Here is a 142,210-nt window from a genome sequence, read left to right on the forward strand (position 1 = left end):
AAATCACTGAGTGTTGGCCGCGTGGCATCCTACGTGTGGATCCAGCACCATTAGGTTTTCCAGATTCCTGTTCACGGACTCTTGTGCTGTTTGCAGTGTTTCGCTAGTCCACACACAGCTGCTGTCGACACCCCTGAACAAATTTTTGTCTGGACGTATAGGGATGGAACGTCCAGGTCACACACTCCTGAAGCCCCTGCCAGACCGCTTTCCAAAACCTGTACCGCATTCCATCCCCACTTGCAGCCTGAGTCGGTGCCCATGTCTCCGGATCCCTACCCACACCAAGTGCCCTCCGTCTTCTGCATTCTCAGCATTTTACAAGGTGTGCATGGTATCTCCTTGTGGTTTTTATTCACATTTCTGTGGATTCCAGTAAACATACGGTGTTATATGAGTGGCAGCATACACTGCAGTGATTCAACACTTCCTTACATCACCTCCCTCATCCCATCCCCAACCGTCTCCCCTCTGATGACCAGCAGTGTGTTTTCTGCATTTAGGAGTCTGTTTCTTGGTTTGTCTTTTTTTCCTTTGTCTGTTTCATTTCTTAAATTCCACATCAGTGAAAGCACGTGGTATTGGTCTTTCTCTATCTCACTTAGCATTCTATGCTCCAGCTCCATCCAGATCATGGCAGGTGGTAAGATTTCATCCTTTCTGACAGCTGAGTAATATTCCATTGTCTGTATAGACCACATCTTCACCATTCATCTCTCAATGGATATTTGAGTTTTTTCCAGAATTTGGCTGTTGTAGATAATGCATGCATCCCTTTGAATTAGTGTTGTGTTTTTTGGGTAAATGCTTAGTAGTGCAATTGCTAGATCGTAGGTAGTTATATTTTTAATTTTTGAGGCACCTCCACACAGTTTTCTTTTTTTAAAAATTTTTTTTATTTATTTATGATAGTCACAGAGAGAGAGAGAGAGAGGCAGAGACACAGGCAGAGGGAGAAGCAGGCTCCATGCACCGGGAGCCCGACGTGGGATTCGATCCCGGGTCTCCAGGATCGCGCCCTGGGCCAAAGGCAGGCGTTAAACCGCTGCGCCACCCAGGGATCCCTCCACACAGTTTTCTACAGTGGCTGCTCTAGTTTACATTCCCACCAACAGTGTACCCAGGTTTTCCTTTCTCCACACCCTCACCAATACTTGTGTTTCCTGATTGGTTAATTTTAGCCATTCTGACAGGTGTGAGGTGGTATCACGTTGTGGTTTTGATTTGCATTTCCTTGATGATGAGTGATGTTGAGCATCTTTTCATGTGCCTGTGTTCTGCTCATTTTTAAATCAGATTATTTGACTTTTTGGTGTTAAGTTGTATAAGTTCTTCATATATTTTAGATACTAGCCCTTTATCAGATATGTCATTTACAAATATCTTCTCCCATCCGGTAGGTTGTCTTTTAGTTCTGTTGGTATTTTCCTTTGCTGTGCAGATTCATTTGCCTTTCCACAACTAATAAAAGATGCTTAGCATCTTTTCATTTACTTATTTGCCAATTCTGTATTTTTGCTGGTGTCTTCAAATCTTTGGCACTTTTATAAGTTTGGGCTGCTCTTCTTTTACCTTGTTGAATTTTGAGAGGTTTCACATAGTCCTTTATCAGATACATGCTTTGCAAAGAGTCTCTCCTAGTCTGCGGCTTGTCTTCATTTTTTTAAATAGTGTCCTTTGAAGAGAAGTTTTTAATCTTGATGTAGTCCAGTTTATCAGCTTGTTCTTTAATGGACCACACTTGTTGTGTCATATCCAACAAATCTCTGATTAGTCTAAGGTCACATATATTTCCTCTTAGAAATTTTACAGTTTAAAAATTTACATTTAAAAGTTGATTTTTGTAGGTAATCCAAGGGTTTTTAATTATTGTTGTCATTTTGCATATGAATGTGCAATTGTTCTGGTGCCGTTTGTTGAAAGACTCTCTTCTCTCCATATTGCCTTTTCATCTTTGTCCAAACGCGGGTGTCCACACGCATGTAGGTCTCTCTCCGGACTATCCTGTCCCATTGATGCACCTGCCTATCTTTGTATGAGTACTGCATAGTTTTGGTTAGTGTAGCTTTCTAATAATTCTTGAAATCAAGTAGCATTAGTTTGCCAATTGTGTTGTTTTCCAAAGTTCTTTTGGCTGTTCTGGATCCTCTGTCTTTCCATATGAACTTCAGGATCAGTTTGTCAACCTCTACAAGAAAAGCCTGCTTGGACTTTGATTAGGATTGTATGGAATCCAGAGGTCAATCTAAACAGACATATTAATAATCCTGACCCCTCTGACTTACGAATGGGTGTATTTCTCCATCTTCTTAGGTCTGTTGAAATTTCTCTGGGAAATATTTTGTTGTTTTCAGTGTGCAGGTGCAGTGAGTTGAATGCCACTTATCTTCCCCTGTCCCATTCTGTCCATGCCCTCATCCCCAGAGCCTGAGAACTTGACTTTATTTTTTTTTTAAAGATTTATTTATTTATGAGAGAGAGAGAGAGAGAGAGAGAGAGAGAGAGAGAGGCAGAGACACAGGAGGAGGGGGAAGCAGGCTCCATGCCAGGAGCCTGACGTGGGACTTGATCCTGGGACTCCAGGATCACGCCCTGGGCCAAAGGCAGGCGCTAAACTGCTGAGCCACCCAGGGATCCCCAGAACTTGAGTTTATTTGGAGAGTTTTGCAGTTGTTCTTGAAGGTCTCGAGAGGAGGAGATCATCCCAGATTATCCAGATGGACCTAAATCTGTCCTTATTAGAGCTCCACAGAGGACAGAGAAACAGAAGACAGTGTGAAGATGGAGGCAGAAGCTGGAAGAGGCAGGGAGGCTCCTCCCCTGGAGTGTGTGGCTGGAAGCCCCCCAGTCTGTGATAATCTGTTGTGGCCCTTGGAAATGGACACAACAGGTGTCTCACATTTTCTGTCAGATTCATCCCTTAGCATTTGATGCTCTGGTAACTGCCATTGTTCAACCTCAGATTCTTTATTGCTGATACGTAGAGATTCAGTGGGTTTTGGTGAACTGATCTTGTGTCTCCCAACTTCACTAAACTCACGTAATAGTTGTCATAGTTTTTTCTGTAGATTCCATCAGATTTTTTTACATGGATAGTCACGTCTGAAAATAAAAAATGGTTTTTACTTTCTCCTCTGAATGCGTCATATTTGTTTTTCCTGCCTGATCTCGCCAGCCAGAACCTCTAGCATAATGTGGACAGGAGTGGGGCAGCCCTCCCTAAGCTCTTCCTGATCTCAGGGGGACAGCATTCCCCTCTTTTCCTCCACCCTCTTCCTTCTTTTACCCACAATTGTTGATCCCTGCTCTGTGCCAGGAGTTACATGGCATGTGACAGGATCACGGATGGGGAGAAAGAAAACCAACTGAGCATAATGTGTGTAAGTGCCGAGAGACAGTCACATGTGTGCACAAGCACCGGAGAGGGGAGGAAACACAAAAGACCTCCCGGAACACATGATGAAACTCACCGGGACACCATCTCACACCAGTGGAATTCAGCAGAAACCAAGAACGCAGTAAGTACTAAGTGTTGGCAAGGCCACTGAACAATGGGAACGCTCATTCACCACGGCTGGGATGATAAATGGATGCAATCAAGGTTTTAGAAAAACCTCGTCATTGAAAAGGAAACTGGACATATGTATGCCCTGAAGCCATAAATTCCACTCGCAGCTCCACAGACTAGAAAAACTTCCTATTATGCCCCCACACGTTTATATTTACCTACAAATACAAATATAAACCATCCAAGTGCCAATCACAAGTCAAAGGGGCAAATTGTGGGGCATCCACACAAGAGCTGCCACACCCCAGTGAGCACACAGGAACCGCAGCGCTACATATACCTACACAGATAAATGTGAGGAACGTGTTGGACGTGAGTGAGTCACAGGAGAATATATATTGTGTTCTTGAATTTGTATAGAGTTAAGAAACAAGCCAAACCAAGGGATGTGCTGTTTGAGGTGACACAATAGAGAAGCACACAGCAGGTATATTGGAAGCACTGCGGAGTGTGTGGGTCAGCTCAGACTGCTCCAACAAACACCATGGCCCCAGATGACACAATAGAAATGTATGTTCTCATAGCTCTGGAGGCGGGAAGTCCAAGGTCCAGGCTCGGGCAGGCCGGCCCCCCAAGGCCTCTCTCCTGGCAGGTGGACACCCGTCCTCCCTGTGTCCTCACCTGGTCATCCCTCCATGTGTGTCTGTGTCTTCATTTCCTCTTCTTCATGGGGACATGGGTCATGTTGGATTAGGGCCACCCCAGTGACCTCGTCTTCACTAATCACATCTGCAATGATCTGATGTTCAAATACAGTCACATTCTAGGTACCAGGGGTTAGAACTTCAACATGAATTTCAGGATATAATTCAGCCTGTAATATCCCTCCACCTCCTTGGACTGTATAGTCATGTAGCTGGATTTGACTATACTTAATATACTCTGTTCCGAGGAATCAGAGCTGAGTTTAGAAGGATGCTCAGAATTAAGTGAGTGACAGTGTTAAGAATCAGGCTTCCAGACTTCCTGGTGGCTTAGCAGTTGAACGTCTGCCTTTGGTTTAGGGCATGATCCTGGGGTCCTGGGATCGAGTCCCACATTGGGCTCCCTGCATGGAGCCTTCTTCTTCCTCTGTCTGTGTCTCTGCCTCTCTCTCTCTGTGTCTCTCATGAATAAATAAATAAAATCTTTAGAAAAAAATGAGGCTTCCAGCATTAGTTCCAAGCATGTGCTAAACCAGGCTCCCGATGGAAGACAAACGACTGAAAAAATGACCCCGTGTGTCCCCAGCATCAGCAGAGTGCCACACACAGAGGAGGCAGGGCATTGCTTGCTGAAAGAGGAGGAGTTTCACATTGGTCCCTCCTACTTGTTTTGAAGCCACTGTGAGCACAGAGAATAGTCTTAGAAAATAATTCACCATCTAATCTAAACTCTGCTAAAATAATTCAGGAAATATCACCTACTGGCCTCAGGAGCATTAAATTTAATATTAGGTTGAACCACAGGAAATGGCCACATTTGATCATTTTTGACCTGCAGGCTATTTATTCTACATAGTTCAGTCTAATTCAGTGTCTGAGTATTTTTAATTTAATTTTATTTTTAAGAGAAGAAAGAAAATGAGAAAGCAACTCACTAAGTCAAAGCCAAGAACTATTTTCAGGCTGTAATTAAACGGCCATGTAAGCAGGAAACTACTCCAAAAATATAACTTCTCCCCAAAACAGGCAATCTGAAGGGTAAAACATCTTTTCATTTTCATCAAGAAAGCCAGGAAGCGAGGACATAATAGCCCTCTGTTGTGATCTAAATTACCGTGGATGCACGAAACTTTTACTTCCAGCGCATGGGGCCTGATGATCATAAAGTCTGGTTTGGACACTGTGTTTCATGACTGGATGTTTTAAACAACGGCTGACAGCAAAGGTTTCCCTGAGCTACACTGCTCGGGCATCCATCGTGATAGCTTGCAAGACAGGTTTACTGTCAGTGGCGGGCAAGTCAGAGGCCAGCTCACACCTAGGGGCATAACTAAAATAAAATGCCTGACTGCATCATAGGATTAGTTGAATTTTTCTCCGGCCATGTTATCTGTAAACGATTTTCATGCATCTAGCACCAAATAGGCTCCTTTAGATAAGGTGATACTCTTGAGCCATTATTCATAAAAATAGAAAGCACCAAAGGGAATGTCCTTCTTGATTTACTTGCACTGAAAATATATCGACCCTTCTTCACTTGGAACAACAAGAACAAAGATGTCTTGAGTAAACTGTCAGATTTAATCACTCCCCGAAATTACTTGTGGGCCTTCAGCTCTCGGGAGCTTGGGGAATGCATGTTGTCTACAGCAGCATATTGTCTCTGGAGATTTCTTTAGACATCTAGAGAATTGGCTGAAACAGCACACGAGCACATGAGCACATGAGCAGGTGTCCTCCATTTGAGAGAAAACAGAGAAATTTTATTGAAGTTGGACACATGGTTTTTTACGGGCCCCCGACATGATGAAAGCACATACTCTTCCTGAGATAAGACTGGGCAGCTGGCTATAGACTGAGTTCTGCAAACAGATAATACAATCTCAAAACCAGCAGCACTTGGTGCAGAGGGCATCCATGAACTCTGAGAGAGAAAACTGGTAAGTGGCCGGAAATCCTGTGCTTCCTAAGTGAGATACGCTGAGATCATGCGACAGTAGCAGGGCAGCCCCACCGGCTCTGCAGGACAGAGGAGGCAGGTACCTTCACCCAGTCAGGAACAGCTCGGTGCTCCACAGAGCTCCCCCTGGAGCCCGGTGCCAATAAGGTCTATAGTCCCCAGCGGGCACTCTGTCAGTTGCACACAGGCAGGCGGCTTCGGGAAGGAGGGCATGGTCCAGAGTCGTTCAGACTGGGACTCCCCCAGGCAAGGGCAAACAGTGCTTCTAGACAATGCACATGTATGGCCACAGTGTGGGTGCGTGTGCTCTTGTCCCTCACGCTTCCATTGAGCTGAATCCCTCAACCCTGTAAGCTCTTCAGGTTGGAAGAACGATCCTTCGGGCTGCAGAGAACTCCTCATCCACTCAAAAATAGGAAGGCGGGAACCCCAGCAGCCTTAAGATTCCCCTCACCTGCTCCCCCCAGAGCTCCCCTCTCCCCTCCAGCCTGCCTGCTCATCCTGCACCAGCAGAGTCCGGCATGACCAGAGACTGGCTGATGTCCAGGCCATGACCCTGTCTGCCCGTTAGGCTCATCCCATCGCCAATCACACCTGTATCATCAGGACCCCAAGAGCTCCAAGCTAAACATGCATGAGGGCTATGGGTTGTTCTTTTCATACTTTTATTCAAATGCACACAAAGCCTGCAAATAGCCTCATTTCTCTCTCCCATCAGCTCTTGTCCTCGGGCTGGCACTGCCGTGGTCACATCGTAGCCGTGCAAGACCATCTCAGACACTTGGGCCAGTAGCCATTTGTCCAGTGAGCCATGCTGGCAGCTGCCCATGTGAGACTTACAGAAATGACGGTAAACATCTTTTTGAGTAAAAAACATATTTTTATAATGTACCTTTGGATATAATGATATAATGTACCTTCTTTCCTGTGTCAGGCACTTAAAAATGAGAAATTTCAAGAACAGGCAACCCAGTTCATTAAAATTCACTGGATCTGATTTCCTAAGAAAATTCAAACAGTGTGGGAGGAAACAGCATTCTTCATTTGCCACTGGAGTTCATAGGACAGAGAAAGACTACAATATTTCTGATGCGCCTGTGCCTCATTCAGAGATGCAGGAGTTGGGGCATCTCATCCATGGTTAGCCTCCTTCCCCCCAAATTCTGTCTCTAAAGTTAGGTCATAGCCTTAGCGTGGAATTTATTGGGAGAAATGATCACCTTCTTATGGCCTCTGGCACTGCTCACATTCATCATGGCTTCAACGGCTCAATGGTTGAGCCACCATTGGTATGATTCACAAAGACTAGTTAGGCAGTTACTAGATAGGTAGTAACTAGTTCACTTGTTTCTTATCTAGAGCCTGTAGGGTGATCATGGCCTACGTGTGACATGTTTAATTTAAGAATCCTAGTTCTCAGAGTGATGCGTGGCTGAAGATCTGGCCCCAAGACGACGGTGGAAGGTGTGAGCTGGTGGTCACGCTGCTGCACGGCCTGCCCCACCTGATGGTCCTCCCTGTGGAGTACTGCTTCCGAGCAGCTGCCCACTTGGCCTTCCTCTGTGAAGACGCTGTTTGGTGGGTGTCAGGCTGGACATTCTGGGAAGCGCTCCTGCCTCCTGTGGCAGCAGAAGTTGGCACTGGGGTCTGGAGGCCTGTTCAAGAGCAAGGCTACCTCCTGCAGTAAAAATCCCAACCGCTTCAGTCAACCCTTCAACACAAAGCTAAATTGCTCTGAAAAACAGTATTACTTTGAAACCCTTTGACACATTTGTAAAAAGAAAAACAAAAAGCTTTTGCAAATTAAAAAAAAAATCCTTAAAAACTGCTGTGTCAATAGCTTTCTTATTAACAAATACAAAACAGTTTAAGACACTTTGTGACTTCTGTAGGCCATGGTTCAGGGGTACTGATCCCCACTGAAATCTTACTACTAAAATGACCTATTTGGTAAAACTTCAGCAAGGGTTCCACTGACAAAATAACTGTTTCGGAAAGAAGAGTTACAACTTGCTCCAAAATGTCAAAAAGAATAAAGATGTAAACACCACATACTTAACATGTTTTTACAATAATATTAATTCTGTCAAATAAATACAAGGAAGTGGCACCAACATGATGGCAATTTTGACACAAAAATGTAGCTCCCGGATAGTTTAAAATAAATAATTGCTCCCAACAGAAATGAGCGTTCTGAGCACAAGCCAAGAGCGTCTGACATTAAAGTGCTGTGAGACCAAGTGGCTTCAGGTTCCAACCTGATCACCTGTGCGCAGAAATGCCACCTAGGTCTCTGGGTCCCAGCTGTCCGCCACGGGTGAAGTGACACTAAATGCCAGACTGAAGTCCGTCTTTTGTCATTTTCCTGTTTTTTTCCAGCGTGTGTTTAAAAATTTTCTTCAGGGTGTCGTAAACCACTGGTCCATTTTCAGAGTCAAAATCAACCTGCTGACAGAGAACACATAGACTCAGGACACCAACCGTAACAGAATTGTAATTAGCTGATTTTGGGTGAAAAGAAAGGGGGAATGGAGAAAAACCTGACTTACAACACAATTCTATACAATAAAACAGCACCCACACATGGTGCACACATTAATTTTAATTGAGAGACCACAATAGAAATGTCAATCCTGTCAATACTGCCCTTCTGGATCTCCTGCTCGATGTGCACACTCAGAGACCGCCGACCGCCAGAAGGCAGAGCTCTGAATCTGGAGCCTAACCACTCGTGGGGGGTGGGGGGGCTGGGAATAAACAGGAGGGGAGGCGTCCTCACCGCTGTAGGGGCTGCCCTGCTCACACCCGCCCTCTGTCCCAGGCACACCACAATAGCCGCCACCTTAGGGTTTCTTGAGTGGTAAATGTGAGAGTCCCATGTGTCCGTCTGCCACGGAGAAAACATCCACGGGCCTTAGTGTCCTTGCCCTTTCCTGGGACATACTGTGTCCATGTATTTGGGCTGTTTGCCCAAGCTCAGTAGGCTGCAGGGTCAAGTGATGATAGGACAGAGGCCCAGAGCAATAACCACACCTCTTCCCCGTCCCCTCTCTCCCCCTCCCACAGAACATGCGGCTCCCCAGGGGGGCCCGCAGAGGCTCCAGCCTGGCTAACACATGTGTGGACACAAGACAGCCAGGTCAAACACAAATAATTCTAGGATCCGGGCAGCGTGTATGTCACAATCACGTGGCTGCCCTGGCCCTTGGAGGCCCCCATACCCCAGAGGTGAGGGTTGCCAGGTGGGGTGGTACAGCAGGGGCTTTGCATCCTGGGTGACCTCCCTGGGCACAGGTGACCCCACTGTCTGTTGAGGGGCTGCGGCAAGCCTGGAGAGCTCTGGCCCAAGGGGCACGGGACATCCTCCCTAGAAGAGTGGACCCAGCATGAGGGTAGGTGGTCAGAGCCTCCGCTCATGGGACTATGCACCCGAAGACAGAGCCACGAAAATCCCTCAATCATTCCAAAGCTGGGTTTGGAACAACTGTGTTTAACTTTCCATCAGGATTCCCCTAAAAGGCCAACAGAAACAGCAGAGAGTTCCTACCACATTAGGAGAAACCAACACTAAGGATTTTTTTCAGTTATATTCAGAAATTTCATTATATCGCCTAACCTATCTGCAAAAGCTTCTCATTAATGGTAATAATGGTTTGAATTGTCCACATTGCTAAGCACCCAACTGCCACCCCCCCAAGGGCAGGTGGCCTCATGGTCTGTGAAGACATAAACGTGAGGTGCAAAGGACCATGCACTGTGGGTCTGAGCCACTGGTCTGGAAACTGTTGGGAAGAAACCAAGAGGCTGCAAAGCTCTGGAGATGGAATGGGAAGCGGGTTAGGCCACGCTTCAGAGTGTGCAGGGGGAGGCTGTGGGGAGCACGCACCATCATATGGGGCATCAGGCATCATTGCTACCATTTACCGCAGACACCAAGGCTGAAAAACTGGGCTTTATCACAGGGTCACATTCCCTGTGAGAGTAACCAGACTGAAGGGGTGAGGGGAGCTCTCCTCCTGACACGGCCCCGGTTCTCCCTTCAGCCAGAACAGAGGCTGCAAGCCTGAAGGCTGTGCGTAGATTTTTCTTTTTTTTTACTTTCTGCTCAACAGGGACCAGGCACTGGGGTCATCGATGCTGGATGCTGGGTTCTCAGTGGCCGGTTACCTGTGGAGGCCCAAAGAGGATGGGCTTGGCCAGAAAACATTCTCTGACTCCTGCCTGGATTTTCAAGATTTTTCTCAACATCCAATTGTTTCCATCTGAAAGCTCTTTGTTCCCATGTTCTCCTTCAAAAACCCACAGTTAAGCTTTTTCCAATATATCAGTCTTGAGAAACAAGTATTTTTTGGCCAAAGTCTACAACTATGTTTGAGAAATGTTAAACACGCTTCTGTTACAGAAAAACATGCAGAAGGTTTTATTTCAGAGCAGGTGGGAGACCCTGGATTCTGGTTTACAACCTGTGGCCGGCAGCATGGGACTTACCTTGGTGAAGGCTTTAATGGCACGGGCAAGGATGGCCTCCTCCACGTCCGCGGGCACTGCCTGCAGGCTCACTACGCAGTGCAGCACGCACAGGATGGTCTGGTGTTGGCCCTGTGCTGGCAGAAATCACAATCAAACAAGTGGTTTGGAAAATGCCTCAAGACATAGACTCAAAGCCACTGTGGAGCCGGGTGCTGGAGTGGGACCAGGCCGCGTCACCTCAAACACCAACTGTCTACCCAAGGGCTCTGGTGCTGTTCCTGTGCGGTGTTAACACTGTCTGACAAGCTTTCAAGGAGGTAAAAATCAAAGCTGCTCCGTCATGACACCAAGTATAACTGAAAATGAATATAAGTGTAATTTCCAGTCAAATGTCTTCCTTGCAGGGAGCTGATGAGAGAGAATCCACTTGTCTCTGGACAAAACTGCTTGAGTTCAGGTGGTGGATGCTGACATGCCACGGCGGGACAGCAGGACGGGGACATGTAGTGGGGACCCGTGTCAGCACGCACATGCCTGCGGCAGGAGCTGCAGAGGGATGGGGTGCTCTCCCAGTGCGCCCACTGGAACCTAACAGGGAGGGTCCCTGAGGAACGTGCCCGACTGGACTCCCAGGGGCTGCTCGCTCTACAGGAGCCAGGGAGAGACTTTGCGTCTGGAGCCCATGCGCACCCAGTATGCTTCCCACAGAGCCACTGACTTGGCTCCTGAAGATCTACCGTGAGGGCGTACTCGGAAATGAGGAGAACCCAGCAAGCACAAGTGATTGTCACAGGGATGGCTGGCGGGGGAATGTGAATATCCTAGAGCGGGGCTGCAGGGGAGGAGGGCCAGGTGCAGCAGGAGCCCCATGATAGGTGGGTGTGAGCTGTGTGCCGGAGCCACTGGGGGGTTGCGTCCTGCTGACACATGCTGCTGGCCTTTCCTGTAAGATGGGGCCTCACCCTGTCCAGGCCACATTGATGAATGAAGGGGACAACGGAAATCATGACCTGGTGAGGGCCTGGCCACCCCTGGGATGACCTCCACCCCCAGCCCCTCACCCAGGGGTCGGGAGGGCAGCCTACAGAAGGGACTCTAAAGGTGTGCATGCATGTGCGTCTGGGTCTATGTGTGATTGAAGTGGACAGTTGTCCAAGCTCAGGTAACAAATGCAGAGAAGTCTGATGGAAAGCCCTCACCATGTTTGTGGTGCTGCTGGGGGTACAGGCATTCTCCCCGTCTGGTTCACAGCTCCTATGTGTGACGCTGGCTTGCATTTCTTAGCTTGGAAACATGTACATTAGAGCCAGATGTGGGATTCTGCACGTAAAGCCCACACTGAGGGCCTCAGCTAACTTCGCCAGACAGTCTCCTTACCTTCTCTAATAGAAACAGCGCTTCTGTGGCATCTGCATGGCTGGCAACCAGCGTGTCCACATCCTCTTTGGTGATCACAGGCTCCTTCAGCTGCTCCACCCAGGACCACATTAGACTGCACAGGACAAAAGGGTCCCTTTCGCTGCATATTCTTTCCCAAGCTCCATCTCGGGAATTTAGTTCTTTCTAAAAAGAAGGGAAGAAAGAAAAAAGTGGGGGAGGGGTGGGAGGGGAGGGGAAGAGGAAGGGGACGAGGGGGAGCAAGGTGGAGGGGCAGGGATGGATGAGGGAAGGGAGGTGGGGGAGGGAGAGGGAGGAAGGGAGGGGGGGCAATGATGATGAGGAAGGATAGGGGAGGGATGGGGGGACAGGGAGGCAGCACACGATGAGGTCTGAAGGCCCTCATCCTGTCCATGAGCGAAGGTCTCGGGCCCTGAGACACACACTGCCCCCCATCCGCCACCGCCCGGGTGGCACACAGGGCTGAGATGCTGAGTCTCTCTGAGCCTTGGTTTCCGTCTATGAAGCTGGCCGCAGCCCCATGGGTGTGCTAAAGCCGCTGAGAGAGGGACTGGCTGGCCCAAAAGCTCAGCTCTCTGCCCCGCTCTGAAACCATAGACGCTGCTCAGGAAGAGGGAGCCTTCCTTTTAGGCTCCTTGGGACAAAACAGAAATACGTACTGCGATGATATAGAATGGTGGATGACATAGCACAAATAAGACAACATTTTCAGGTTACTCCAGAACAAGGAAAAGCTAAAACTTCCAAGTGTGCCCCAGAAAACTGAATGGCGGGCAGCTTCGGCAGACACAGCTCTCTCACCCACCTTTTCAGAGTCCCCTGCAGGCCTGGACGCAGCCAGCCCCACACCCTGAGACTGGACGGGGTGGGGCAAGCTGGCCTTGCCCACATGCCACGTGCTGGGGGTTAAAGAGGAGCCCCTAACAGTTTGCTGTGCGGAGACCAGGGGAAAAGCAGAAAGAATTTTAACTTCTGATGGGGCTCAGATGTATGTGCTAGTAAATAGAGCGTATGCAGCAAGCGCAATCCTTGCACATTTGTTCATTCATGCCTCCGGTATTTTCACAAGACTTAGGACAGCCGGTAGCACATAACCTACCCGATTCCTACAACACCTGTAGTGAGACCCTGATGGCAGGTGTGTGGGTGCAGGGAAGAGGGTGCTTACCCAGGAGCCCAAACAGGGCAGACAGCTTTCATTCCCTAGGTTGTGCATGAGTCCAGATGTGATACTCCTGCCCCCGCCAGGGTCCCTGGCTCTGGGCTCCTCTGGTTCCTCTTTATTATTTCATAAAGAAGCCACTATGTCTAGTTGTGTGGAGGCCCTGTTCCCCACAGGTCATACACATTTGGGCCATGTGACCTTGAGCATGTGTCTTGACCCCCGTGACCCTTGGCTTTCCTATCTGTGATACTTAACTCATGTGGACTGTGAAGATTCACGAAGGATCTTGGGGTATCCTCTGCCCTACGGGTCCCTGCAACGTAGCAGACGAGAGGGTCCAGCACAGGAACAGGCTGCACTGTGCTGCCCAAATCACAGTTCACTGGGCTCTTTCCAGAACTCAGCTATGTTTTATTGCTCAAAGGCACATAACAAAATCCAGAAAACGAAACAAGCCTATCCAAACAAAAGGGTCATGTTCACCCCCGGAAAATGCTTTTGTGTGTGAAGTGCTGCAACAGTCCACCGTGCTAGGCTGACCTGGGAAGGAGGGGGCCAGCCACGTGTCCTCATAGATCGAGGCTGACTGACCCAAAGGCTTGTTCACTTTGGAGTAAGAAGTCACTACATTTAACCACTGGCTCAGCAAACACCTGCAGTTCTGACTTACAGCATGCACATGCTCTGCAGCCCCACAGTTGGGACTGGGTGCAAGGCTCTGTGGCTAGTATTTCCACCTCTGTATCTGGAAGGTTCTGACCCTCCTGGAACATGTATTGGCCTTGCTTAATTTATGTAGACTACAGAGGAGCAGCCACACAAGTAATTTGTGGGAGATGATGGGCTAACAAGTCTAGACTTCACTGAACCAGGCCTCCCCAGGTCAGCCGCACATTTGGGCAGTTGACTAGTCTCTGGTAACTAGGTGTTAAAGCCTGCCTTTTGTCTACACCAGCTGCTCATTCAGGGCAAAGAGCACAACCGATTGAAGACTGTGTTTCTAACGAAAACACACCACAAAAAGGGTTAAAATTTAAAATTTCACATTCTGGGCAGCCCAGGTGGCTCAGAGGTTTAGCACCACCTTCATTTCAGTCCAGGGCCTGATCCTGGGGACGCAGGATCGAGTCCCACGCCAGGCTCCCTGCATGGAGCCTACTTCTCCCTCTGCCTGTGTCTCTGCCTCTCTCTCTGGGTCTCTCATGAATAAATAAAATCTTTAAAAAAAATAAAATTTCACGATCTAATTTAAGCAAAAGCCAAGAAATGACCCTGAAGACACAATCTTAGGTAAAACTAATGTACTAGGCACGTGGGCGGCTCAGTAAGTAAAAGATCTGACTCCATTTTGGGGCAGGTCATGATCTCAGGGTCATGAGATTGAGCCCCAGGTCAGGCTCTGTGCTGAACCTGGAGGCTGCTTGGGATCCTCTCTCTCCCACTGCCCCTCCCCCCACACTCTTCTCACTCTCTCTACATAAATAACATCTTTGACAGCATCCGTCACGTGTTCTGACCTCACTCAACACTTGGATTGATGACTTTGGAAAAGAATTTTCTCTGATTTCACTTGGTCAGTGGTTCTCCAAGCATGGCTCCCTATCAGACTCAGGTTAGAGATGCTCACATCAGTTCCTAAAGCTGTGTGCTGTGGTCTGTCCGTCCACGCACCCAGTGGGAAAGCAGAAAGCTGCCACAGGCATTGGTATCAATGCCCTGCTCCAAGGACCCCGCTAAGTGCTAAACATTGAGCACTTTCACACAGAGATCAAGAAACCTGAAATTCAAAAGTTAGGTATTACACCAACAGGTCTTCAAATTTCTGTAACCCTTGAATTTGGTAACATGTATTACATTTTTGCTCTGCCATATGTATTTCCCACACAAACACAATTAAATGAAATACAAGTACCTGCCACATTTCTACCTTCCTTTTTACCTCCTCCTTTTCTGCACATTCATTTAAACTTGCCAGGGCTTTGGCTGCCAGTATTCTCCTGGCTTCGACACTCAATTCAGACTGCAAAGCAGTGTTTGGAGCAACTGTGGGCAGATCTTTGCTGTTGGGGACTTGAGTGTGTCCAGCCGAGAAGGGTGCTTTGGGGCTGAAGCCACAAGACACAGGGCTGCGGGAAGGGTCGGAGCAGCAACCAGCAGGAGTTTTGCACTGACAGTGGGGCACTTGCTGCGAACAGCCTGGCTCCTTGGCAATATCTGCACGGTCCGGTAGAGCTGGTTCCCCAGGATTGTATGAACCTGAAACACCTGAAGAGAAGGTTCTGCTTCGCGGAACTTCCTTTGCCATAGTCTCCTTATGGAAAACTGGTGCCCCCTCATCTTTGAGTCCTTCCAGGCCTCCAAATTTAGCCTGATTCCAGAAAGAGAACGTATTTTGGACCAGCGTTTCCTTACTTGGATCAAGCTGCGGAGACTGAGGGGTGTGCCAGTGGCTTATGGGCTTCTGCTGCTCGGGGTCATGGCCAAGCAAGGCCGGGGCAGGTCCTGTCCACGGAGCACTGCCATGCTCCAGAAGCGACTCAGCCCGCTTTAAATCTGAGTCGCTGTAGCTGAATTGCCTTTTCAGGTGAGTCAGGGGCTGAAGGCACTCGACATTCCGCCTCTTCCAAAGAGGGTCAATCTCTTGCTCGCTGGAAAGAATCACATCCTGATTCTCAAAGTCTGTGGCCACCGCAGTTGGGGGGAAGGAATCTGACACGTCGCTGCCCTGCTGCAGCAACTCTTTATCCAGCTTCAGGGTGATCATCTCAGAAACCGTCTTTTCAATTTCGGCAGACAGGCTGGGCACTTCGGCCACCTCTTCTGTCACCACTGGCCTATTCTCGGCTAAGTCCAGGAGCAATTTGCAAATGAGGTGGATAATTTTGGGAATGTGTTTCAGAAGTCGGGCCTCATAACCATGAAGCAGATGCCGCTGGCGAATGAGATACTGCGCTAGAGTAACAGCATGTGCTTTGGGGTCACAGCAAGAGAATATATTGCGAAGAGGAATCAGAAACTGAGTAAATTCCCTCACACACAGCAGTTGTCCTCGAGTTTGTATGGAATTGGGCCGCTTTGCCCGAACAAATATAATTGCTTGGTCAGCAGTCATTCGTGTTGCAAAAACTAAGTAACATGCTATTAAAACACCTAGAGGGAAAGAGAAGATGGGTATGAAAACAAAGAGAAGATGGGTATGAAAACACATATAACTTATCACTCTTTGAGATTTAAATTTTGAATATGTGGTAAATCATATAAAGGAACATTTTAAGGACAGTTATAACTTATTGACTTCTTGTGCAAGTGTTTATTCCCATGTCTATATGTCATTTCTCCCCATGATTGAGAATCCACACTCATCTCTGTACCCTGAGAGGGAAAGTGTTGGTGAGGGGATGGGAGAGAGAGTGTGGTGAGGGGATGAGGGAGAGCATGTGGATGAGGGGATGAGGGGGAGACTGTGGTGAGGGGATGAGGGAGAGCATGTGGGTGAGGGGATGAGGGAGAGCATGTGGGTGAGGGGATGAGGGAGAGCATGTGGGTGAGGGGATGCGGGGAGAGCATGTGGGTGAGGGGATGGGGAGAGCATGTGGGTGAGGGGATGAGGGAGAGCATGTGGGTGAGGGGATGAGGGAGAGCATGTGGTGGGGGGATGAGGTAGAGCATCGAGTGAGGTGATGAGGGAGAGCATGTGGGTGAGGGGATGAGGGAGAGACTGTGGTGAGGGGATGGGGGAGAGCATGTGGTGGGGGGGATGAGGGAAAGAGTGGGTGAAGGGACGAGGGAGAGCATGTAGGTGAGGGGACAAGGGAGAGAGTGTGGTGGGGGGATGAGGGAGAGAGTGTGGTGGGGGGATGAAGGAGAGTGGGGGGATGAGGGAGAGAGTGTGGGTGAGGGGAAGGTCCAGGCAGAGTTATGGACTGACTGGATGGAATATTCTAAGAGCAGTTCAGAGCAGGAAGTACAGCAGAAACACTTTTACCCCGTTGAAGAGGGTCTAAGGAATATAAGGAGCAAGCACAGTCCACTCTACTACCTGCCCTGGCTCACACTTACTTCCCACTCCTGCCATCTTTGCCATCACCTGTTGCCACATTCCCAGCCTGACATTATTTCTTTTTGGGTGTATTTTCTCTGGGAATTATTCACATTAACAGTCTATTTCTGGAGTTTTGTCTGCACTAATAGTTTTCTCCAGACCAGGACATAACTTTATAAATATTTATTATTAAAAGAAACAACAACCTTAACGTTATAGACATCATTATTCTTGTTAACTATTATTAAATTAAAATGAATAACATAATTGGTGATAAATAATTAATCCAACTGATAGTTAACTAATAGGAGGGTAAAAGGCAAGTCAGAAGACATCTGTATGGTTCACTAAGTCTGTCAATCACGTCATAGATGAAAATCAGGACTTCTGCAAACTGCATGGCTCTTAGTAGGGGCAGTGACCCAGAAATCTTTCTCACTGGGACACGGCACTTCAGAGTAAGTATGGAGACTGCAGTGCGGTCATACAGAACTCCCAGGAACAGTGAGGCCTTGGCTGGACCCTAAGAGCTGATGTTGTAGGTGGGGTTGAGTCCTCACTTGAACGCCCTCGCCAGCAGGTGGGAGACCTGGAGGCAGGTACACAGGGACCCATGGACAGTGCTGAGCTTGGATGTCTGGTTGGACCCGAAGACAACTAATAGTCTAATCCTATGGTATTTATTTTTGTGTCAGTATCAGCACTGCATTGACATTTGCTGCATTTTTAAGTAAAATAATTTATTTTTATTTGGAATTTTAGGCACAGATAGACTCTTTTCGCAAATATAATCCTTCCAGCCATGAATTTAAATCTTGGCTCTGCCACTTACTAACATAGCAAATTATTTAACCTCCTTCAAAAGTCACATTGTTGCTAAAGACTTAACCAGTGCGTGTAAAATGCTTAGAACACATAAAGTGAGACAATGCTTTCTATTGTCGTTACTTTGGTTAAGGAAAACTACATTTTTAAAAGACATTACTCATTAAAATAATGTGCTGGGGTTTTTTCCTTTGAAGAAAACCCAGAGTGGTCATTTAATGAGCTATGGAAACCCATCTGTTTACTAAATATGAGGAGTTTTCAGGCCTAAATCTCTCAAAAATACTCTCACAAAAAAATGGTCACTGAAACTGTTTAAGATATTTCAAATTTTCTGTAGCTCCTACCATTTGACTTCAAAACATTGATCAGATTCTGAAAAATATTTATCTTCTAGAGTTATTAAATATTATTCTTTACATATTTAAATATGTTACAAGACAATAAGCCCACTTCCTAGAATTTACCTGTTCGACCAAGCCCTGCATGACAATGGACAGCTACTTTTCCTTCTTGTAAGGCAAATGTCATCACCTTCACCATATCTAAGATGGTGGTAAGCGATGCTACACCATAATCCTTCCATCCAAAATTGTAGAAATAAACTGGATGATGAAAATAAGAAAACAGGAAAAAACAATCAACATACAGGAGATATCCTTGCATAGCCATTTGAAGAGAGTGAGTGAAGTCACGAGAAGCGTAAAGCTGTAAGGCACATGGATTGAACTGGATGCATAGCCTAAAATAATAGGCTTTTTACGTTTCCAGCAAGTTCATTGTTAACAACACTTCTTACAAAGCACCTTCTATATTACCTAAGACATTGCCTGCTAAAACTCAATCAGAAAGAATTAAGATGAAACAGGATTGGAAATTAATAAAGCCCATGACCTTTGCCCAAATCACTCAGCTACGGAGGGAAGGCAGGGCATGTTGTGTAAGCACGGAGATGTGTCTGAAGGACTGATAAGTGGCACAGGTGGGGACATGCAGATTTTCCATCCAGGGGAGACAAAAAAGCTAGATACACGCTTCTTAAAAACAAGTCCCCAAAGTGGCCAGGGTTGGTCCTTTCCAGCCTGGTCCTGACTCCATCCCTAGCTCCCAAGACTGGGGCTTCTGGGACTGTCACCTAAAGAACCCCTGATTTCCACCTGGGAGCAGAGCTGGACAGCAATAAAAGCATGAGTTAGTCCTGTGTTCCAATCCCGTTGCCATGCACATGCTGTGTGATTCAGGCAAGTGGGTGCTCACTGCACCTGCATGGTGCCTGTGTGAAGCAGAAAGTACTCCGGGATGGTCCAGGGCACTGTTACGGTAGCGAATGTGGACATTGTCTTGACAGGGCTCCTCCCAGGATCCCTCCCACAGACAAAAGCAATCCTGTACTTTGAGCAGCAGCACTAGAGAAGAATGGTGGCATTATTTGGAATCAGCGCTCATCTTCTCAGTGGGGAGCCCGCCCCTGCCCCCGCAGAAAGCGGTCATTCTATCACCCTGTGAGCTGACGAGTCTGGGTACTGTTCTTGGTGACTCATGGAGGGGAGGTGGAACACTCACTGCCAGCCTCCATGAAAGCTTCAGGAAGGTACGTGAAGCCGCTTTCCTGTTCCAGAGGGTTCCCACAGCTGGCATGTTCACCAGGGCGCTGCAGGTTGATGATTGTTTTTATGCCATGGCTCACAAGAGAAAAGAAAAAAGTCATCACATTGAGAGCTAGAGTTTAAAAAAAACCAACCCATTTTTGGCAATAATAAACACTATTAATCACTCTCCAAACCTCAATTTCCTAGTTGAAATAAGCTGCCTATTGTTTAACTATTTGAAGCCAAAAGCAATGGATAAGAAAACTCAAGTTGGCTTAGCAAGTGTGTCAGCAACGTGGCCTTTACCTCTGGAATTGCTCAATGAGGTGATACTTCTCCAGGAGCTCGGTGGACGGGCGAGCCATGGCCAGGATATTCTCAGTGACCCTAGAAAGGAGCAGGGGCTGGTGAGATGCAAAAACCTGGAAGGTTCTAGCTCTAAGAACTAAGAGAATGAGATATCAAGTCCCTATTTTTTCTACGATGTTAACAACTCTAGAACAATTTTCTTTTATTCATTCATTCATTCATTCATTCATTCATTCATTCATTCATTCATTCGAGACACAGAGAGAAAGGCAGAGACACAGGCAGAGGGAGAAGCAGGCTCCCTGTGGGGAGACCGATGTGGGACTAGATCCCAGGACCCCAGGATCACCACCTGAGCTGAAGGCACTCAGGTGCCTGAGTACTGAGGCACGCAGGTGCCCCTAGAACAATTTTCTTATATAGGTTCTGGCTTCAATTTTGCACCCTGATGAGGGCTCTAAGAAACCTGAATCCCTGAAAAAAACCCCAGCATGTAAAGTATCTGTGGACTCTGGCAGCATATTTCCAAGGACTCTCATGAGACTCTGGAGGGCCTGGTAGATGCCCCTCGTTCTGCAGCCAAAATAACTCTGCCCCTTGGTTACTGATGGTGTTAAGCAGCGATAACGCCCGCCTCACCGGGTTGGCATGAGCATTCAATACCATGTGGGTGTGAAATCTTTAGCACAAATTCTGGCTTATGGTTATGAATAAATGCTGAGTTATTGTAATTCAGCAGAACATATGGGCTTGGCAGTCCACTGGGCCTGGTTTCAAGTGCTGGCTTTTCTATGTCTAGCTGGGTAGTAGGTTACTCTGGACCCCAGTTCCTTCATCAGTACAATGACAGTAACCATGGCTACTTTTCAGGAGCCTTATGAAGATGATGTGATAGTTTGACAGTGTCTAGCACAGTGCCTGGCCTGAGGATAGACGGGCAGAGGCCCAACAGACAGCTGCCACCCGCCCCCCCCGCCAAGGGCTCTGGTGACAGATATGCCAGGCAGTCTGTCAGGAGCAGTGGGTCATACGAGCCCAAGGAGTGACGGAGACATCAGCTGAGCAGAGCACGATCCCAAAAGACATCATGCCTCCCCACGGGGGCAAGCCCTGAAATTTGATGGGGGCCCCCCAAATTCAGTAGCACTTATATGGAGACAAGGAGAGAAGTGCTGTGAAAGCACGGGAGGTGAAAAAGACTCAGAGGTTTAGTCAACAATGACCCAAAAACATCACTGTGATCTCAAGCTGCATTATTGGAGACCTGTGGTCTGACTGCACTGAGGCACAGCACTTGCTTTCGCACAACAGTCTTCAGACCAGACTGTGATCTGTGGGGAACAGTAGCAACAGCAGATCCCGACTCTGTCACCACACACGTGCCAGCCAGGCCTGTGTGAAAAAGCCCCAGCTGCAGGTTAGGGAGGCCAGCTGACAAAAGTCTAGTTTGGAAATGGATTTTCACTGCAGGAAATGATCCACCACTAGTGTTCTTTAAACCCCAAATTCCTCTCAGCGGGTTTCAAAGGTAACATGGCTTGATGATCAGAATCTGTCAGAGATATGACTATATCAAAAGAGGCCTACTCAATAGTTTACTATTATTAATAAGGAGAAGAGGGAAGCCAAGCCCTCTGAAAGGCAGGTCGCATCTGCACACCACAAACCATGCAGCATCTTACCCTGTGCTGAGCCCACAAGGCGTTCCACTGTGTACTGAGGCACACGGACAGTATATTTGCGTGTAAGTGTGCCCTTTCATACAGAAGACAGGAACAAAAGAAAAACGGGGCTAATATATACCCGTGTGAAAGGAACAAAACATGTAATTACCTCCTGCCTTCTCAAATGTGTAGCTGAACACGTTATTTCTAGCAACTTGAGAAGATATCTTAACAAGAAATGATAACAAGAGCTATCTTGTTATCATTTCTTTAAGATATGTTACGTATATCATTTTATCAATAAAAGCCCTACAGGTTGGTTTTATTATTTCTGTTTTACAGATGAGGCTTGGCATGCTGAGATCACACAGCTCATCATGCTGCAGGCCAGGCGGAGGTGCGGTGCTCTGACTTCACACCCACACGCGGCCTCCTCCACAGCCACTGCCTGCTGCACACCCACAGGGTCACTTACCACGACGAGTAGACCCCCTTAATGGCTTGCTCCTGCTCACTCCAGCGGGCAGGGTTTTCATACTTGCACGCTCTGCCACCACACGCCATGGAGCAGGCCATGTGTCCGGGAATCACATGCCGTAAGCGCTCTCCGACTTTCGTGTACTTTGGTGTTGGACGTCCTGAGTTTCCTAGAACATACAAGGGAGGAAGGACTCAAGATTCTACTCTCCAAATGGAACAGTAACACCAGAAACAGCTTCCGTGTTATCTCAGGATTGTAGATGACAAGCCGGTGCTACATTTCTGTCATTTTGTCAGAAATAAAACCGTTTCCTTTTCATCTGAGTGCACGGTCTCTTAATACAGAAAGGCTTCCACACACAATAATCTCTACCTGTCACATTGGTAATGAAGAGGAAGAAACAGTAAAAGCAGATCTCTTAACAAGGGGATGACTTTTTTCAAAAATTACATTTTTTAATGCAAAGCACAAAACATTTAATCCCTTTATCTGCTAGTACATGTCCACTGAAGCTCTTAGTACAACAGAGAGTAGAAAGAACAACGGAGAATTAACTGTCAACAGTCTGAATTTAAACTCAAAGCTGTGCTTTACTTTTTCTCTGGAGGCAGGTTGGGTTTCCTTCGGCACAGCTGACTGAGGCCACGGCCACCATCACCTGGAGAGAGGATGAGGACAGCGTCTGGGCGGCCGAGCCACGCCGGTCCTGCTGTAGGATGGGGTCCGAAGACGAGTGCCGGCGGCCCTGGAGGAAGGAGCTGAGGAAGGGCAGGGCGGAGCACCGCCGGGGCAGGTCCTGCATGGCTGGGTTGCGGGGACAGCACGGGACTGCAGCGCGCCAGCCCGCTCCGCGACCAAGTTCCGCTGAGCCACCCCGCACTGCCCTGCGAGACCTGACAGCCGCTGGGGATAGGCTGGTTTGTTTCCATGGCGACGAACAAAGAAACTACTGATTCCCGCTCGGAGCCCGTACAGGCGGAGTCCCACACGAACCCACAGCCTTTTGGACAGATTGTTCAAGGAGAGGGAAGAACATGTATTTTAAATAGATTACACTAAATTGCAGCTGCGCTGTTTTGTTTCTCATCCACCGTGGATAGGTCTGCCAGCACAAACAATTACACCTGACACGGTGCAATAAATTTAGAAAAATGCGTCTATGATACAGACACTGCCTTTTATACACATACTGAAAGGTGTAAATTCTGCTATTCCTTAGGTACCTATTATCTGAACATTCTGAAAAAGCTTCTCGTTCTACTGCTCTCCGGAACAGGGAAAATAGGAAGTGAACCGTAATGAAGTAGGATGCGCAGTGTACCTCGTAACATGAATAAAACAGCATTTAGTTCGTCAAAACCAGAAAGTCCCCTAGAATTTTCTTGATAGAACTGTTTTTAAAAAAAAAGAAAAAAGAAATGCTTGGACAGAACACATTAAATGTCTGTAGGGCCCATGTTTCAATCAGAAGACACGGGCTTCCAGAATGTGAAAACACAGACCCGGATCATGCCTGCATCAGGTGCGCAGGCGGCCCTGCCTGGCACAGACTCCAGGACCCCATCCTATGCTTGTTGTCACCCACTGTGGGGGAAACAAAGCTCCAGGAAGGTCTCTGGGGAGGCTGGCGGAAAAAATCCACCAAGAATCACATTCTTCTCAGGAGCTGGATGAGGAGGAGGCTGTGATGTGAGGGCAAAGGATGCAGAGAACACAGAAACTCTCACACTGCCGCCGCCTCGGCCCGGGAGAATGCCAGTCCCGCCCCAGCCCGCGTCTCTGTCTCCAGCGGGGTCTTAGCCCCATACAGACAGAAACAACCTCAGGTCACAGAGGCCACTCTGGTTCGTGTGCTCGGTGACACTGGAAGTATGTGCCCTTTCCAGCGCTCCCCCACCTCCCACCTGAACAGACTCTGTCAAACAGGATGGACACGGAGCTCCATGTGGTGCCCGAACTCCTCCCCAAGGGCCGGTTCACACCCTTGTTATGTGCACAAGGTGACCAAAAAGAATTTTCTTTAATGTAAGCAATGGAGGAGAAGCAGGGCCTCCACAGAGCCTTACAGGAGAGGGAGGCCTGGTGGCCCAGCCCTAGTGCACACAAAGCCAGGGCGCTGCACCAGCCACACAGGGCAGGGGGTTCAGGCAGGTCTCTGTGGGGGCTCTGGGCCTGTGGGACAGTGATGCCAGGAATGGACTTATGGGAGGCCCGACGCCATGTAGGTGGACAGACGGCAGCCAGGGCGCTGGCAAGAGGCCGAGGCGGCTCAGGTGGCCATGGGAAAGCCCAGCACAGAGCTCTGGGGGCACCACGGCACAAGGAGCAGCAGCCCAAGTCCCAGGAAGTTGGCGCCAGTGTGGGAGCGGGAGGTGCACGTCTGCAGACCAGGCCCCGCTGTGGGGTTTTCAACAGCACTGAGCATGAAAATGAATTTGACGACGGCTGGCCTCATATAGGCGACGCCGAGAAGGGGTGGCTGTGCGTCAGCTCAAGAACTATCTCTGCTGTAATATGTGGAGAACCAAGCCGACCTCCCACAAACGTGTAACTACCCATGTGGGCTCACTGGCGCTCAGGGCCCCCGCAGCCAGGTCTTCAGTGAAGCGGAGCCAAAGGCAAACACGAGTCTGCACCTTCCCTCAATTCCCGAGGGTGTGGGGGCCACATCTGCTGCTCAAGAGGGGCTCTGTCCCCCCATGGGTGCTCCTTCCCCTCACAGCAGGACTGTTACCCACCATCTCCAGCTCCACACTATTTGTTGGCAAAATGCCTAAACTGCGGCCAAACCCATCTTTGAAAGCCAGTTTTTATTTATGCTAAATGGCATAAAGTCATCTAACAACCTAAAAATCCACCAAAAATTTTAAGTTGGGATGAATCACAGATTGTCAGTGATGAACTGTTCCAACTCTCAGAGGTAACATTTTAATATGTAAATTACCAGCAGGAAAACCAACAGAGGCCCTCTCTAGATACAGGAGCCCTGTGATGTCATGACTAATAAAATGGAATGTTTCTGAGTGGTTTTGTGAAGGGCCAAGCTGTCCGCAGACACTAAAAAGGTAGAGTGTCCTCCTGGCAGCCATGGAGAGAACATCACTGTCATTTATTTGCAGGCCACTAGAATCCACATGAATGCAGTTGTCCCACCCCCTGCTAAGATCTCATGTTTTTGCTCCTCTGACGTGTTCTTCTAAGGACGGAGGAAGGCAAACGTCTGCATCCCAGGGCCGTGGACTCAGGGGCGCTGCCATGCTACCGTTCTTCTTCTGCTTACCTCCACACATGCCATCTCTAAAGAGACCAGGCTCCAGAAGAAAGCAGGAACACAAGACAAGGGGTACTCCCCAGGGCCCATCCTATACAGTCCATGCCTCTGCTGCCACCGGGGCATGGGGAACGTGAGCACTGGGCTCTGGGCTCCACACCGTTATACCTTTGTGGCCCTCAACCTGACTGCAGGTGGGCAACAGGCCTTCCCCGACACACGACAGTGCTAAAGGGCTGCGGGAGTCCCTGGTCACTACAAACGCGGGCTGTCTACCCCAGGGTGCACACAGGAAGCAACGGGGAGACCCTCTGTGATTCCTCTTCACTCCGCACACCTGGTGGTCAGAGTGGAACCCCAGGCTCCAGTCATTTTCTCTTATACTCAAGATCTCAGAAGGGGCTGAGAACAAAGCCATGTGACCGTGGGCCGAGGGCACAGTGGGAGCTGGACAACCACATGTCCTCAGCTGGAAGCAACCAGAGCACTCACATCCGGGAGCAGCTTCTGCTTGCCGTGCTTTGTGGTGGGAGGCACAGCTACCAAACTCAGTGGCTGGATGGCCCAATGCGTGAACACGGGCTCTACTTCTTTCCTCCAAAAATTAAAACAAAGCATCTCTTTGACTTTGCAAGGTCTTTAAGTATCTGAAGCAGAACTTCTCCAGGTCATCCCCTCCAAGGGCCGCGGTTTCTTAATTGTCCCAGCGTTCCTGCATACATCACTGTTTCCAGACCCCTCACCACAGGCCCCTGTGTCAGAAGGCCCTCCTCCATTCCCCTTCTTGGCAAAACTTCACATGCAGGTCGCCTGTCCCACCTATCTCTCTGGCCTCTGCCTCCACCAGCCACTGAATCCTGCTCTAGCTAAGGTCTCCGATGGTACCGGACGGCTGTGGTCTCAGTAGGCTGCTCAGCAGCACACACCACAGCTGCACAATTCAGTTTGATGTTAAAAATTTTTTGGAGAAGACTTTACATTTCATTTTGAAGCAATCTCAAACTTACAGAAAACGATAATAAAGTATTTTTTTCTTGAACCATCTGAGAATAAGCTGCTGATACACTGCCCTATTACCCCAAATAATTTAGCATATGTTTCCCATAAACAAGACATCCTGTAGATTCCCCCAAGCCAGAAGGTTACGACAGACACAGGACCAGGTGCCTCTGTCCCCAGATCTCATGCTCCTTGCGGCAAATCAGCCCACAGCATGTCAGAACCACATGTTGGCCCACATCTCACCGATTTGCTCCAGGGCAAGCTCCAGTCTTTCCCTGACTTGTGCAGGGAATACGCCCATTATTTGGCAGACGATCTGTTTCCTCATGATGAGACCCAAGTAGCCCAGGTGCTCAAGGCTAAGCAGTGGTACTTAGGACACGAGTCCGGGCGCTGGGTGTGTTCCTAGCCATCAGCATGCAGGCCCTCCGGGCAGACAGGTACCCTCCTAACCTGACCCCAGGCCCTAATGCCCAAGTGGCGCCCCCTGCGTGGGTGTCATGGCTAGGGCCGCCCCTCGCCTGGTCTCCAGCACCGCAGCCTCACCCGCCCTCTGGTGTGTGAGGCTACTTTTTGTGGCCTCGTCAATGGCTTTGGACCAATGTGTTCAGGAAGAGAAGGGAAAAGAAGAGGAAGAGAAAGTGCCTTCCAACCTCCCTTTGTTAATTGCGGTAAAATATATATAACACAAGATAGGCCACTGTAGCCCTTTTGAAGGGCACACTACCTACACTGGCGTTAAGGACATCCGTCTGCATGTGTGACCATCCCACTATCTATCCCCATTAAACACTAATTCCTCATCTCCCCCGCCCCAGTGCCTGGCACCCACCCCTCTCTCTGTCCCTAGAATGTGAGCACTCCGGGTCTCCTGCAGATGAGGGGTTGCACAGTGTCCGTCCTTGCATGTCTGGCTGCTGTCGCTCAGTGTAGTGTCCTCAGGGTCCACCCCACACTCTGTGGGGTGTTTCCCACTTTGGGCTACTGCGATTTAATGAAATGTAAAGTCTTCTCCTGCGATCGTCTCCAGGAATGTGGGTGCACAGACACCTGCCGAGTCTGCTTTCTGTTCTCTGCTTACAGCCAGAAGCAGAACTGCTGGATCACATCCTAACTGCTTTTTAAATTTTTTGAGAAATGCCCATGCAGATGTCCATGGTGGCTGCACCACCCACACCAGCAGGAAGATGAGGGCCCCAGTTTCTCCACGTATCACTGACACCAGTCATTTCCAGTCCTCGTGCTGGCTAACAGCCATCCAACTGGACACACAGTGGTACCTCAGTGTGGTTTTCACCTGCATGTCTGTAATGGGTACAGTGAACGTCTCCTGCGCATGTGGGGCCTCTGTGTGTCCTTTCAGAGACACATCTATTGCACCTGTTTCTGAACCTGCTCGCTCATGTTGCTTGTTGAGATCTAGGATTCTCTACACCTTCTGGAGACTGGCCCGAATGAGAGGGATATGTGATCTGCAAGCAGTCTCTCCCATTCACAGACAGACTTTCCTTTCTTCTGATGGCATCATTTGTGAAGGAAAGTTTTAAATTTTGATGAAGTCTGATTTATATACTGTTTCTTTTGTTGCCTGTACTGTTGGTGTCACAGCCATGAAATCACTGCCAAATCCAGGGTCCTGCAGCATTTCCCCTGGAAATGCTCTAAGAGTTTTATACCTTCAGCTCTTACGTTTAGGATTTTGAGCTATTTTGAGTTAACTTTTGTGCATGGCACACGGTAAGGGCCCAATGTCATTCCCCTACACATGTACACCCAGGTTGTCCACCACCAACTGGTGACAGTCTCGTCGCCCTTGGCAGATGGCATCTGACCACCTACGTGAGGGGTCTCCCTGGGATCTCTATTTCAGTCACTGGTTTATGTCTGTCTCTGTGCCGGGACCACCCCATCTATGGACTAATCACTTGTCCTTGCCCACCCTCTCCCCAGCTTGGCAGTCTGCCTTCCCAGTGTGGGACCCTGATCGCTAGTTCCAGGACCAGCACAGAAGTCCTGATTTGAAGATTCTTGTGTGCATTTATTCTAACCTGTCTGGGCACCTCAGCACCTTGCGGGGCAGAAAGGTCACAGGTGTGACTTGAAAATATGCTGTGATGAGCCCAAAATCTGCAGCCTCCGGGGGCCAAAGCCTCCTGCTAAGACACTGGAAAATGCTACCAAATGTTTAAAGAAGAATTAAAACTGGTTTTCAAAATATCTTCCAGAAAACAGATGAGGAAGGAACATTTCCAACCCCTTTTATGAAGCTAGGATTACTCTTTTACCTAAGCAGACAGGGATAGTACAAAAAAAGGGAATGACAGTCCAGTGTCTCCCCAGAACTTAAGACAAAATCTTGAACAAAGTGTCAGCAAACCAAGCCAAGCGATGCATGAATGACTGTACGGCACTGCCAAATGGGATGTACTGCAGGTATGGGAAAGACGGTTAGACATCAAAAACCAATATAATCCACCGCATCAATGAGCTAGAGAAGACATGATTCTATCAATGGACACAGAAAAAGCACACGACAAATTCCAACAACATCCGTGACAAAAGATCTGAGTAATTTCACAGTGGAGGGCACTGGGTTACCCTTGCTCCAGAGCACCCGCAAAATCTTCTCCAGGGTCAGCGGGAAGGCAAAGGTGTCTGCCCTCCTAATGCCCTCTCTGCTCTGAAGTATCAGCCCGCCACAATGAGAAAAGGAGAGAATGGCACAGAGACTGTAAAGAAAAGAAAGAAAATGCCCCTTATCTGCAGATGTGATTATTTATACAGAAAATCCCAAGGAATCTCCCAGAACCTCCTGGGCCTAGTGAGTGAGGCCAGCAACCAGGATGAGACACCACCATACACCTGCAGGGACGGGAAGGTAACAGTGACAGCCCCTTACCCCATGAGGCTGCAGGGGGACCTGACCACGTATCCACTGCTGGGAGACGTAAAATGACACATACATTTTGGATAATCCCTTGGCAGTTTCAGAGAAAACTAAACATGCCCCTGCTGCAAGCACGACCCAGGGGGCGCCCTCCTGACCAATTCTCCCAGAGTGACAGAAATTTCTGCTCACGTGTCAACCCGCATGTGTGCGTTTCTAGCAGCTCTGTCCAAGATTGCCCCGGACTGCAACAACCAGACCACCCTTCAGAAGTGGATGGGTCGACCCCATGGCACAGCCCTGCTGGTGAGTGCCATTCAGCATTAATAAGCACACCGGAGAGACACACAAACCAAGGGAACGAGGCCAGGCAAGAAGAGCCATGTTTAAAGGTCCTGTGCTGTATGACTTCATTTATGGGGAAATGGGGACAGATCAGTTCTTGTGAGGGGCCAGATCATGGGTGGAAGTGGGTCTGGATACAGAAGGGCAACAGGAGGATCCTTGTAGTGACAGCGTGGTCCCGTATCCTTTTTTTTAGAGAGAGAAAGTGAGCACGCCTGAGCATGGGGTAAGGGAGAGAGAGCAGAAGAAGGACTCTCAAGCAGGCTCCACACCCAGTGTGGAGCACAACCCTGAGATCACGACCTGAGCCGAGACCAAGAGGCAGATACCCAACCGACCGAACATCCAGGCGCCCTGGTGCTGTCCTGTATGGTGACTGTAACTACGTCAACATCCTGGCTGCGATATCATGCTGCATCTGCAAGACGTTACCAGTGGTGGAAACTGCCTCAAGAGTCTTTCTTGTTTGCAACCGGTAGTTGCGTGTGATGGTACAGTTACCTCAGTTAATTAAAAGTGTATACATAATCAAACACAGCCATGAGGCAGGCCTCAGGGGGAGGGTCACGTAGCAGAAGTTGGGCCCAACACAAGGAGGCGCCGGCAGGTGACCCCTGAATGGCATGCATGTGAACTGCATGTGCCTTTGGTAAATACAGCACAATATGGTGAATGTGTTTTCTCTACCTTGCTTTATTGTACAATTACAGTATGTAACACACAAAAGCTGTGTCAATCAATGGTTATGGATAAGGCTCCCGGTCAACAGGCAGCTGGCAGGGTTCAAGTCCTTGGGGAGTCACAAGTTCTCTGTGGATTCTCACTGTGCACACTTATTAACACATTCATCCTAGCTCTGCCCTTGCAGTAGTGAGCACATCATGGTTCCTGGACATGATTCTCCACTGAAAGGGACCAGAGCTCCCTGGGTGACTCCAGGGCTGGGACAGGGAAAAGAGGAAAAGACCACTGGGCCAGGAAGCAGGTGCACAGGGATGGTGGAGTGCTGCCCGCACCGACTCATGAAGGATGGTTGGGAGGACTTCCTTCCAATTGCCAGGTCTCAGGAAGGACACTCTTGGTTTCCTGGAGAGAGACGGCTCCCCCTGGTGGCTGGTTGGATTGCTACAATCACCGAGAGCCAGATGCTCCCAGCGGACAAAGTCCAGTACCTGGAGGCACCCTTCCTCCTTTACTCCTCCTTACATCACCTGATCCACCCTAGGGGACAGTCCTTCAGAGCTCCCTGAGCAGGAGCACTACTGTGAACAATGCGAACCGACAGCAGGCCACAAGAAAATCACGCAAAGGGCACTGCCAAGAAAAATGACTCAACATCTGGCTCAGTGCTGGTGGTGGTGGGCGGCCCCACTGGTGGTGCCAATGTGGCAGGAAGTCGGGGTGTGCCCCTGGCTTAGCACCTGCGACGGTAGGACAGTCTGAGGGCCGGTGTGGCAGCCAGAGGTGCAGTCATGGCGCCCTTCCTTTCCAGGGCTGCCGTGGAAAAGATCCAAACTGAGGGATGGCACAGAGGAGAGAAAGACTGGGGGACCTGGGGCTCCGTGCTCCTCAACGTGCCTCTAAGTGACACTTGGAGGAAGGAGAGAAGAAAGAAAGGAAAGCTTGACTCACAAGGAGGTGTTTGATGAGAGGAGCAGATAATTTCAGTCTGAGAGGATAACACAGGAGATAAACGTTATTTTCAACATGTCTTCTCAAAAGACCTGTTATTCAGGATTTTGAAAATGAATTTTAATAGGTCAAAACAGTGAGGCAGAAATAAACAAGAGCCATAAGCAGCAGCTGCACTCAGGATCCCAGTATGATGCCTCGAGCTGTGTGTCTTGTCTGCTCACACTGTTTTATTAAGGCCACTTTGTACAAAGAGGCAACAAGTATATCAAAGCACTCTTACCCTTCATGTTTGCAGCATATGCACTGTTATTCACCAAAGTGGAACATGGTTCTTCATTTTCGGGCAAGATGCCCACAGGCATGGTAGTCTGTTGAGGGGAAAAAAAAGGATTAGTTTTTGAGAATTTACCTATGGCATGTTCATTTATGAATCACCTATCAAGTGCCAGACTTCTGCTGCCTATAATAATAGCCATTAGCTAAATGTCTCCCCAGCACCTGAAATGTGACTAGTACAGACTCGAGATGTGCTGTAGGTGTCAAATGTCAAATACAAGATTTTGTGTCTAGCACAAAATAGACTAAAATAGTTCACTACAATTTTTTTACCTTGATTCTACATTGAAATATTTTTGATATACTGGGTTAAATAAAATATATTATCAAAATTAATTTTCTCTGATCCTTTTTATCCTTAATGTTGCTGTTAGAAAATCTAAAATTGACTACAAGGCTCACACTATATTCCACTGGACAGTGCCATGCTACGAGTGCAATGCTATGGACATTATAGACACAAACCCACTGCTAACATGAGACTCAATGGGGAAAACCTGAAAAATTTAATGATGTTGTAATAACTTTGTATGGTGACAGATGGTACCTAGATTTATTGTGGTGATTATTTTGTAATGTATATAAATATCGAATCACTATGTTACATACCTGAAATAAATATAACTATACTTAAATGAAAAAATGAATTTTAAACTGCCTGCTTCAGAGCTTATTAGCCCTGTTCCCTACTGGGACATTTTCCCCTTTCTTATTGACTTACAAGATGTTTTTCTATATTAAGAATATCAATTCTTCATTAAAAAAAATCATACACCAATGGGTGAGCCAAGAAATAAAAGAAATAAGAAATGGAGACAAATTAAAATGAAGACACAAGGGTCCAAGCCACACACAGAAGAATGAAACTGGACCATTTTCTTACACTATACACAAAAATAGACTCAAGGGATCCCTGGGTGGCTCAGCGGTTTAGTGCCTGCCTTTGGCCCAGGGGCCAAAGCGATCCTGGGGTCCCGGGATCGAGTCCTGCATCGGGCTCCCAGCATGGAGCCTGCTTCTCCCTCCTCCTGTGTCTCTGCCTCTCTCTCTCTTTCTATGTCTACCATAAATAAATAAATCTTTAAAAAAATAGACTCAAAATAGATGAAAGATCTGAATGTGAAACAAAAATCCATCAAAAGCCTAGCATCAAACACAGGCAGCACCTTCTTGGACATCAGCTGTAGCAAATTTGCAAGATACATCTCCAACACAAGGGAAACAAAAGCAAAAATGAACTATTGGGACTTCATCAAGATATAAAGCTTTTGTACAGCAAAAGAAATAGTCAACAAAACTAAAAGACAACCTATAGAATGGTTGAAGATATTTGCAAATGTCTTATCAGATAAAGGGCTAGTATCCAAAATCTATAAAGAATGTATCAAGCTTAACACCCCCAAAACAAAAAAAATCCAGTCATGAAATGAGAAGACATGAACAGACATTTCTCCAAAAACAACCTACATATGGTCAACAAGCACATGAGAAAATGCTCTGTATCACTTGTCATCAGGGAATACAAATCAAAATCATAATTAGATACCATCTCACACCAGTGAGAATGGGTAAAATCAACAGTCAGGAAACAACAGATGTTGGTGAGGATGTGGAGAAAGGGGAACCCTCTCACACTGAGGATTGCTGGAGGGGAGGTGGGTGGAGGACGGGGTAACTAGGTGATGGCATTAAGGAGGGCACGTGATATAATGAGGGGGTTATATGCAACTGATGAATCACTGAACTGTACCTCTGAAACTAATAATACACTATATGTTAATTAATTGAATTTAAATAAAACCTAAAAATTAAAAAAAATACAAACACAAGGGTCCAGAATCTTTGGGATGCAGCCAAAGTGGTTCTAAGAGGAAGTTTACAGCAATAACTGACCTCTCTCAAGAAGCAAGAAACATCTCTAATAAATAGCCTGACTGTGGGGAATCCCTGGGTGGCTCAGCGGTTGCGCCTAACTTTGGCCCAGGGTGTGATCTTGGAGTCCTGGGATCGAGTCCCATATCAGACTCCCTGCATGGAGCCTGCTTCTGTCTCTGCCTCTCTCTCTCTCTCTCTCTGTGTCTTTCATGAATAAATAAATAAAATCTTAAAAAAAAATAATAACCTGACCTTACACCTGAATGAGCTAGAAAAAGAACAAGCAAAGCCCAAACCAGTAGAAGGCAGCTGAAATCATCAAGAATAGAGCAGAAATGGGGCTCCTGGATGGTTCAGTCACCTGGGCATCCACCTCTTGATTTTGACTTGGATCATGATCTCGGGGTCCTGGGATTGAGCCCCAAGTTGGGGCTCAGTGTGGGCTTACGTGTTCAGTGTAGAGTCTGCTTGAGGATTCTCTTCCCCTCTCTCCACCCCTCCCCCCACTCGCACACATGCACACACACACTCTCTCAAATAAGTAAATCTTTAAAAAAATATTCAAGCAGGAAATAAATGATATAGAAACTAAAGAAACCAATAGAACAGATCAATGAAACCAGGAGGTGATTCTCTGAAAAGATCAACAAAATTGATAAACCTCTAGCCAGACTCATAAAAAAAAAATAACAGAGAGGGGACTCAAAATCACTAATCAAGGAGGAGAAATAACAACCAAAAAACACAGGAATACAAACATTTAAGAGACTACTATGAAAAATTATATGCCAAGAAATTGGATAACCTAGAAGAAGCAGACAAATTCCTAGAAACATATAAACTACCAAAATTGAAGCAGGAAGAAATAGAAAATTTGAACAGACTGATTACCAGCAATGAAACTGAATCAGTAATCAACAAACTCCCATAAGCAAAAGCCCAGGACCTGATGACTTCACAGGCAAATTCTACCAAACATTTAAAGAAGAGTTAATCCCTATTCTTCTCAAACCATTCCAAAAAATAGAAGAGAAAGAAAAACTTCCAAATTCATTCTATGAGGTCAGCATTACCCTGATACCAAAACCAGATCAAGACACCACTAAAATGGGGAACTACAGGCCAATATCTCTGATTAACATGGATGCAAAAATCCTCAACAAAATACTAGCAAACCAAATCTAACAATATATTTATTTATTTATTTTTTTTTAATTTTTATTTATTTATGATAGTCACAGAGAGAGAGAGAGAGGCAGAGACACAGGCGGAGGGAGAAGCAGGCTCCATGCACCGGGAGCCTGACGTGGGATTCGATCCCGGGTCTCCAGGATCGCGCCCTGGGCCAAAGGCAGGCGCCAAACCGCTGCGCCACCCAGGGATCCCAGCAAACCAAATCTAACAATATATTTAAAAAATCATTCATCACAGTCAAGTGGGATTTATTCTTGGGATGCAAGAGTAGTTCAACATTCATAAATGAATCAGTGTGATACATCACATCAATAAGAGAAAGGATAAGAACCACATAGTCATTTCAATAAATGTAGAAAAAAGCACTTACAAAGCACAACAACCATTCATGATAAAAACCCTTAAGGAAGTAGGGTTAAAAGGAACATGCTTCAACATAATAAAGGCCATATATGAAAAACCCACAGCTAATCATCCTCAATGGGGAAAAACTGAGAGCTCTTCCCCTAAGGGAAGAGGCTGGATTAAGTTTAGAAGACAAGGATGTCTACTCTCACCACTTTTATTCAACATAGTACTGGAAGTCCTACCCACACTAATCAGACAACAAAAAGAAATAAAAGGCATCGAGGGATCCCTGGGTGGCGCAGCGGTTTAGCGCCTGCCTTTGGCCCAGGGCGCGATCCTGGAGACCCGGGATCGAATCCCATGTCGGGCTCCCGGTGCATGGAGCCTGCTTCTCCCTCTGCCTGTGTCTCTGCTTCTCTCTCTCTCACTGTGTGCCTATCATAAATAAATAAAATTAAAAAAAATAAATAAAAGGCATCGAGATTAGTAAGAAAGAAGTAAAATTCTATTGGCAGATGATGTGATACTGTAGTAGAAAACCTGACAGACTCCACCAAAAAAACTACTAAAACTGATTAACTTCAGCAAAGTTGCAGGATATAAAATCAATGTACAGACAGCTGTTGTGTTTTTATACAACAATAATGAAGTGGTAGATAAATTAAGAAAACAGTTTCATTTGTAAATGTACCAAAAGTAATAAAACCCCTAAGAATAAACATAACCAAGGATGTGAAAGATTTGTACTCTCAAAACTACAAAACACTGATGAAAAGAACTGAAGACAACACAAAGAAATGGAAAGACATTTAATGCTCAAGACTTGGCAGAACAAATATTGTTAAAATGTCTATACTACCCAGAGCCATCTCCAGATTTAATGCAATCCCTAACAAAATGCCAACAGCATTTTTCATGAAACTAGAACAAACAATCCTAAAATTATGGAACCACAGAAGACCCCAAATAGCCGAAGCAATCTTGAAAAAGAAAAAACAAAACTAGTAGTATCACAATTCCAGACTTCAAGTTATATTACAAAGCTGTAGTAATCAAAACAATACAGTGCTGACATAAAAACAGACACACAGATCAATGGAACAGAATAGAAAGCCCATGAAAAAACCCCCACAATTATGTGGTCAATTAATCTTCAACAAAGCAGGTTAGAATACCCAATGGGAAAAATATATTCTCTTCAATAAATGGTGTTGGGGAAGCGGGACAGCTACATGCAAAAGAATCAAACTGGATCACTTTCTTACACCATACACAAAAATAAATGCAAAATGGATCAAGGACCTAAATTTGAGACCTGAACCATAAAGTCCTAGAAGGGAGCACAGGCAATAGTGTTTCTGACATCAGCTGTGGCAACATTTTTCTAGATATGTCTCCTGAGGCAAAGGAAATAATAGCAAAAATAAACCAACAGGACCACATCAAAATAAAAAGCTTTTGTACAGTGAAGGAAACAATCAACAAAACTAAAAGACAATCTGTACTGAATGAGAGAAGATATTTGCAAATGACATATCTGATAAAGGGCTAGTATAAAAATATATAAGGAACTTATAAAATTCAATACTCAGAAAACAAATAATCCAGTTATAAAATGGGCAGAAGTCATGAATAGACATTTTTTCAAAGAAGACATCCAGACAAATGACACAACAGACACAGACACGACAGACACATAAAAAGATGCTCAACAGCACTCATCATCAGGGAAATATAAATCAAAACCACAATAAGATATGACCTCACACCTGTCCAAATGGCTAAAATAAAAAAAGACAAGAAACAAGTGTTGGCAAGGATGTAGAGAAAAAAAAGAATCCCTTGTGCACTACTGGTAGAAATGCAAAAACGCAAACTAGTGCAGTTGCTCTGGAAAACAGTATAGAGTTTCCTCAAAAAGTTAAAAATAGAACAAACCTATGATCCATTAATCATACTACTGGGTGTTTGCTTCCTCCCCCTAAAAACATGAATTCAAAGGGATACATGCACCCCTATATCCATTATAGCATTTACGATAGCCAAGATATGGAAGCAGCCCAAGCGTCCATTGACTGATGAATGGATAAAGATGTGGCATGTGTGTGCACACACACACAATGGAGTATTACTAAGCCATTAAAAAATAATGAAATCTTGTGTGGAAATTAAGAAACCAAACAAAGAGCACAGGAAGAGAGAGAGAGAGAAATCAAGAAACACACTCTTACCTACAGAACACACTGATGGTTAGGAGAGGGGAGGTAGGTGAGGGATGGGGAGGACAAGTAATGGGAGGAAGGAGTGCACCTGTCGTGATGAGCACGGAGTGATGTATGAAGTGTTGAATCACTATATTGTACACCTGAAACTAATATAACACTGTTAACTACTGGAATTAAAGCTTAAAACTTAAAACGGCACAGTCGGTGAAGCATCTGCCTTTAGTTCAGGTTATGATCCTGGGGTCATGGGATTGAGCCCCACGTCCGTCCGGCTCCCTGCTCAGCGGGAAGTCTGCTTCCCCCCTCCCTCTCCCTGCCCACCTGCCAGACATGCTCTCTCTCCCAAATAAATAGATAAAATCCTTTTTAAGAACGTAATTTTAAAAATCACACTTTTAAGAATTAGTTTATCATATATATGTTCTTGGTGTATTTTGCCTAGCAGTACTACTGTTTCATGCTGTCCAACCTATGAGATTTTTCCTATAACTTTAACTTTCCTACCAAAATAAGAAAAGTTTCTCTAATGCAGCATGTAAATCTCAATTTAATAATAGATAATAGATAAATGCTATCCCTTTGTTGCAGGCTGACAGTATTGATAAAACATATAATCTACAAAATTAAAGATGGCCCATCTTCAAACAATATCATATGTATCCAAATGTGACTATAAAAGTCATCTTAAAAATAGTAAAATTAGGGATCCCTCGGTGGCGCAGCGGTTTGGCGACTGCTTTTGGCCCAGGGCGCGATCCTGGAGACCCGGGATCGAATCCCACGTCGGGCTTCCGGTGCATGGAGCCTGCTTCTCCCTCTGCTTGTGTCTCTGCCTCTCTCTCTCTCTGTGTGTGACTATCGTAGATAAATAAAAAAATTTAAAAAAAATAGTAAAATTAAAAAAAGTAAAATAAAAGCTCTATTTGTTAATAATCTACGTGTGGCTTAAATATATGTCAAACAACACGAATACATGCTTTTTATGAAAAAGTAATTCTTTTTAACCTAGAAAAACCAGTGGAAAAAAGGAAAGTATTCTTGAATGGTCTAATTACCTGAGAGTTACTGTATATGCTTAGAGTAAACTATAAACCTTCAAAGATCCGAGATATGTAATAAACATCAGTTTGGGAAATGGAGTATTTCCAGACCTTTCAGTCTGAGAATTAAAACAGATAATCAAAACCATCCACACAGGCTCCTCTTCCTTCTCCTTGCAGCCGCTCATCACCTGCTCTGATCTACAAAGTCTAGCAGCCCCAGTTCCACTGCCTGACAAAGTGAACAGCCTCCTCTTTGCCCAAACACTGGTCCTGCCGTCGGCTTCACCTTCCAGCTTCCTCCAGGAAACCCCAATTAATTACCAACGACCTCAACCACTCACTTATCTTCCTTGTCTCATTAGATTAATTCTTTGGAACCAGCAGGGCAGCTGTAGGGCAGCCTTCATTCCAGGCTAGATCAGTCTCATGGTTTAAGTGACATCTCTCCGAGGCTTCCACCTGCTCCTCTGGGTGTCGCGAGGCCTTTCTTCTCTGGCTGGTGGGCACACGATCCGCTTCCAGCCCTTGAGAGCCCTGGCAGTTGTACTGTCCACTCCTTCCTGCGTCTGTCCCCAGCCTTGGGTAGTGTGCACGAATCAGTACTCAGGTAAACACTGGGACCAGCAGAGACCGGCAGGCCCTCTGCACGCGGCCACCGCCCTCTCCGTGCTGCTCCCGTCATCACAAACTCTAGCCACTCTGGCTCTTGGCGCATCCCTGAGGACGCTCTTCCTCCCATGCGGCAGCTAGAAACTGTTTCCAGGGAAGGAGCCAGTGCCATCTCAGGCTACCCGTGTCTTTTCTCTTATCTCAGAGATTATCGTCCCGAGCTGCCTGCTTTCTACAGTCCCAAACCCATTTTTATATACTTTGTCTGGTTTTCCAGTTGTCTAAGGCAGAAGGGTAACCCTGGTCTCTGTAATTTCACTGTGGTTGGAAGCAGAATCCCCTCCCTGGATCTCTCTGAATAACTGAAAGTCACGGGAACTCTGCCTGAAGACACTGACATACATAGTCCCACTGAATATAACTGCTGCCCAATCACATCCAGCCCGATGAGGTTAAACTATATTGTACAGCCAGAAGTTCTGTGTTTAAACTTTGACTCTGTTCATTGCCAGCTATACAAACCATTTTAAGCTTCAATTTTCTCTTCTGCAAAATGAGAATTATTATATCTTTCTTAGCTTGTTGTGGGGATAAAGAACGATTGAGTCTGTGCTTTTCTAGCATAATTTCTGGCATACAGTTATCCAATATAGTACTGTTATTTTAATTTGCAAACCAATATCAGAGTATGAGACTTCATTAAGTATTCCCTTCATTATCTATAAAACAGTCCTGCTGGCAGTTAGTAATGGCTGACTTTCTCAAGAAGATTTATAAAACATTAACTTCATTCACAACTGAATTCATTTCATGAGTCCTGGTTGCAGAGTCAGGAGAAAGAGGGTTGGAACAGCAATCCTGTCATTTCACTGTACAATCATCTTATTTAATTTCATTTCCTGCTGCTAATGACAGATATTTTGCTCTCTCTATCCTACAATTTGCTTTCATCCCAAGAAGTTCTTCAAAATGACTCAACATTTAGGATTAATCACAGGCTCACTAATTAGTACCTAATACTTAAAACTCAGAACAGCAATGGATGATCACTCATACCATTAAGAAGAGTCGTCACAAAGTAAGAGTTTGACATAAAGAATGTTCTCCTTCATAAAGGTCATTTCACACAAAAGATGGGCTCTGTGGTGATTCAAGTTCTGAGGTCATAGCTTTCTCTTCCATCTTCCCGACAAAAAGCCTGCAGGTGTACTTTAGGGGAGAATGTGTGGGGACTGTGTTAAAAGTGCAGGGGGTAAGAGATGCCTGGGTGGCTCCGTGGTTAAGCGTCTGCCTTCGGCTCAGGTCATGATCCCCGGGTCCTGGGATCGAGTCCCACATTGGGCTCCCCTGCAGGAAGCCTGCTTCTCCCTCTGCCTGTGTTTCTGCCTCTCTCTGTCTCTCATGAATAAATAAATAAATAAAATCATATTAAAAAAAAAAAGAAGAAGAATAAATGCTGGGAGGTCAGAAGTGCAGCATAATCCTCCCCAGACTTGCAGAGCACTTGTGCTCCACTGGCATCAGGGCCATCAGGGATGCCTCAAGATAACGTGAGGTGGGACCTCTGGTGAGGAGTCAATCTGTACTCTACCTCTCCTGCTGCAAGAGGCCCTCTGCCCACATTAAAGACATGTGTCAGCAGGATTACTTCCTACATGGCAATCATGGTAGAAGAATTTGAGGTTGAAAAATTTAAGTTTGTACAGGCAAAAATAGGGATCTAGAATTTGAGGTTGAAAAATTTAAGTTTGTACAGGCAAAAATAGGGATCTCCAAGTATGGGAGTGAACTTACAGAAGTTATATACTTTTATGTTCACAAATAAAACACATAAGTTTATTTATTTTTTTTTTAAATTTTTTTTTTTTTTTTTTTTTTAATGATAGTCACAGAGAGAGAGAGAGGCAGAGACACAGGCAGAGGGAGAAGCAGGCTCCATGCACCGGGAGCCTGATGTGGGATTCGATCCCGGGTCTCCAGGATCGCGCCCCGGGCCAAAGGCAGGCGCCAAACCGCTGCGCCACCCAGGGATCCCAAAACACATAAGTTTAGTCCATGCCAGTCATTGTTCCAAGACCCTTATTTGTCTTAACTCATAATCCTCACCACAATGCCATTTGGGGATTATTACTATTACTTCAATTAAAATAAATACTGTGTATTTTAGAGCAGTTTTAGGTTCATAGCAAAACCAAATGGAAGGTACAAGGAGTTCCTCTGTACACCTTGTTCCAATCCCACACGCACAGCCTCCCTATCAAAACTCTGGTCTGATAGCACATTTATTATAGCCGATGAGCCCACATGGACTCATCGTCATCACCCAGAGCCCACAGTTTACTTTAGGGCTCACTCTTGATGGTGGACATTTTATGGATTTGGATAAACATAGATGAACACATATGTGCCATCATAGGATCACACAGAGAATTTTCATTGTTCTAAAAATCCTCTGTGCTCCATTCAGCCATCCCCTTATCTGTCCTACCCCAACAACTCCTGATCTTTCACTGTCTCCACAGATTTGCCTTTCCCAGAATGTCATATAATTGGAATCAAACAGTACATCACCTTTTCAGATTAGCTTCTTTCATTTCGTGATAGGCATTTAAGATTTCTACATGTCTTCATCGCCTGGCAGTCCATTTCTTCTGAGTGCTGGATAATATTCTATTATCTAGATGAACCACATTTTATTTTTCCAGTCACCTGCTGAAGGACATCTGACTTGCTTCTAAGGTTTGGCAGTTATGAATGAAGCTGCTGTATACATTCATGTGTAGGTGTTTGTGTGTGCATAGGTTCTCAGCTCCTACGGGGCAAACACCAAGGAGCATGACTGCTGGATCTTCTGGCAAAAATGTGTTTAGTTTCATACATTATTCCCATTTTACAGATTAGAAAACAAACGTAAAGAAAAGTCAAATGCCTACAATCACGGCCATTAAATAGTGGAGCTAGGATCTGAATTCACACCTTTTACTCTTTTTTTTTTAAGGTTATATTTATTTATTTATTATAGACATAGAGAGAGAGAGAGAGAGAGAGGCAGAAACATAGGCAGAGGGAGAAACAGGCTCCATGCCGGGGGCCCGACATGGGACTCGATTCCAGGACTCCAGGATCGCGCGCTGGGCCAAAGGCAGGCGCTAAACCGCTGAGCGACCCAAGGATCCCCCACCTTTTACTCTTTTTGTGCTCTTCACCACCACGCATACAGCCTCTCAACAGCAAAGACCTCACACTGGATAAAAGAAACTTCAATGTTACTGTATGCATTTTAACTCATTTTAACTCTGCTACCCTGATAATTCCTTAGCTTGCAGGAAAACTTCAGACCTCTCTATCCACAGCAAGATTTTCAAAATTGTTTTGCTTTGTGCAGACATTTTGCTAATCCTTTAGCCAAATCTTAATTCACTGCTGTGCCAAAGACAAGTATCAAGAACAAAGCTCCTTTACACATTCTGGCCACCTCCCCCTGAACAGAAACAAAAACACAGCTGATCTGACTGCACAGTGATAAAATCCACACACGTTAGACAGAGTTGTTGCCACTTAACAGCTCAGTGATCTTACGCACATTTACTAGTATCTCGTAGACTCACATCTGCCCTGCAGTCATTGCCGAGATGACCTACAAGCCCATATAACAGACCTAATTCCATGCCTTACCAGTAATTCAGTCTGTCCTCAACACAGCAGCCAGAGTGACCTTGTTAACTTCAGCCAAGTCATGCTACCCCTCTCTTCAAAACCCATCTTGCCACCCTGTTCACAATTTAAACCAGCTCCCCTTCCCTGTTTCATTGTTCTCCTCAGGATTTTTGAAGAAAACACACCTAACATGGTACATACTTTACTGATTTATCCCTTTTATTGTCTGTCTTCCCCTACTAGAATAGAATTTCAGCTCCATGAAGGCATATAGTTTTGTCTGCTTTGTCAACTACTGCATAGAACAGGGCCCAGTGCATAGCAGGTCCTCAGTAAAGACTGAATGAATGAATACACGAATTACTGCTCAGTCAAAGGTAGCTGCCACCACCACCACCATTAGTCTCGCTGAACCTCAACCTTTCCATCTGTAAAGGGGAAACCATAATCATGCCTTTCCTCATGTCAAGGTTATTGCTGAGGCCATGAAAGGAAACAACAGTATCACCGTACAAACACAAGGAGTGGCATTTCTCTTAGCTTTCCTGATCACATTTATGTCTCTAACTTCTTGCAGGTCTTCAAACAGACAGATCTGTGTTCCTTCTAATTCCTTGAGAGGTGGGTGTTTATTTTCAATCCTTGACCCAAATTTTATCTGCTTTAGGATGGCTTCCCTAATACCAACTACACATTTTCTTACATCCCTTATCATGTAGGGCTGACTGAAGATGTAGTGGCTCGGATGCTATAAAGCATAGCTTCCTGATACCACACTAGTATTTTGTCCTTAAGGAATTAAAGCACTCTTTATGATTCCACATGAAGTAAAACAAACAACCTCACTTCTGAATCTGCACCTCAAAAAAAAAAGATGAAACTGGATAAAATTCTTTTTCTCCTCAAATCACCCCTGGGGGCAGGCAGGCAACATTTTAAAAATGTTTTTTTGTTCTTGAGACCCCTCCAGCCTTTTCCAGCAAGCTAAGTCCTCAGGGAAAGGACTAAGGGCTGCCTTGAATATACTGATGTCTTACAGTTTGCTATGAATTTCACCCACTTCTGTGATCTCACACCTTAAATGCACCTCAGGGAAGGTCATTGGGCTCTCAGGAGACTCATCACAGATCAGGGAAAAACAACATCACAGCAGGATCCTTGCTTTTTCATCATTTAAAGAAATATGCTGTTTGGTTCAGATTCTTCAGAAAACACATTATGATAAAGCAAATGGGTAAAATGTTAACCACAGGTGGAGCAGATTTTTTGCAAGCAAGGTTTCCATTGTCCCTAGCCTTTTCCTGCAGCCACACAAGGTTCATTCTTACAGGTTTGAACCCACCTGACATCAATGTCACCACCATAGATACTTCAAATTCATCAAGATATCAACAGTTACCGATCTGACACCTATCAGAGGGGTTTTCTTAAAAACCCAGACTTTTGGGTCCTACCCACAGAATTTCCACTCAGTAGGACTGGGTGTGGCTGAGAATCTGCATTTCTACGTGGTTTCCAGCAATACTTTGAGAACTGCTGCATTAGGTAAACCATTACATTTATCTAACACCAGATATTAATAGAGGTTACTGTGAAAGTGTGTCTCCTGGGTTCTGTTCAGCTGTCAGATAATAAAACCTTCCTTCTATAGTTCCTCAGTCAATCTTCATGAAATTTTGAAATGCATTAAGAAGCCCCATATCATCAACCAGACCTAGAAAAAGCTTCATATTCCTAGGTGAGACCTGGGTACTAATATTCCTCCCCAAATCTTAGTTTGGACCAAGTGATCACCTGGAATCAGGTCACTGACATGTGGTTGTTATCAGCAGGAAGTAAGACTCCCCACAGGACCACTTTTTGGTCAAGCAACAAATACCACACCATTTTGGACAGCATAATTTGGATTAACCAACAGATGTTTATTAACTGGACATTCCTTTTCGTAAGTACATAAATATTTTGGATATATAATTATGTTCACATTTAAATATCCCTATGACATATTGTTCAATTTTTTTCTCTATTTCAGGTAGTTCAACATGAAAAGCTTAAAATAGGTAAAGCAGCTTGTGATTCTCTTGATTATTCCCATTTATTTCTAGACTATGAAGATAACGTGATTTTCTATCTCTTCAACTCCTGAACTATTTCCCTATGAGAAAACTATTCTGCGAAACATTTTTCAAATACTTGGGTGACAAGCCTGGGTGATTTAAAACATAAGCAGGTATGTGGCTCCTGGCTCTTCAAAGGCTTACATCAGACCTTCTATAGCAAGATATACAGAATGTCTGGTTTAGGTGGTGGATTAGGGCTTATAAACTAGCTTTCTCCTTCTAAGACTTCAGTGAAAAGATATTTAAAAAAGAATAATCTGACAGAGCAAGGAACAAGAAGAGGTTATCTGTGGACTAGTTATCTCAGTAAGCCTCTGGAGGAAAGAAAGCAGGTAGAAATAAGCCACTAAGCTAGAGTTGAGGAAGTTGCAGCTCAGAATATGCCATGCAGAGAGTATACCCCCCATAGAACACATGGCTGCATCTCATCAGAAAGATGGAAGAGAGAGGAAGGTAACCATCTTCCAAGTATTGAAAGAAATAGTGAACCAAGAATTCCATGTCCAGCTAAACTTTCCCTGAAAAAAATGAAGGAGAAATTAAAACATCTCCAGGTTTAAAAACAAATGATCCCCCCCCCCAAAAAAAAAACCCACAACAAAACAAAATAGAATTTGTTGATAGCAGACTTGCCTTATGAGAAATACTATACTTGAGGCCAAAATAAAGAACACTAAAGGGTAACCAGAATCCACACAAAGAAAGAGTAATAAAAAGTTCATGAAATAGGTATTATAAAAATAACTATAAATGGGGTGCCTGTGTAGCCCAGTAGGTTAAGCATCCAACTTAATTTTGGATCAGGTCATGATCTCAGGGTTGTGAGATTCACGCTCAGCTCAGAATCTGCTTGTGATCCTCTCTCTCCCTCTCCCTCCATCCCTCCCTCTGCTCTTTCTCAGCCCCCTGCCACACACACATTCTCTCTCAAATAAATAAAATCTTTTAAAAAATCTAATATGAAAGAAGGCAAGAATCAAGGAATAAATAAATGCAAAAACATAGGACATATAAAAAAACAAATATAAACATGGCAGGCATAAATTCTAATTTATCAGTAATTATATTAAATGTAAATGGATCACATGCCTACTCACTCAAGTAAAAGACTAGCAGAATGGATTTTAAAATGATCCATCTAACAAAAAATATATAAGATCTACATAAGAAAAGCTACAAAACTCTGATAAAATCAAAGAAAAACTAAATACATGGAGAGCTATTTATATTCATGGATAGGAAGGTTCACTATTGTCAAGATGTCAATTCTTCTCGATATATAGATTCAATGCAGTCCTGGCCAAAATAAGTTATTTTATAGACCTCATTAAAATGATTCTAAAGTTTATATGGAGAGGCAAAAGACTTAGAATAGCCAACACAATACTTAGGGAGAACAAAGCTAGAGGACTAACACTACCCAACCTCAAAACTTACTATAAAGTGACAGTAATCAAGACAGTTTGGAATTGGCCAAAGCACAAAAACATAGATCCATAGAACAGAAGGCCCTGAAATAAACTGACATAAATACAGTCAACTGATCTTTGACAAAGGAGCAAAGTTGACACAAGGAATGGAGGAAAGACAGTCTCTTCAACAAATGGTGTTGGGACAACTAGATACCCACTATAAAAAAAAAAATCTAGACACAAACCTTACACTCTTCATAAAAATTAACTCAAGTGGATGGCAGACCTCACCAAAAAATGCAAACCCCAAATATCCTAGAAGAGAACTCGGGAGAAAACCTAGATGATCCCTAGTGTAGTGATGCCTTTTTTTTTTTTTTTTTTTTTTTTTTAGTGATGCCTTTTTAGATACAACACCAAACACATCACCTAGGAAGGAAATAATTAATAAGCTGGACTTGATTATAAAATTATGCTTTGCAAAAGGCAATAGCAAGAGAATGAGAAGATAAGCCAGAGTCTGGGAGAAAATATCTGCAAAAGACACATCCAACTATAGTAAGATGAAATAAATTACTAGAAAGATACAAACTACCAAGAATACCTTCATGAAGAAATAGAAAAACCTGAACAGATCTACAAGTAAAGAAATTAAATTATTTAAAAAACTTCACACAGGGACAGGTGGCTCAGTGGTTGAGCGTTTGCCTTTGGCCCAGGGCGTGATCCCGGGGTCCTGGGATGGAGTCCCACATCAGACTCTCTGCATGGAGCCTGTTTCTCCCTCTGCCTGTGTCTCTGCCTCTCTCTGTGTCTCTCATGAATAAATAAATAAAATATTTTAAAAAACAAAAAACTTCACACAAAGAAATGCCAAGCCAAGATGGGGTTTTACTACTGAGTTCTACCAAACACTTATTTTTTAAAAAAATAAAAAAGAAATAAATTTTTTTAATTTATTCATTCATTCATTCATTCATTCATTCCTGAGAGACAGAGAGAGAGGCAGAGGGAGAAGCATGCAGACTCCCTGCAGGAGCCCGATGTGGGACTCGATCCCAGAACTTCAGGATCATGCCCTAAGCCAAAGGCAGATGCTCAACAGTGAGCCACCCAGGTGTCCCTCTACTAGATATGTAAAGAAGAATTCACATCAATCCTTTTTCAAATTCTTTAAAAAAAATAGAAGAACATGTCATAATTCCTTTTATGAGCACAGTATTGATACTAAAATGAGAAAGATATCATAGGAAAAGAAATATTGACTACATACCTTTTAAATATGGAGGCAAAAATCCTCAATGTTCACAAACTAAATCTAACAACATATAGAAAAATATATATACCCTGAGCAAGTGGAATTTATCTCAGGAATGCAAGGTTGGTTTACATTCAAAAATCAATGTAATATATCAGTAATAAAAGACAAAAACCACATGATCATCTCAACAGACACAGAGAGAGCATTTGACAAGATCCAACGTCCTCTCAAGGTAAAAACATTCAATACACTAGCAGAAGAAGGGAATTTCCTCAACCTGATAAAGGGCATCTATGAAAAATCCACAACTAACATCATGATTTACAGAAAGATGGAGGGCTTTCTCCTAAGATCATGAGTAAGACAAGGATATGTACTCCATCATGTCTACTCAGCATTGTAACGGAGGCTCCAGTCAGTGCAAGAAAAAGAAAAGGCTTCCATATTGGAAAGGAAGGAGTAAAACTATTTCTATTTGCAGATAGGATGTTGTATTTAGAAAGTTCTAAGGAATTGACTTAAAAAACTACAGAACTGATAAGTGAGTTCAGTAAGTTGGCAAGATTTAAGATTGATACACAAATCCAATTTTACTTCTCTAAGCTTGAATTATAGTTTTATTTCTATAAACCGTTCGAGATGCTTTTTCTTTTCTTTTTAATATTTTATTTATTTATTCATGAGAAACACAGAGAGAGAGGCAGAGACATAGGCAGAGGATTCAGAAGCAGGCTCCAAGCAGGGAGCCTGATGTGGGACTCGATCCCAGGAATCTGGGATCACAACCTGAGCCAAAAACAGGTATTCAACCACTGAGCCACCCCAGTGTCCCAAGATGCTCTTTTTCAAGTGGAGTCAGTTCCCTCTACTCCTGATTTTGAGAGTTTTTAATAATGAGTCACTGTTTAGTTGTGTCAGATGCTTTTTCTGCGTCAACTGATATAGATACATAATTTTTGTTTTTTTAACCTGTTGATATAGTGGATTACCCTGAATGATTTTCAAATATTGAACCAGCCTTGCACTCTCTCTCAGAGAGGGCTGACAAATTCTTGATACGTTGAGATTTCATTCAACTCAATGTATTTCCCAAGACAAGCACATCTACTCTTGCCACTTTTATTTAACACAGTATGGAGGTCAGAGCAATAATGCAAGAAAAATAAGTGAAAGGCTTTCATACTGGAAAGGAAAAAGTAAAATTATGTTTGTTCAAGGATGACAAATTATCGTACATAGAACAGAACATCTGATGCAATCCACAAAAAACCTATTAGAAATAATAAGCCATGACTGGGTGATGGGCATTAGGAGGGCAGGTGATGTGATGCACACTGGATGTTATACTCTACATTGGCAAATTGAAATTAAATTTTAAAAAAGAGATAATAAGCCAATTAAGCAAGGTTATGGTATACATATCAATATATAAAATTAATCACATTCTTATATAATAAGAATAAATAACTAAATTAAAATTAAAAACACATTTACAATTCTACCGAAAAATATGAAATATTTAGGGATGTATCTGATGAAAAAGATAAAAAGGTTGTATATTGAAAACTATATAGTACTCTAAGGAGCGTCTGGGTGGCTTAGTTGGTGAAACATCTGCCTTTGGCTCAGGCCATGATCTCCAGGTCCTGGGATCAAGCCTCACATAGGGCTCCCCGCTCAGCAGGGAGTCTGGTGCTCCCTGTTCCTCTATCACTCCCCCGGCTTGTACTTACTCTCATTCTTTCTGTCAAATAAATAAATACATTTTTTTTAAAAAAAGCACTACTGAGAAAATTAAAGAGGACCTAAAAGGGGGGGTGGCGGCAAGATCTACTGTGTTCATAGTTCAGAAGACTACTTAAGATACCGATTCTTCCCATAATGACCAACACAACCATCACAATCTCAACCAAAATCCCATGAGGTGTTTTGTAGAAATTGAAAGCCAATTATGAAACATATGAATCGCAAAGGATCCCCAGTAGCAAAAACACTGTTGAAAAAGAAGAAAAAAGTTGTCCATCTAACACTACTTAATTTCTAACTGAAGTAATAAAAACAATGAGGTAGGAGCTTAAAGCCAGATAAATGGAGCAATGGAACAAAAATCTATCTATCCACATCTGCTGGATGACTGACTTTTAACAAAAATGCAAAAGCAAGATGAAATAAATTACTAAATAAAGCAGACAGAAAGCATACCTATAGGTAACTCCACTTATAAGAAGTTAAATCAAGTGCCCCTTCAATATCTTTTATGTGCTCTGCATCTGAGCTAACCGGAGCTGATTCCAAAGACATGAATCATCCATTCCTATTAGATCAGCGGCCATCCCCCTTATGGGCAAAATCTCCAGTGGATATTGGAGGAATCCACACTGCACCTCCCATCAAGATTCAGATAGATCTTTCTAAATCTCTCCCCAGAACTAAGTAATATCCTGTAGATAAAGCAGCCTGTGGAGGCATCAAGTCCCATAACAGAAGATGATAAGGTTCGGGGCCTTGTTATCTCCTGCACTAGTCTCTGTGATCTTTCTAGATTACCTGTGAGAACACTCAGTGGCTGAGCATGCATGGTGGTCCAGGATCCTGAGCAACAAACAGCACTGCTACCCCTCAGCACCCTGCTGTTCCTGACCCCACCCATACTGACACCCAACCTCACTGAAGACAAGTTTTTCACTGTAACTGATCTATGCAGTGCATTCTTCAGCATTCCAGTAAGTAAGGACAGACAAAATCTTTTTGCTTTCACTAGGGAAGAACTGAAATCCATCTGGACAGTTATGCTGCAGGGTTTCTGAGTCCTTACTTTTCACAAACCTGAAAAGCTGATAGGACAACGGAAGGTTTTCTGCAGGCTTTACTTTGTTCCAATATGTAGGTGATTTGCTCTTCTGATCCTCTTCTCAAACCTCTTCACAGGAAGGCACTGCTCATCTGTTAAAACTTCTGCCCTTTAGAGCAACATAAAATCTTCAAAGAAAAATGGCAGTTTGCTCCAACTGAGGTTTGATACTTAGGGCCCCTGATCTCAGAACCAGGACTAGACTTGCATCCAGATAGAATTCAAGGCATCCAGAACGTCCCTAAACCTACAACTAAGCACCAATGACGAGGTTTTCTTGGACTGAGTATGGTCGAAATTGGATTGCAAACTCTTACAGCTCAACCTCTACATGCTTTCCTGAAAATCAACACATCTGACCCTATTATTTGGAAAGATGAGGATGACAGAGCTTTTGGGACTCTAAGGAAAAGACTTTGGACAGTTTGGACATCTTAATTATCAATTTCCCTTGTTCTTTTTTTTTTTTTAAGATTTTATTTATTTATTCATGAAATACACACAGAGAGACAGAGGCAGAGACACAGGCAGAGGGAGAAGCAGGCTCCGTGCAGAGAGCCTGATGTGGGACTCGATCCCGGAACTCCAGGATCATGTCTTGGGCCAAAGGCAGGTGCTAAACCACTGAGCCATCCAGGGATCCCTCCCTTGTTCTTTGTATGTGAGAGGAAAGGGAATGCCCTCAGAGCGCTCACCCCCAAAACACGGGGACCATCCTTGCCCCGTAGAGCATTACAGCCAACAACTGGGCCCTGACTATGGCTCGGGTATATCCCCCCTTGCCTCGCAGCCATTCCTGTCACTGCCCTCTTAGTTAAGGCCACTGCGGAAACAGTCACGGGGTCCCCTCTAGCCATCCCTGTGCCCCACGCAGTAGGAGCCCTCCTGAGTTCTCCTCAGGCTCCATACTTTCAGCCAGTTGCTTCACCTCCTGACATCCTCTGCTAACTGCTCCTCGTGTAATTCTACCTCACTGCGATATCCTTAATCCTGCCACTCTTCTCCCCTCCATCCCTGACAAGACCCCTTGTGACTGCTTGATGCTGACAGATCACCTTTCCACACCCTGTGACAATTTACAGGAATTGCTCTGCAGATGAAATGCAGATTTCTTACATTTTACTGATGGTTCTTATTTTAAAAATGAAATTGGTATGTATTGTGCTGGGTCTGCTACGTGAACTCCCTTTCAAGTCACTGAGGCAGCACATTTACCTTTGGCTACTTCAGCCAAACAGGCTGAATTACATGCCCAGACTCGAGCTTGATACCCTAGCCAAGGGTAAACTAACAAGTATTTATACCAAGAGATGATACACCTTCCACTAGCCCATGACTTTTACTATTATGGAAATAGTGAGGTTTACCTCCAATGGAGATAAAATTTTAAGTGGTTATATCCAAGATTTATTACATGTCATATTTTTGCTGGCTGCTCAGGCTATTGCTAATGTTCCTGAGCATTCTGGATATGACTCCCTGGAGGCCTAAAGAAACCACCTCACGGGTATTTCTGGGGAGAAGCTGCTCTCAAGGAAACCAATAGCTGGACTTCTATCATGGTCCAAAGGGACATTTTCCCAAATATTAATTTGGAAAAATTTACCAGAAACCACAAAAATTGGCTTCAGAAAAGGAAAAACAGTGTTGGAAATCTAATAGTTTCTGGTTTGATAAAAGGGAGAACTCTGGTTTGGACCAAATAACAATCTGCCCACCAGAGGTTCCAAGATTCCCAGTACTTACCATGTACATGCTTTAAACCCTTGGTCTCCTAACACAGCAATCACGTTCATGAACCGATACTGGTGAGGGAAAGGTAATAGGTCCACAGAAAGTGCCTACATTGCTCATTCCACCTGCTCAAACCATGATACAGGGATAACCACCCTGCTCCCAGACTCTCACTCCAGGTTTGGCAAATGGATCTCATACCACTTCCCCATCTTAGTTGTGGTCTGCATGTTCTAAGACTAGACCGAAGCTTCCCCTGTAGACAGGCTATTATTTCTTCTGTGGCTAAAATTCTTAATAAAGATTGTCCTACCTGGAGACTCCTCTCAACATTCACAGCGATCGGGGAACCCGCTTTACCAGTCAGATGCTTCAACAAATATGCACTGTCTGGCTGGTGTCACCACACTTGCCCTGTGCCCACCATCCTCAGTCCTCAGAGCTGGTCACGCTTGCTGATGGCATCATGACGTCTCACATGGCAAAACTTGCAAAGACCATAATATAACTTGAAATTGTCATGTAACTTTTTCTGTTTTTTATAACTATTTTTAAGTCTTGCATTTTTTAAAAAGTAGACTCCATGCCCAACAGTGGGCTTGAACTCACAAACTAAGATCAGGTCCTGAGATCAAGAGTTGAACGCTCCACCAACTGAACCATGCAGGTGCCCCAAATTTTGCATTTTATCGCCCGTCAACTTTTGCAAACATTATGTGCACAATAAGGTGATTCTAACTCATACTTCAAGATGATTTCCAACACTTACAACCTTGAGAAGACAGAGACTTCAGATGGAAAGTACCTGGGAGTTTCTCCCTCCTCACCTTCCTTGTTACTCAACTGTGGCCTGAAGTGCTTTCCAACTACTATGCACCTTTCCCTCTGACCTAGGGCAGGACAATCACTAAATACAGAAAACCTGACTTGGGATCAGCTATGCTTTCAGGAAAAGATCTTGATTAAAAGGGGCAATGTGGAAATGAGTAAAGAAAACCTCATTTAAAATGGAGTTGGGGGAAGCCTGGGTGGCTCAGTGGTTGAGCATCTGCCTTTGGCTTAGTTCATGATCCTGGGGTTCCGGGATCGAGTCCTGCGTGAGGCTCCCCCCAAGGATCCTGCTTCTTCCTCTGCCTATGTCTCTGCTTCTCTCTCTGTATCTCTCATGTATAAATTTTAAAATCTTAAAAAATAAAATAAAATAAAATGGAGTTGGGGTGTCAGACAGGGAAGTTCTCATGCCCACCCCTTCTTGTAGCCCTTTGCAGCTGCAACAGGAGGAGCTGTAGGCTGCATTCCCACAGGACCTAACTCACTTTCTATCTCCTGCAGGGGGGAGGAAGATTTTCTCCTCACCTGCCAACAGCCCAATGAGGCTCATGCCCCTGTCAATGAGAGTGGGTCAGGGCCCAGCCAATGAGAGAGGGTCAAGGCCCAGCCAATGAAAGGCTGCATTACTGGGTACTCTCTTTCCTCCAATGGACTTTTGCTTAGAACACTTTCCCAACTCCCCCTTTCCTCCATAAAAGTACATTCCTCTCCTTTGTTCTCTAAATGTGCCCATCGTTTGTAGTAACCTAAACGTCCTACATTGCAATTCATCTTCTATTCCCATACATAGCCATTTTGCTTATAAAACAACTGGCTGTTTTACTTTTAAGATGGACATAGAAAAAAGATCTAAAATCAATAATCTAAGCTTCCAACTTCAAAAATGGGATAAAGAAAAACAAATGAAGCCTAAAGCAAGTAGAAGGGAATAAATGGTAAACCAAACCAAGAACTAAGAAAAAAAAAAGAGAGAGAGAGAGAGAAGACACAAACTATCAATATCAGAAATAAAATAGGAGCCATCACTACTAAATCCTAGAGACATCAGAAAGTTAGCAAGTGAATAGTACAAACCGTTCTATGGACATAAATTTGATAATTCAGATAAAATGGATGGACCAATTACTGAAGGAGACAAAACTCACTCCAAAAAATACACACAATATGAATAGCACTACGTCTAAAAAAGGAATTAAATTAGAAGAAAATGTTCCCCAAGAATGAAAACACCAGGTTCAGATGGTTTTACTGGTGAATTTTACCAAATACCTAAGGAAGAAATAATACCACTTTCACAATTTCTTCCAGAAATCAGAAGGGAGATTACTTTTCAACTCATTTTGTAAGGCCAGCATTACTTTATCCCAAAACTAGATAAACATATTATTAAAAAACAACTAATAAACCAACATCTTTCATGAATTTACTTATTTATATTTAAGATTTTATTAATTTATTCATGAGAGACATAGAGAGGCAGAGACACAGGCAGAGGGAGAAGCAGGCTCCATGCAGGGAGCCTGATGCGGGACTCGATCCTGGGGCTCCAGGATCATGCCCTGGGCCGAAGGCAGGGGCTAAACCACTGAGCCACCCAGGGATCCCCATCTTTCATGAATTTAGATGTAAATATTAGCAAATTGACTATATAAAAAGGGTAATACATCATGATCACATGGGGTTCATTCTAACAATGCAAGGCTGATTCACCATCTGTAAATCAATATAACTCATATTAATGGACTGAATGAAAAAAAGATAGGATTGGGGCACCTGGGTGGCTCAGTTGGTTAAGCGTCTGCCTTCGGCTCAGATAATGATCCTGGGAACCTGGGATTGAGCCCTGCATGGGGATCCCTGCTCAGAAGGGAGTCTGCTTCTCCCTCTGTTTTGCTCACTTTAAGTAAAATCTTTTTAAAAAAATATATGCATCAGGAAGTTCAACATCCATTCATGATAAAAACTCTCAAAAACTTAAAAGGGAACTTCCTTAACCTAATAATATTATTTTTTAAAATAACAGCTAACATCATACTAAATCATGAGATGTTAAATTTTCTCCCTAAGATCAGGAATGAGGCAAGGATGTCTTCTCTCACCACTTCTAATTCAACTTCATACTAAAAGTCCTAGCTAGTATAATCAGACAAGGAAAATAAATGAAAGGTATACAAATTGGAAAAAAAGAATTAAAACTGTCTTTATTCACAAACAACATAACTGTCTATGAAACCCCCAGAAAACCCCAAAGAATCTACTAAATAACTCCTGTACATCTAAGTGAATTTAGCAAAGTTGAAGGGTACATAGCCAAGATATAAAAGTCAACTGCTTTCCTATATACCAGCAGTGAATACTTGGAATATGAATTTTAAAAAACAATACATTTATAATAGCATCCCCCAAAATGAAGGTTTATAATAAATTTATTTTTTATTGGTGTTCAATTTACCAACATATAGAATAACACCCAGTGCTCATCCCGTCAAGTGCCCCCCTCAGTGCCTGTCACCCATTCACCCCCACTCCCCGCTCTCCTCCCCTTCCACCACCCCTAGTTCATTTCCCAGAGTTAGGAGTCTTTATGTTCTGTCTCCCTTTCTGATATTTCCCACACATTTCTTCTCCCTTATATTCCCTTTCACTATTATTTAAGTTCTTAAGTACAGGATCAGTGTTCTTGCATTGGAGGACTCAACATAGTAAAGATGTCAGTTCTCCCTTAGCAGATCTATAGCCTAATGTAATTCCTATTGAAATCACAGCCAGATTTTATGAAATATACTTAGGCTTATTCTAACATTTACATGAATAAGTCAAGTTACTAGAATAGCCGATTCAATTCTAGAAAAGAAGAACAAAGTTGGAGGACACATACTATCTGATTTCAAGACTTACTATAAAGCTACAGTAATGACCATAGAGGGGCAAGAGAATGGACTCGCCCATCAATGGTAAGTAACAGAGTTGGAAAAAGACCCACAAAAACACAGTTTTTGGCAAAGGTGCAAAGACAATTCAACAAAGAACAACTTTTCAACAAGTGATGTCAGAAACTGAGCTTCACACAAATATTAATTCAAAATGGATCACTGACCTGCACATAAAATGCAGACACTATACAATTTCTAGAAGAAAACATGGGGAAATCTGCTTGATGTTGGGTTTGGTGATGATTTTTAAGTACAAAGCAAAAGCAAATTTATGAAAGAAAAAAATTTTAAGTTGGATTTAATTAAAATGAAAACTGAACTCTGTGAAAGCCACTGTGAAGAGGATGAGAAGACAGACTGGGAGAAAATGCCTGCAAATCCCAGGTCTGATAAAGGACATGCACCCTGCATCTGCCGAGAGCTTGTAAGGCTGGATAAGAAGACAACTCAATTTTTTTAAATTTGCAAATGAGTGAGAGAGAGGGTGACGGGAGAGGGCGGGGAGAGCATGATGGCACTAAGAGCAGGTTCCAGGATAGAGAGAAAATGATTTAACATTTGCAGGAGGACTACTACTCTTTCCTGCTCATATATTGGTTGGTAACTAGAAATATTATAGATACCTACATATTGTATTTTTATTTAAGGAAAAACTGGGAAGGCCATCAGCGTGTATGAATTGTGGTTGCTATCGTATTTTTCTTGTAGAAAAGAAACTGATATTAATTTGAAATTTTTAAAGAAATGGCTGAGCAAATTCTAGCATGTATTTCTCATGGAATACAAACCAGTTGTTTTCACCAAGTTAGGTATACATGTACTGAGCTAGAAGATGGACTGTAATACAGTGATAAGTTAAAAATAAAAGCAAGTTTCAGAGTAATAATTTTAGTCTAGTTACATTTATCTGTAAATATTTTCAAAATGATAGAAAAATGCATTTGTGAATTAGAAGCACAGGGGAAAATTGGCAGCATGTGTCAATCTGTAAACACCAGTTTTAAAAGATTTACATTTGGAGAAAAACAGGGAGCATTTATCTTATTTTATTCCCTTTATACACTTCTGTATTATTTGAGCTTTACTTTGAAATTAAAAATGAAACCTTGATATTATATTTTTTAGTTTCTACTGAAACAAAAAAAATGGGCAAAAGATCTGAACAGATACCTCACTAAAGATCTACAGATAAAAAGAAGCATACGAAAAGATGCTCAGTATAGGGACGCTAGTTAAAATCACAATGATATGCTGTTGTACAACTATTAGATTAGCAAAAACCAAACACAGGAAAACCTAGCAGTATCAATGGTGGTACAAGTGGAGAGCAACAGGAACCTTCTTTCCCTGCAGGTGGGAATGATTGCAGCATGGTCCAGCCATTCAGAGGGCAGCTACAGGGATGGATACATGATGCCATCCATTGTCAAAACCCCTAGAACTATTTTGTAGCACAAACAATAATCGTTAATATTTTAAAATGAAAATTTTAAAAATCAACAAGGAGGTGGAGAGATGGGGGATGCAGACTACGACAAAAGAATTTAATTGTATTATGGGGTGCCAGGATGGCTCAGTCAGTTAAGTGTCCGACTTATGATTTCAGGTCAAGTCGTAATCCCAGCATCATGGGATCTATCCCACAACAGATTCTGTGTGCTGTGTGGAACCTGCTTCAGATTCTCTCTCTTCCTCTCCCTCTGCCTCTCCCCTGCTCACATGTATGTGCTATCTCTCTCTCAAAAATAAATAAATCCTTAAAAAAAGAATATATTAGAAATGTACTACATAAACTCACGGGGAGGATGGGAAAAAGGGACCTGAGTAAGTTTGGAAATGACTGGATACTGAAAAACAAAAGAACCGAACTACTTCCACTGTAGTTGGAAATACTGTTTCTCCTGGAAGTGCTGATTAACTATTATGATACTGCTGTACATATATACTGGGACTGAAAAAGTAGGTTAAAAACATGGTGAATGGCAGAAGTCAGGCTTCTCATTGAGGGAGTGGAAGATTACAGACAGCAGGTAAGTAAAGGGTAAAAGGTTAAAATGAACCATGGGGTTCTGAATTAGAGTCTGAGACATCAGTGGGAATTCCTGTTTAGCTTAATACAGAAACTGATGAGTAAAAGTAAAAATTATAGACGTGTATGCATACACAGGTAAATAAATACACATATATTTATTTCTTTTAAAAAAAAGATTTTATTTATTTATTCATGAGAGACAGAGAGAGAGAGAGAGAGAGAGAGAGAGAGAGAGAGGGCAGAGACACAGGCAGAGGGAGAAGCAGGCTCCATGCAGGGAGCCCGATGCGGGACTTGATCCCGGGTCTCGCAGGATCATATCCTGGGCTGAAGGCAGGCGCCAAACCGCTAAGCCACCCAGGGATTCCCCACATACATTTATTTCCTAGCTCTGCTCACTGCCAGGACCTAAAAACAACGACACTCCAGTAGCAATGAGCACATCAGAGCAAATTCTGATTTTAATACCATTCTCCAATAAAAGGATCCAGAGACCCTTGTTGAAATGGCTGATTTTAGGCCTGGAACAGGCAATATACACGATGAGTCTGGAGCATCCTCTAGTACCAGAAAGTGGGGAAGTGCTCAAAACATAAACTGCTGGGAGTATGTCAGAGATACAGAAACCAAATGAAAGAGCTCCCAATGGCAAAAGCTGGAACAATCTGAGCCACAAAATAATAAAACAAAAATGTGGTTTTCAGTTATAGCTGAAGTAATAGTAACAGAAACCTTTGACACGCTCAATAATAATATAAAACTGTGTCATTGTGCAAGTATATTTTTTTAAAAGTAGGAGGGCAGAATATATCAGGAACTCAAATTAAGAAGGACAAACTGGAGTATGTTTTAGAGGGGGGAAAGGCCAGGATGCTTCAGGATTCACATGAACAATAGTCCAATGCAATATAATTAATACTGGAGTCTCTACTGGGCACCAAGAACTATAGAAACATGGGGGAATACGAGTATGAATAAAACAGTTCCTGACCTGCATGGCCTGAGGGACAGCTTAGGATGAAGGCCAGATGTTGTAACAGGCTGACTTGGGTTCAATATCTGGCACAAAATAAGTGACGAATGTATGTGAAGATCTCTTCCCCAGGCCATCCCGGGTGGCTCAGCGGTTTAGCGCCCCCTTCAGCCCAGGGCGTGATCCTGGGGACCCGGGATCAAGTCCCACATCAGGCTCCCTGTATGGAGCCTGCTTCTCCCTCTGCCTCTGTCTGTGCCTCTTTCTCTGTGTTTCTCATGAATAAATAAATAAAAATCTTAAAAAAAAAAAAAGAGATCTCTTCCCCAAATGCCCAATACAACAGGCATTGAAACCAACTGTTGAAATCAACAAATTTCACCACTTAGGTGACAAAAGGATATTACTTCCATTCTATACTGTTACAATCAACCGGAGAAGTTAGGTATTTTTTTTTAAGTATAGAATTTAAAAGTCTAAAATTTAAGTCTAAAGAAAAAGAGTTCAGATTTGTTTCGGCCTACATGAACATGGGGAATTTTCTAGTTTGACTCAAGGAGTCTATTGCAGATCCAAGTGATAGGCAATTAGAAAACAACACTCTGGGTGGCACTAACTGAAAAGCACAATTATTGCATGATCACTTTCTAGAACTTTAGACCATTAAAGGCACTCACACTTTAAAACTCTACACATAATTAGCATTCTGTTTCCCTGTTTTGAAGTATCAACCTGTTGCGTCAGATGGAAGAGAAGAAAAATTATCTAAATGAGAATGCTTTTCCCATGTGCACCAGGAAACACACACAATTAATCACCGAGAGAAGAAAACCTCCCCCATGCTCCTGCTTATCATCTCTGCTTTCAATGAGCTTTTGCTCAACGGGAAAAAACCTGCCAATTCTGACAAACACTGACAAAATCAGCACATGTAGGCTACATGGGATGCATGCTAGGATCTTTGTAAAGGAGCCTTATGAAGGGAATGTGGAGAGCAAGTCAGCTGGGGGAGGAAGGGGAGAGAGGGGAAGGAGAGAACAGCGTGATGTCAGTGCTCACAAGACACGGTGAAGGCGAGCTTGTTTGGGTAGGCCACTGACACACACCAAGAAGCCCAAGAAGTGTTCCAGGAACCACAGCAATGATGACATTGAGCCCTACAAAGGACCCAGGTGAGGGTGGGTGGCAGCCAGGAGCACAGCCTGCTGGAGCTGAGAAAGACGGGCTAGTGGGAGCAGCAGTGTGTCATTTTAGGAACATATTAAAATACTAAAAATTGACTTGAAATGATAAAACATTTCTGTTAAAGAAAGTCAAACACAAAAGTTGTACATAAAGAGACTAAATGCTGGCAGGAGAGTACAGCTGACTTATTTTCCTTTATATGTTCCATATTTTCCATTAGTACTTATTTATTTTGCTATTGTTCAGTTGCTACTCAAATGACTAACCCAAACTCAAAAAGTTAGTTCACTCATACCTTTCCCTAAAGATACACAATGAGCCAGATGTCTGAAGATAGCCAAAGTCAAAATCCACTCTAGTTTTTTAACAGAGTGGATCAAAGCTTTTGACCTTGAAATAAGTTCGTTCATTCACAGAACAGGTTCAAAATAGATAACATACAATGGATGTATGTTCTCTGCAAATAAAGAGGGTAAAGCACTCACAGGAGAGCTGTCCTTTTATATGACCATTATGAATAAACCCTGTGGGGTTTATGAATAAACTGTGGGGTAAAGACAAAGTAAACTAACGGAATATTAACAGTGGTGGAATTGTTTTCTTTTCTTTCTGGCTTATCAGTATTCCTTGAATATTTATATTCAGTAAAGTTTTACTTGTATGGGAATGATATTTCTTTTTTTTTTTTTTTTTTTGATATTTCTATTTTCAAAAGATTCTCTAGTTCTCCTGGTTACTATTATATACATTTTAGGTATTTATTCTCATGCTACATATTACAATATATTCCTACAACTGTTCTTAATGTCTGTTATAAATTTAATTTGTGGCCTGAGTCTTTTATATATAATTTCTCACTGGGGATGAAGACAAAACTATCATATATTTCAAAACAGCCATAGTTTAATAGTCAAATATATTTACACATCAATGATAACACAACAAAATTCCTAGAAAGTCTGAGGTACTATACAAAAGGCTTAGTGGAATTTAAAAACTGGGGCCATTTTCTTTGGAATACAAAAATTTTAGACTGAGCAGCCTGGGTGGCTCAGCGGTTTAGCGCCACCTTCAGCCCAGGGCCTGGTTGGTCCTGGAGACCTGGGATTGAGTCCCACATCAGGCTCCCCACGTAGAGCCTTCTTCTCCCTCTGCCTGTGTCTCTGCGTGTGTGTGTGTGTGTGTGTGTGTGTGTCTCATGAATAAATAAATAAAATGCTTAAAAATTTTTTTTTAAACTCAAATATTTATTACTCAACACTAAATACATTTTTAGTCAGCTACCTACCCCTTTCCCTACAATTCTGAGAAAAAATTTCAGCCTGTGATTTTACTTTCTGGTACTAACCCCAAATCCTCCCGAGTCTACTATCCATGCTTTGCCTCCAGGAAATTAAGTAAAAGATAAAAATTCTAAGGACTGGCTGACAAGGTTTGAAGAGAACCCACAGTATTACGGATGGGCAACTGCTTGGGTAACCTTCCTTCAGAGGCTCTCGGACACAGCCCTTGCAGTGCGGGTGGAAGCCACAATTGGGAAGGAAAGCAACAGAGAACTGGAGTTTGTTCTTGGACTGGTGACTTGGGTTTCTAAATTTATCCTGTAATTTAATAAATGGATTTTTCTGGTCCCTATTCTAGCAATAAAACACCCGTTTAAAAAGAATTAGAATCACGTGAGCAAAAAGTAGATTTATTTATCATATAACTAGAAAAAAATAGAAGCTATAAAATAGAATGCAGAGTACAATCTTTTATAAAAGAAATATATAAATAAAATATGTATTTAGACAAAAGATTAGAAGAATATATATCAAAGTATTAACAGAGTGTGTTTTATTTTCTGATTATCAATACTTTCTAAATTTGACACTAAGTACTTATTACCTTTAAGGGAAAATATGTAATTTTTTTTTTTAAAAACCCTATATGCTATATGCAAACTTCTTATAAAAAAGTACCAAGATGAGAATAAAATAAAAACACCATCACAACACCAAACTACTGAGCAATTTAATTCCTAAAAGACAATTTAAAAAAAATTTAATTTAGTATAGTAAAATGGAGAAAATATAAAATCTCTAGATACTTTTCCACGTAGAGTTGATTTAGTCTTTATAAACTATAAAGGTAACGTATCAGGATTGACTGTGGAAAGGCACGATTCTAAATAAGAACATGTTTCTGTGAGGAGCTAAGATCACATGGCCTTTTTTAAAAATATATATATATATTTTTTTAATTCATGAGACACACAGAGAGAGAGAGAGGCAGAAACATAGGCAGAGGGACAGAGGGAGAAGCAGGCCCCATGCAGGGAGCCTGATGTTGGACTCCATCCCGGGACTCCATGATCACGCCCTGGGCTGAAGGCAGGCATTAAACCGCCGAGCCACCCAGGGATCCCCATGTGGCCCTTCTTATACAAGAACTTACCACTGATCCATCAAAACAGATCCATTTAAAGCATTACAATGCCTGGCACATAGTAAGGGCTCAAAAATTATTGATGAGGGCAGCCCAGGTGGCTCAGTGGTTTAGCACCGCCTTCAGCCCAGGGTGTGATCCTAGAGTCCCGGGTTCAAGTCCCACATTGGGCTCCCTGCATGGAGCCTGCTTCTCCCTCTTCCTGTGTCTCTGCCTCTCTCTGTGTCTCTCTCATGAATAAATAAAATCTTAAAAAAAATTATTGATGAAATAAAGTCCTGAGTTTATATACAGGGCCAGACATCTTTTCTCTTGAAGGGCTGAACACCACAAACTATGAGATCAACCATGCAGAAAAGATGGTGCTGCTTGGACTGCAGCGAATAGAAATGGCTGCAAGACCAAGGTATTAGTGATCACTAATCAAGTTAGTGATTTTGTTTTCTCAAGGAACTAGCAGTGGGCTTTCTCCCAGCCAAGCTCCACCTGCAGTGGCCACCTCCTATGCTAAAATCAAGACAGTATCCAGACAGGAAGGTTTGACCAGAGAGAGATTGCATTCACACTCACACAGAAGGAAAGAGGAGCAGGAATGCTCTTCCTTAGCTGCTACAATGAGGCTAGGCAATGGCCCTGTGGTGAGACCTGCCATTCAAAAGGTTTTGGACTAAAATAATAAGATTTACCACCCAAGGGGCACCTGGGTGGCTCAGTAGTGGAGAATCTGCCTTTGGCTACGGTCGTGATCCCAGGGTTCTGGGCTCACCTGCAGGGAGCCTGCTTCTCCCTCTGCCTCTATCTCTGCCCCTCTCTCTGGGTCTCTCGTGAATAAATAAATTTAAAAAACAGATTTACCACCCAAGAGGACAAATGTTAGGTTGTAAACCATGACAAAAAAGTCATGTCCAAATACTTACCTACCTAGATATAGCCCAGAAAATGTGACTAATAACAAACTGAGAAAATAATAAGCAGAAACCCTATTATTTTTTCATGCAAGTGTATGTAGTTGGGAAGTTTCAAATTCTCATCATTGCAAACTAGTTATTTGCAAAATTTTCCTTAAAAATCCAATTTGTTTAATTTGCTGTGATTGGATTGATCATTGTTTGGCCAACCAGAAACATAAAAATGGGTAACTTATACATTATGTCTAAGGTTCCTGGGCTAGTTGCTCCCTGACACCTATTTTTTAAAAAATATTTTATTTATTTATTCATGAGAGACACAGAGAAAGAGGCAGAGACATAAGCAGAGCAAGAAGCAGGCTCTTCTCAGGGAGCCGGATGCAGGACTCGATCCCAGGACCCCAGGATCACAACCTGAGCCAAAGGCAGATGCCCAACCGCTGAGCCACACAGGCATCCCTCAGACACTTGTTTAATGGTCAGCCCATACTCACTGTTTGTGTTAAAATTCTCATGAGCTTAAGGATCAATAAATTAGAGACCATGGAGAGGCACCTGGGTGGTTCGGTCGGTTAAGCGTCTCTTGGTTTTGTCTCAGGTGGTGATCATCGGGTTGTGGTCTCAGGTTTGTGAGACAGAACTGGGAGTGGGACTCCGTGCTCAGTGAGGAGTCTCCTCCTGCTCACATGTTCTCTCTCTCTAAAATAAATCTTTTAAAAAATAATTTCAGAGATCACAGAGACAGATTTTTGGGGCCACAATTTTCTACCAAACTAGGTGTCCATTCTAATCGCAGCACAGGAATGATTTCCAAGAAAAAAAAATGATTACAACTTCTTAAAAATTAAGCCAAAGAACTATGGAAGCCTTGACATTTTTATGGAACCAACATAAGTTACATCTCTTAGATGAACTGTAAAAGGTATTTCAGGCCTGTTAAATCTTTAACTGTGCTCTTTTATTTTCCTGAAGTTTCCTTTTCCTGACACAATATACTTTTCATAAGGTTAAATGAGACTTAAGAGTTTAAGCGAATGTTCCAACCACTATTTTTTATAAACTCAGAAACACATTTCTTCATCATGTTAACATTCAGAGACTTTATAGTTTCATCGTTCAAGCATTTATCATAATCTGTAATTATCTTGTTTTATTTGCTGATTGCTTTTTTTTCCTATATAATTTCTGTAAGATCAGGGATGCTGTCTGCCTTTCTCACTGGTATTTCCCCTTCACCTAACATAAAGCCTGATACTAAAAACCATTCACAAATACTAAGTTAACAAATGGATGATTTTAGTCACAGAAAGGAAAGCATGATTAGGAGCTAAATATAAATAGTCCACGCTCTCTGAGTTCTCAAAAAATTTAAAAGGTGGCTCATTCTTATTTTTATGGATTTTTTAATGCCTTGCAGAGTAGATTCTCAAAAGTAAACTGCATCCTTTTTGGAAATGAAAATGACCTTGAATATTATAGCAGGATTGGAGCTCACAAATCTGCTCTAAAAACAGTGAAGGAAAAAAAAAAAAAACAGTGAAGGAGAAAGAGAACAGTAGAAAAACAGCTGTGCTTAGTACTCTACCAAGGCCTTCTATCCACTGTCTCAGATAAAACCCTCTGGAGGCACCGTCGCTGTCTTCAACATGAGCAGTGACAATCAGCCAGACAGTCCGTGGCCCAAGGTCAAGAAAGTGTTGGAATTGGGATGAGAACACCAGTTCTTCCTTAAATCAAAACCCACATTATTTCCTCTCCCCAATGCTGCCTTCACAGGAACCACAAAAAAATGTGTATTTTTTTCAGTAACAACACATTAGGTGCATTAAATGACACAGTTAACATTTGCAAAAAAAAAAAAAAAAGTTTTGATTATTCGACTTACATACGTTTTGGGAAAGGAAATACATGAATAAACTAAATAATTACATGTGTCTCTTGGTGAGGCTGCAGTGATGGGAGAAAGAAAAGATAAAGTCACCAGAAAAGAAACATCCCAATGTGTACACTTTCACACCCGCTATACTGCTTAAAGCTAAAGAAAATCTTCAGATTCTAAGGCATTTTTAGTTTGCAAAAAGGTCGAGATGTGCTTTTAAGAGAACTGTGATTTCAGGTTTGTCCTCAGGAAAATTTCCAGATTTCCGAGTGGAATTTTGACGCGCAAGCCCCATCCCTGTCGGAAGCCTCTCCTAAGTGCTGTGACCCCGAAAAGTGTAAGATCCACACCCACACCGGGGAGACCGCTCATTACAGCAGAGGCACAGGCGGGCCGTGCCCGTAACCGCCCCGGCTGGCAGGCTGAGGTGGACGGTGTCCTGGACCCGGTCCGCGGCGCGCTGCGGTCTAATATTAACTCTAAAGGAACTGCCTTGGGCCCGGAGTTCCCGAGGCTCGGAGAGGCGTGGAAGGGAGCGCTCCCCAGACGGGAGGGAGGGGAGGACGACAGGGCAAGGCCAACCCGTGAGCACTTTCCCAGCAGGCGCGCCCATTCGGGAGCTCCGCAGGGCCAGCAGCGGTGTCCCTGCCAGACCTGGGGAGGGGTGCAGCACCTGAGGACCGGCGTGGAACCCGGCCAGGCACCGGCAGCTGAGGGACCCCCGCACCTGGGAGGACCCACACCTGGGACGGACCTGCAGCCGGGTCCCTGCATCTGGAGGGACCCACACACCTGAGGGCTCTCGCACCTGAGGATCAGCAGCTGGAGACCCCCCCCTCCCGAGCTGGAGGGACACGCACCTGGGGCCCCTGCACCTGGAGGGATCCACACCTGTGGTCTCTGGCACCGGAGGGCCTCCGCACTAGGGGCGGGCAAGCGGGCGGCGGGGTAGCGCGCAGGGGGCTCCGGGCTCAGGTTTCCACCCCAGCCTCAGCTTCCCCGGCGCAGACAGCGGAACGACCCCCGCGCGGCCTCCCACGCGCTTCCCCCCGCCCCCGCGGCCGACGCATCGGGATGCGGCTTAGACCGCACCGCGCCGACCCCCGCCTCTCCGGAGACCTGCCAGGCCCGACTGGCCCCCGCCCCGCCGCGCCCGCCGCGCCCGCCGCGCCCCGCCGCACTCACCGCGCTCGCCGAGGTCGCTCCCGCAGCCGCACGCCCCGCCGCGCCCCTCGCGCGCACCGCAACAGCCTGCGCCTGCCAGGGCCGCCGGGTCGCCTGCTGAGGCCGCTCCCGGGCCGCGCCGCCGCCCCGCCCCCCGCCCCGCGCGCCAATCACCGCCGCGCACTGCCTCACGTGACGCGCGCCAGCCAATGGCGGCCCGAGGCGGCCCGGGATGCGGCGGGCGGCGGGCGGCGGGCGGCGGGGCGGCGGGGGCTCGGCGGGGGCTCCCGGGTCGGCTGTCCCCGCGCGCAGGCCGTCCCGCCCCGACGCCCGCGCTCCCCTTGGCCCCGGCGTGGCTCCCGCACCTGCTGCCCCGCGCGCGGACCTGGTCAGAGCCCGAACCCCGGGGCCCGCGCCGATGCCCGAGGCTGCCCCTCTCCCTCCTGGGGGGCGGGGTCAGCTGGGGACGCGGGGACCCGCAGCCCCTCCCACCCTAACGGACCTAGCACGTCCCGGGCCGGGAGGTACCGTTGAGCTCTCCCTGCAGGAAGGAGGGGGACGGTGCCTGCGGGCCGGACAACCCTCCTGGGTGTGCGGAGCTACTTACACGCTCTGCCTGACCCCGAGCCAGGGCTTCACAGGCATCCCCTTGCCGAGTTCTCAACAACCCCACGGTGCGCAGAAAGGGGGGCACGAGCAGGGTGCTTAGGCCTTGGAGATCCAGCAGGTGATGGGGGATGGCTGCTAGGCACTGTCGCCAGCGCTTGGGCCAAGGAATGCAACTGTGCTAAGTCAACGGGGGCCGCCCTGACCTACAGAGGACACGAATTAGCGAGGTGACGAGGCGCCTGGATGGCTCGGTGGGCCTGCTCCTGTCATAATCCCTGGTCCTGGGAACCAGCCCTGCATGGGGCTTCCTGCTCCCCCCACCCCTGGGGAGCCTGCTTCTCCCTCTGCCTAGGCCCCTCCCCCTGCTCGTGCTTTCTCGCTCTCTCAAATAATAAATAAAATCTTAAAAAAAAAAAAAAAAGGAATAACAAGACAAGGCTACTCTTGTAGCTCAGGAAGCAGGCCTCATAATAAACCAATATAAGAATATTGTCATGTCGAGACAATGCAAAAGAACATGTTTTTGATAAATAGTGGAGTCTGAAAGTGAGGTGAAAAAGGTTGAACTTGCTATTCCTCAGCACTGTCCGAGGGAGAAGAGCACCCCTACTAGGGTTTATTAATAAGCACCAGGACTGGTTTAAATGGCTCTCGAATGCTTGTTGCTGCACCAAGCATCCGCGATTACTGAGGAAAATTAGACACTGCTCTGCCTGTAGGGAGCCCCTACAGGTCTGTGGGGAGAAAAGAGCACAGGAGAGGGTAACCCTGGATGGTGTGGAAACACATCCACCCTGGAGAGGAGGCAAGGAAGAAGGAGGGGGGTTGTCAGGGCCCCAAGAAGTGATAACAGAATGGGGGTCTTGAAAACAAACTGGAGAAGACAAGCTAAGTATAGCGCTTTCTAGTCAAAATATTGATAAGGGAAGAAAAATTGATCAGAGGCTTAGTTATCAACTAAATGTATTCCCATGAGTCCGAATCCTTCTTTCCTAGTGGATAAAGTTGTGGATTTTAGCGTAGATGCATTTTCTAACGCTGAGAAAACGTCAATTAGAACTGACGTGCTAACATGTACTTTCCTTTTGCTGCTACCCTGGGGTACAAGTATCATTGTGAGAAGCCTATCACATACAGAATACTTTGCAAACTAATGTGGATGAAAATGTCAGTTCTCATCTGTCTAGTGACTGCTCTGTTTACCTAAAAATGACTTATGTGATCCATCAGGGAAGCTTCTTAATTATTCCTGCTACAGGAAACCCTGCCTAGACAAATTGGTATTAACTTTGGAACGAGGGAGCCCTATGATGGGCTCACGATAAAGAGCAATAATGTTGAGATAAGAGGACACTGTGGGTGGTATGGAAGGAAAACACAGCTTTGCTCTTAAATTAGAGCCACTTGCAAGGAAAATCTTTAACTTATTTTTGATATGTGATACTATGTTGCTGGTGACACCTTCTAAGTAATGTTTTTTCTTAGGGCATAAAAAAGTTGCAAGTTAGATTACATTAAGATGATAGGGTTTTTCTTTTTTAAGCATTTCCATTTATTTTAATTCCTACCTATTTTTTCTTTCCACTCGAATCTCTAAAAACTAATGATTGATTGGACTAATTCAGTAGCCTGGCCAATGAGTTACAGCATTAATGAGAAAATTCTGATACAAGTAAGAATCTTTAAGTCATATTTTCAACCTTCCACATTCTTTGCTTAATATTAAAATGGTTTACTTGATGGTATCATTTCCAGTTATGTTCTTCTCAGGTATATAGTCTACTCACTGCTTCCATCCAGTGCAGTGAAGATAAATGGATAATCACTCCTGAACAGGCTGTGGGCTTGTATTGAAGCATGTGGCCTATTAGCCTAGCTCCAATGTCCTCTTTCAGGCAGAGTGAGTTGTCTGGCATCCCAGTTGTGATTTTGTTTCCTTATCACCATTGCAACTGTGTTTGAAATAGCCATAATGCAATTTTATCCATTTAATATGAGCTATTCTTAGCAGTGCAAAAGCTCTGACTGCAATTTCTTTCATTTTATTTCTTAATATAAGACGGGATTCATGTTTAACCATATCCACAGACCACTTAATGAATGAAATGGGGAATGCTTACAGACTGTGTGATAATGAGAGATCCAAACACCAAGTGCTCCAGAGGCTTTGAGTTTCTCACATAAGCCACCGTGGAGGACGTGGATGCAGCCATGAATGTAAGGCCACACAAGGTAGATGAAAGAGTTGTAGAACTGAAGAAGGCTGTCTCAAGAGAAGATTCTCAAAGACCTGGTGCCCACTTAACTGTGAAAAATATTTTTGTTGGTGGCATTAAAGAAGACACTGAACAACATCATCTAAGAGATTATTTTGAACACTATGGGAAAATTGAAGTGATTGAGATCATGACTGACCAAGGCAGTGGCAATAAGAGAGGTTTTGCTTTCGTAACATTTGATGACCATGACTCTGTAGACAAGATTGTCATTCAAAAATACCATACTGTGAATGGCCACAACTGTGAAGTAAGGAAAGCCCTACTGAAGCAAGAGATGGCTAGTGCTTCATCCAGCCAAAGAGGCCAAAGTTGTTCTGTAAACTTTGGTGGTGGTTGTGGAGGTGGTTTTGGTGGGAATGAAAACTTTGGTTGTAGAGGGAACCTCAGTGGTCAAAGGTGGCTTCGGTGGCAGTTGAGGTGGTGGTGGATACAGTGGGAGTGGGGATGGCTGTAACGGATTTGGTAATGATGGTGGTTATAGAGGAGGTGGCCCTGGTTACTCTGGAGGAAGCAGAGGCTATGGGAATGGTGGACAGGGTTATGGAAACCAGGGCAGTGGCTATGGTGGGAGTGGCAGCTATGACAGCTATAACAATGGAGGAGGTGGAGGTGGCTATGGCAGTGATAGTGGAAGCAACTTTGGAGGTGGCAGAAGCTACAACAATTTTGGCAATTACAACAATCAATCCTCAAATTTTGGGGCCATGAAAGGAGGAAATTTTGGAGGCAGAAGCTCTGGCCCCTATGGTGGTGGAGGCCAATATCTTGCCAAACCACAAAACCAAGGTGGCTATGGCAGTTCCAGCAGCAGCAGCAGCAGCTATGGCAGTGGCAGAAGATTTTATTTATTTATTCATGAGACACACACACACACACACACACACACACACAGAGGCAGAGACACAAGCAGGTTCCATGCAGGGAATCTGATGTGGGACTCAATCCTGGGTCTCCAGGATCAGGCCCTGGGCTGAAGGCAGTGCTAAACCGCTGAGCCACCGGCGCTGTGGCAGAAGGTTTTAATTTCTGCCAGGAAACAAAGCTTAGCAGGAGAGGAGAGCCAGAGAAGTGACAGGGAAGGTTACAATAGATTTGTGAACTCAGCCAAGCACAGTGGCGGCAGGGCCTAGCTGCTACAAAGAAGACATATTTTAGACAATACTCATGTATGGGCAAAAACCTTGAGGACTGTATTTGTGACTAATTGTATAACAGGTTATTTTAGTTTCTATTCTGTAGAAAGTGTAAAGCATTCCAACAAAGCGTTTTAATGTCGATTTTTTTTGCACCCATGCTGTTGATGGCTAAATGTAATAGTCTGATCATGACACTGAATAAATGTGTCTTAAAAAAAAAAAAAACAAACCAGCACACACTGTGCAGCTGAAGACAACACATATTTATGATCTCATGGTTTTCGCAGCCAGGCTGTAACTGAGGCGTTGGACAGGGTGGCAGCCTCATCAAAAACTTGATGAGGAACAACCTGCTTCCAAGCTCCTCCACTGAGTTACTGGCTGCATTGGCCTCAGTGCAGCTGCAGGAAATTCACTTTCTTTGCTGAGGTCAGCAGTGTGCTGTTCGCAGCTCTGAAGCTGCCCTCCCTCAGTTCTCACGACGTGGTCCTTCCCTACACTGTCTCACAACACAGCAGCTTCTTGAAGCCAACAAAGGACAAAGATTCATCATTTTAAAAATTATTTTTACTATCCAAGGCCTACCTTTATTTTTTTTACTTTTTAAAAAAAAATGGAGTTGGCTCACAATGTTACATCAGTTTCAGGTGTACAACACAGTGGTTCGACAGCCCTGTCCATTATGCCACGTTTACCACAGGTGTAGCTAAAAAAAAAAAAAACAGGGCACACATCATGAATATGCATGTCACCCTTGAGAGGGAACCATGTTGATCTCTGTGTCCTTCCAGTTTGGGGGTATGTGCTACCAAATCGAGCACAGAATCATTATCATTTCAGTAGAAGCATAATATTCCATTGTGTGAATGTGACATAATTTAACTCTCCTCTAGAGGTATTAGGGTTTAAAATTTTTCTTAATTATAAACAAAGATACAACTCAGTTTGTGAGCTCCTGTTCTTTCCTTAGTGTAATGCCTAGAAGTGGAACTGCCGGGCCAAACAATACACACTTAAAATATTTTTACAGCTAGGGGCATCTGGCTGGCCCAGTCATTGGAGCACCGGACTCATGACCTCCATGCTGTAAATTTGAGCCCCACATAGCATGTGCAGATTACTTAAAAATAAAATCTTAAAAAAAATAAGAAAAGCTTCTTTATATTTAGAAAACAGCCATCCAGAAAATTAATCCCATTATACTTCTACAAAGAATGTGTGAGAGTGTGGATTGGTGCACATACTTGCCAACACTGGCATCATCCATGAATTGAAGCTCTGCCAATGTAACGGTAAAAAATTATATCTCATTATTTTCATTTGTATTTTTTTTAAAGATTTTATGTATTTATTCATGAGAGACACACAGAGAGAGGCAGAGACATAGGCAGAGGGAGAAGCAGGCTCCATGCAGGAAGCCTGATGTGGGACTCAATCCCAGGACCCCAGGATCATGCTTTGAGCCAAAAGCAGAGGCTCAGCCACTGAGCCACCCAGGTGTCCCTCATTTGTATTTCTTTGATTGGTGAGGTTGAACATGTTTATGCTTATTGAACATTATTTTGTAAATTATCCTTAAATGACTTGCTGGCTTTGCAATTGTGAAAGCACTTTGTTTATTAAGTACCCCTTGTGGGTTGCAAGTGTTTTTCCCAATTTATGTCACTATTTTGGGAAATCATTGGTCATATAAAAGTTTTAAGCTTTAATTTTGTTAGTCATTTTATTAATGCTTTTTGCCATTGATGTCATGCTTAGAAATATCTCTTCCACCCTCAGAAGTGTAAAAATGTTCACACAGCATGATTGTAAAATTCTTATGGTTTCATCTTACGTCTTCAGTTTTCATTGTTCTGGAATGATTGTGCTATAAGACTGATGCTTCAGTGAGGATCATGACAAGGGTTTTTTTTTTCCTTGAGTTATTCTAGATGCACAACTCCAGAGCTATTTTATTTATTTATTTATTTTTAGAGGTTACTTATTTATAAATGAGAGAGAGAGAGGCAGAGATACAGGCAGAGGGACAAGCAGGCTTAGGGAGCCCGATGCGGGACTCGATCCCAGGACCCTGGGATCACGTCCTGAGCTGAAGGCAGATGCTCAACTACTGAGCTACCTAGGTATCCCTCTAGAGCTATTTTAAAGATGAGTCACTCATGGCTGCAGATCTGTGGGAAACAGAATAAATTAGCCCAGTGGAATGTCTTTAACATGAGGCCTCTGAGTAATTTCGTTTCCAGGAATATCCACTTTTTCCTGAAAAAATTTTTTTTTTCCTGAAATTTTTATGCAAGTGTGTCACTTGTGCTGTACTAACATGATGTCAGAGGACAGGCTGAGTGACGGGGCTGACAACACAAACAAATCAACATGACGAATCAGGAGGACCCAGGATAAGGACCAAAACCACACAGCCCTTAAGGAAGAGGCCAGGATGATCTTGCCAGGCACCATTGCTTTCAGTACCATCGAGGCAGAGGGCACGAGGCTCCTGGTGAGAAAGTGGGTACCCCTTGCTGCAGGCAGGAAGCAGGGTCTCAGCACAGGACAGTCTGGAGTGGAAAGTGGGCCTCCCGGGTGCTCTCTCCTGAGCACACTGACTCCTAAAGAAATTCTGGTGCCCAGAAAGCTACAAGAGCTGCCATGGGCCGTGATGTCTCTTAGCTAAATGAATGTGTGAACCCGAAATTCAGATGCTGGGGCTGATCTGCTCAATACCTGGCACTTAGCACAGAGCCCTGCTCCGTGTGGGGTCCCCCCATCGTCTCCCATGCGTCTCAGCCCCCCTCACAGCTCCACAACTGGTGTGTTCTTAGGCACTTAGTGAATGTTTACGGGATAAGTGATTGATGGTTTGAGGAAATAAATGTGTAGGTATTCAAGAGGAGCTTAGCCACATTCCGACAACCAAAGTAGCCCCTTTGTGGAGTGCCTGTTTCTGCAGTAAGTGCTCTGCACACTTAGCCTATCCGATCTCCACAAGATAGGAATACTCTGATTGCTGCATTTCACCCAGGAGAAGCAGCTCAGAAAGGAACAAAGGTTACCAATTAAGTGGAGGAATCAAGCTCTAAACCCCCGAACAGTCTGATCCCAGGGCTCAAGGGGTTTCCCGATGCTCACGGACAGTCTCTGGATAGTGCACAGATCCCCGTGGTGGGGAAGCCTGGCCATGGTGTAGGCATGTACACACCTGAGGCAGTTCATGGGAGTGTTTATCTTCCAGAATGGACAAGGCCCACAACCACAGCTGGCACAAGAGCATGTGAGCCAGCGAGAGCACCTTGCATGATCCTCTAGCCTGGCCCCGGAGAGGGAAGACAACAGGTGACTTATGTGTGGCTCTCTTCCTCAGCAGCATGGCTCTTTCCAGAGATGACTTGACCTTGGCAGGCTGGCTTGCAATTCCTAGTGGCTGTGGGTGCTGGCACACTCATGGTTAGGGGGAGCCTGCCGCTTGCCTATTATATCTATTCAAAAGGGAGCCACCCAGCCAATACACTGGAAGACAGAAGGTACTAGAAAGAGCAGTGGACGCTCTTGGGTAGGAGGTCCGAGTGGCAGCTCATTGTTTTTATTATTGATGTGAGTGATTAAGGGGAGGCTGGGAGAAGCTCTAGGCCAAAGGAGTAACCTCAGGCTTGTAGTCCAGTCCTTACCAAAGAGAACAATCAAGACTAGACTTTTTTTTTTTTTTTAAGACTAGACTTTTAAAAGGAAAAAGGCACTGTGAGTGAAGGCAGAGGCGTGGGTCCAGACTGATGCTGTCACCGAGAGCTGTGCCACCCCATGGCAGCAGATGACTGAGGAACACACTGCAAGTCAGGTTTTCTCAAGCCCAGTACTCCCCGAACTGCTCGAGCAGACGACTGACCATTCCACTTGCTTCCAACTTTATCAGAAGGATGTGCAGTCATCCCTGGGAGGGGTCACATTTTGAAAGGCATCTGTAAAGCAAGAATACACTTCTTTTTATCTGTGTCGCCCCTGTTAACTGGATGATCCCAGTTACATTATTAAACTGATAAATTCCATTTAAAAGCAGAGAAGCGTGGTTCTGGTTTCACTTGGCCTCGGAGAACCCCAGCTCTGCTTTCCCCACCTCACTTCTGTGGACAATTCCCCCTTCTGAACGTAGAAATGGTACAATAGGTAGAGGAGCCCCTCCTTCATGAACTGAGTCAAGCTGCACCTGGCCGGCAAGTCCCTCCATGGGCCGCGCCGTGGGTTGTTAGCGCACCCATCTGCTCCCACCTCCGAGGTTCCCCGGGAATCCCAATCCTGTTTTGGGTGAACTCCAGTCCAGTACAGCCTTCTTATTTTACAGATGGAGGAGACAAGAGCCCCAGAGAAAGGACATGACCCCACGTCTGTCCTTGAGCTTAAACTGTTTGTCAATTTATTTGCAGTCATTATCAAGAAGTGGCTAGTGGGGATAAGGCCTGGTGCCTCCCCGCAACACAGGACAGCCCGGGTAGTGGACGAGGAGCAGCCGAAGGCAGGCAAGGCCCAAGCCATGCAGTACCCACTGGCCACCCTAGCTACTTGGTGTCTAGTTCAGGTGCTTGGGAAACTGATAAAGAATGTTCCGTGTTGGTTAAGATTTGGGAAGATCTTCACATCTACATTTAAATTTTTTTAAACCATGTTTAAAATAGTCCAATCACAGGTTTAAAGGTATAAACTATTATCATGTAATCTTTTTTAAAAAAAGATTTTATTTATTTATTCATGAGAGACACAGAGAGAGGCAGAGTCACAGGCAGAGGGAGAAGCTGGCTCCCTGCGGGGAGCCCGATGTGGGACTCAATCCCAGGATCCGGGGATCACGACCCGAGTCAAAAGCAGACACTCAACCACTGAGCCCCCCAGGCGTCCCTCCTCTTTCCTCTTGATGGGGTTCTGGGGCCATGGTTTTTCAAGGAAATCACTGCAAAGATTCCCCAAATTTAGCAAAAGACATAAACTTGAAGATGCAAGGAGTTGAGGATAAACAGGATAACGCCAAGGAAGCCCACACCAAACATCACAGCCGAACCCGACACAGAAGCAGAACACTCAGGCGGTGGGACAGAGGACCCCTTATCTGCAGAGCAAACAAGCCACCGGGAATCGTGGCGGCTGGAGGATGCGACGTCCCTTGCTGCGAGCACAGACAGAGGACAACCATGGCCCCAGAACCCCATCAAGAGGAAAGAGGAGGGACGCCTGGGGGGCTCAGTGGTTGAGTGTCTGCCTTTGACTCGGGTTGTGATCCCCGGATCCTGGGATTGAGTCCCACATCGGGCTCCCCGCAGGGAGCCAGCTTCTCCCTCTGCCTGTGTCTCTGCCTCTGTGTCTCTCATGAATAAATAAAATCTTTAAAAAGAAATAAAAATAAAATCCTTCCCAGATAATTCCAGCATCTGCGTCCTCTAAGTCTTAGCTTCTGTTCATTGTCTTCTCTCAGTGAAGTTGAGATTTGCCTGGGTCTTGGGTGAACTAGTGGTTTTCTATTACATTCTGGACATAATAGGTCATGAGACGCCAGTTCCTATTTAAATCCTCAGTTTCCGCACTTTCCCAACGTCTGTGCATCTTCTGTGTGGTGGCCTAACAGTGAGGGTGGGGCCATGGGAGCCAGGAGTGGTGAGAGGGCCCTATAGGCACAAGCCCCACCCCCACCCCCATTCAGGGCCACCAGAGGGCTCAGGGCTCCAGGGCCCTTGGGAAGGAACCACAGTTCTTTTTAGCAAGGCCAGGCCAGCCAGCTCCAGTCACTGAAGGGAGCAGACAGCTAGAGATCTGCCCTCAGGGAAAGTAGCAGGAGGAGAAGAGCTGGGAGAGGGGAGGACCTGGGATGAAGGTTCTGAAGGGTCTGAGCCAGAACATCCCTCCTGAGACAGTAGTGCCTTTGTTGTGGGGCTTTGTTTACTGAAGAGATAGAGGAACAAACAGGAAGGAATGATAACCAGGAGCCCAGGGGCTACCACTATTCCTGCTTGGGACTGACCACCTGCTCCCTCCCCCACTCCAGGGTTGGTGTGGGATGCAGGAGCCCAGGGTCCTGGAGCACAGCGATGCCCCCCCACCTGCAGAGCAACCTCCAGGGGTCACAGCCAGAGGAGCATCTTCCCTCCACCTGCTTCGGAGCTCCTGCCAGTGCCTCTCAAATCAGGGCCAGAAGCCAGCTGTTGGGAGCCCCTAGGAGAGGCAGGCTTCAGACGCTCCGCTCCAGCAGCGAAAGCCAAGGGCAAACGGCAGGGGTGCCTCAGTGACAACAGCACAACCCCGAGCCTGCCCCTGCGGCGCCCAGCATCGCTGCCTCCCACCACCTGCGCCTAACGTCCTGATGACCATGGAACAGAAGCCTCCTATTTTTCCAACAGGATGCAGTCACACGTTGTGGGGGTCCTCCCTTCCCATCCCCTGGAGGAGGCGCACAAAGTCCCCCTACTCCCCATTACAGTGTCCGGAGGCTCATTCCTGTTCGGGCTCAGTCCCTACCTGGAAATGTTGTAACCCCAGAAAGTCACAGAAATGAATCGTTGCCCAAATTGCTGAACGCACAAAGGGAGGAGGAGGCAGGAAAGCTCGGTTTACACACCCAGGAGCCCAGGAGGGAAGCCCACACGAATGTGCACAGCTTCCACAGTGTTCACGTGAACAACTGGTCCTGACGCCACAGTCAACATGTCAGTGTCTCCCACCGCCCCCTGTGTGTTCTCCTCCTGTCAGCCTGCCCCTGGGCGTGGGGTTCCTGCCCCAACACTGGGCGGACTGAATTCCCAACAGTCCTGCTTTTACTGAGAGGCCGTAGTTTTCCACTAACTTTTCAAAAAATAGCTTTATTCTGGCATAACTTACATGAATAACATGCACTGGTTTTAGTGTAGAGCCTAGGAGTCTTGAAAAATGTGTACAGCCACTTAAGCAGCGTGACTATAAAAATAGAGAACATTTCCCATCATCCCAGAAAGTTCTGTGTGCCCCGTGGGGGTGAACTCTCCTCCCCGGAGCCCCACCCGGCGGACGCGTTGCCTGTTAGAGTCTTTCCCATAAACACAGCCACATGCTGGTGCCCTTTTGAGTTTGCTGCTCCTGCTCAGTAAAATGCCTCTGCGATGGGCGTGTGCTGGGCACATGCCAGCCAGGCCCTCGTGGTGTTTCCCGAGGCACAGACATGCCACGATTGTGTACCCATTCACCTGCTGATAAACACTGGCATGGCTTCTGCGCCGGGGCACGTGCCAGGTGTGTTCCTTGCCCTTGAGCCCCAGCATGTCCCCAGAAGTACCTCTTCCTACAGCCTGGGCTCCACCCACGTCTCTGTTTTTCAGGGTAAGGGGGCCCAGCATGTCAGCAGGCAGCACCAGAGGCCAGGGCAGGAAGAAGGGGTCCCTGCCTCTGACAGCCGCGTGCTGTATCCCACGTTTTCTCTCTTCTGCTGCACCCATGTGGCTGCGCCTCTCCCAACATGATCCCCCCCCCCCCGCCACACTTGAGACCATGTGCTGCCTGGTCAAAGCAAAGGCAAACCCAGAGACCACGGACCACCTCCAGCCAGGCCACCAGCAGAATCCAGTGCCATCTTGGGCTGCAGCCACCTGCTGCTGCCGATGTCAGAGCCCCAGGCTTGGGGAAACAGGACCCCTCCCAAGTCTGCTCTCCCCAGGTGTACACGCAAGAACCATGTGGCACACGTGTTTTCCCTGTGATGAGCCACAGTTTGTTTATCCAGCCATCAGGCTCCCTCTAGAAAGTTCTATTCATCTCGTTGTTATGCCCTCATCACAGCCTAATATTTCTTTAGACTCAACTCCCCTCCTCCCTGAATCACTATGTGGTTTCTGTCCCTTGCGTGGATCCAAATGGGTAGAGAACTGACTCTGGGACTGGTCCCAGGATGCAGACCTGTACTCACCAAGGGGAAGCAAGAGGTGGTAACGGGATGTGCCTTGGAGCAGCAGCAGCTGTGCTTGGCCATCACAGCAGGAATGAGCGCCCTTGAGCTCTTTCCCAGAAACAATGAGAAGCTCAAAGGTGTTAATTCCTGGCTCAAGCCATTTCTGGGAACCAGGGAGGTTCCATGACAGCCCCCCAAAGTCATCATTTCTTGTGGCCACAAGACTGATATTGATGGGAATCAAGCACATTTATCTATGCGGGTTGCTGAATTTCGACAGTTGAGTTCAATTTTGGCCAAGTTTCTCACATAAAAGTTAGGGTATTGATCAGAAAGGAATGGGATCTTGAAAGTTGACGATGGAGAAACTCGGAAGGGAGAAAAATGTGGTTGGACCCAGATGAAACCAGCAGTCCTGAGCCCACAAGTCACCCTGAGCCTCCCCCATCAGCAGAAGCAGCTCGTCTTCTGCTGCCCAGGGAGGCAGCTTCTTCTGCTTTAAAGCCCTTTGATAACTTCGCCTGGGCTGATGCCTCACGGGAGGATCCTCGTTCTTTCCAAGACACCACTACCTCCCTGTTCCTCTCAACGCAGAAGTAGGGTTGGACTTAGCATGACCTTTGGGAGCAGGTATGCACAGTGGCCCAGGAGGATCTGGATTAACCATCGTGGTAGGAGAGGCTAGATGGCAGCACCTGGACCTTCTGCTCCCCCAGGATGGCAAATTGGCAGGAATGAAGGCTGCCATCAAAGCCCTGAAGGAAGGAGTGGTGATCCCGTGGTGTCCCCACTGGACCCGGCAGCTGGACCCATGCAAGAGCTCCTGAAGGAGGACGGTGGGCTGAGCAGGTGGGGGTTCTGGGTCGGCATTTACTGGGGCTGATCACATGGCCTCTGGCACTTGCTGGGCAGCCATGGACGTGTCAACACGGTTCCCTCTACACTGCAAACACCTCACCAGTTTGCAGAGCACCAGACATGGTTTGCACCACGTTAGGTGCACCTCACGTGTTTTGATGTGTGTTTTCATTTTTTTTCAGTTCAAAGCATTTTTTAGTCAAAGCCCTGATCTCTGGTGCTTCAGAATGTGACTCTTTGGGGGGAGGGTCTTCACAGATGGTAAAGGTTGGTTCTCATTGGGTCATTAGGGTGAGCCCTCAACCAGTATGACTGAGCAGAGGTCAGGGCGCAGACACGCAAGGGACAGAGGGACAACTGTGTGAGGACCCGGGGAGGGCAGTGTCCACCTGCCGTGAGAGAGGCCTGGAGGAGATGGCCTGCCTACACCCAGACCTCAGCCTGCTGGCCCCCGGGCCCTAGGACAGAATAGTCTCTGAATAGTCTCTGTGTTAAAGCCTCCTGGGCTGTGGTACTTTGTTATGGCAGCCTGAGAAAACCAATACAGAGGTGACGGAAAGACAGGAGGGCACCCTCTCCCAGGAGTAACATTCAGCACGTCTACTCACTATCCTGTGGCCATGGTGAGGGTCACATGCAATGCCAGGGAGGCTGGCTGGGTGGCCATGTCCAGTTTTGGAGGACAGCTGGTCATGTCTCTACCAGAAGCCTTGCTCTTGGGTGAGGAATCCGGTGGAACCTGCATCAGGAGAGTTGGAGCAAGCAGTGAGCTAGAATACTGCCACCGTGTGTGTCCTCCCTCAGCTCACACAAGGTCAGTGTTTCCCACCTCTCCCTGCTGCAGAGAAGAGGGACGCAGCCGGACAACCTGGGATGGGCAACCCTCTCTGAGGCCTGCTGGGAACCCGGCTTTCCCAAAGCAGCTACAAGAGATGTCTGGGGGCCACCAGATTTGAACCTGGGCTGGTGCACTGGTAGTCTGCTTGCCCATCAGATCCGTTCCCTCCCTCGCACCAGCAGTGCCCAGAGGCTGACCTCCATAAGGCACCGTAGCAGGCTCCCTGGCAGTGGCAGTTTGTGTTTTTCATCATGACTAGAGCTGACATCTCTGCCAATGGACCCTCTGACAGCCAGCTGGCCTGGGTTCAGGTTGGGAGGAGTTTCTGTTCTATGTTTGGACTTGGGACTTTAACCCGGGAATGGGGATGGGGTGCTGTCACCGCTCTACCGAGCAGGCACACACTCGGGACAATTAGGAAGAGGGCAGGAGTGGAGCTGGACTGGGGTGGGGGTGGGCAGGAGGGGGGCAGGCGGGAGGTCCCCAGGGCAGCTGCAGGTGGGGTTGCAGGGGGTCAGGCCCCAGGTGAGCTGGGATGGCTGGGATGGAACATCAGGGAGGCTCCAGGGCTTCTCACCTTGATGGCCATGATGGGGAGCATGGGGGAGACAGGTTTGTTTTATTTTATTTTATTTAACCCAATTCATAGTTTAAATTTATTTTCAAGACCACAGAGGAGCAAAAGATACAAAGCAAAAGCGACCCCCACCTTCTGTTCTCCAACTCCCCAGATGTGGCCCCTGCGAAAACAGTATCATCTGTGTCCTTTCAGAAGTGTTTCTCTGAAAATCAGGGATCTAGGGGAAAGACAGGAAGTTTAGCCTGGGCCCTCAAGACCAAGGTGCTAGTGGACATCTAAGGAGGTCTCCAGGGGTGACTGACGAAATGGGTCCGGAGTTTAATACAGACATTTGGACTCGATTTCCATGATATACCCTCAGAAAATCCAACTCCTAGAGCCTGGATTTGCCAGCAACTGCCACCTGAATGATTTTTCCTGGATATTAATAGGATAACTGTGTCCCTAAGCTTAGGATCATACCTACTGTACCCTAACAAGGTGGCTGCATATGTCATAGCAGTCAACCTCTTCTGTGAAAAGTTGTTGTGGTTCAAGGATCCTGCTGTCTGGCTTCAGGAAGAGGTGGGGAGAGGTCTGTTCACATTTCCAGCCTTGGCGTTCAGGAGCTCAGAGTAAGCCTCAGCTGCAGGGGAGTTTCCAGTTATGTGGGTCTCACCACTGGGCACAGCCTCTGCCCTCTCAGGCTCCAGAAGTATTGCTAGGAAGAAATTAGGGCTGAGTTTTATTTCCCATAATAGTGAACCAGTGAACAGTTGTCTTGAACTAACCCTTGAACCAAGAATGACTAGAAGAGATGACCCAGTCCAAACAAGCATCTCTCAACAGCATTGCAGAAGGAGGGAAAGCCCAGGGTAGGGAGCTCAACATCTGGTACATCTTCCCCTCAAGGAATGTACCTGCCAGTTAAAAATGCTGCTTCTGCAGAGTCTGTGGAGTGCACTGTTGGTAGCTGCATGGACCTGGGGACAAGTGTCATTCACAGGTGGCCGAGGAGGGGTGGACCTCCAACACTCCAGGCTCTTGGCTGGGTCCCCGGAGGGATACACCCTAACAGAAAGGGCAGATGGAGAGCAGGCCATCAATCACGAGGACAAAAGGCCACTCAGTGTCTTGTGTGAATAAGGTGACCCTTCCCTTCCTAACTGCCTGCTAGAAGCAGAAGTAAATCTTCTCTGTATGAGAAAAAAATCCAAAGTCTCTAGCTGTCTTCATAGTTTTTACACCGCAAAGTTCTGGCACTCAACCATATTTAGGAAAGCATAAAAAAAGACAATAATTGACCAAAAATTAAGAGAAAAAATAAGCCTGAAGACAGATCCGCAGAATGCCTTGATACTGGGATTATCAGACATGAACTTGAAAATACTTAAGTTTCATATTTCATGTCTTCAATAAGTCCAACAAGAACATGGAAAATTCTTCTCAGAGAACTGGAAACCATTAAAAACAATCAAACAGAAATTTTAGAATTGAAAACCATAATAACTGAAATTAAGAACTCAGTGGATGACTTCTACTTCTGCCCGTGAAGGATTAAATGCTATGGGAATTGCCCTCTGGCCATACAAAAATAGAACACTTGGGAAAATGTCTGAAATGACAGTTTCCAGGCATCGGAAAGCAGGTAGCACAGGACTGAGACGTAGAAAGGCAGGCGATCCGCACAGGTGCCCTGACTTGCTGCCTGGGGGTGTCATCTGAGCAGCAGAGTAGGACTCGGAGGTCTCACTGAGCGCAGGATGCAGATATTGGGTTCTGGGGACACCGAGAAGGTCAGAAATTTCAGGACAGAATGCAGAAGGGGACGGTGTTGTAGACGGAGTTGTAGACATCTGCAGAAAGGTCCAATGAGTCTTGGTCAGAGTACCTGCGCATATATGGGAGCAAACTCTCTGAGACCAAGGAAAGAAACCTGCAAAGTAGTAGGCAACAATTCCTGGAGTTTAGATAAGGCTGGGAATAGTCCATGTTCCCATAGTCCTTGCCATGCCTGGGATACTGCTCAGTGTGTTCACGAGGGCCTAGTGGTAGGGCTAAGTTACCCCTAGACCCAGTACTGCTCTGAAATTCCTGCAGTAAATCTTAAAATTCTAAAGGATTGAGGGATGCCTGGGTGGCTCAGTGGTTGAGCGCCTGCCTTTGGGTCATGGCATGATCCTGGAGTTGTAGGATTGAGTCCCACATCGGGCTCCCTGCATGGAGCCTGCTTCTCCCTGTGCTTATGTCTCTGCCTCTCTCTCTCTGTGTCTCTCATGAATAAATAAATAAAATCTTTTAAAAAAATTTCAAAATTCCAAAATTTCAGATGATTGGAATCATCTGCAAGTAACTACAGCCAGAACAAAACACAATCTCCTGTAAAATAATGTAACACCACCTAGCACCGAATAGCACCATAAAGTTATAATATCCACAAATGACTGGAGATACAGAGAAGCAAGAAGAAGGACCCACTACCAGGAAAAATAGCAGTCAACACAAACAGACCAAGAAGTGACAGATAATGGTGTTAATGGATGAAAATACTAGACAATTACATTAAAAATCTTGTAACTGTGTTCAAGGCTATGAAGGAGAATGTGAACATCGTGAGGAAAGAAAGGGAAAGTACGAAAAAGATGGAAGTCAGAAGTTGCAGAGATGAAGAATGTGACATTGAAGTGAAAAATAAACTGGATGGGATTGAGTGCAAATGAGATTCTGTAGAAGAAAAGACCAGCGACCTCACAGCTAGCAATTGGGAATAACCAAAATGAAGCACACAGGGAAAAAGAATCCTAAAAAAGCCCTCCTGGAACTTTAGTGAGCTGTGGGACCATATTGGGTGGTCCAACAGACTTGTAATTGGAGTCCCAGGAGGAGAGGAAAAACAAAAATATTTGAAGAATTATGCTTGAAAACTTCCAAATTTGAGGAAAATTGCAAATCCAAATATCCATGAAGCTCAGCAAATGCTAAACAGAAGAAATATAAAGAAAACCCCACAAAGGTACCTCATAATCTAAACAGCTAGAGAAGAAAAGGCACACAGACAAGGGGACAGGGACAGTGGCCTTTTATGCAGAAACCATGAGGGCCAGGACACAAGGTAACATCACTTTTAGGTGCTGAGAGAAAAAATATATATCCCCAGAATTCCATACTCAGTGAACACATCTTTCAAGAATGATGAAAGAAAAGCTAAGCTACCAGTGGACCTGACTACCAGAAACATGAAAGGGATTGCTCCAAGAACTAGGGGAATGCTACTAGGGGAAATTGTGTTCCTCCAGAAAAGAAATGGAGAGCATCTAGACTGGCAAATATGTGGGTAAATCTGAAAGACATTTTCCCATGGGATGCCTGGGAGGCTCAGCGGTTGAGCTCAGGTCATGATCCTGCAGTCCCAGGATCAAGTCCCACATTGGGCTCCCTGCACGGAGCCTGCTTCTCTCTCTGCCTACATTGCTGCCTGTGTCTCTCCTGAATAAATAAATGGAATTTTTAAAAAATACATTTTCCCATTTTTAAATCTTCTTAAAGGAAGAAGATGGATTGCTTAAAGCAAAACCCAACAAGGTATTTTCCGGTTTACAACATATGTAGGATTAAAATGTTTGATAACAACACACAAATATAGGGGTGAAGGACATGCAGGTTGACTGTTGTAAGATTCATATATGATATATGAGGTGATATAATATTATTTGAACATAAGTTGTGACCGGTGTAAACCCTAGGGCAACTAATAAAACAAATAAGTAAATAAAAGAGATCCACATAATGAAATAAGCATAGAGACAAGCTAAAACCACAAAAATTATTGCCCTAAAAGGAGACAGGGATAAAAAGTAAAAAAGCAATAAAGAAAAATAAAACAATATCCATACTGCAGACCTAAATCCAGCCATATGGATAACTACATTAGACATCAGTGCTTTAAATGTTCATATTAAAAGAGTCACACGGATAAAAAAGCAAGACCCAATTACGTGTTGTCAACAAAAAAGAAATTCATTTAAATATAAAAACACAATCTCCTAGCCAGTGTACTTAAGAAAGAAAAAGAAATACAAAGCATTGGAATTGGAAAGGAAGAAGCCAAATTACCACAATTTGCAGAAACACGGTATTATATACAGAAAACCCTAAAGACTCCACCTCCCAAATTTCAAGAACTCATAAATGAATTCAGTAATATTGCCAGATACAAAATACACAAAGATATGTTGCGCTTCTATACACTAATAATAGACTATTGGAAAGAGAAATTAAGAAAACAATCACAGGGCACCTGGGCAGCTCAGTTAAACATCTGACTCTTGATTTTAGCTCAGGTTATGATCTCAGGGTCATGGGATTGAGTCCTGTGTTGGGCTCTGAGCTGGGCGTGGAACCTGTTTACGATTCTCTCTCTCCTTCTCCCTCTCCCCCCTCGCCCTGCTCGTGTGTGCACGTGCTCTCAAAAAAAAAAAAAAAAAAAAAAAAAAGAGACAGAGAGAGAAAAGAATCCCGTTTACAATTGCATCAAAGAAGAATAAAATACTCAGAAATACATTTAACCCAAGGAAGTTCCTATATACTGAAAACTATAAAATAGCAATGAAAAAAACTGAAAAAGATACAAATCATTGGAAAGACATTCCACGCTTGTGGACTGGAAGAGTCACCACCATTAATATGTCCGCATGATCCACACTAACACGATGCTGCTACTGACACGGGGTGTTCACCGACCCTCCATCTGAGCCTCCACAAGTTGCCTGACAAATCACCCCGTCTCTGCACGCACACCTCCAAGGTTAGTGGGCTCACTGCCACACGATGTTTCGGTGTCACCAGTGGACACTGGTGACCTACCTAGCGGCCAGCGAGTGCTGCAAGCACTGAGGTTCCAGCCCCAGCTCCACGCTCACGGCCAAGGAAACAGGCAACTTATCAGTGAGCTCACCTGGGGTTCCTCATCTGTAGGAGACCGTGCCTGGCCCCCAGGGCTGAGCGAGTAAGTGGCTCGCTCACGGAGAAACAGGTGCTGGACAATGAGAGCCGGCACACAAACGACAGCACCGCAGGGGAAGGGGCACCTGGAGAGCCATCCAATCACAGGCGGGGAAACTGGGCCAAGGCAAGGAGTGGGACCCAGGCTGCGTACACAGCAGCAGAGAGCTGTGCTGTGTGTACAGTGGTGAGGACGCGGCCTGCCGCCTTCTGACTGCGGCACCAGGACGAGTGTCTGTGGGTCCATGGGAGGCCCATGGAGGGGACACACCTGCCCTCAGGACTCCCGCCCACAGTCTGGCCCCCCATGTCCACGTGCGCCGGCCCCGCACTGACCACGAGTCAGCACCACGGGGGTGCTTATAAGCTCACCTGAGCGGGGCAGCTTTCATCACTGGGGGCAAAGCTTCCTGAAACTTGTTTGGGTCCTGGGAACCAAACGCGGAATCAGCCTGTATTCGGCGTCAGGGCCAGCGGTGCACCTGTGTCCACCTTGCAGACACTGAGCTGCAGGTGTACAGATGGGTCAGAGGGTGGAGGGCTCTGGGCAGAGCCGGGCTTGGGCCCCAAGCTGGTGGAGATGATTCCAGTTAACGGTGTGGGCTGAGCCCAGCAGCGCTCCCAGCATGCCGGAGGGGCTCATTATTTAGCACTGCCCCCCACTATGCCACAAAGCTGGTTTCAGTTATAATCACGAAATGACATGAATCATAACCACTATCACGGCCCTAAAAGAGCTCAGACAGTCAACTTTTCCTGACCTACATGCCAGTGAAAAACAGACATATACACAATAGGAAGAAACTGACAGATTAATACCTCTAACTCCCTTGAATGTATTTTTTTCAAAGGGGAAGAACCGAGACACCTGGGTGGCTCAGTGGTTGAGCATCTGCTTTTGGCTCAGGGCGTGATCCCGGGGTCCATGCGGAACTCGATCCCAAGACCCTGAGGTCACGACCTGAGCCGAAGGCAGACGCTTCACCAATGGAGCCCTTCCCCCCAGGCGCCCCTGTTCTTTGCCATTTGACCACAGTTTAGTAGTGACCTCCACATTCAGGGCACAGAAGGGTCCGCCTCACTGTCGGGAGGTTTAAACACAAATAGAAACTCCCAGCGGTCTCACACGATGGGCACTCGATGGAGCTTGAGGTCTGCTTTTGTCCTGGTGGTCGCTGTGCTTCCGGAGGGACGTGGGATACCCTGGGTATCCAGGATGTGCAATCCGGTGGCGCCACAGCCGCCAACGGTCCCGAGGCCTCCTGCCCTCATGACGGATGCGGACGTCCCAGTTCTCAGAACAACCCTCACCAGGCCGCAGCAGTCATGGAAAGCCAGAGAGGGAGTATGTGCTGGTCTGAAATCTCCGTCTTGGTTGTCTGGAACTAAAACCAACGGAAGATTTGGGCTACATTAGCGCAGGTGGCACAGGGTGATAATAAAAAGCAGATCAATTCATGCTCAGCTTTGTGATTGTTCTTCACTTCTCTGCCGACAATGCACCTTGTATGGTCTCACCGGCTGCAGACCTGGCCTTGGCCTCCACCCTTGGCTCCAAAGCTCCTTCTGGCCCAGCTTGAAATTGAAATTCCGGTCTGGACGTTCCACCTGGGTGGGTGTTATACACGAGAGGTTCCGGGACGGGGCTGCTCACAGCTGTGCGGGCTATCCACTGCACAAGGGCACTGCCTCGAGGGCAAGTGAGAGGCTCAGTGCCAGCCTGTGGTCTGCTGCTGTGGCCATGCCGACCTGCGAGAGGCGGCATCTCTAACTTGTACAAAGATGCTCCCTGGGCGGTCCTGGTGAATTGTGTTCCCCCAGAAAGACCTACCAAAGTCTTAACTCCCCGTGACCCCTGAGGGTCACTCTCTTGGGAAACAGGTATTTTTGCAGGTGTAAGTAGTTGAGATGAGATAAGGCTGGGTCAGGGTGAGCCCTGGAGGCCTCTTGAGGAGGGAGATCTGGAGACACAGACACAGGGGAAGAAGGCCCTGGCATCACAGGGGAGCCTGTGGACACCCTGGTCTCACCCCTCCAGCCTCCAGCACCGCGGGACGAGACACGCTGCTGTTCTGAGCTGCCCCGTTCCAGAACCCTCCTCATGGGCATTGTTTAATGTCAGAACGTCCCCCACGCCCCTGGACACATGAGGCTCTCTGCTGGGGTGGTGGTGGGACCGTGAGTCTCGCTCTCAGAGGCCTGAGAGGCTTGTGGCTGAGAGAAGACAGGAGACACGCAACCCGGACTGCAGGAAGGATTGCAGGAAGGTTCCAAGGAGGCAGCCTGGGCTGGAGAGGCCCTGTAGTTCCCCTAGAGCCCAGCAGAGGGCGGTGGGGCCACGCGGTCAGCCCTCCACCCTGCACTAGGCCCAGGGCAGGCTGAGCTCAGAGCCCTGGGGGCACTTCCCAGGGTCCCCCCCTCCTCACAGCCCCACCACCCTGTCTGTGGGGTCCCAGGTCCTCCCAACATAGGCGAGGCCCACAGACCTGGGGTAGGAAGCCGGGGCTCCAGAGGGGCAGGGACAGTCCAGTCTGGCTGTGCACCTCCGCACCTCATATCTCCTCTGTCCCCATTTGTCCTGGGAACGCACCTGGCTTCACCCCAAGACTTGAAACCCAAAGCCAGGCCTGGACAAGAGAGGCATGTGACAGCAGCCAGCCAGCAGTTCCAGGCGGCGAGCACTCAGCCCGTCTACAGGGACAGGGTCCACATGGACGGGGCCGCAGGGCACCAGGCCATGCCACCTTTGTGCCTAGAACCGCCTGCAGCAGGTCTTTGCCCTCAAGCCTCTGAGCCGCTCTCAAACACACATATCCAGCACCAGGCCTGCCTGCCCACTCCCACGCCACCGCACCCCCCTGCCATCCACCACAGGGGCTCTGGGACCTTCCTCCATCTCTCCCTCCAGCCCGGTCCATCTCCGCTGCTGGGCCACTTAGCTCCCCCTCTTTGGCCAGGCACCTGCAGGTCTTCTGGAACAGGAGTCGGACCGTGGCTGCCCTGCTTGGTGTGGGGAATGCCTCCAGGCCAGCGTCCTTGCCAGAAGGATGAAGACAAAGCTACCTAATCCATGGGACTTACGCATGCAGCTCAATGCCCGCGCCCACAGTGACCACCAGCGAGGATTGTCAGAGCACCAGAAAGTGTCTACTTGTTCCAGTCGGTGAGCACTTCCTCTGAGGCTGATCTTTTGTGAAGCACCTTGCAAGTAGCACCTCATTTCAGGTTCAGTAATCCCTGAACGTGGGGTTGTTACCGTCCCCACCATACAGACAGTAAAGTTGAGGCTCAGCGAATCCTGTGGCTTGTCCGCAGTCCCAGGCCAACGAGGGGGGTCAGGGCTATTGGGGTGCAGTGATCCGTCCTGGAAACATGGCAGTCTGGTTTCATCGGACGAGGAGGGCCCTGGGAAAGCACGCCCCCAGCTGCACCCTCCGTGGAGAGGAGGGACCAGACTCAGAGCCCCTGCTGCCCAAATGCCTGGCCTACCCCTTCTAGGTGTGCTGGGATTGCCCAGAGCCCCTCATGGCCAGTGGTCCCACAGGAGCCTCCTGAGAGGGACTCACAGGGAGGCTGGCACATACCACAGCCTCCCCTGCAGTGTCTTGACCGAGGTCCTCCCGGTTCTGCTGCCACCTACATGGCTCAGAGTGGGGCCCTGCCCAGGCCTCAGTTTCCCCATTGGGAAGTGCAGGAGTAGTACCAGTGACTGGAGAGTAGGATCCAGAGAGAGGCAGAGGGTGGGAATTGAGGGGAGCAGGAAGGAAGAGCAGAAGCAGGGCCGCGGGGTGGGGTCCATGACCCAGGGTCCAGGGAAGGCAGGAGCCCCGAGCAGGAGACATGGAGTCGCCCTAGCGGTGAGGCTTCCGTAGGTACTCATATGGGTGTGTGTGTGGGGGGAGCTTTGTTCATTTGGCTCCCGTGGTGGGCCAGGCAGGAAGGCAGCCACACCCTCACCCCTGTACCCTCCACCTGGGGCACGGCGACCATGTGAACATGACCCACCCCATGTCAGAGGCACAGGCAGTGCACATAGGAGCTGGAGGGGGCCTGAGGCTCGGGGGACAGGGAGCGGGGAGCTCGGGCCCCCTCTAGGAGGGGGAGCCACACAGGTGAAGGGCCCCAAGGAGGGCCTGGCCCAAGCCTGGGGAGGGGTGAGCGGTGTCTGGGGGCCGGGACACAGCTGGACCTGAGGCCCCCCAGCCCGGTGATTTCACTGGGAAGCTGGCACCCCCATCCCTTGACCTCCCACCGTCAGCAACATGGCTGTCAGGAGGGACTGTCCATAGGTGGCTGTCAGGAGGGACTGTCCACAGCAGTGCTTATCTGGATCACAGCCTCCACCAGGCCTCAGGGTGGTGGTGGAGGGAGACAGACCCCAAACTCCGAGACACTCACCCGGCTCCCAGCTCTGTGAGCTTTCCAGAAGAACCACCGCAGTCTCCTTGCCAGTCTCTCCCCCAGGTGCCTGGGGCGCTCTGGCTGTGCACCTCCGCACCTCTGAGCTGCTGCAGCTGCTGCGGGGGCTCCTGCAGGGTGTGGGCAGGCCTCCGACTCCTCCACCACCTGCGCTCACCCAGCCCCTCCAGGTGGGGAGAGACTGGCTGCCGCCTAAGGCCTGGCTCCCTGCTCTGCCTCGGGGGTGCTAGTGGACGCGGCCTTGGGCCCTGACTGCTGGACACGTGTCCTTGGCACGTAGCTCCAGAGCCTGTCCGTACACACTGCAGGGTGGCTGCCACTGGGCTGTGTTAGCTATAACGGAGTTGGGCAAACCTCTGCCAGAAGGCAGGGGCTCCTCCCATGGTGTCCACACAGCACAGCCATGGGGTAGTCAGAACCTTCCCGACTCCTCATGTGCTCACCTCACTGCGTAGGCAAGGCTGCCAAGGCCGCTGTGCCCATCATGTCGTCCTGCAGGGAGAAGCGTCTGTTGGAGGGACAAGGGAAGCAAGGGCACAGGGAAGTCTGTCAAGGCGAGGGAGGAGAGGCCTCCTGTGGGCAGTGCCTTTGCAGGGGAGTGGGTATGGGGGCTGAGATGGCTGGCCCCCCACACCAGACCCAGGTCAAAGAACAGGCCTAAATTCCACCTGCTACTTTGTGTTGCCCCCCAGAGCCCCACAAAGTCAAATAGTTGTGGGTGACAGAGGAGCCGTGTCCACCGCTAGGCCTCTCTGCAGCTACAGACACAGGCAGGGCCTCCTGGGACTTAATCACAGCGAGATGGCATCTGGATACCAGGACATCAGGTGACCACAGCGACACCCCCTGTCCTCCGCCAGAGGGCCTGCCCACGCGGCCAGCTTGCTGCCAAAGGGGCCTCCTCGGGGGTCAGCAGGTGAGTGGAGACCAGGAGCACGGTGGGCCCTTAGCAGGGCAGACCCCCAGTTCTACCCCTGGGTCCCCAGACTGTCCTATTGTCTTGTATTCTGCCTCCCGGGGCAGACGTCTGGTCTGACAGCACAGGGCTTCTCCCTGAATCTGTTTCTACTGCTGCCTAACAAGCTTCCACAAGCACAGGGGCCCAGCACTGGACACCCTGTCAGCTCAGTGTGTCTGTGGCTCCAGCACGCCCAGTGGGGCGGGGGGGGGGGGGGGTCTTCTGCCAGGGTTCCAAGATGGCCAAGCTGCAGGCCCACTGACCACAGGGCTGCCTCGGAGCTCTCCCAGGATGTCGACAGAAGCTACGTCCTCACCCTCCGCTCCCAGAGTCCGCCCTGGGTCCTGGCCCCATGGCTTGTCCGTGGGCCCCTCAGCACATGCATCCGACCTCCAGGCCTGCAGAACAGCTCTGACTCAGGGAGGCCCTATCCCCCCATTAGGTCAGATCCGGGCTCATCTCCCTGTCTATTCAACACAACAGGTGAGGGACCCTCATTACATCAGCATGTCCCTTCTGCAGGTGAGGTAACAAGCCTATCAAACCACAGGTGGGCCCACATTCGGGGTCACTCAGGGCATGTCACCAGGGGGCGCTCATGGAACTCAACCGGCCTTGCATCCGTCCCTCCCTGCTCAGAACTTCAACACATAAATTTTATTCTCCTCTGTAATAGAAACACAAAACAGCAAAGCATTTTAAAACTGGATCTCTGAACTAAGTAGGTCCGTTATGTGATGTGTGTGGAAAGGATGTGCTTCCCCCTCGCTCCAACACGTGGCTCCTCATCCGGGAAAGGCGCCTGGAGACCAGGATAAGCTGAACAACAATAGTCTCATCCACCCCATTTTGCTCCATGAGAGCAAATGAAGGCAATGAATACCTGGCAGGACTGCTGGACAGTTGTGCGAGTTGTGCACTGAAGTGCCCTTCAAAGCACAGTCAACGATACTCCCGAGAACTACATAGTCTGTATGAGGCCGTCTGGCTCTGTGTTTACCTCAGAGGTCTCCAGACCTTCCCCGGGCCTCCAACAGCTGTCCCTGGGCACCAGAAAGGTCTACAACTCCCTGGCCGAGGATGCTGCCATATGCAGCACTGAATGTCAAACCATTTGGGAACCTCTGTGTTTCTAGAACAAGCCTTTCAGTTTCAAAGCAAGGGGAGTAAACAGACCTCCCAGGAGGGCTTGGACACCTCAGAGGGGTGTTCAGAGAGCTTTCCAGCCCCAGCACACACTGCTCCTTGGCCTCCTCCCTTGGCCTCCTCAGCCTGCCCACCCCGCCCTGACACCTACCTGGCTGCCTTCTCCCCTGACTGCTCCTGGGGTACTCGAAGCCACCATGTGTGGTCATCCTCTGTCCTTGACGAACATCTGCTCTCCCAGACAGTCAGGATGGGCCCCAGTCAGGGCCAGTAAGGGGCCAGCCTGTGGAAGGGGCCAGTACCCTGCTTGCCCTGCCCCCTGATGGGGACACCCTGCCTTCTGTGTGCTTTCTGGCCTCCCAGGGGCCTCCCAGGGGCCTCCCAGTGGGGCCTCCCAGGGCTGCCTCCAGCCGGCAGGCAGCGAGGTATGTTTGCAGTGAGGACTGCTCAGTGGATCTCCAGCACCCCCGCCCCTGGCCCTCCTGTGGGAGCAGGAACAGCGGCCTGGGGAGGGGGGGTGCAGGGGATGATGAGTCCAGATTTAGACACTGTGCGCATGGTACAGCGGTGGGCCTTTGGCTGTGAGGGCTACTAGTCTGAAGCTCGGTGGCAATCAGGGCTGGAGAGAAAGTTGGGGCTGAGTCAGTAGGTGGAGGAGCCCAAAAAAGGCCGTGGTAGATCTACGGGGAGAGCGGTTCAAACTCCGGCCCTGCCTCTGTGTGCCTGCTTCCTGACCTGTGAATTCAGGGTAAAAGTGCCCTTGCCCAGAAGCGGAATTAAGTGACATAATTTGGGGGGCTGGTGCTCAGACAGTTCCCAGAGCAATGCCAGTTAGGGAGCGCACGCTGGAGCCGATAACTGGGTGCAGAGATGCCCTCTCTCAGCAGCAGGGGCCAGAAAACATTAATGGCCCTCAGGAGGGCGCGTGGGGCATGGGGCTCCAGCTGGGCAGTCTCCAAGGGCCCGCTGTGGCAGGCACTAAAAATATCCAAACATTTAAACACCGACATGCACCGCCAGCCCACTGATTGGAGCGTTAACACCACCATATGAGCTGTGAGCTCACCACAACTGTGTCCACAAGTTCCTCGCCCCTGGCTCCGTGTGATGCCATGTCACCTGGTCTGGGAAGCTCTACACCTGTCCCCACCTGTCCCCACCTGCGTCCACAGCTCCGTCCCTGCCATCAGCCATGAGCACGTCGTCGACAGCTCTCCACAGTGAAATCACTAAACTGCGCTCCCGGAGGACAGGCAACATGCCTTTTCTTTTGTCTCTTTAGTATCCAGTCAGCATCTGGTATACAAAGGGAGAGAAAATTCTGGCTTGTTTTTCATTTTCATGAGGGATGGAGGTCCTGGGGCCTGGCTAGAACTCAATCCCACCAGCAGAGGGCGCAAGACCCATTGAAGATACTCAAGCAGGGGGTGTCCAGGGGAGGCCTCATCATGAGCAAGATTTCCTGGAAATATTTCTAGCAAGTAACACATTTGTAATAGCTATTTCTCTGTCATATCCTTTCCCCTCGCCTATTCCTTGCAAGATTTGTCACTTGGCAGCTGCAAAAGCCTGCAAAGGCTCAGGGCTTGGGAAACTTCCAGAAAATCAAGGCTGTACCCCCACCCCCTCACCCCCACTGCTGCCTTGTCCATCCACATTTCAGCAGCTGGAGAGGATTTAGATAGAATTGAGCAGAGATGGAAAAGGATGGGCCCTAGAGGGGGCACTCATATCCACAGTGGTCTCTGTCCCTCCAGGGCTATCAGGCAGGTCGCTGGGCTTTTGGTAGCTAGGGTTCTCCAGAGGATTCAGCCCTTAGAGACTCTTAGGGCTACCACTGATGAGAGTGAGCTCCCTGTTACCAGGAGTATGCAAGGCACTGGGAAGTGGGGCGAACAATCCCTAAGGACTATTGTGAAAGCCCATCGATTATTTTTTTTAAGATTTTATTTATTTATGAAAGATACAGAGAGAGAGGCAGAGACACAGGCAGAGGGAGAAACAGGCTCCATGCAGGGAGCCTGATGCGGGACTCAATCCCAGGACTCCAGGATCACGCCCTGGACTGAAGGCAGGAACTAAATCGCTGAGCCACCCAGGGATCCCCAAGAGAGTCCATCTATTAAATGAGCTGTACCCCATCCAGGTATAATACAATATTAGCATCAAGAAGATTTTAAATCGTTGAGACATCGAATTTGGTCATTAGGAATGAACTACATAATTTATGTGTCCAAGGCCCCAGTGCTGGAAAACTAATGGGTGCTTTTATGAGGAAAAACTAAAATACACACACACACACACACACACACACACACACACACATATATATATATATATATATATATATAAGCAATGCTTTTGACATGCAAGTGTGTATGTTTGTGCCATGAGAATTGAAAGTAGACTAGGAAACCATCAGCCCTGGTTTTCTATGGCCAGTAAACTGCCAATGGCTTTTACATTCTTAAACGGTCAGAACAAATAAAAATTAGAATAGTATTTTGTTACGCATGAAAATTAAATAAAACTCAAGTGTCAGTGTGCAGAAATGAAGTGTGGTGGGATGTCCACATGGAAGGGCAGAGCGGGACTACTGCAGTAGACTGGGTGTAAAGTCTAAACTATTGACTTATCTGTTCCTTTCCAGAAAAAGTTGGGGGACCCTGATCTAGGCTATTAGAAGTGGCAAGGAGGAGCATTCATCCAGGTCACCCCTTTCATGGTATCATTTGGGGACACTGAGGTATGGACAGGGAGTGGGCTTGCTCCAGGGCAGGAGGAGGAAAGGACTGGAAACCAGGGGTCCTGGGTTCATGGGGGTCCTTTGTGTTCTGCATGGTCTTTGGACATTTGTGAGTTGGGCCTCTGAGTCCCTTCTTGGCACCCAGGGACAGGTCCAAGGTGGTGCAGGAAGCACGGGTGGGGGTGGGGGGGTGCCCCGGGGGGTGCCCGAAAGCCCCAGTGCATGTGGATGGGCACCAGACTCCCGACCCCATCATCACTCAGACCAGCAGGAGGGAGGAGCGCTGACCTGGAATCTGGGGGCCAGGGGCTGGTTCTGCCCTGGTATCTGAGGGGTAGGGCAGCTGTGCCTTCTCTGTCCCCTGGAGCCCCAGCCTCAGTCCCAGTCCCCAGGAGAACGGATTTCTGCATCAGGCAGGAGAGATGCAAGTGTGAGTCCCTACTTTAACGTGGACTGGCCTCTACCTGCTGCCGAGCAGAACCTGGAGGAGGTAGCAAGCCCCTTGCAACCTGCTGAGGACTGGGGGTACTTAATCTCAGCCTGGCCCCCAGGCAGCCTCTCGGATTGGGGGGGAAGGAGACCCTCGCCCAGCACACAGGCCACAGACCCCTCACCTCTAGGGGTTCTACATCTGTGCCTCTGGCACCTGGGGGCCACCGGTGAGTGCGACTCCTCCCCTTTGCGGTGGCTAGGCTCTCCAGCTCACTAAAAGAAGCTGGGGAAGGAGGGGAGAGGGGAGCAGAAGGGCAAGAGGAAGCACCAGCCAGACTGCCAGAGCGGAAGGTGGGCCAGGTGGTGGAAGAGCTGGAAAGTAAAAGAAAGAGGGTAACTAAATGGAGGGAGGGAAGAAAACCAAGAGAGCAAAGAATGAAGGACAAAGAAAACGAAAGGAAGGAGACCCGGCCACTTGGCCGATGGCGCCCGAGGGATTTGGCCGCTGCCCCAGGGCCTCTCCTTTTCTGCGCCTCCAAGACCTGGCACCTGCCAGGATGAAGCCGCAAGGGCCCTGGGGGCGGCCTGCACCGACACTCGCTCTCCCGGAAGGCAGAGCAGCCCCTGAGTCCCAGTGTGATCCCGGATGGGCGCAGGGCAGGAGTCAGACCCAGTCTCCAGGGCCTGGCGCCCGTTCCCGGGTACGCAGCGCCTAGAACACATGGCACATCTAGGAGGGGCACATCTAGGAGGCCGTGGGACTACCCACATCCTGCCCCAGTGCGGTCACCCAGCAGCTCCAGCACGCGCTGCGGGGCCCCACCAAACCCAGGCCTCAGTGGCCACCAGTTCTGGCCCTGGGTGTGGACTCAGACGCTGACCAGACTAGCGTGTGCCGCTTAGCTGGGATCTGAGGTCCCTGCGGGAGCCGCCTAAAAGGTGGGCATGAAGCTGAGGTGGCCGGGTCTGTGCTTGTCTAGCAGGGTCACTCTGGGTCTTCGATATGTCAGGCCAGTCATTACCTGCTTGTAGATTTCTTTTAAAATTCATCCTTTTTAAAGAAAACCATACGCTGAAGAAAAATAACCACACAACAAAAATAAAGTAATACATTCCAAAGAAGCAAGTTTGTAAAATGCCCAAAAAGGGATAATTTGAAGGGAAGACAGAGGGATGTGTCCTGAGGCACTGTCCCCAAACCCGATTTGAGCCCTGAGCTCACAGGGGTTTGAAATGACCCGAAACGAAAAGTCCACCCTCGACATCGAAATTTTGTTAAACGAAGGCGCCACAGAGACCGGCTTCTCCAACGAGAAAGTGACTCGGCGTCCCCGGACCATGTGACCTGCGAGCGTGAGGACACCGCGATTTCCCCCTCCGAAGGCAGCACAGCGGGCACCAGGCTCGAACCCACGCACCAGTAGCGCGAGCAGAGCCGGGCCGAAGCCGGACGGTGCGCTCCCGGTGCTGCCCACTGAGGCGGAGCGGGGCCGTCGGACGCGGGGCTTCCTGGAGCGCAGCGCGGAGCGGAGGGAGGACCGCGCGCTGGGGGGGGACCGCGCGCTGGGGGAGGACCTGCGCGGGCCGGGGCTGCAGGGGGCCCGGGTTCCCGATCCTATCCGCCGGGAGGAGGTGTGGGACTCCCCGCAGGCGGCTGCTGGGCGACTGCACTCGGAGGGGAGACCGCAGGCCCAGAAGCAGCCCGCCCTCCATGCCCGCCCTCCAAGCCCGCCCTCCATGCCCGCCCCGCTCCGTTTTGCCGCCTGAGATTCTAACCCGCAGCCGCAGGTGCGAGAGGAGACGCCGGGAAACGGGCCGGGCCGGGTGGGGCGGGGCGGGGGCCGGCGGGAGTCGGTGCCGGGACCTTCCACCCGCGCAGAGGCGGCGCGGGGCCGCCGACCTCACCCGGGCCTGCGCGCTCCCGGCTCAGCTTCCCGGCGGCGCGGGGCTCGGGACCCCTCCGGGCCAACGACTGTAGCGTCCCGCGGGGAGGCTCCCGGGAGGGGGAGGCTGGGCTGGCGGAGGGGGAGCGTCTGGAACCTGCGCACCCCGGCCGGGGGCTTGCTAGGGGAGGAGGTAGCCCCTGCCCCGCGCCTCCCCTCCGGCTGGGCCTTGGGGTCCGGAAGAGCAGAGCGCTGGGGGGAGGGCCCCAGCCGGCGTCGGGGCGGCGCCGGGACCCCCCTGCCGCCCGAAGCCCCTCGCGCCCGCCGCCGGAGTGGGTGGCTGGCCTGGGCGCTGAGGTCACCTTTTCCACTGCGCCCGCCGCGAGCGGACGGTTTCCGGGATTTTCGCGGCGGCGGCGGCGAGAGGCCCCGGCAGGGTCCCAGGCGTTGGCCGGGCTGCTGCGCCCCTGGGGTGGGGGCTGCGGGGCTCGAACGGGCAGGAGGGACCCGCTGCGAACCCTCTGTCGGCCGACGCCGCCGCAGTTCCCCAGCAGAGGAGGCCCTGCCGCTGTGGGCGCGCAGTTTTTCGCCTAAAAGGGGTTTATCTTTGGGTCTGCTTTGGGATCGCCAGACGCGGGGAGACCTTGTCGGGCTGGGGGAGGTCAGAGGCCTTCCCGCCTCTGGGATGCAGGGGGATGGTGATGGGCCTGCCAGGCAGAACTTTACTTCGACAAGGCCTCCCACTCTTCCCGAAGGGCATTCCCCAAAGAGCCACGGGCCTGGTTCCCTGTGCAGCAGCCCCCGCTGGGCCACAGGGAAGAAGCCCTGGCGGATGTCCAAAGGGCTGGGGGAGGCACCTGTGGAATGAGGTACAGTCTGGGCTGCGCTGGTTTTCTGACTCCCCAAAATCTAGACAGGAGGTCTCACCCTGAAAATGACCTTCCCCCAAACCTGACCCAGGAGACCGACTGCCGGCCAAATAGCTTTGGTGAGGGCTGCTCAATACCCAATGGGACTCCCACCAGGTCTTCATCTAAGCGACATGAGCCCCCCCCCCCCCAAGAATAGCAGCTGCCCAGAAAAGAGGTGGTTCAAAGCTGGGCAGCTTCCATCAGGGGTCCAAATGGGAGTGAAGGGATAGAATGGGGGTGGCTGGGCCTAACCCTCCAATGAAAACACCCCCAGGCTATGCCCTTGGAAAGACCCTGAAGTGGAAAGGAGGAGGAGGTCGGGGAGGAGATGGAGGCAGCAGTGGCCTGTGGGTCCTACTGGGGTGGGGGGAGCTGAGGGGAACAGGCTGTGGTGCTGATGCATGCAGGGAGTAACAGCAAAGCAGCCCACTCCTGTGGCCCCCTGGGCAGTGCGTCCAGGCTAGGCTGCCCAGCGTGGCAGGAGACACTGGCTTTTCTCTTTTGGACTGGTGGCAGCATGGCCCCACCCACCATCCTGCCACTTCTCACTGCGGGGAGGCCTGCTGGGTGTGAGATACTAACCCTGTCCCTTTCCAAACAATCACCATGTGATTCAGAGGACCACCCACAGGTAGAACACTTGGAGACCACCTTTCAGACCTGATGATGGCTGTTATGTTCAGGAAGGGGCAGCCCCAGCAAGTCACCCAACCACTGTGGAGAGAGGCAGCTGGGATCTTAGAGCCTCTGCTAAGACATTCTCTTTGTCCATAGGGACATCCAGAGGGATGTCTTGGCCATCTCCTAGTTCTTGAAGGGTCTAGGGCAGGTGCCAGTGCTTGGAACTGGCCACAAGATCTCATTGTCAGCAGCTGGAACTAGAGAAATTGCATCAACTTGCAGAGTGTAGGGCCATAGGTATGGCAGGCCCTATTTCCCAGAAGCAAACACTGAGGCCGGGAGCAGAGCTCACATCATGGGAGAAATGGTCCAGGACCCAGGCAGATGGACTCCAGAGGGATAAGAGGAGAAGGCTGGCACTGTCCCCAGCCTCCCAGAGACACCCATCGACACCCATGGACACCCCACCCTCCTTGCCCAGACAAATGGTGCATCCTCCCCAACAGACCTTAAGGCACATCCTGTTCAGTCATCACAGCCTCCCTGGAGCCCCGAGGCAGCAGCTCCTCAGGAAGGGTCAGGAGGCTGAGGCCCTGATTGGGCAGTGGCTTGCTGGGAGTGGCAGAGCCAGGAAGAGAGACTCAGCAGAGAGCTGGGGGGATCCTTCACCCCACAGCTTGGATTTATATTCCTGCAGTGACGGCAGGGGACCAGGGAAAGTTGGTCAGGCATATGGCGGGGGGGACTCCCAGTGCACCCAGTGCCCCCTCACCCAGCTCCGCCTTGTGCCAGTTTTCCCTCTCTAAAGCTGGGAGGAGGTGAGGCGGCGGCATGGCATCCATCTCTCCCTCTAAGCTGGGGGACAGAACCCGCCCCTCAGGAGGGGGATCGCCAGGGAGGATGTGTCCCTACATCACTTGGCAATATAATAAGCGCATCCGGGCAGGAGAACCCGTCAGGGCAGCTCGGGACAGGTGAGGCCGTGTCTGGTAAACTGAGGCGGGAGTGCACAGGTGCAGCCCCTGTCGGAGACCTGCACCCCTGCCTGCCGCTGCATCCTACGCTGGCGCTGGCGGGTGGTTGTGAGCGCCCGCGGGGAGGCTGCGCAGGCTACTTCTTTCCCAGCCACGCTGCGCGGCCTTCGCCTCTCCTCCCCCGACCCTGCAGGCCTCCCTAACCCCGGCGGGGCCGGGCCGCTGCCTTCCTCGCCGTCCCGCTCTTTCTCCCTGCCCCTCGCCCGGCCCCTGCCTGCCTCTGTGCCCTGCGGCACGTCGCGGCCCGTGGCTCCCGCGCTTCCGCCGGCCTCTCCGTGCGCACGCCGCGGCGTCCGTGGCACCCTCTCATCACTGCCTCGCGTCTTGTGTGGCCTCGCCGCTTCGCGCTGGCCCCTCTCTCACCTCTGTCTCGAACCCTGCGCTCCATCTCTGGGGGTCTGGTCTCCGAGCGCTCTCCCGCTCTCGCCCTCCTGGGCGTGCGCTCCGCCGGGTCCCCTCTGGCCCGCCGGCCCGCCCCTCTCGCGGCCCCCTCCCTCCCGCCGCCTTCCCCGCTCCGGCCTCCCTCGGGCTCGGCCCGGGGGGTGGGGGCGGTGGCGAGGGCGGGGCGGGGCGGGGCGGTGACGCGGGGCCAGCCGGGCTAGAGGCGCGGCGGCGCGGGGCGGGGGCGCAGTCCCGGGTCCGGCCGGCCGGCGGGGGAGGGGGCATGAGCCGGCGCCCGCGCACCGCCGCGAGCTGCGGGCCGGCCTAGAGCCCCGCGCGGGCCCCCGCGCCCGAGCCGCCGCCGCCGCCGAGCAGCGGGCGCCGCGATGCAGCGGCCTGGGGAGCCGGGCGCCGCGCGCTTCGGGCCGCCCGAGGGCTGCGCCGAGCCCCCGCCGCACCGCTACCGCAGCTTCATGATCGAGGAGATCCTCACCGAGCCGCCGGGGCCCAAGGGCGCCGCGCCAGCCGCCGCCGCCGCCGCCGCCGCGGGCGAGCTGCTCAAGTTCGGTGTGCAGGCGCTGCTGGCGGCGCGGCCCTTCCACAGCCACCTGGGTACGTGCGGGGCCGAGGGGCGGGGAGGGGCGGGAGCGGGCCGCAGCCGCGAGGACGCAGCTCGGGGGCTCCGGGCGCGCGGGCCGGGCCGGGGGCGGCGGGCGCTGGGCCGCGCAGAAGCAGGCCTGGTGTCGGCGGGCCGGGCGGGCCGGGCGGGCCGGGCGGGCGGCGGCTCCTTCGGCGCGGACCTGCGGCCTCCCACGAGCCCACGAGCCCACGAGCCCACGAGCCCCGAGCCCGCATCCCCAGCGCGGGCGCCCGACCACACTGCGGATGTCAGACTGCGGGTCGGAGTGACCTCGGGCCTCGGGCTGCCGGGCCTACGCCGAGGACAGTGCTCTGGAGTGGCCGCGGCTACCACGGCGGCTACCCACGGCGGCCAAGCCCGACCGTGGGGGAAAGAAGCCCGCGTCTCCGAGAGAGCCGTGCTGGGGGCAGACGCTGGCTTTGGGGTCTCGGGTGGGGCACCCGCGGCCTGTGCTGCTGCTGCTCCGCTGCCTGCGGGCCTTGCCGGGAGACCAGAGGCCTGGCGGTGAGCCGCTGTCCTCCCAGCCCTAACTCCAGGTCGGCTGGGCCTCCTTGGAGCTTGAGCTGCCGCCACTGGTTCTCTTCGTTGGCTGATGCCACCTTTCCTTGCCGGTGCTCTCTCCACTGCACCCCTTCTTCTTCCAGCCTTCGCCAGGCCCTCTCCACTCATAGGTGGCCTTCTTTCCATGGGGTCTGTGTGCCCTGGCTCTCCCACCTTCCACCCCAGGATGGCCTCTCCCCCTCTGCGCATTTGCCGGCACCTTGCCCGGCCCCTTGCCGATTCCAGCAGGGCGAGCATCCGAGAAGGAAGGCTGCCTACATTCCAGCCGGAGCCGCCCCTGGCCTTGCTCTGCACCCATGAGCCCCTAGGCACTGCCCCACCAGCACGAAGGGCAGCAGGGCCAGCTTGTTCGTTTGAAGTGCAGCTCAGATGCAGCCTCTCCGCTGCTCTTTGCACTGTGCCTAACAATTCGTTTGAAGCGGGGAAAAAAAATCATCATAGGACTAATGAAAACATGGAAACATCTTGCAGGAACAGTCCAAACAGAGACAACAGGAAGGACAATTTCCTGGTACAGGGGGTGCTTGGAGTTTCCAGGAAGCGCCCAAGCCCTCTGGGGCTGAAGACCCCCGCTTGCACGCCGCGTGGCTGTGCTCCCGCTCCACAGAGCAGATGTGCTCAGGCAGTTACCATTCCTGCTTTGGGACGTGGCAATGCCGACTTGGTGGGGGCAAACGCTCACCTTCCTGACTCGCTGCCGCCGTTTCCTCCTGCTTTCCCTTTTCTGTGAAAGACACACTGTGCTTCTCAGAGAATCCCAGAGGCCACTGGGGCCTGGGGAACACCAGGCGGAGGCCTGGGGGGTGGGGAGGGTACCCCCTCCCAGACTCCAGTGACACTGGCTTTGAAGAGGGTCACTGGAGGCGTGCAGCACAAATCTTGCACTTAGTGGCCAGGCAGGAAGGAAGGTTTCAAGCTGGGTGGCACTGGCCTAGCGTGAGCTCTCCCACAATGCACAGTGCGGGGATCTCCAGAAGGAGAGCGTGGCCCCAGCTCACCGGCTCTCCACTCTCTTCTCCCTGCAGCCGTGTTGAAGGCCGAGCAGGCAGCGGTGTTTAAGTTCCCGCTGGCACCGCTCGGCTGCTCCGGGCTGGGCTCTGCGTTGCTGGCAGCGGGGCCTGGACTGCCCGGTGCCCCCAGCGCGCCGCACCTGCCGCTTGAGCTGCAGCTCCGGGGGAAGTTGGAGACACCGGGCCCTGGAGAGCCGGGTGCCAAAGCCAAGAAGGGGCGTCGGAGCCGCACTGTGTTCACTGAGCTCCAGCTGATGGGCCTAGAGAAACGCTTTGAGAAGCAGAAATACCTCTCCACGCCGGACAGGTAGCCGTGGGGGCCAGGCTGAGCCCAACGTGGGTGGAAGGGTGGGTGGGAGGGGTTTCCTTGCTCCGCTGAAGGTGCATCCTGCTCTTTCCAGAATAGATCTCGCGGAATCCCTGGGTCTGAGCCAGTTGCAGGTGAAGACGTGGTACCAGAATCGCAGGATGAAGTGGAAGAAAATAGTGAGTGTGCTTGTGACTTTTCGTACCCTGGTCACCCTCTGTGCCCTCCAGGAGCTCCCACCCACCCACCAGGACCCCCTGCCCTCCAGGAGCTCCCGCCCAGGCCCCCTTGCCTTCTAGGAGCTCCCCCTACCCTCACCCCCACCGCGGAGACCTCTACCCATCCCTTCTGTTGTTCCCTTGGTGCCTGGTACCCGCAGGGACCCTCTCTGCTCTGTCCCTGCCCCTGGGTGCCCCAGCACAGCCCACATTCCTTTCTGCTCTGCTGCGCCCTCAGGCCTTCCGGCAGCCTTGAACCCCTAGGCCCAACCCTTCAGTTGCTTTTCCCCAGCAGCGCTCAGATGGCGGCTGCCCTGTCCCCGGGCTAGGCGCGGCCTCAGAGAGCCTGGCTGTGCCGGGGAGGCCGTGCCTGCGCACAGAGCGCGGGTTCCGCTGCGCGGCCCCGCTCACCGCCCGGCCGGCCGTCCTCCGCGCAGGTGCTGCAGGGCGGCGGCCTGGAGTCTCCCACCAAGCCCAAGGGGCGGCCCAAGAAGAATTCCATTCCCACGAGCGAGCAGCTCACGGAGCAGGAGCGCGCCAAGGAGGCGGAGAAGCCGGCGGAGGCGCCCGGCGACACCATCGACAGGAGCCGAGAGGACTGAGCGCGCCCCGCGCCGCCGCGGCCCCTCCGCCCGCTGGAAGCCGAGAGCGGCCCTTCCGCGGCCACGCCGTTTGCTTTCTAAACGTTTTATTATTACCTTGAATGCGGACAGTTGGGGCCAAGCAAGAAAGGACACAGAGCCTGCAGCCAAGCCCGGCCCCGTGCGCTCCCAGCCCCGGCCTGGAGACTGGCGTCCGGCACCCGGGCCTGGAGCTCCGCGCACTCACGCCCGCACCTCTCCCGCACCCCCACCCGCCTCAGCCGGCCCTCCGCGTCCCGACGTCGCCGGCGCGCACCTGCTCCCGCCTGTCGGGGCCCCGAGGCTGGCGCGGACCGGCCCGCCGGGACAGACCCCACCCCGAGGCCGGGTCCCCGACGTCCGTCGCTGGGGCTTCTACCCCTCTCTTGCGAAGACAGTGATTTTTTTTCCAATAAAATATTTTATGACACAGCGGGCCTTGATGAAGGGGTTTCTGAGTCTGCGGGGCTGGAGAGGGGGTTGCGGCGAGGTGAGAGGGACCCCCACCCCCACCCCGGGCTGTGGAAGCAAAAGGTGACCTGCCCCTGGGCTCCGAATGCTCGGCAGGCGGCCCGGTCGCTGCAGGATCCCCGGCGCCGCTTCCTCTCGGTGAGGGGCCAGGGTGAGCCTCCTGCACTTTCTTCCCAGGCCAGGGCACGGGCACGGGCGGGGGCAGCTTGGCCGGACAGGGGTCGAAAGGACCAGGAGCCCCGGAGCCCCGGAGCCCCGGAGCCGCGAAGCTGGCTCCGGACGTGTCCCGGGGCTTGGAGCCCCTTGGGTTGCTGGTTCGGTCTCCAGGGACTCGGAGAACCGCCTGAGAGGTCCTGGAGATGGTCCCGGCCCGCTCTTCAACAGGCAGAGGGGACGCCTGGGATTCGAGGCCCGCACCGCGGTGCGCCACCCGCCGCAGCCCCACCCGCAGCGCGCCTGCGGCCGGGTCTTCACGTTCTGCGATGTACGCGGTACACGCCAAGTGCCGGCACCTCGCCCCAGCTCCTGGCAGCGAGGGCATCTGACCAGGCGGAGGACATCAGGCCAACCCAGCTGGTGCAAGACGCCCTTTCCAGAGGTGCAGCTCCGCAGCGTGGGCCCCCAGTCGCCCTCTCCTTGCCGGAGGGTTTCGGTTGACTTCGGTCCCTCTAGGCTGGATTGGGCAGGCCTGTGGCTTCCAGTCCTTGTACTTGTACGAGGACCACCACCAGAGTATGGGGATGGAGAGATGGCCACTTTGCTGGCTAAAGTCCAGGGAGAGACCCCATCTTGGCCCTGCAGAATTCCAGGTGGGTCCTCCAGCCGCAAATACGGGGGACAGAGGAACAGCATACCCAGATTTGGGTTTCGCATGTTGGAATGTGAAAATGACAGTGATGGCCTCCATCTGGGGTGGCCACGGCTGTCCTTCACATGGAAGCCTGACCTTCCTGGGTGAAATCAGCCCTGGGATTTCCAGTCCCCGAGCACCCCGGGGCCTTGGTTAGGGCAGGAGGAGGGGAGAGTGGGTTTTCCCAGGGCTGCAGACAATCTCAGAGGCCCCGGCCCTGCCAGGTCTCAGGGAAACTAACTCCTGCTCAAAGGCCATTACCCCGACGTTGCAAACAGCTTCCAGTCTACTAGGTGGCACGTCCCCTGGGGGCCCAGGCCGCTGGAGCCAATGGAGGGGGTGTCGGGCTGACAGCACCCCATCCTTCCCGGCCCTGGGCCCTGGGGGATTACCTCCTGGCTACCCAGCCACTGCCTATGGCGTGGGCGGTATCCTTCCCACCCCCGGGGGCCAGCCCAACTCCGAGGCCTGCTGTGTTTCCTTACATGCACTTCAAAGGGCAGGGAAAGTTCTGTCCCACAGTTCGGCCGGTGGGCCCTGGGCATGGACTCCAGCTTCAGCCTCTGGCAGCCGGGGCAGCTGTAGAAGCAAGGAGGGTTCCAGAGGAGAGCAGGAGGGGTTCTGACCCACCCCTCCCACTCGGTTCTGGGTTCTGGGTTGGACTGACTGCGAGGAATGCGATTTTAAGCACCTGGCCTGCGGTCCTGCGGGGATTCCCCAAGGCAGCCCCTCACTGGAGGACACGGAAGGGCCTCGAGGGACCAGAGCCGAGTGTGGGGGGTGGGAGGGGGGGGGAGAATCGGGCGCCTGAGCATAGGGGCCCCAACAGTCTAAGGACCACAGGCCCACCAGACGCAGATGGGGAGCCGAGCAGGCCCTGCTGTCGAGGTCGCCAGCCCGTCAGAGGCGGAGCGGCCTCGTGCGCGAGCGGGTGGGAGGGGTTCCTGGCGCTGCCCGCCGCCGCGGCCCTCGCTGGGCCCGGAAGGGGCGGCCGGCTGGGCAGCTCGGGACAGCCCGGGAGGGAGGGAGCTCAGCCCTTCCCGGAGAAGCCACGGCGTGCCCACGGCGCCCCAGCGGTGGCGCGCAGAGCCGGGACTGCAGGAAGGGCCGCATCCTCCCCTTCGGAGGTGACGCGCTGAGTCCGCGGGGAGCCACCCGGCGCAGAGGACCCTCACCGCGGCCGGCGGGCAGGGAGGGATGGTCCGCTCCCCCCCCCTGTCCGCTCCCCTGTCCGCTCCCCTCCCCGCTCCCCTCCCCGCTCTCCTCCGCGCTCTCCTCCCCGCTCCCTGCCGCGGGAACGTCTCCGCTCCCAGGTCCTGGGAAACACTAGCCGGGGGCTGAGCGAGGTCGCGACGGCGCCTCCGGAGCGCAGGGCCGGCGGCCGGGGAAGGGAGCGGGCTCAGGCGTCTCGAAAGAACCGAGGTGCTGGGTGGGGGAAGCGTCCTGGGCACCTGGGACCCCTGCCTCCGCTGGAAGGTCCAGGTCCCCCGGAGGGCTGCTCAGCGCTGGGTGAGCGGGGCTGCCGCGGTAGGCGACAGCCGCCAGATCTGCGCTCTCCGTGCTTCAGGGACGGAGGCCCCGCAGCCGGCGGAGACCTTGGAGGACCGCTGGCTGCCGGTCCGAGGCAGGGAGGGGGCACTGTGACCCCGGCCCCGAGAAAGCAGCACTCGTCGGTGGAAGCGGGAGCCTAGCTGGGCTGTGGCACCTTGGAGCGTCTGGGGACAGGGTGGTCCGATCCAGGCGGGCCTGGGGTGCGCAGGGTGGGTGCAGAGCCCGCACCGCCAGACGTGACAGGTGCAGTCGGGAGCGGGGGTTCCGCATGCCACTCCACCGCATAAAACAGAGAGTTTACTCTGGCTTCACCCTCTCCCTGTCTGGAGTCCTGGACGCCACTGGTGGGACCCGTAAGTTGGATGAGCAGGAACCCCGGGCCCAGCCACACCAGTCAGGCCGGTGGGAAGTTTGCGCCTCCTGGAGGGAGGGGGCTCCATTACGCAGAGGAGGGAGCAGCCTTAGCTGCTCAGCCTGGACTTGGCACAACTGCCCACCCTCACAGGCCTCCAGGGTGGGAGGACAAACTGGGCATCTCCTTCATTGTAGGTCACCCACGGCCTGATTTTTTTATACAGTCTAGAGGAGCTCCTGCCTCCGAAGTGACAGCTCTGATCCCACCTAGAGATCCCGCTTCCAGAGAGAGTCCCAGCTCATCCAGGAAGCCTCTGCTCTCTAGGCCTCTCCAGGAGCCATAGTAAGGCTGAGGAGGACCACAAGTGCCCCACCAGCCTCTCCAGCTCAGCCAGGCCTGCACTCTTGGAGCTGAAGGGAATGTCACCACCTCTCCGGGAGCAGGCCTGCACTCTTGGAGCTGAAGGGAATGTCACCACCTCTCCGGGAGCAGGGGAGTCTTACTCAGTGACTAGGGCAGATGGGTGGCCACAGAGACAGGGCCAGGCACACAGAGCCAGCCTGGCCCTGGCCCCGACCCCAGACGCACAGGATTCGGTGAAAGGCAGGTGCTTTGATTAATTTTTATATCCCCCAAATGAATGAGACCATATAATATTTGTCTTTCTCCGACTGAATTAATGAAAGGGAATAAAGGGAAAGGAGAGAAAATGAGTGAAAATATCAGTGAGGGTGACAAAACATGAGAGAAACCTAACTCTGGGAAACGAACAAGGGGTAGTAGAAAGGGAGGTGGGTGGGGGGTTGGGGGTGACTGGGTGTTGGGCGCTGAGGGGAGTACTTGGCGGGATGAGCACTGGGTCTTATGCTATATGTTGGCAAATTGAACTCCAATAATAATAATAATAATAATAATAATAATAATAATAAAAAGTAAGGAGGTCCTGCTCCTGTCTGCAGTAGGGCCCAGGGAGGTACCTCATGGCCTAGCTCTTCAGGGGCCTCTCCCTTATACCCCCCTTGCCCTAGTTCTTACACCGATTTCCTGAACCTCACCAGGTTTAAGACAACATCTTACCTTTTCTGAACTCTCAGTTCATATGACAGTTTGGAGGAGGTGTCCAGGGCCCTGTGGGCTTCGTGTCTGCAGGATGCAACTGTTCCAGCAGCAGGTGCACAGACCCCTCACCTCAAGGAGAGATCCAGGAAGCCAGCTGGAAGAGGGAGACCTTCCTTGAGGTGCAGGGAGATGGGGGGAGGGACAGGGGACAGATGGCCTTCCAGGCAGAGGCCAAGGGGCTCAGGCTTTGGCTGCAGGATGGCGCGGATTCAGACATAGCTCTGACCTTAGAAAAGTGTTGGGACACCCCGAGCCACGGATTTCCTTTTTATGTAAAAGTTTCCTTTTTATATAAACTCAGTAGTGATCTGTGGGGGGAAAAAATCAATGTCTTAATAGGGCTCCCAAAGAGATCTTTGAGTAAGTATGACATAAAAATTCTGGCGACATGAAAACATCAGGTAACGACTCTATTGGCAATATCTTCACAAATGTTTCTTTATTAGAACCTCCGGAAATATCAGTGTCTGACTTTAGTAGCATCATGGACCCTGATGTTCATCAAGCAGTTCCTTGGGCCATTCCTTTGTTTAACAAAGAGGTTACTGAGCATGGTGGGCAGTGCCCAGTGCAGTCCCAACAGGCCCCTCCTCTGTGTTGATCCAGTGACAGCCCAGCAAGGTAGGTACCTTACTCCCATTTTGCAAATGAATATAAAGTTTAGAGATGTTCAGCAACTTGCCCAGGGACACTCAGCTATTAGCAGGAGAATTTGGATTGACTTCACCACTCTGGGTCTCTATTGCCCCTCACCCAGCAGTGAAGAGGTTCAGTTTGGGCAGTCCCAAGATGCCTTAGGGTTCCCAACAGCCTCTGCCTGCCCAGAATGAGTGTGTCCACTTGTTCATTAAGTATTTATTAAATGCCTGTTGTGCACCAGGCACTGCACTATAGCCTCTGACGCCAGGAGCTCATCTGGGAAGTGAGGGGCCTTGGGTAGGTCCCAAAGGAGCCACAATTAAACCCACAAGATGATTTCAGAGTCACACATGCCTTATAGAAAATAAAGCAGGTGATAGACAATGAGTGGGTTGGGGGCTTAGTCAGTGTGGTCAGCATGGTCAGTGAGGCTCTGGCAGGAGCTGAACCTAACCTACAGTTGAGACCTGAAGGAATGTATGCCAGGCAGCCCACATAGCAAGTGCAAAGGTCCTGAGGCAGTTAGGAGTTTGTCCTTAAATGCTGGCAGGAGTGGGGGAACAAGGGTGGGGAGGTGGTCAAGGGTAGTGGGTGAGGGGACGAGACTGTGGGCCCAGGCCTACCTGGAAGGCGGCATCCTGGCTCCCTCCAATCGGTAGCCCTCAGAGCATGGGGCAGGCGCCTCCGCTGCTGGCCCCTCCAAACTGGGCGCCCCGCTGCCAGAGCCCGGCGGCAGCTCCGCCTCCACCAGGCAATTTGCTTTTTTTTTTTTTTTTCATAAGGATGCAATTTTCTGCGTGCTTTAAGGACATTAGAAGGGCGTTTGACTGACGCGCCATGCGAAACGCATTAGCAAGGCTCAGGCGCTGTGCACTGGAGGCGGCACCAGGAAGGGGCAGGTGGAGGCGGGGCGGGCCCTGGGGATCGCGGGGAGAGGCGAGAGACAGCAGGAGGGGGCGTACCGGACCCAGAGCTGAACTGGAGCCACGAATGTGGTTGGGAGGGAGTGGGCGCTGCGTGTACCAGGAGCGCACAGCCTGGCCTAGGTGCAGACAGAGGGCAGGGCCCTGCTGGGGTGAGGTGGGGGTGGGGTGGGGTGGGGGGTACAGGAAGGGGACAGAGGAGCAGGGGAGGGGAGGACCTGTCGGGTACCTCAGAGCTAGGGACCTCAGGGCTGGGGCTCCTCCCGGCCGTATCCCCCATGGCCAGGTGACACCAGGTGTTGCTCACCTGAGGGTGGTGTGGCCCGGAGACAGGGACATGGAAGGCAGGCAGCTCAGGTGCCTTTGCCCGTGGCTTTCCCACTGTGTGTCAGCTTCTCAAAGGCCCCAGCCTCCCTGCTTCCCGGGCCCTGGCCTTCCCAGCGCAGCTTGCTGGCTGGGACTCTTTTGGCCCCGCTGCCCGGTGCCTTTCCCTGGGGTCTGTGCCAGATGGCAGCCCCAGCTCTCCCACCCGCCCACAGCCCTGGGACCCCACAGCATAGCTGCTCTGCACCTGGCATTCCCTTGCACGACAGGCAGTGCTGGTTGTGCGGCCAGGCAACCCGGATTGGGACCTCTGGGCTTTGGCTGGGGCAGGGGGTGGGGGGCGGGGAGGGCGGGGGCGGGCACCCCCTGCAGGGGTTCTGTAAGCTCCCAGAGCCCAGGTGACCTGTGGCAGAGATCTTTCCCCCTGCCAGGGCCTCTGCCGGTCCTTCCTTCCTGCCTGAACAGGCTGGGGGTGGGGGGCTGGCCTGGGAGCGGGGTCTGGAGCCAAGCACTGTCCACCTTCCAGGGTGCTGCCTGAGGGTGTGCAGAGTTCTGCATGGCAGCACCCTCCCCAAGCTTGCAAGCCTGCCACACGATGCCTCCACCCTTTTCAGGGCAGCGCCCCGTCACTGCGCACGGGATAGCCTCAAAGCCCTTAGACACAGAGACTATCGAGTCGAGTCCTTGTCATAGGTGAGGAACCTGGGTGACCCGCCTCCACTTCCAGGGCAGACAGAGCTCCTCGGGCTCTGGCTCCAGCTCCGGCTCCGGCTCCGTGTCCTTGACCCCATGGAGGCTTCTGGGACTGTCTGGCCAGGAGCAATGGAAGCAACTTGCCTCACAGTGAAGGGCATGGCTCCTGAGCCAGGTGGCCTGACTTCACCACTCACTGGCTGGGTGATGCATTCTTTCCATGCCTCTCTCTCGTTAAAATAGTGACTGATCATAAAATCTCACATCCTGGGGCACCTGGGTGGCTGTGGTTGAGCATCTGCCTTCAGCTCAGATCTTGATCCTGGGGTCCTGAGATTGAGTCCTGCATCAGGCTCCCTGCAGGGGAGCAAATTGCCTGCTTCTCCCTCTGCCCCTCCTCCAGCTTATACTCTCTCTCTCTCTCTCAAATAAATAAAATCTTTAAAAAATCTCATGTCCTCCTTGAGGTGCCTGACCACTGAAGTGAATGGGATTTGCTCACAAAGGAGTTTTGGAATGAGTTTGAGGGCATGACATGGTGTGGTGTCTCAGCGGCTGATGGGAGCTGCTGGGGTGCCAGCAAGGAAGTAGCCCCTGCCTTCCCGACTCCCCCCTCATGTCATCATGGCACTTACTATCCTTGTCATCGTCGTGGTCGTGAGTTGATGGATTTCTGGCATGTCTGCCCTGGTGTCCTGCTGGCCCCTGCACCCCTCTTCCTGGGACATGCTGAGTGTACCAGAAACACCTGCAGGTCAGAGGACTAGATGCCACTTAGAGGCCTGGAGATCTGGGCCCAGACACCTGCTGTGCCCTGAGGATGCCTGTGAAGGTCTCACCTGAGAAAGTTCTCCTGATCTTTGCTCTAGAACGCAGGGCCCCTCGTCCCAGGGCCTTGGGGTTGGCAGGCTATGCCAGGGCAGCCTGGGTGTGGCCCTGGGCAGGGGGGCTACATGCTCTCGGGGACAGGGCTACTGCTAACTCTTCATCAGGCCAGCCCTCCCTGCACCCTCTTCTCTGAACACACCTTTTCGGCTAGTTCCATGAACCAGTCTGTCCAGGCCCCGGCCTCCAGGGCTATGTTGACTCCTCGGCCCAAGGCTCCGCTCTGCTCTTCCTTAGCAGGCTGCCCACAAATGCTTTGCAGAAGCAGCATCCCCATCCCGGTTGGCACTGGGCCCGACCCCAGGCTGTGCTCCCACAGTCCCTAGGCTTGCCCAGAACCTGAATGCGAATACACGTCCCCTCCAGGTTGTGGGCAGACACTGGCAGGCCTGTTAACGAAGGAATGAGTGAGTGCGTGAATGAATGCTGGCCCAGGTCTGACTTCCACCTGCCAGGGCCAGCCTTGGACTGGCTGGGGGCCTCTGCTGTCACCAGCCCCTGCCCCCAGTGAGTGAGCCATGGCTGGTGAAATTGGAGGGGGAGTGTGGCCACTCACTCCCAGTGGCCCACCGCAGAACTTACTGGAAAACATACCCCTCTGTCCCCTGTATGGTGTGTTGCTGTTGGTAACGTGAATGGGACCATAGCAAGCATTCCCCTGACAGCTCTGAGTTAATGGAGCTCTGGTATGATTGCATTTGAGCCATGGGGTCTGGGACTGTAGGGCCTCCTGAGGACCCCTCCCAGCTCAGAGCTTCTGGGGCCCTTGATGCCATCCACTCACCTTCAAGCACTGCAGGCTCTGCATGGCCATGGTCCCTGGCATGTGGCAGGGGGCGGGAAGGAAGCTGAGGGTGGAAGCAGAGAAGGACACCAGCCCAGCCCCAGAGTCCCTGCCAGCGCCGTCCAGACTTCTGAACACCGGCCTGCACTTCCTGTGTGTCTAGGAGACCAGAGTGGTAGACAGTGTTGTGAGGCACAACCTGGCAGGAGCCCCTGTAGAGAGGGGGCCACGTGGTTGTTGGAGCCTAGGCCCTGCCAGGTGAGCGGCACCCAGCTGCTGGAGGATGTGCAAGCCCAGGGTGGTGAGGGGGGTGGGGTGGGACACAGGGGCCATTCCAGAGGGTCTGCGGGAGCACCCTCAGCCTGCATGCCCCATGAATGCGTGCACATCTCACCGCCTCCTTTGATTCTGTAACAAAAAGGTATTTATGCCTATTTGCACATCTATGTTCACAGCAGCATCCTTCCCAGTGGCCAAGAGGTGGAAACCACCCAAGTGTTCACCAATGGATGAATAGATAAGGAAAACGAGGTATATCCAAGGCATGGAATAAAAGAACATCCTGGCACCTGCTACACCGTGGATGGACCCAGGGGGCACCTTGCCAGGAGAAATGAGCATCACACGAAGATGCAGCCCACAGGATTTTAAAAAACACACTCTTCTCTGACAGCAGTCAGACTCAGACAGAAAGGAGGGGGAGGGCTCTGGGATCAGCGCGTCACACGTGCAGTTTCAGTTTTACGACATGAACAGAGTTCTGGACATGGGTGCACAACCACTGACCTGTAAGCTTAGAAACGGTTGACGGTGGGGGCCTCGAGCAGAAGCAGGGCTGGGCTGGGGCTCCTGTCAGCTGCCCGAGGAGGCCTTGAGGGCGTGAGCTCCCCGACACGGGTGGTGTGAGGTGTGAGAGGGGCCATGAGAGGATTACTGTGCCAGGGGGAAGGTGTGCCAGACTCAGGCTCCCATGCTGGGCGGGAGCTGGGACTCGATGCGCCCACCGAGGGAAGGCCGACCAGTGTGGGGGACACGGTTGTGCCCTACTCACGTCTGTGCCCCAATCCCTGCCAGGTCTGGGTCTGTAGGACGAGCCCCCGTTCCCTGCCTTCTTGACCACAAAGTGCTGTTTGTGAGATTTTAAAAAACACACTCTTCTCTGGGTGACTCATGCGTTTAAAATTATTTTAATATATTTTACACACTTGTGTATAAATGGGGCCGTGTGTTTCTTTTTACTAAAGGAGTCTTATTTGGCTGGTCATAATATGATCGGGAGGCTCTCTGCCTCGGCCGGGTATTTATAGGGATGGAGAGTAGTAAACAGCGTGCGGGGCAGGTCTGCCGCGTGGGTTCCAGGCTGTGCCCATGCCCAGTGGGCCCCTCTGGGGTGCCGCAGACGCTGGGCCAGGCGTGCAGGCTGCCTGCCTCTGTGCTCAGCAGCATGAGCTGCCCGCCCTGGGACCCTGAGACCTGCTCCAAGGGACAGCTGGGTCAGGTAAGGAACATCAGGTCCTGGGCTGGATGCTGGGGTGCACCAGGCAGCCAGGGGACCCTGTACTTTTGAGAACCTGCCATGGGGTAGCTCCCAGAGTGCAGAGGTGGGTGAGCCAGCCATGCCTGCTGCCTCCCCCCGAGGCCCCTTGGGCTCCCGTTCCGTGGATGCAGTGTCAGCTCGCCGGGAATTTTCCACTAGTGCCTTCTGCTGTGATGATTGCCATGTGGGCATCCTGATCGGTGACGTGCTCATTCGGGACCTCTTCCCCGTTTCTATGGGCCACCTGGTTTGTTTTTTGTTTTTTCTTTCCTTATGAAGTTGTAGGAGACTGTGCACATTGTAGATTAAATCCTTGGTTACACTAGGGCTGCCGGGAGAGCCTGGCCTGGGGAGTGCCACCTGGCCCTCCTCCCCTCCTCAGGCGGCCCCTCAGGCAGGACCCACAGACACATGCCCCCAGGCCTGTGCCAATTCCTGCCGCCTATTTGCCATTGTCAATGGTTATATTAACACAGCACCTTGCAAATGTTCTTTGTAGGGCGGCATCATAGAGAATGTGCTCAGGGATGTGGGTGCCCCTGTGCAGCCTACCGCCCACCCTCCCTATCTGGCCATGTCCTGGATGCTGCTGAACTCCTGCTTCCCTTTCAGATTCAGTTGAGAAGCCACCTCCCCCCAGGAAGCCCTCCGAGATCTTCCTACCCTGGAGTCCCACAACTCAGTTGCACCATCCTCAATGATGCGCCTGCCTCCCAGCCAAGTGGGAGACTTGGAAGGGCAGGGCCACTGCTTCCCTGGCCTCAGAGCCCTCTGCCCACACACGGGAGGCTCAGGGCACAGTGGGTGCTCCCGGGTGACATATGAGTCGGAGTCTTGGAGCTGTGTCCTCTCCCTGGTAGGCCAGCAGAGGCTGCAGAGAGAGGACACTAGTGTCCCCCTGCGTCCGTAGACCTCTTCATTAATTTAAAAAAAATAATAAATTCCTGTTTCTATATTTTAGAATTTTTCAGTATCTTTTTATTAATATAAACACTATATTTTATTTTATTGTTTTTTGGCAGATAAAGGTTTGTTTTATTGAATAACTGATCTGATTCATGCTGAGGCCACTATGTACAGACAAGAGAGAGGGAGTTTTATTTCTTGGTCTCTTCCTCCTTGGAGAGAGTCTTGATGATTTCCTCCTTCTTGGCCTGGAGCTGCTCTTCACGGTGCTGGCTGGCCTCCTTGGTCTTAGATCTGCAGGCCTCAGCCTGGTCAGCCAGAAGCTTCTTGCGAGCCTTGTCTGCCTTCAGCTTGTGGATGTGTTCCATGAGAATCCGCTTGTTCTTGAACACGTTACCCTTCACTTTCAGGTACAGGCTATATGATACACGTGGTGGCCAATCTTTTTAGATTCACGGTATCTTCTGAGCAGCCTGCGTAGAATTCTTGTCCTCCTCATCCACGTTACCTTCTCAGGCATTCGAGCATTGGCAGTACCTTTTCTCTTACCAATGCCCATATGCCTGCCCTTCCACGGGCCAGAGTGTTTTTCTAGCACCAAGCTCAGGAATGGACAGTCACAGGCTTCCAGATTATCAGCCCATCTTTGATGAGTTTTCATATCTGCTGACGGGAGTTTGCATTGGCAATTTCATTGGTCTCATTGGGGTCCTACCAGACCTTCTTTTTGCCACAGTGGAGGACCCTGGAGGCAAGCCTCTTCTGAAGCCTGAGCATATTCATGGCTGCGGCCGCAGCACCGAAAGGCTATAAACACTATTTTTAGAGCCGTTTTCGCTTCATAGCAAATTGAAAAGGTACTAAAATGTGTGCCCCCTACCCTCCACACCCCTGCCAGATGGTACAACCGCTACCACCGATGTGCGCACGTGGGAACCGTGTCACCTGGGGACGCGGAAGCTGCCCTGGGGTGGTGAGGGCGCCCTCCCTGCCCCACGCACCGCCCACCACCCCAGAGCCCATAACCCTGGGGCGTTTCAGTGCATCCACCAGGCGTGTCTGCTGTGGTCCCGCACGCGCAGTGTCACGGCGGGGAGCCTCGCCCCCTCTCCGCATGCCCAGCTCCTCTGCGTCCTTGGCTCTGAGGCCCGGGGGGGTGGGCTCCCGAGCTGGACGGTCTTCCCAGGTCCCCATGGATCATGGTTCATGTGCCCGTCACCCACCGAAGGGCATCCCGGGTGCTTCCAAGTTCTGGCAGGTGCAGCCAGGGCTGCCGCGGACACCCGTGAGAACGGCTGGGACTCGCATGCACCCCAGGGTGAGTCCCCGGAGCGGGATGGTCAGCCCACTTGGCCTACCCCCGTGGGCGGCTGTTTGCAGAGGGGCCTTCCCCGGCCGATGCGGTGGCAAGGCCATGACAGCTGCCCCATGAAGAAGAGGCAGCGAGCACTGGAGAGGACAGCGTCCAGCGCTGGGAGAGAGGCCTCGGGGAGACGGCCTGCGTGCCGCAGGGACGGAGGGACAGCGGGGTCTGGTCATGGTGGGCCAACAAACTGACAAAGCCCCGCGGGTTCTCCCTGTGTATAGGCTTGGGGCTGGGAGCCAGGTCCTGCCCACGCTTCCAGGGGAGCAGCTGCCCCCTACCTGGGCCTGGGCAGCACAGTGACCATAGTCCCCTGGTCATTCCCCTCACCTAGCTGCCCCCCCCCAAGGTCTGCTGGGGCATAGAGGGAAGGGGAAAAGGGGGAGGGGGAGGGAGGGGGAGGGGAGGGGAGGGGAGGAGGAGGGGAGGGGGGAGAGGGGGGAGAGGAGAGGGGGGGGAGGGGGGAGGGACATTCACTCCCTGGTGCACTCACTCACTCATTCATTCACTCATTCATTCATTCGTTCACTTGTTCACTCAATTCACTCATTCAATTCACTCATTTATTCATTCATTTGTTCACTCATTCATTCACTCAATTTACTCATTCAATTCACTCATTTATTCACTCATTCACTCATGTATTCATTCATTCATTCACTCCTTCACTCACCCATTCACTCATTCACTCCTCACTCACTCTTTGGGCAAAGGGCAGTCCGTTCTGCCATGGTGCCTTGAGGAACTAAAGACAAGACAGAGGGTGGGGAGCCGGGCTGGCTCTCCATCATTTGATCCCTTTGCTGGATCAGCAGGAGGCTCCTGCCACCTCCTGGGCACATCACCAACATTCACAAGTCCCCAGGGCAGAGGAGCCCGGCACCCACACAGATGCAGCAGATGTGGTGTGGGGCCACCAGGCTTTGGGGGTTCTGATGGGGCAGTAGCTGACAGGGCACTGCTGCTCAGGCCTCCCTGCTCCCCCATCTCTCAGGGAGACCCTGGAGTTCTGCTGCAGGAACAGGAGCCGCCGGCCCCTTGTCATCGCCCTGCTCCTGCCAGGCCCCTGCAGGAGCCAGCCTCTGTCCTGAGCTCTGCGTCCTCCGACCTCCTGGGGCAACCGCACAAAGCATCACACAGGGCAGCTTACATCACAGAAATTCATCGCAGGTGTGGGTGGGCTAGCCTCTCCCTGCTCCAAGGGACAGCGGGCTCGGGCTCGGGCTGCCCCTAAGCTTCTGGAAGTGCGTTGACCGTCCTAGGCTGGGGGAGCCTCCTCCTGCCTCTGCCTCCCTCTGCACCTGGCAGCAGCATCTCCAGAGTGCGTCTGTGCCCAGGGGTCCCCTTTCTGGATTAGGGTTTTCCCGACTCCAGTCTGACCTCATCTTAAACTACTGACGTCCGCGATGATCTATTCCCGAACCAAGGTCACATTCTGTTGTCAGGACTTGAACATCTAAGTCTAGGGGGGCCCATCACAGGGAGGAGGACATGAGTGCGGTGGTTGGGGATGCTGACAGAGAGCCCTGAGGCTCCTGTGGCAAGGGTGCAGACAGTGAGTGTGCTGTGGGCCTCCCAGCGTGTCTCCAAGGCCCCCCAAACCCACCGTGTCTGCGGCACAGTTCCTGCCTTCTCTCTCAAGCCCCCTTCCCCAGGCCCACCACAGCAAATGGCAGCACCACCCCTAGACCGTGTCCACCCTCATCTGACCCACCTTCACCTCCACGGAGACCTTGGCCTCTGCGTGGTCCCATGGCCCTCCCTTCATCTTTCCATCTGCTTCCCAAACGCTGTGGGCAGGCCCACCATGCACAGAACTCATCTTGCTCCCTGATGGCTCACAAACCTCCAGGGTTCTTGTGGCTTTGCACCTGTTGCCTCATCCCCTATACCTGCGTGCCCTCTGCCCTCAGCAGCCTGTGGAAGCACCACATGTGTGTGCCTTCCGGCCCCTGGGTCCTTGCATGGGCCACCCCCTCTGCCTGGAAGGCCTGCCCCAAGTCCCTCCTCCGTGTTTTCCCCTGCCCTGCGGGAAGAACACCCTCTTCAACAGCCCTGCCTCACACAGACATGGCTCATTGTCCACCTGCACTCACTGTGTCCCCACTCGGGCCCTTACCTCTTACCTGTCATGAGCTGAGAATTGTTTGTCATTCAGTGTTACTTTCCCATGTAGAGTGTGGAGGCCGCTGCCCATGCCCACGTGTCCTCAGGGCACAGCACAGAGCCTGCTGCTCGCCAGGTGTGCGTGGAGTTCCCCCGGGAGGACTGAGAGGGAAGGGCAGAGCAGGGAAAGCCTGCGGGTGTGGACAGATGGTGGCTGAGGCTTGCGCAGGTGCCCTGGGGTCCTCTGCTGTTTCTCCCCCACCTCCTCCCATCCCCATCCCAGCCCACACCTCTCCCTCTGCACCTTCTCAGAGTCCTTCCTGGTCGGAGGCCTGGGGCTTTCAGCAAACCTCCCCCTGCCCGTGCTGTGGTCATTGTTCCCCCAACCATGTCAGTATTGAACAAACAGATGTTTATAGTTAATCCCTAATTTTGCCATCAAAAAATATACAATCTTGGGTAGAAACCGAAGAGGAAAGAATTTTTTAATTTACAGTGTCTCCCCACTGCCCCACTCCTGAAATTTGAAATTGCTGAACGGCCTCCAAATTCAATATTCCAAGTCAAACAAATCTATGTGTTCTCCAAAAGGAAGTATTGAATGTCTGACCAAGATGGAGCGGGGCGGGACTCAGGAGAGGAGGGAGAAGCTGCCTCCCAGGACGCCTCTCTTCCGGTGTTTGTTCTTTCTTCCTACTTGTCTGTTTTAGTGAAAGGAATGCCTCTGGCAGCGGCCTTCCCTGGAGGAGTGGCCCGCGGGTCCCAGGGGGCAGTCAGGCTCCCCAGATCCCGGCTGGCAGGGCCCAGGGGGTGGCCTCCAGGGACAGACCTGCAGGGGGCAGGGCATCAGGAAAGCTCCATGCTGACACCCTGATCTGGGCCTGCAGGAGCCACCGAACCCAGGTGGCACGAGGAGGGGACCACCTTCTAGACCTGGCCCTGGAGCCCTCCCCACTCCTCAGATGGAACCACCTCACCCCTCCAGGCCTGTGGTCCGGGTTGTTCCCGGGAACCTGCTTCCGATGGACAAGTAAATGCCCCATCTGCTCCTTCTGTTGCCCCTCCAAGGCTTGGGCCAGGCCGGGTGCCAGTGGCTGCCTGCAGAGGACACCCAGGCACTGCCCCCCCAACACTTGTCGCCCCCTCCCTGATCCTGCCTTGCTCAGCCTTGCTCCTGGCCAGCGGTGTGGCTCCCTGCTGTGGCCTCCGACCTGGAAGAAGCTTCCCCTATGGGTGGGGCAGCTGACAGTACAGGCTCCTGGCTGCAGAGTGACAGGAACAACCCCAGGTGGTGGCCAAGCATCCGGGAAAGGGCGCCTTTTCCTGACAGTCCAAGCGAAGGCGGGGACCAGCCGGCCCTGCAACAGTCACCAAGGTAGGCAGGATGGGGCCTGCTGTTATGGACTCACCTACATCCCAGGGCCTGGCCAGCCCCTCAAACCCCAGACATCCAGGGCAGGGGTCCCTAGGAACGTCAGAGGTCACATCTGAGGACCGTGGACAGGGTGGGGGTTACTGACCGGCTCCAGGACAGGCTCCAGACCACACTGCTCGCCGTGCAGGTAGCAGGATCCAAACCTGAGATCCGGGAGGGGCGCGGCCAGGCAGTGTCACAGAGGCTATGCCGTCTGCCCCTTCCTGCCGCCTCTTCTGAACGCCGCCAGCATTACTGTGGGGCTCACCAGGCTGGACTGCATGAGTGGCTGGAACGGTCCTCTGAGGATTGCGGACCACTCACGTGGGATACTTAGGCACTGTCTGCCCAGCACAGTCTCGACCAGGACATGCTGCTGACCCCCATGGTGACCCTCGGGGTGACCCTGCAGTGACAGGGCTCTGCTGACAAAATATTTTTTGGGGTCCTGAGGTTGCATATCATTCACTCAAAATACATGCGGCAAATGTTTGCCGGGCCTGGTGCTGGAGGCCGGATGGGAGCCAGGGTGGGGGTGCAGTGGGGAAGCAGCCACCCCAGCTCATGGGACGGTGGGAAGGGAGCAGACCAGGCTGTGCATGAGCTGCAAGGGTGAAACCATTTCCTCCTTTCTTTCTACAAATATCTTCCTCCAACCTGTCTCTCCAGAGCATGGTGACAAGTGCTAGAAATGCCTCAGACCCAGGAGGGTTTGCCATCAGGAGTTGGTATGCAGGCCAAGGGCTGGAACCCGCGTGAGCATGACATAGACCCCTAGCTGCCCACACCTCCCTTGTGTGCATTTGACCCAAGGTCCCGTGTCAGGTGAGGGGTCCCTGAGGCTGTTGCAATCGGGCCAGAGTTTGGGAGGGTCCTCTGCCCTGGACAGTGGGTATGAGCACTGCTGTCTACATCGAGGGGTGCTGGCCCTGGCTCTGCTCCCCAGGGGTTGCCGGGGGCTAGGTGTGTTCAGCTGGGCAGGATGGGGGTGTCAGGAGCCCTCATGGGTCTCGTTGGCCTCCATCCATGAGAGGCAGAGGGATCAGGGGACAAGGACCCCTGGGGCACCTTGTATGTAAGGACGTGGTAGCATCTGTCCACGGGATCAGCCAGCCTGTTCGTTTGAGTCTAATCCAGGTCCCTCACATACAAATATCCTGAGGTGCCTGTGCACTCTCATCACCCCAGGCTGCCCAGGATCTGTCCCCCAGCACCCCTTGCCCTGTCTTCGGTGTCTATGTGGTGGCCGGGTGGCAGCCTGGCCTCATGGTGCATGAATGGGAAGGGCCTAGTTACCACGAGCCCCAAATCCTCCAGGCTGTGGGCCAAGCTCCCGGGAATTCCTGTGTGTGTTCCTTGGCTGTCATCTGACAACAGGGCCAAGGAAGAGAAAAGCGACTTGGGGGGGGGGTTTGCTGTGGACAGTGAGGGCCCCAGGCTCCACCACCCTGGGCAACCCCCAGGGCCCAGTTTTGGGGCCAGACTGTCCTCTGTGGTGGGGGTGCCTGTGTGCAGGGTCCTGCAGGGACCCTGCGCCCACCCACCAGACCACCCCCTCCCCGTGGTATGTTGTCAGGAGTCTGGGGGCTCAGGGAGACAGACCTGGCACAGACCAAGGGACAGGTGGTCCAGGGGGTGGGAGAGGAGAACAGAGAGCTGGAGATTCACAGTTCCCAGGAGGGCTAGAGGGGTGTGTGGGCCAGGGTCTCCATGGTGGGGTGTGGGCAGCCAGGACCAGGAAGGGCAGGGTAAACAGAACCCCTGCACTTCTCTGTCCCCCATCACACAGGCCCAGCAGGCAGGGTCCCACTGCTGAGAGGTGAGGGCCGGCCTATGTGTGCAGCCTCTGCTGAGGGGGTGGAGACATTGCACCTCCAGGGAGGACTTTCTGGATGCTGTGTCCACAGCACCAGCACCTGCCTCCAGTTGGGGAGACCATGCACACCAACCCCCACCCTGGGATCCTGTGCACCAGTTCACTGCCTGCCCTGAAGATTAATAATGGGAGACCTTATTCAGGAGGAGCCATGGGGCCCTGAAGGGGAACTCTCATGTCCGCCCCACCTGCTACAGCTGACCTCAAGCTCTGGGGCTGGACAGTCTCTACCACCCAGGCAGGAGGAGGGCAGATTTTCTCCACCCTAGTAACAGCCTAGCCAATGAGAGAGGCTCACAGTCCAGCCAATGAGAGAGGCTCACGGCCCAGCCAATAGGAAACCATCACCACCCTGAACCCTGGCTCTCCTCCAAGGGACTTTTCCTTCAAGCATAGTGCAGTGTGGCCTCTCTCTCTCTTTTATGCTGTGTGGACCTGCCTGTGGTTCACCACAGTGAGCATATCCTGGATTGCACTTCCCCTGCTATTTCCAAATAAATTCATGTTGCTGATAAGATGACTGGCTATTTACTTATTTAGTGGGCTCCATGCTGGGCTGGAGCCCAATGTGGGGGTTGAACTCACAACCCTCAGATCAATAACTAAGCTGAGATCAAGAGTCAGATGCTTAACTGGCTGAGCCACCCAGGCGTCCCTGTTATTTTATTTTTAAGGCCGATATTCCTCGGTGTCACAAGTGGGGATCTGAAGGCCAGGGCCCCCTAGGGAGTGGATGTCCTGGAAACATAGGTGGTACCCAGGTGAGCCCTTCATGGACTCCAGCTCCAAGAGTCTGTCCTTCCCAGTCAGGATCTGGTTTTGTTTTTATGAAGGCTTTGCTCTTCTTGGGTAAGATTCTTCTGTTTTCTATTTGTTCTATTTCTGTTTCTAGAAGTTTCTTGGGACATCACCCATCCTGTTCAGAATGGATAAAACCCATGATTCCCCATGATTTGGAGCAGCTGTTGGTAGACAAGGACCCTCAAAGTTAAGTCGTTTTGGGGAATCAGAAGGCAGGATAGGTTCCATCAGGCCTTTGGACCAGGTGCTTGTGCTTTCTGGAAAAATGGGTGAAATTTCCAACAATGTGGAATTGTAATGGCCATTCTGGGAGAACTGACTTAGGTGAGTCCACTGTAAGGGGCTCTGATAAAAGAGGATCCCAAATGTCTTGGGGACAATTGAATGCATGGTTTTATTGGTATGTAGAAGCTTCTAAAAGACAAAATGACTTCAAAAACAGTTCTAAATGGATCTTTACAGCATGCAAATAAAGAACCTTTGCTTTGAGTAATGAATAGAATTGTTGAATCAATATGCTGTACATCTGAAACTAATATAACTTTGTATGTTAATTATACTTCAACAAAAAAAATACTTTGGTAAAAATTTTGGCCATCTGAGCAAGTAACCTTAACTTAGCCTATCTGCCAGAAACACAATTTAGATCCACAATTTAGTTTTTTACCTGAGACATAGCTAAAAAATCTGTGATTTCTGTGTCTGTCTATATGTTTATATATGATATATTTACACCCTAGATGATGTCACCAAAATTAATTTGTAGAGAGTTCTATTTAATTGGCTTAAAGAAAGGTAAGTGCTTCTATAAATTAACTAACCCAAATGTTTCTCAAGTTCACATGATTTGGGATCATCTTTGATAATTAAATGCTAGTTGAAGTTCATTGGCTTAATTAATACATGCCTTAGGATTATCAACTTTGAATACAATGCAAACAGAAGAGTTTTTCATTTTCCTTGAGTTATTTATTTTATTTTCCCTGAGTTATTACTCACCTAAGTGCATGTTATCTCTGTTGCAAAATTTGTCAGCAAGAAGATTTGCTTGAGATGATGCTAACTTTGTCTAGTATCTCATCAAGCTTTTGCAAATAATCTAAACATAACTGTTGGGAACAGAATGATTTAGATACATGAATACAAATGGGATAAGAGTTTTTAGGTATTTTATGATATGTGTGCTTAAGACAAATAGCTACCCTTAAACTTTTTGTGGTAACTTGAAACTTCACAGTTTTTCTAAGTTAAATTAAATGATGGAATTTCCTTAAGTATCCGGCACATTTTCTAAGCAAGATACAATACAAAAACATTAATTACTGAACATAGGTTTATCCAACTTTGACTTCTTATTTCAGAGAAACTAAAGATATATGAGTTCTTTACTAAACATGTTTCATGTCATGCTGAGAAACTTTTCTGTTTCTAGAAATTATGAAATGTATTTATAGGTTTGCTAGTGCACAATTGCTTACTTCATAGTTTTCACTAGGAATTAAGGATTCTGATTAATATATGTAAAACTACTAAAAGCAATAAGGATGAAAGAAAATGCATATGAAATGTTGGCAAGGAAAGTAGGATGTGTGTTTTCAGTAAAATAAGGTTTGAGGAATGAAATGCATTTTGTTGAGGGAAATAAATGTGATTTTTGTCCCCAGTTATTTTGGAAAGGGCAAGAAAATGAGAGATAAACTAAAATGGACATAGAAAGTTGTAGAAGATTTGCAGGAAAGGAATCTTGGGAAGGGAATTATGTGTAATCAAGCTGGCTAAGATTAAAATGAGTTTACTTAAAAATGAATTTCAATATAAAAAGCACGCAGTACAAAATTAGAATTTGGTTTTGTTATGTCACTTTCCATTCCATTTTGTATAATTATTTTTAGGTTTTGCGTTTTATTGCCCTGTCAAACTTTTGCAAACATGATGTGCCCAATAAGGTGATTCTAACTCATGCTTCAAGATGATTTCCAGCACTTACAACCTTGAGAAGACAGAGACTTCAGATGGAAAGTACCTGGGAGTTTCTTCCTCCTAACCTTCCTTGTTACTCAACTGTGGTCTGAAGTGCTTTCCAACTGCTATGCACTTTCCCTCTGACATAGGGCAATACAACCAGAAAGGTCCCTCCTGGCTCCAAGGGACAAAACCACTAAATACAGAAAACCTGACTTGGGACCAGTGATGCTTTCAGGGAAAGATCTTGATTAAAAGGGGCAATGTGGAAATGAGTAAAGGAAACCTCATCATAAGTGGAGTTGGGGTGTCAGGCAGGGGAGCTCCCATGCCCACCCCTCCTTGTAGCCCTTCGCAGCTGCAGCAGGATGAACTGTAGGCTGCATTCCCACAGGACCTAATTCACTTACTCTCTCAGGCAGGAGGAAGGAAGATTTTCTCCTTACCTGCCAACAGCCCAATGAGAGAGGTCATTACCCTGACCTCTGGTTTTCCTCAAACGGACTTTTGTTCAAAGCAGCCGCTGCTCCCAACTTCCTCCTTTTTCCCTGATGCTGATGGGTCCTGCATCAGGTGGGGGCTGCCCCCCAGAACCAGATGGGGAGGAGGGAACAAACCTCAAAAGGCACCATAACCCAGTCTGCAAAGCAGAAAACTAAGGCTTAGGATATAGGGTGCCCCTCCAAGGTCTCTGACATTGACAGCGAGCCACAAGAACCTGAGCAAGGAGATGCCACTGGTCAGCGTGGGGGATGGGAGACATGGGAGCAGGAGAGACAGAGTGAGCATGGAAGAGGCATCCAAGAGCAGAGAGGGGGATGGGTGGGACCTGCGAGGGGGCGGGGCCCGGATGACCAGGGCCCTTGAGAGGCTCAGAGAGCTTGTTTCACAAAGGGAGTGGGGCCCATCATTAGATGCTGGCCACGAACATACCTGCTGGTCCAGGAGGGGATGGGGCCACATGCCGCAGAGCAACCCATCCTCAGCCAGGTCGTTTGTCATACAGCATCACGGCAGAGTGGTTCCTAGAGATGGATCTCATCACGGTTCCCCCTTGAGACATCTCTAAATGATACCATTTCTTGGCTTGCCCTGAGGACTCCTGTGTGCGGAGGAGCAGACCACTCCGCCAGGCTCAGAGCAGGGAGGTGAGGCCCGTCCAGTCCCCAAGTCCCTTGACCCCCTTTGCAGGACACCTGGGATGTCCACCAGCAGCTCTGTGTTTCTGTCTTAGAGCCACCGCAGCAAAGAACCACAGGCCTCCCACTCAAGGTGTCCACAGGGCTGGTGTCTGCTGAGGCCCCAAAAGAGGCTCTTGGCTGGTGCTCCCCCCACCCCCCTACCCCACCCCCAGCTTTCATGTTTCCTGACATCTTGGGCATCCTTGGCCTGCAGATGCATCCCCCAGTCTCTGCCTGCATCTTCACATCCTTGTTTGTGTGTGTGTCCAAACCTCTCCTTTTTATAAAGACACCAGGCCTACTCCAGCATGACCTCATCTGAGCTAATTACCTCTGCAATATCCCTGTTTCCAAATAAGGTCATATTCTGAAGCACCAGGGGTTAAGACTTCCACAGATGAGCTGGGAGGGGGGAGGGGGACATAATTCAACCCATCGCAGCCTCTTGGCGTGGATGTCAGTGCTGTGGCTGCCAGGGGAGTGGGGGGACCCTTGGTGGGGTGCTCCCTGGAGGCCAGGGCAGCTCCCGTGTCTGCTGAGGGCCAAGCCATGGGTGGTTCTCAGGAGAAAGAAGGGACGGGGCTGTGGGGCAAGTCAGCTCTGCACAGCAGGGAGCAGAGAGAGCTGGTGTGCACGTTCTGCCATAGTGACCCCCTGGAACTGCAGAAACCTGCCTCTGGAACAGTGACCTAGGGGGGGCGTGGGGCAGGTGCCGTCCCCAATCACCCACCCATGTGTGCATTTCACTTGTGGAGCCTGAGAGAGAATTTTAAAAGAGACTTTTAGAAATCTTATTAAAAATAGCTTCAAACCTTAAAAAACAGGACCTACCTGGTAGGCATGGTGAGGAGCCAGTGAGCTAATGGATGGAAACACAGAGCGCCGTCCTGCTATTATTAGCTCTGAAGTCTGCGCCGGCCTCGGTCATGGTTCCAGCCTTGATGCCCTGGCGGAGCGGAGATGGGCTAGTGCCTCCCGGCCCCGCCCCGGGGAGCCGGGGAGCCGGGGAGCCAGCCTGGCCCAGCCTGGCCTCACGAGCATGAGCACGGATGGGCTGACATGCCGACAGGCCCTTCAGGGGCCTCCAGCTGGGCGACCCGTCTCCGCCTGTGGCTCTTGCCCGGCCTGGACAGGTGTGAAGGCCCGGAGGCCTCCCGGCTCCAGGCCCCTTTCCGGCCCTGCCAGCCCTGCGGTGAGGCCAGGCCGCCCTTGGGCTTGGCAGCCTGGCGAAGCCTCCAGCTGGGCGGATGATGGATGGGGCAGTGTCAGCGCTCACCCGAGAGCGGATTTTGTGTGTGTTTGACATTTATTTACTGTCCGTATAAACACTAACACCTATGAAGCATGCTCCCCGTGTGATAGCTTGGCTGAAGGCAGCTCTTAAATACATAAATTATGCACACCTCGCTAATGAACAGCCTGACAGCCGGGAAGGTCTATTTACCGCAGCCGAGTTTCCATATAAAACTGGGCACCGGTGAGCCAGGATTTGCGCATGATCCCAGCCCTGCCTGTTCAGACGCGGATTCGCTTCTTTCTTCTTAAAAAAAAAAAAAAAAACCCTCTCCTCCGTCTTCTTTTTTATTTCCCCTTTTAAAGGTTTGACATAAAACTGAAGCCGATGTGTAACGCTGCCGCCTGGAGCACATGTGGGGAGCCAGCACATCTGGCACGGGCTCGGCCAGCGGGCGTGTGCGCGAACAATATGTGGTTTGACAAATTTCAAGGCGGCTTATGAAAAACTCACAGCAGCACAGGCACTGCGGCGAGTGTGCATCCACCTGTGGGTGCGGCGGAGGTGCCAGGCCACGTGAGTCAGGGTGCCTGGCAGGGACTAGGAGGCCCACACCACACGTGTGGACGGTGGGGTCATGGCTCCAGAGGCCTGTCCCAGCACCGGGGTGCAGCCTCAGCAGGGGCACCGGTGCTCCTCTCTCAGAGCCTCAGGACCCTGCAGGCAGGTGGTCCTCTGACGGCTCAGTGTAGTCATCTGGGAAAGGGGTGCATGTGGTAGCCTCTGTCTTCAGGCAAGCCGCACAGCAGAGCCTGGCCTGCTTGCCCAGTGCCAGGAGGCAGGGACATGGGGGCTTGGGCCTGGTAATCCTGCCCCGCAGGCCCTGGCCGGCTCCTCCGATGCCTTGTTTCCAACCCGGGAGTGCCTCTGACGTGGCGACCACACCTGCTCTGAGGGGCCAGACGTGGAGTTGCTGGAATACCTGACAGAGGTTCTGGGCACTTCCTGTGGATTTGGGGCTCTGCTGGAGGGAGACGGCGGGGTGGGGGGTGGCTGTGGCCTCTGCCGTGTGGCCACCTCTGAGGTGTGTGCAGGGCCGTGCTCCCAGGATGGACTCAGGAGGGACGCCCTACGGAGGGGGCAGTGTGAGCCAAGTCACAGAGCCCGAGGGGCCACGACTGGTGGCAGAGGCTCTGGTGGCTGTGAGTCGGTGGGCAGGGGGGCAGTGGTGACTCTGCAGCCCCAGATTCGCCCGTGGAGAGTTTGCAGACCACTCCAAGGCTTGGAGGGGATACAGGTCGCCAAGGTCACAGAGAGCCGGTCTGTGGCAGGGCAGGGCAGGACAGGAAGGCAGTCCGTCGGGCCCTGCTGTGAGTGCCTGGGCACTGGGATGCTGACTCTGAGGCCCCCGAAGCAGGACCACGTGCCACTGGCTTCATTAAATTCATATTTCCACCTCTGCTCTGCGCAAGTATCTGTATTCACCATCATGTTGGGCAGTATTTATTTTCTAAAGTAGTTCTGTTTAAACAAGGAGTTTCTCTCTTAAATTCATCGACTCTAATTTCCTGTGGACCCCGGCCCTCCAAGGAGCTGACATTAATCATTTGCGTGACTGTAGGTTCTGTGGTCACCAGGGCCTCCGGCAGGCGGCAGCCACAACACCCGCCTCACTGTGGTCCCCCGACTCTCCAGGTTACACAGGGACCTAGGCACCAGGTCCTCCCCTCGCAGCTCCCTGCCATGCTGGTCATGCCCCGGGGAGACCAGAGCTGGAGCATGGCTAGCGGCTCCTGCAAGCTCCTTTCCCACAGGTCCTGGCTCGGACCTTGGGCTTCAAGACCTAGTTCCCAGACCCTGCCTCCAACCAGCCTCACCTGCCTCGCTTGTAGATCTGTGAAATGGGATCTGTGAAATGGGACATGAGCCGCCTGTCCTGGTGTGAACTCAAGGGCAGGGTGGCTGTGGGCTGTGACCTTCCTTCTGTGGCTGGCGGGACCCCAGGTACAGGCAGGCACGTGGTGGATGCTCCGTGAGGGTCTCACCCATCGCTGCCCTGCCCCTGCTCAAGACTCCCAGCAGGGTCCTGCTCTGGGCTCCACCGCCCCAGGGGTGATGTGCACACGCTGGGGTCCCACACTCCTGCCAGAGGCTGGACCAGAGACCTCTGTAGCCCTAGAGCGGGAGGGGCAGCCTGGGCCAGCCGCCCCACCCTGCCCTCCCTGCCCTGCCCTGCTCCAGCCTGTGGCTCCGCTCGCTGGTCCTGCCGGGCCTCCTGGGCTGCGCTGCAAGCAAGCTGCGTGTGGGCTGTGACTGCTCTGCTGCCAGCAGCAGGGAGGGGACAAGCTGGAGAGCTCAGGTGAGGGGAGGCCTGAGTGTTGGGTTTGGAAGGAGACAGGAAGTAGGTCAGCCCCGGGGAATCGCGAAGCCAGGGCTGCCAGTGCCAGGCAACAACAGCAAAGGGCTTCAGCTGCGCTCCTGGAGCATCGGGCACCCGACACCATGTGTGGATCAGCCCGAGGTGTCGGGGGTGGGGGAGGGTTGGAAACCAAGGCACAGAGTGGGCCAGCAGCCCAAGGTTGCACAGCCGGTGATTCGGGGAGCTGACCCTGGACTGGGCAGCAGGCTCTGGTTCTGCAGGCTGCACAGGGGGAGCCCCCTGGAGGAATGCAAGCAGCAAGGGGGCAGGGGGACAGGGGCGGGGCAGTGGGGGCAGGGGCCGGATGGGCCATGTGCCTCCCTCCCAAGAGCTGGACAACAGGCACTGGAGCCGTGTCCAAGCTGGCCACCTCCAGGGGAAGCAGGGATTCTGGAGGAGAAGCAGGTGCAGGACCAGCCGTGTCACCAGAAGGGCCTGGTGGCCGTGCCTGCTTCAAGAAGCTCACTTCATCACTGAGGGGACCAAGACCTCAAAAAAGAGGGCATAGCCAAACCCCAGGCTCCTGCCTCAAGCCCTGCTCACCCTGTCCCCTCCTGCAGCTGCCTTTTAAGGTGCCAAGGGCAGTGGCTGTCTTGGGTGTGAAGTCTAGCTCGTCTCTCCCGCCGGGTGGAACCCCGCATCCGACCAGTGTTGCCCGATGGCCACCCCAGGACCAGCATCTGAAACTACAACGATCTGTCAGTTAGTGGCTGTAGCTTCTGCAACCAGGGTGGACCTGGCACGGCAGCACTCTCTGCCCCACAGTGGTCCTGCTTGCAGACCCCCCGTCCACATGGCCTTCCACTCGCTGGGGTTCAGGAAGGCCTCCTGCAGGTGGACCAGGCACACGAGGCCCCCACGGCCCCGTCTGCAGGGGTGGGGCACCCCTGCCGCCTTTTGCTGGCCAGGGCAAGCCACTAGGCCAATCCCATGCGCAGGGAGGAGGGGCTGTGGGGACAGAGGCTGCGGGCCACATCCGCCACTATCCTGTTGAAGACCCTGCTACAGTGGGAGGTGGCCAGGGGGTGACTCCGATCCAATAGGACCAGCACCCTCCCAGGACACACTGGGGCTCTCTCCCTGCTCGCCCGCGGGGATACAAGAGGGCCCTACTGCACATGGGAGAGGGCGTCCCAGACCCCGCCACGCCTGCACCCGGCCTCGGCTTCCAGCCCCCAGATCCAGGGGGAGTAGAGTGGCCAAGCAGGCAGGGATGGGGGCCAGAGGGTGGGCCCTGCGTGGGAGGCCATCGTCCCCAACACCGTCATGGGAGAGACGGGCGTCATTCAGGGCCCTGCAGCGTGTGGGGACACCGACCTTGTCGTCTTGGCCCATGTGTTCCCGCGCAGTCTCAGAACTGCAGGAAGTGACCTGGGCTCGCCCAGATAGTGGCTCAGCCCCCCTCGGCCCCGAAGCTCCCTGCTCTCAGCAACTTCCAAGGGCATAGGATAGTCAACGGCCATCACCGACCGTGCTAGGCGCTGGGTCCCTGCAGCTCCCTCATGTGAGGACTGACTACGGTACCGTCCGCCCTCCCTCTTCCCTTAGCCTATCCGGCTGGGGGCAGTGTTCAGGTCCAGGAGTGGAGGCACCCCTGCACGAAATAGTGGCATCTTTACAAGTTGAGGCTCGCATCGCCACGATGGCCACATGCTCCTGACCCCTGCCCCATCCCCGGGCATCCACTGACCCAGTCCCCGGGTGTCTCCACCCTGCCCGTCACCACTCCCCACACCTCCGTGCCCCTCTGCCAGTTCCAGCCGCACCCAGGCCTGAGGGTCTCACCACTATCCCTGAGGTCGGGCTCCCTGCCCCACTCCCTGCCCTGTCCCGTCCATGGTCCCTTCCCGTCACCCAGCACCCTGTCAGTGCTCAGAGTGCCCCGGTCGCCCCTCAAACACCCTCCTGTGACCCGTGTGTCCACCTGGGACTTGCTGGGCTGTTGCAGCGCCCCGGGCTCATGTTTCTGCACCTCGGCGTGCGGGCCGCTTCCTGCAGCGTGTCTGGAGACCCGTCCTGTCCGAACCTGCCGGGAGCCTCAGAGGGCTTCCTAATTTATTTAGTGACACCTCTATTCACGAAGACACATTTAGGCTGCTCTGGGGTTTTGCTACAAAAACAAGGCTGCAATTAACATTCTTGTCCTGCTCTGCGTGTCCCCTGACTGTTATTCTAGGGATGACGGCTGGCTCTTGGGCCAACCACTTCTTTCTGAGCCTTGGTTTCCCCTGGGCGAGGGTGGGAAGGCACCAGTGTTCTGGGAGGCTCCCCGAGGTCACACCTGCCTGCCGGGGAGGGGAGGGGAGGGGAAGGCCGTGTGCTTCAGCCCGGGGGCAGAACCTGCACTCAGCTTGTTCCCCTGGCTCCAGGCTCCTTTTCGTCCTGGGCTGTTTGGTGTCCCAGCCTCCCCTGCCAGGCCTGAGTGGGGAGACCGGGCTGGGTGCCGGCTTCTCATGGCTGCTGTGGGAACGCACCACATGCTGGGGGCTCAGATGGAGGCCTGTGTTGCCCCTAGCTCGGGCTGGAGGCTGAGACGGAGCCGTGGGCAGGGCCAGGCTCCCCCGTTGCAAGCTCTGGCTCGTGGGACCATCTGGCCTCTGACCTCTTCCTGTCCCTGGTGGCCCTTGATCCCTGGCCTCCCGGCTGCATCCCTCTGACTCCCAGATGGGGGGCCGCCCGCCCCCTGTGTGTCCATGTCCTTGTCTCTTCCAAGGACACCGGTTACTGCATAAAATCCAAGAAGACCTCATGATCCTCAGCTCCTTACGCCTGTAAAGACCGCATTTCCAAATAAGGCTACAGGTGCCAGGGGTGGGGGGGTGTGACTTTTGGGGGACACCGTTCAACCCCAGTCCCAGGGAGCAGTAGCCCCATCCGCTGGGGGTTGGGGCCACCTGGGAGGTAGAGGAGGGGCCTCTGTGCATCTGTAGAGTCACACCCGGGAGCCTCTCTACACCCCCTACCATGGCATCAGATTCAGGCTGCACAGCTGGGGCATGTGCAGTACAGGTACTGCCCTCACTGATGGAGGCCAGTCCTGAGAAGAGTCCACACCACACAATCTGCACCCCAGGCCATGCTGGGCACATGGGGGTGTCTGACGGTTCACCTTCTTGAAGCTGCCCTCACCCCATTAGGTCAGGCCCAACCAGCCGTCTGTGGTCTGTCATAGGAGGGGATGGCGCAGGCCCTTCCCTGGGAGGAGGTGGTGGCTGGGGGTGGCCTGCCAGGGAAATCACAGGCCCTGCAGGCGTGACCCCCCAGCCAGGCTCCAAAAGACCACATGCAGGAGGCTCCCTGCCCCTCCCGCCGCCCCAGCAAGGCTCTGGGGTACCTGGGGCGGGTGGGGGAGGTGGTGCCGGGGCATTCGGGGTCCCACGGGGTGGGACACTGGTGTCCACAGTGAGAGGCGGCTTACAGCTCAGCATCTCCATTCCCGAATGAGGGACCAGATCTGGGACACGCCTGGGTGTGCTCAGGAAATTCCTCGTCTTCACTGAACTCCATCTCCTGAGGGGAGGGCTCTTCCTTGCCCTCCTCAACGCTCCCCCCCACCCCACCCCTGCCCCGTGCAGGCCTAGGGCTCCAGAGGGACTCTGTCTAGCTGCAGGTGGGAGGACAGAGGAGTGTCTTTCCCAGTTGACCCCAAGCCTCCTGCACCCTGTCTCCTCTGGCCTCGGCCCTCACAGGAGACCCGGTACTGAGGCCCTGTAGGAGGTGGGCCCCAGGGCACCACGTCCTGAGGGAGGGAAGGATCTCTGCAGACACATGGCCTTGCAGGTGGGGAGGCAGCAGGACAGACATCCCCAGGCCCAGACACACAGCCCCAGATGTCCCTGGCCCTGGCCCCTGCCCCTGGCCCTGCAGAAGGAGATGACCCAAGAGCGACCAGAGATTGAGGAGCCAGCCTAGCAGTTCTGGGGCTGGTTGGAGGGCAGTGGTGGTGTGTGTGTCAGGGTTGCTTTGGAGATAGAGGCCCACGGTGGCCCCTTCCCTGAGCCCAGGGGATAGCAGCCACCCCCATCCCCCACCGCCGAGTCTCGATGGAGACGGAAGAGGCAGGGTCGCTCCTGGGAGGGTTGATCCAGGCCCAGGGCATCACGGGCACCCCGATACCGATGCCCCAGCTGCTCTGCGTTCTGCCCATGAGCCAAGCAGTGTCCCTCCCTCTACAAAGGCTCTGGAAGTTTCCTCGACCTCTGGGGCCCTGACCAGGAGGCCCTGCAGGACAGGATTTTGCCTGAGGCCCATGGAAGGGGTCCTGAGTTACTGTCTCCTGCAGCCCTCTGCCCACCAGCAGCTGGTGGGGGGCAGGCTGTTCTCCAGGACAGCCCCCCTCACCTGCCCGCCATCCCCTGCCCCGCCTGCCACATTCCCTTCCCCTGACATCACCTGGCACAGGCAGGTGGCAGCCCAAAGCCTTGTGGCAGGCGGACAAAGGGCAGGGATTAGGCTGAATGACAGGCCCGCCAGCGCCTTGGGTAAATCCTGGCAGGAGCTGCTCCGCCCCGAGAAGCAAGAAGCGTCTGTGGTCGCTCCCTCCCAGGGTGGCCAAAGCCTCCTGGAACCCTCACGTCCTCCTCACCTGGCCACCTGCCGCTCCTGGGATCCTGCTACTGGTATGGGTCACATGGCTCCAGACAGCAGGCCAGGATCTGCACCCGGGACCTACCCTTGCTGCCTGACTGCTTCTGGAGCCCCCCAGGGCAGAGGGCACTGTGCTGCATTTTACAGATGAGCAAACTGTGGCGGCCCAGCCACAGGTGTCCATGGTGCCCATTGAACAGAGGCCAGGGATACTGGCGTGCCCCAGGAAGTGCCCCCTGCTGTCCGTCTAGCCCTGGGTCGTGCCTGTGATGGAGGAGCCTCCCCAGCTCCATGGGCTGAGTTCAGCTCGGCTATTGAGACCGACTGCTGCATGAGGGTGGTCTCAGGGTCCAGCCCTCCCAGCCTGGAGGCCCCCGGGTCTGTGTCCTGTGAAGAGGGCAGCTTTTCCTGCCTTGCGGGCTACGGTGGGGCCACACGGGCACCCTGGCTCCCCCTGCTCCTTCATCCCGTGCTCCCCCCACCCCTAACCCCCAGGCAGCCAGTCTTGAACTTGGTCCTCCCGGCAGAGCCCCAGTGTCTATGTGAAGGTCCCAGGGACCCCAGGTGGCAGGGCCATGAGGGAGTAGCTGAGCCAGTGCCTGGGGCAGGCATGGGGGACCCAAGCATGTCCTCCCAGAGCCACACTGCAGCTTGGGCCAGTGCTGCCCCCCATGCGGTCATAAAGGGCCCTGGTCTTCCCCTCTGGGGCTCTGACCCCCAGTCCCACCATCCCTGTGCTCAGCTGGCAGACCGAAGGCCCGGGAGGCGCCCTTCAGGAACAGGGCTGCCCCCACACCCCGGGGGCACCAGTGACCAGCCGTCTCTAGGTGTACCTAATGGCTGCTGGCAGGGGTGCTGCTGCCCATGGACTGTAGACATGGCCTAGAGGGGCCACAGGGTTCCCACTTCCCCGGGATCCCACATGGGGACATAGCTGCACAGGCCACTGTGGGCGCCAGGATGTGACCCGTGACCTGGCAGCTCCTGCCACCCAGAGGTGGAGTCCAGCTGGCAGGGGCTTGGCAGCGGGTTTTCCCTAGCGCCTCTGGACAAGAGTGCAGCTGGGCCTGCACCGTGGTGTAGCCTCAGGGGACCCTGGGCGAGGACCATGCCTTGCTTCTGAGCTGCAGAGCCCTGAGCTGCCAAATGGGTGTTGTTTTAAGCCATTAAGCAGGAGGATTCTTTATGCAGCAGAGAAGCTGAACACAGCTCCTGGCCTCAGATGCCTCCATGGGGACAGCCAGGGTCAGTTGAGACTGGAGGTGGGCAGTGAGGGCGCTAACACAGACTTAGAAGGCAAAGGGAGCCCTTGTTGGTTCGGGCCAGTGGAGGTCTAGGTTCTCCCCTGTGCAGTAGGGGTGCTAGGGCTTGTCCGCACCTGCGAGCCAGGACAGAGTGAGACCAGAGGGATGCAGGCTGTGGGAGTTCGTGGGCTTTGAAAATGGAGGACAGGAAGCCTCCAGTGGTATGAACTGATGGGGGGTAAAGAGGGAGGGAGGAGGGAGGGAGGAGGGAGGGAGGAGGGAGGGAGGGAGGGAGAGAGGGAAGGGGGAGGGAGGGGGAGGAGGGACAGAGAGAGGAGGGGGATGGAGAGGGGAAGGGGGGAGGAGGGAGGGGTGTGAAGGGAAGAAGGGGAAGGGAGGGAGGGAGGGAAGGAGGGGGAGAGAAGGAAGGAAGGAGGGAGGAGGGGGCAATGGGAGGGGGGTCATTTCTGGGAGGAGGAGGAGCACCTGCACTACCGAAGGAGAGCATGGCCTTCAGAGAGGAGGAGGGCGTCAGGGGCAGGACCTCAAGGGCTTTGGAGAACTCTGTCCCAAGGGCTGTGGTGTCAGCATCACAGGGTCAGGCCACTGTGGGGGCTGGGCAGTCAACATGGAGCATGGGGGCAACAGGAGGACAGTGGCGTGGGGTACCAGAGGGATTAGGGTGCCCATCCTGCAGCCTCCTCTCCAGGGGCCCTGGGCAGTGTCAGTGATAAACTGAGGCAGAGTGCTAGGGCACACCAGAGGAGGGAGGGAGGCCGTGTCCGAGGGCCCAGGCAGCAGGGGATGTCTTGTGGCTCTGCCCGGGCCAGTGGGACACCTGCCCAGGAGAGGGAGGGCTGAGCTTTCTGGGGGGGAAGAGGCTCCCTGGGGGGGCTCCCAGCTACGAGGGAGCTGGTGCTGTTGCTGCTTGGGTGCCCCACGTCCTCCCAGGTGAGCTAGAAGACCGAATGGCCTTGGGAACCTCCATCCCAGGGGGGACATGCAGAAGCCCCCGCAGTGTTTACAGTCGGGGGACTGAGAGCTGCCCCCCACCACACACGGCCCAGAGGGACCCAGAGCAGAGGGTCTGGTGGGGCACATCCGGGGGCCGTGAGGCTGCCTCAGCCCTGTGGGAGGGGAGCACACGAGCCTGACACCCGGGGCCGGCTGGCTCCACCCTGAGTGGGACCAGCGGTGATGTCATGGCTTGGAAGGCAGGAGACCACACGAGAAACCAATTTTTGCCTCCACTTAGTAAAATAAAATAAAATGAAATAACCCAAAGCATTTGAAGTCCTGGCTGCCTTGGCCACCTTCCCCGGGGGCTGGCTTGGCGTGGCCTCCAACGGGGTCTCCAAGCACCCTTCCTGCCCCCAGCTGCCTGCCTCATGGACAGCCTGGGGGGTCAGGAACCCCCAGAGTTCCCAGCTCCCTGTGGTTCAGGCCCCATCCTGGGCCCGGGTGTGTCCCCAGGGCTGCAGTCCCAGCTCGGCCACCCTGCAGGTGGCTGCAGAGGGGCCTTCACAGAGGTGATCGAGGTACGAGGGTGTGAGAGCAGCCTTGACCCCACACGACCCACAGCCCCGTGAAGAGGAGATGAGAACGGGCAGAAGGACGACCGCGTGAGCACCTGGGGAGGACGGTGTCCACCTGCCAGGAGAGAGGCCTCGGGGAGATGGCCTGCCCACCCCGGGGACCGGGGGAGGATGGTCTCTGTGGTTAAAGGTGTTTGCTGAACAGCTTGGAAGACGAATTCTGTCTCTGCGGTCAGCCTCCTGCGGGAAGCAGCTGCCCTGACGTACCCCCACTGTGGTGTGGCCCGGGGCAGTTTGATGGGTTTTACAACACCGTCTCCTGGGCATCTGGAGTTGAGACACCTTGTCATGTCTGAGGGTCTGGGCCGCTCTGCTCCCTCCCTGCCCACCAGCAGTCTAACCAGGGCCCACCTTCCTCTGCTCCCCCACACCCCAATGCCCGGCCCCACCCCTTCACCCACTGCCACGCGTTCCAGGCTGCATTTGTTGCTGTGGGCCCGTGGCCACCATCCCTCCAGCCGCACCTGGGCCTGCGGGACTCCCACGCGAGTGCCACGCATCCCCCGGGTTGGGGACCAATCCAGCCCTTGGGTGCACCTGGGAGGGCCGGTTTCTGCCACAAGAACACGTGGCCTCGTTTTCAGTTTTCAGGCCCCACCTCGCACGCCCTCGCTGGGGCCGCCAGCAGCGGCGCCACACTTGGGAGGGGGAACCGGGCGACAGGGTGGCTTTGCGGTGTTCCAGCCTGGAAGTGACACCTGTTACTGCCCGCAGGTCCTGGGCTGGGGCCTTGGAGTACTCGCTAAGCTCAAGCCACTGGGTGTGGACGGCCAGCCAGGCATCCCAGAGGCAGGCGGCCGTGGGGACAGCAGGGTAGCCTGCCTCCCTGCCTCCTCTGCCCAGTGTACACGGGGCCCTGGCCTGCAGCTCACCACCGCCCCCAATCACCTTGGGCTTCTGGGCATCAGGCCGTCAGGCTGTCAGGAACCTCAGCTCTGGATCGCATCCAAAAAGAGCAAAACCCAAAAGTCCCGCAGGGCCTGCTTTCTGAAGCCCAGGGCTGCCTGCCAGCTCCTGCCCTTGACCAGGAAGTGTGGCAGGGGGAGGCTCTGTGGGGCAGGCTCTGCAGGGCGCCTGCCCCTGGGGCTGCCACCCCCTGGGGTCCACCGGTCCCTCCTGCCCATCCCCACGGCAGGGCTGGGATCCCACCCTGCACTGGCTGTGGTACCCGTGTGCTGCAGGGGCCCCACGAGAGCCATGGGCACCGTCCCTGTGCACCTGACCCCCAGGCTCACAGAGAGCTCGCTGTGATACCCCATGCTGTGGAGATCCCAGGGCTGGCTCCACAGGCCTGTCCCCAGGCCATGCCCTGCCTGTCCACCCCCAGCCCCTTCTGCCCACCTCAATCCACCTCCCTGCCCCTCCCTCCAGGACCCTGTGCTATGTCAGCCCCGGGGTTGGTTCTGTCCCCCCAGAGCTCTGAGGGTGGGAGATGGCCATTCACAGTCACAGTACCAGGAGTGCAGTGCCAGGAGGGCTTCCTGGAAGAGGAGGTGGTGCGCCCAACCAAAAGGTGAGCAGGACAGGCCCTGCACAGGGGTGGGGCAGGTGGGAGATGATTCTGGGTGCAGCAGAGAGCATGGTTCTCCCAGGGACAGATCCCTACATCTTGGCAGACAGCCCCCAGGACCCCAGCATCCTTACCCTAGGGGCCCTGTCAGCCCCAGACTCTCCCACTCTTCCTCTGCCTCCCAACACCCCCCCACACCCCGGGCCTGGTGCCCCTGTTCAAGGCAGCTGCAGCCTTCTCCTGTGCCCCTTGGGCACCTGCCTGGGCAGGAACATCGTCCCACGGCTGGACCCCCACCTGCAGGGGGAGATGCACCCACCCCTTGCCTCCATGGGCCTCCCTGGGGCTGCGGAAACCGCCCATTACACCCAGCCGATAATGGTTCTTCAATTGAATTAAGAGAGTTCATGGGAAGCCCAGGCATGAAATCTGTTTCCGTGAAAGTCCAAATTTGGGACAGCGGTAGGAGCGGCGGTGGGGAGGGGCCGCGCATCCACCGAGGGAAACACCCCCGTGCATTTGTTTCCAATTGCCTTCCAGCAGGGCCCCCCCTGCCCGCCGGAGACCTTGGGCGTGGGGCCAGACGCCTCGTTTGTGATTCTCTCTCATTAATGGGTAATTTCCCCTCGAGTGGGGGAGGAAGTGGGAAAGAGCCTTGGGGGAGGCAGGCAGCATGCAGCCCTCCCACGGGGAGCCTGGCGGACCCTCGTGTCCCCCCCCCCCCCCGCCCCTGGGGTCCCCACCAACAGGCAGACACTGAGGCAGCAGGCAGCCGGGCTGCCACTCCATGAGTTCTGTGCTGTTGACAACGCCAGGAAATGGGGCAAAGGGACCAGGAACCCAGGGAAGGCACAGGACGGTCTGGTTTCTCCACGACTGGCCTCGGAGCCTGGTGTGGGACAGGGACGGGGGATGGGGACAGAGAACGGGCACAGGCCCTGGGCGGGAATCCTGGCTCCCCTCCATGGCCTTGGGCAGTGCTCTCAGAGGAGGTATCCGACGGCATGAGGCTCCGCCACCTGTGACGCCCGCACTTGAGGTCCCGGGATGTCCTCCTTGCCCTCCACTCAGCACCCTGAGCCCCACCAGCAAGGACATCCAGGAAACGGCTCCGGGGAGCCATGTGTGCATCCCTTGCTGGGGGGGGGAGGGAAGCCGGGTGCTGAGCTCAGAGCCTCTGGGACATCGGGGGACCCGGCTGCATCCCCCTACCTTGGGCATGCCCACTGTGGAAACCAGGGGGGCTGTGGACTGTGTGCCCAGGGCCAATGCCCTGCCACCTATGGCCATGCTGGCCTGCAGATCCTGGGCTTCTGTGCCCCAGGGAGCTCCCTGTGGGACGAATGGGCTATGTTGCAGGGCGGCTCTTCCATCCGGGCCCCAGTCCAGCTCCAGGGTGGCCCAGCCAGGACTCCAGACAGGGGTGCCTGGCCCAGAGCCCCCAGCAGAGCCACCCTTGCGGCCGCAGGACAAGCCGGGGCACGCGGGGGGACCTGGGAGACCCGCTGTGGAAGGCAGGCTCCTCCCCGGGCCGGCCTGAGAGTGTGACTAACGGGCAAAACGTGAGGGTAATGGAAAGCAAACACGGGCGGCCGGGCCACGGGCTGTGGCCGCGTCAATCACTCGCTGCTGTTTGTCTAACCTCACCAAGTGTGTTTCTCTTGATTAGCAGAACACAGATAGGGAAGGAGATCTCCCTGCAGATGCTCCACTGCAGGAATGCGCCCTCCCGGCAGGGCAGCAACCGGCAGCAGCCTCAGTGCAGAGGGGTGGGAGGGCCAGGCCGATGAGGGAGGGGGACCTGTGGGTGCCACTTGGCGTTCACCTGGCTGGGCTTGGGGAGGGCCCTCTATAGGTGCCCTTGGAAGCTTTGTGGCCACATACCAGCACCAGGCTGCTCTCAGGGCAGGGTGGCACACTCAGGGATACAGTGGATACAGCCAGGATGAGGTGGGAAGGCCACGGATTCCCGCCTCTGAACCAAAATCAGCGTCCTCTCCTAGGCTTGTCCTCTCCCAGGGCCCTCAGCTGGCTCCTCGGTCCTTCCAGGTGCATCCCAAAGGCTCTGTGCCTGGGGAGTCCCCCTGCCCCCGAGCTGGGGCAGGGCCAGCATGCTCCTGGGAAGTGCTCTGCCTGTCACTTTGAAACTACTCACCTTACTTCTGTAGTAAGAGAGTAGCTCTAAGTGGCTGCAAACGGGGTGTGTGTGTGCGTGTGTGTGGTTGTGTCTTGATAAAACTTTATTTGTATAAACAGGCAGTGGGTGGAATCCCTGGTACTAGACTGATTGCAAAAAGTTCTTGAGATTTGGGGGAACCTGGGTGGCTCAGCGATTGAGTGTCTGCCTTCAGCTCACGTCATGACCCTGGGGTCCTGGGATTGAGCCCCACATTGGGCTCCCTGTGGGGAGCCTGCTTCTCCCTCTGCCTATATCTGCCTCTCTCTCTGTGTCTCTCATGAATAAATAATTACAATCTTTAAAAAAGTCTTTGAGGCTCTCCTGTGCCTGCACCCTCTGCAGGGTGCATGGAAAGGTAGGCTCTGGGAATCTGGGCCACCCCCTCGGGCTCCGACCCGGAGGAGCCAACAGTGTTCTGGATGCAAGCCCGAGCCGCGGGCACTGTGCACCTATGTCCCCACATCCTACCAAGGGCGCCTCTGGCCACACGCCGCACCTGCGCTGGCATTGGCCTGGACCATCTGGCCTGGGGACCCCACATCCTCCCTCCTGGAAAGCTCCCTTTCCTCCTTCATGGCACACTGTGCTCTTTGGAAGGAAGTTGCTTTGTCAGCTCACACCTTAGGGTTGGGGACTTGTGCTCCTGGCCCGGAGGGCAGACTATAATAAATTATTTGAAATTATCCTGCCTGGAAGGTTTGTATCTCTGCCCACGTCCCAACTTGCTCAGTCATTTACTCGTGTCCGTATGATCCCATGGATTGTTATCTTAGTCTGGGTTACAACCTGGTGCTGCACTCAGGATCCTGTGGCTCACATTGTTGCAGCTTTGGCCATGGGGAGCTCGTTCAGGCGGCTCCTGCATCTTTGGAACACCTGTCCCCTCCCTCGTGGGCACGTGTGTGTGTGTGTGTGTGTGTGAGCACGTCTTTACTTTCTGCCACTGCAGCGTCCCTAATACGTTCCGTGCAGGTCTCGCCCTCGCCTTAGAACCACTCAGTTTCCCAAGGAGCCCCCGTTCTTCTTAGAGGCCAGGCAACAGGGTGATAGAAACCCCCATCTGAGTGCTGTGCTCGCTGCCCCTGGGGGGTCATTTGTCTCAGGCCCCCTCAGCTGACCAGGCCAAGGACAGACATACTCATGCATCTGGCATGCATGCACACATCTGTAAATGTTTCTATGGGGGTCATCATCTCTCTGGTCAACTTGAGCGGGTGCTAACAGCTCCCAGTTGCCTCCATCACCAGGCGGGGCCGTTACAGCTACCACCCCCTGCATATGTGTAACCCGCCACCAGTGGGGCTCCTGCCCACACCCCCTCGGCCATGGTGCATTCACCGCAGCACGCAGGCAGAGACCCCGGGGGACAGCCCTGCTGCCACAGTGCCTTGCTCAAGCCCTTGCCCTCGCCTTCCTGCAGCTTCCTGCAGGCCGCACCCTGCTCACCTGCAGCCCAGCCCCCACCCTGCCCTGCCCCTTCAGGGAGGTCGAATCAGGTGTTTGTAATGCAATCCCCTCCTCCAATCTCCTCCTCCGTTCCAGGATCCTCAACATCCTAAATGACTGAATATTTTTTTTTCACACATAAAGGTTCGCTCTGCTGTATAAAGTGCTGTGGGTGTGACAAATGTGCAGTGCCTTGTATCCACCAGTACAGAGTCCTCAGAGTGGTCGGATCACTGTAAGCACTCTGCGCGCCCCGCTCATCCATCCCTCTCCTGACCCTGCCACCACTGACCTCTCCCACCCCTCCCTAGCCTTGGCTCCAGGCTGCCATGCAGGTGGAGTCATCCTGTAAGCAGGGAATGTTACCTCACCACTTCCTTCACCCTGTCCTGCGCACCCATGGTCTCTGGCTGGTGACCTCTCAGCCCCCGCCCCCCGCCCCACCTCATCTCTGTGCCTGGAATCCCTGTACCACCCCTCTCTGACCTCACCTCCAGCCCATTTCTCCACTATTTCCTCTGCTCCACCTCCTCTCCACCTGCCTCCAGGACTTGGCACTGGCTGTTCCTCCTGCTGTTCCCACCGACTCCTCACCACTCAGTCCACTCCTGCTCTGGGTCTGCACTCATGTCAGTGCTTCCCAGGGTTATCTGCTCCCCTTTCCTTGCTGTGCTTCCTAATGCCTCATTACCATTGGAGAAACCATACACATAAGACTTTATGGAGATAGAATTCGTGTAACATTCAGGCACCTGGGTTGCTCAGTGGTGGAGCATCTGCCCTTGGCTCAGGGCATGATCCTGGGGTCCTGGGATCAAGTCCTGCATCAGGCTCCCTGTGAGGAGCCTGCTTCTCCCTCTGCCTGTGTCTCTGCCTCTCTCTGTGTCTCTCATGAATAAACAAAATCTTTAAAGAAAAAGGATTCATGTAACATTCAATTCACCCACTT

General features: G+C 51.1%; 2 protein-coding genes, 1 long non-coding RNA gene, 1 other non-coding gene and 1 pseudogene across 11 annotated transcripts; 1 reads left to right on the plus strand and 4 right to left on the minus strand.

Moving 5' to 3' along the window:
• Positions 1 to 8,368: 8,368 nt before the first annotated feature.
• Positions 8,369 to 66,324, minus strand: PTPDC1 (protein tyrosine phosphatase domain containing 1). Of its 6 annotated transcripts, none has more exons than XM_041746458.1 (10): positions 66,274 to 66,324; positions 31,536 to 31,623; positions 22,110 to 22,281; positions 19,968 to 20,048; positions 19,636 to 19,754; positions 18,540 to 18,677; positions 15,118 to 16,355; positions 12,020 to 12,205; positions 10,661 to 10,771; positions 8,369 to 8,617 (listed from the first exon to the last, which is right to left on the minus strand). In XM_041746458.1, the coding sequence occupies exons 2-10, from the start codon at positions 31,615 to 31,617 to the stop codon at positions 8,501 to 8,503; spliced, it is 2,244 nt and encodes a 747-aa protein (XP_041602392.1). In that variant the 5' UTR covers positions 31,618 to 31,623; positions 66,274 to 66,324; the 3' UTR covers positions 8,369 to 8,500. The 6 variants fall into 6 exon arrangements, 4 of the variants coding, with proteins under 4 accessions (XP_041602392.1, XP_041602391.1, XP_041602390.1 ...); XM_041746457.1 differs by having other exon boundaries at positions 8,369 to 8,620; XR_005986356.1 differs by lacking the exons at positions 31,536 to 31,623; positions 66,274 to 66,324 and adding an exon at positions 22,710 to 22,962 and having other exon boundaries at positions 10,661 to 10,776.
• Positions 66,325 to 70,993: 4,669 nt separating this feature from the next.
• On the minus strand, positions 70,994 to 71,097 carry LOC121485975. The gene has a single exon (XR_005986467.1). It is a non-coding gene; the product is annotated as a U6 spliceosomal RNA (small nuclear RNA).
• A 1,244-nt stretch (positions 71,098 to 72,341) lies between these two features.
• On the minus strand, positions 72,342 to 90,208 carry LOC121480030. Of its 3 annotated transcripts, XR_005984874.1 has the most exons (6): positions 89,819 to 90,207; positions 81,340 to 81,490; positions 80,903 to 81,140; positions 80,570 to 80,657; positions 79,631 to 79,761; positions 72,342 to 74,226 (listed from the first exon to the last, which is right to left on the minus strand). It is a non-coding gene; the product is annotated as an uncharacterized LOC121480030 (long non-coding RNA). The 3 variants fall into 3 exon arrangements; XR_005984877.1 differs by lacking the exon at positions 81,340 to 81,490 and having other exon boundaries at positions 89,819 to 90,208; XR_005984876.1 differs by lacking the exons at positions 80,903 to 81,140; positions 81,340 to 81,490 and having other exon boundaries at positions 89,819 to 90,181.
• Positions 90,209 to 100,243: 10,035 nt separating this feature from the next.
• BARX1 (BARX homeobox 1) lies at positions 100,244 to 103,720 on the plus strand. Its single transcript, XM_041745324.1, has 4 exons — positions 100,244 to 100,563; positions 102,178 to 102,469; positions 102,564 to 102,648; positions 103,125 to 103,720. The coding sequence occupies exons 1-4, from the start codon at positions 100,338 to 100,340 to the stop codon at positions 103,287 to 103,289; spliced, it is 768 nt and encodes a 255-aa protein (XP_041601258.1). The 5' UTR covers positions 100,244 to 100,337; the 3' UTR covers positions 103,290 to 103,720.
• Positions 103,721 to 114,449: 10,729 nt separating this feature from the next.
• On the minus strand, positions 114,450 to 115,127 carry LOC121485193 (annotated as a pseudogene).
• Positions 115,128 to 142,210: the final 27,083 nt, after the last annotated feature.

This window comes from Vulpes lagopus, chromosome 2, assembly GCF_018345385.1.
Source record: "Vulpes lagopus strain Blue_001 chromosome 2, ASM1834538v1, whole genome shotgun sequence".
NCBI classification, from domain to species: Eukaryota; Metazoa; Chordata; class Mammalia; order Carnivora; family Canidae; genus Vulpes; species Vulpes lagopus.

What these genes read in the sequence shown, in the direction of transcription:
- BARX1 (XM_041745324.1), top strand. Translation starts at nt 100,338, where the DNA reads ATGCAGCGGCCTGGGGAGCCGGGCGCCGCGCGCTTCGGGCCGCCCGAG. An exon ending in GCCCTTCCACAGCCACCTGG is followed by an intron (nt 100,564 to 102,177) that starts GTACGTGCGGGG and finishes TTCTCCCTGCAG; the next exon opens with CCGTGTTGAAGGCCGAGCAG. An exon ending in TACCTCTCCACGCCGGACAG is followed by an intron (nt 102,470 to 102,563) that starts GTAGCCGTGGGG and finishes TGCTCTTTCCAG; the next exon opens with AATAGATCTCGCGGAATCCC.
- PTPDC1 (XM_041746455.1), bottom strand. Translation starts at nt 22,917, where the DNA reads ATGCAGGACCTGCCCCGGCGGTGCTCCGCCCTGCCCTTCCTCAGCTCC. An exon ending in GGAAGGTAGAAATGTGGCAG is followed by an intron (nt 12,206 to 15,117) that starts GTACTTGTATTT and finishes CCTTCTTTTTAG; the next exon opens with AAAGAACTAAATTCCCGAGA. An exon ending in CCATTAAAGCCTTCACCAAG is followed by an intron (nt 8,621 to 10,660) that starts GTAAGTCCCATG and finishes GTTCTCTGTCAG; the next exon opens with CAGGTTGATTTTGACTCTGA.